The sequence below is a fragment of the Alligator mississippiensis genome, chromosome 6 (assembly GCF_030867095.1).
Source record: "Alligator mississippiensis isolate rAllMis1 chromosome 6, rAllMis1, whole genome shotgun sequence".
Taxonomy (NCBI): domain Eukaryota; kingdom Metazoa; phylum Chordata; order Crocodylia; family Alligatoridae; genus Alligator; species Alligator mississippiensis.
In genome coordinates, this window is record NC_081829.1 from 95,113,312 (window position 1) to 95,243,670 (window position 130,359).

The following is a 130,359-nucleotide window of genomic DNA, read 5'->3' on the forward strand; positions in this document are numbered from 1 at the left end:
CTACTAATCTGAATAATGAAAGCGGTAAAGGAATGAATCTTCAGAAAATGCCCAGGTTCGGCATTCTGCTTCATACCCTTATTACTGCTGACCTAAACAGCTGATATAGCAAGAATCGCCTTTGTACGAATCCTCCAAAAAAGCGAAAGGTGCCAAAACACAGGATAGACTACGAGACAGAGGCACAGAAGAAGCATTTATTCTGGTATTCGTTTTGTTAGGATTACAAAACATTATTTTTCGTTCCGTGATCATCCATCATTTGGATTTTTTTTCTTTCTTTCATGAAGTTTCCAAAAACACAAAGCGAGAGGTATTACATTTGAATGAAACAGTTACTTTTGGGACTATCTTCTGATGCAAGGGCCAGTTGACAGGTATGTTTGTAAGACAACCCATGTCCAGGGTAAGTCGTGCGGGTGACTTAGAAGCGCTCTCCTCCGAATCGCAACGAAGACTGTGTCTCCGCCGAGTATGAGGGGCCACTGCGTTGCTTTCTGCGTATTCCTTGAGACGCACGACTGCTTGCTCCCCACTGAAAACGTCTGGCAATATTTCTCAGGCGAGGTTCGTCAGCGAAGCGGCAATTCAGATAAATGCCTAGCTCAGTCGGTCCCGCAGCGCAGATTGGCGGTGTGTTTTCCCAGCTTCCGATTCTCCGCTGTTATTCGGTGCTGAATTCAGGTGGTCGCAGGAGTCCTCTCTTTCGTTTTTAAATCGTGCTAGCACCCTTCGAAAAGGCACTGCCGTGCGAAGGATGGCGGTTATCAATAAAGGTCATCCGCCCCGGCATCCATCCGCCACCCGTCGTGTCGGCGGCGCTTTCCACATGGGGTGCACGCGTGAGGAGAGGCTGTCGTGAGTCTGGAGAAATGAGCGGGGAATTGAATAGCCCAACTCCACTTCTTCCACGCCAGGCTGAATCCTTCCCTATTCGGATTAATAGCACGGCGCCAAGAGGACGGAGCTGGACTGCTCTCAGCGCGGGCGGAGGACAGAACAAGGAGCAATGGGCTCAGGCTGCAGCAAGGGTAAGTCGAGGTTGAGGAGGAGGACTACTCCCCCCGCCCCACGCTGGAGGGGTTTAAACTAGTGAGGCGGGCGTCAACGTCTAACGGACGCCGAGGCCCCGCCCCGCGTTCTGTCAGGCCCCGCCCTCTCCACCAACCCGCTTCGAGTCTCACTCAAGCCCCGCCCCCTGCCCTCCTCCAGCCGAGTCCCCGGATGAGCCGCCGTCACGTGTCCGGCCGCGGCGGCTTCTGCGTCACGCGCCGCGCTCCAACCACCGCCTGCCCGGCAGTCTCGCGAGAACTCCCGTCGTCCCCTCCCCCCTCTCCCCCCGTCCCGGTTCCGTGTCGCCGGAGGCCTGAGGGGACCCGCCGAGGTGAGCGGCTGAGCCCGTGACCGCCCCCGCCCCCCATTCCCCTGCCCTCCCCCTTCCCCTCCCCCCGCCGCACCGTCGGGCCTAACCGCCAACGGCCTGGGCTCCCCCCGCGCCGCGGCCTGCCGGGCGGGCGGGCGCGGCCTAGACCCCGGCTCGCCTCTGACCCGCTGCCTTCTCTCCGCTTGCAGATGTCGGAGGACCTGGCCAAGCAGCTGGCCAGCTACAAGGCGCAGCTGCAGCAAGTGGAGGCGGCGCTGTCGGGCAACGCCGACAACGAGGACCTGCTCAAGCTGAAGAAGGACTTGCAGGTGGGCCGGGGCCGGGGGCAGGCGCACACGTCGTCTCCTCCTGCGCGCAAACCGGGGCGAGAGCGAAGCGTGGCTGGGTTTCGGGGGCTGCCGGCGAGCCCCACAGGCAGAGGGGGACCAAGGGTCGGCGCCGGTCGCGGCCTCCAAAATCATCCTGCGTTTTGACTGGTATCGGCTGTACGTCGGAGGAGGGTTGGCGCTGTCGCACCGCCGCGATACTCGTGATGCGACGATACGGCGATTACAGGAATACGATAGTCACGCTCGTTATGAACACTCACGTCGTAACATCGTGGCGATCGCCCTATCGTACTATCGCGATGATGATTACGATACGATAGCCACGGTTGTTATACTTCCTCTTGTTGTAACATGGCGGTGATCGCCCTATCGTACTATCACGATAATCGTGACGATAATTGCGATACGATAGTCACGATCGTTATGCTTCCTCGTGTCGTGACATCGCAACGATCGCTTTATCATACTATCACGATAATTGCGATGATAATTACAATATGATTGTTATGCTTCGTCATATTGTAACGTGGCGACGATCGCTCTATACTATCGGCACGATAATTGTGATACGACGTGATGGTACGGCAATAATTGTGATGCGATGATCACGGTAGTCATGATTCATAGCAACGTGATGATCGCTTTATCCTACTATCACGATAATTACGATGCAATTATAATTATGATGCGATAATCACGCTTGTTATCATTCGTCATATCGTAACGTGGTGGTGATTGCGATGATCGCCCTATCATACTATCACGAGTGTCATCATGATTATCACCTTATAGCATCACAACGATCATCTTATCATCGTATCGTGATTATCATCATATCATATCACGATCATTGCCGCACCATGATCATCATATCGTGTAGTGATTATTGTCATATCGTGATTATGATATGATGATAGATACGGTAATAATTACGATAGGATATAATCGTGATAATTGCCCCCTTGTGGCAGTGCTGGCCCAGCTCGACTGGGGAGGGGGGGTTCAAGGGCCAGAGGGGCAGGCCGGGAGCTCAGCTGGGCTCCTGGAGCCCGGGAGAACAAGAAGAGCAGCTGGTGGAAGTGAAAGGAGAGTTTCTGTTTGATTTCTTCCTCAAAGGATGGTGATAGCTCTCTGTCCAGAACAGCAGACGCTAACAACATTCTCCAAGGCGGGTGTGCCTTTGCTGCATCATTTAGCTAGTATAAAAGAGTATATCTGGATCCACAAAGAGATTGGGTGCATCCCTGGAGGGAAGGGGCATCCCTAGCTGTTCAGCATGGGAGCAAGGGGTACAGCTTCTGCTTTACAACTTCCTAGACCAGTGGTTTTGGTCCACAGACCATCTCTAAGGAAGGCAGAGGTTCCCAAACTTTTTCTTATGGCGTAACCCCCTGCCACACTTACCAGATGCACGCATACCCCTACCAGCATATGTTTTATATTTTAACCATTATATTTTATTTTATATTTTACCCAGTGCCCATTATTATTGATAATAACAATATATTGAAAAATCTGCCATTACACAATTTCTGCCGCATACCTCCCCTGAGATGTCTTGCGTACCCCCAGGGATGTGTGTACCACAGTTTGGGAACCCCTGGTCTAAGGGGTCTGTGAAAGATGATTGCGATCAGTCAGAAATGCAGTGTGTTGATTAGCCACACTTATATTTTGAAGGGTATGGACCTCCACTCAAAACTTCCTAGGGACTTGCAAGTGAAAAGAGGTAGAAAACCACTATCCTGGATCTGTAGTGCTGGAGGCTGCAAGTGAGAGAAGAACAGTGGGGAAAACCCTGGTCGGATCCAGTTCACTCTGCCTTTTGGTATCTCTTCTCTGTCATGGTAGGACACAGGACACTGGGCAAGATGGAGTTACAGTCTGACCCAGTAAATAGTAATTCTTATATATTTCTATCTTATCTGATTAAGTAGAAGACTAGACGGGCTTCTCAGTTTGGTAGAAAGAAATTGCAACCACATCACTGTACAGGCAGGATGGAGAGAGAGAGAGAGAGAATGAGAATAGTCTTTCTGGCTTATAAAGTAGGAGAACAAACTAAGAAAAATACCTTGATAGCGTCTTCCTTACTTTTGCACCTGTAGCCTATTACATTTTTTCATAACTTTGGCAAAATTATAAAGAAACATTCAACCTTAATCTTTGATCTTGTGGTACTGAGAGAATAGTCTGGTAACCTACAAGCATGGAATTTTATGCTGTCTAGTTTGTCAACACAAATTTAAAAGGAATGTAATTTGCTGCTGATGCGATGCATTCATTATGCACTCTTTCACTGAATACTTATCAGAGAGGAGCCCAAATACTTTGAGCATTGTTTTGAAGTTTTGGCACACACAAACTTTGCATTGACTTTTTTTCCATAAGAGTTTCATAGGGTGTGTTAGGAAAGCCATGTTGGTACTTACAAGAGCTTTAGACTTTTCAGCTCATAATTTGTCAAGTTTAGTGAACAGTTAAACTTCCCCAAGTCCTCGTAACGCACACTTTGAACGATATCAGGAACACCTCAACTGTGATTATAATAGGACTGTGTTGCTTTTAAACTGTTAGACAATAAAACTGGCATAACTGTGCCTGCCTGTACTGTTTTCTTAAACGTTACAGTGCAGGTACCGAATGCTACTTTATTAAGATAGGGGACTATGGTTGCCAAGTTCTTATTTGAAGTAGATAAAATTACCCAGCTCAAAATTCAGTAACCAGTCCTGCTTCTTGAAGAACTGTAGCAAAAAAGTTAAAACTCAAAAAATCAAAGATAAAGCTTTTAAGCACCTTTCCACTCTAGTTTTTAGAGATCTTCCTTAATTGTAAGGAACCTACTGGGCAGCTTTCAGCATAATCTGAATATGTCTCCTTGTACACAGTGAAAAGTATCTGTGTATTTTAAAAAGACACAGTAAAACCTACATAAGATGATATTTCTGGTACCTTGGCTTTGATATGTAGAGATTGTGGATTTGAAAGGACAACTTGAAGACTTTTTTTTCTTTTAAGAAAAAGTTTTCTGCACAAAATTGGGAAGATACATACACTCCTGTCTCTAAAAGGTTTGCTATTCATATGTTCCACCTTGTAAATGATATAGATGATGCCTTGTCAAGTTAATATACATGAACTACCTTATAACTGGAAAAATGGAAAATAAGTCCTGGCTTTGTTTTTTAAGTGTCAAATGTCCCATTTAAGTGGTTTCTGTGTCTGTTCAAAAGATTACTACTACATGATTGAAAGAGTCCTTTATGATGCAGCATCACATGCAGCATGCTCAGCTGGGTAATGAATTGCCAGGCTGAAATACATTTGACCAAGATGTAGAGGGAGCCCATTTATTTACATGAAAATATTTTGCTTCACTGAAAAACTTCTGTTAAGGTGTCTATACAGCCAAGGATTCAGCCTGACTTGGAAGAAGTGGAGTTGATTGCCAACATCTTCCTCTTCATGTGGAGATGCAATGTCTACTCTCTGTACATACTCTTGCTTTTCTGACTACTGGTCTGACAGGTGAATACATAAACCACTGTTGCTTTTTCACTGCTTTTAGTATCAAGGCACCACACTGTTTTCCATTTAAAAAAAACTGGCTTCCAGAGCCTCTGCCTGCTTGTAAGTGTCAATTGACCCATCTTGTTTTTTAGTTAGCTTCTTTTTGAGGAGTCTTATGGGGTCAAATTTCCCTTCTAGCTCCCACTGTCCTTTTTAATATTTTTATAAATCTCATTTCTCTAACCCTTAAGACTTTTCATAGAATTAATAGCTCTGTTTTAGATCTTCGTCTTCCTCAGTGCCCCTTGTCATGTTTGGTCCTCATTTTTTTTTTTCCCCTCAGTAGTCTTTTAAAAGTTTGAGTTAGCAATCCTATAAATTAACTGCTTTGTGACTGCTGCAAGACAATGCATAATTCAGGTCTCTGTCTATGATTACACTTAGCAGGTATGAAATCAAGGTTTTACCAAATTTGCAATTTATAGCCTGTCCTTTAAACACCTGCAGTAAAGTCAAGGAATTGTTGACTGACTAGTCCATGTAGCTAGCTATTCATTTGAATTCTATAATAAGCTATTTATGAAAGAGGCAGGAATACGTCAGTTGTCTCATTACAGTGGTATACTGCATAGTTGAAACACCTACCTTCAGGTAATCGGTGTGTGGTTGTATCAGCAGGTCCAGCGGAGCGCACATGTGGCAAGCTGCAGTGCTTCTTGGATTTGCAGATTACTGTCACCCATTTGTGTCAGAGGTGCTGCTTTAGAGCTCAGACCTGGAGAGGAAGAGTAATTAGTGCCATATACTCCATAGTCCTCCCTCAAATACTCTGGATATCAAAATTGGAGCTGGTTCATATACAGTATTATACAAAAAGAGACTGGAGCAATATTAGGTAGACTGTGGCCTCTTCCCAGTCTCTACCACTTTATTGCTATATGCTTCTCTAAATCTAACAATGTTCCCCACACATAACATAATCACCCAAAAGCATCCTTGCTAGTGAGGTGTCATGGGTTCAGATATTAGCAAACAAGGAATCCAGTTATCCTCCTGTTTGTGACTAGGTGCAAGCAAAAGTACATGTCAAAACAGAACAGTCCCTATATAGGTTTGGGGTCTGGGAACTGTTCCCCAGCAACCTCCTTCCTTGAGCTTGCACTCTCTTTATAGGCTTCTGCCTTAACAGTGCGATGCAGCTGATTTCAGTGATGGTTCCAATGGACTACAGCTGTTCTCTGTTATTCCTGATGAGTTGATGGAGGAATTCTTCTGGGTCCTGGAGCCTTCCTGTCCCACTGGCTGGTCTGCTGCTTCCCTTTGTTAAGAAAGCAGAAACGGAGAAGCCTATCCAGTCTCTCTGGGGAGTCGCCAAAAGGAATTCCTTATTTTCTTAGGGTACACAACTTTCCAAACCACCCCCTCTTGGAATTTGGGAAAAGGCAAAGGCTGGAGCCAGTCATGGTGAATGTCTGTGCTTACTTTTTGCTGTGGGCTGAACTGAAAATGCATTTGGAACAGGAGTGTTCTTCATTACTAGTACAATCCTTTTTTTTAAAATCATCCCACAGTCACAGACAACCAAGACAGCTTGTGCCTTTGGTACATGAGTACATACCACTTTTCCTGCAGAGTAGAGCAGATTAGAGCATCTGATTCACTCTGCTCCTGACCTTGTCCTTGGGCAGTGTTTTGTGCAGGAACAGCAACATAAGTCACTTGTGAAAGCACCTGGGGGTAAGGGGAGAAGTTAGGTTTTCCATAATATTTTCCCCCTTAAATTAAGCACCAGCATTTAAATTTGAGACTAGCATCAGATGGTGAAAATTAATGACATAATTCAAGAACTGAAGACTTTTTTTTCTTGTTTACAAACTTCAGCTGCCTTTCTTCCTATAGGAAAGTTCCCATATGTGTTTTCTTCTGTCAGCTGTTGTATCACTTGTCTTATCAGAAGTTATGGCACCACACTGTTATGGCATCACAAGAATCTTAACGTGGGAGAATAAAAGCACGGCACTGACTTAACTGGCACTTGTTTGATTTCTGTAGAAGAACCAGAAATTGCCTATTCTAATAAGGTGAAAAATAGATGTTAGAGTGACATGGTTTCCTCTACTCTGACTCCTGAATCAACAAGAAAAGTGGTTACCTAATCGTGGATATCTTTTACTAAAATAGGAAATACTGGGCATGTCTACACATTCATTAATGCGCAATAATTACAGTGCATTAAGTTTAGTACTTGTAAATTAGTATCTGCAATGGCAGGCACTAATGCCTGTCAGTAATGCACTGTAATTGGTGCTGCACATTAGTGCAGATGAATGGGGGTTTTTTAGTGACATTAATGTGCATTAGACCAAATCTATTTCACATTAGCATGGGTTTTGCCCACCACGCTAACATGCAGTAGAATTGGTCTTCTGCGCATTAACTGTCTCGCATAGATGTGGCCACTGAGACTGGTCTGTGCACTTACCCTTAGAAATAGTCCAGTCAGGTCAGATCACATGGATAAAGTGGTTGGGCTATTGCTGCTGACTAATGTTTTAGCTTTGATTTTTTCAGTACCTTTGTAGCACTATTTATTCACAGTCTAGTAGAAAAAGACTGTATTCTTATTCACTTGCCATGTTTAGGTCATTCTGTCAGGTTGATGGGGGGGGGGTCTTTGTCTAAAATATTGAGGTTCTGTTCCAGGAAAAGGTGGAGTCCATCTTGCTATGAGTGGTAATCATGTATGTGCCCCAGGGTGCAGACAGACTACACTGTTACTGCAGAGTATCTTGCTCCAGATTTTAATCCATAGAAATTCATTCCATATTTGGGAGAAGACAAGTAGTCAGGTCTGTCATGCCCTCAATAGCCACTACCAAAGTGGCTGGAGAACAAGTTCGCTTTGAGGATGAAATTGAGTTGAGGAGTGGATGCACGGCACTTTGTATATAGCAGCCTTCCACATGTTAAAGCTACTGTACCTATTTCAAGGGGTATCTTTATCCTGGATTTGAGTGACTTACTACATAGTAGTACAGTATGTCATGTATCTGCACCCAAAATGCTTTTCTGAAAAGGTGTTCTTTTTAGAATTAGATCTCAAAAGTAAAGACTTTCTTTTTCTTCTGGGGATGCTTGAGTTCAGCTAACTTTTTTTTTTTTTCTGGAGGAACTGAAAAAATGGTCACATTCATTCAAAGGCACTAATTACTATGTTTGTACTTGTTATTCAATAATTTGAAACACAGAAGTGTAAACACAGAAGTGTAATATCTTTGTCAATAAATAATTTTAAATCACTTATGCAAAATAAACTGAAATGTAGATGGAAATGTAAAACATGGTTGCCTTCTGAAAGGGTCGTTTAGCCCTTGCCTTCCCCTCAGAGCAACAAACAGGACCCTGACTTCACTCTGCTAGTTGCTGCCTTGTACTCTTTAGTCAGTAATAGAGCATCACACACGTGCAAAGAGTCACATCAAGGATTGTTCCCACATAAATAGCTGGCTTTGTCTCTGTGCCTGTACAAAAGCAGTTTATCTAGATAGAGTTCTTGTGAAAAAGAGTGTGGGGCATTCCCACTGAATCGGCAGACGATAGAGAAGTGGCCAGTAGCTTCTTTACAATGCAGTATGTGCCATACATCACTTTTCTCTACATCTGTGATGCATAAGACCATGAAGTGGTCGAGAACTAGAAGTCCTTCACCTCAGAAACACTCTTAACACTATTATTACCAAAAAAAAAATAAATCCTCAATTTGAAGAAGAAATAAGTGCAGTTAATGATGATTGAAAGGTTATTGTCTGCATTTTCCTTTTCCAGGAAGTTATTGAACTTACCAAAGATCTGCTTTCAACACAACCTTCAGAAACACTTGCAAGTTCCGACAGTTCTGCTTCTGCCCTGCCCAGTCACTCCTGGAAGGTTGGGGATAAATGTATGGCAATATGGAGTGAAGATGGACAGTAAGTGTAGAAAACAAACTTCTCTAAGTGTTACATGAAATAAAACAGTACAATGGTAAGAGACTTTCATTCAGCTTGAACTGCCTCATTTAAAATCAGTCTAAAGTAAAATAGCAAAGAGGAATTAGAGAAGAAACCTAGGGTTAAGTAGCTGTTGACTCCCTTTTTTATTGTAGGTCAGTAGTAAAGGCACAAAACTTAAGGAGATCCTGGAATCACCCTTTTGGTCATTCCCCCTCAGAATAAACATTTCACTTTGACAAATCAGTAGCATATCTTCCTCAACTAATCTAGTAATGTGTTGCCTTTCAAACACGTCGGGTAATTAATGCCTTGCCATTATGTTAATATATTGGCATTTTATTACAACTATGAAAGATGACTTAATGAGAGACTTCAATTGGTACATCTAATCTAGAATGCCAGCTTTTGGCTATAAAGAAACTGGAACCCTTTGAGACTGATATTGCTCTCTAAGATAACTTTATGGCTGGATACTTGATTGGTAAAGCACCTTAAAGTGTGCTGTACCAAAATAGTTCGTTCAGATTTTACTCACTTTATGTAACGGTGTCTTGGGGTTGTTTCGCTTCAATCTGAGTTCGTACTCCTTGAAATAAAAAGTATACTCGGAGTAATACAGTTCTGTAACACAGAAATATTTCTTAGAATTTTGGCCAACTGGGCCATTTGGATAGGGTCAGCACCCATTATCTCTTTGTAATACAGAACAATATCCTTGCACAGTGGATCTGCTAACATGATGTAGTGGCAACTAAGGATAGGAGCTGATGCAAAATTATTGATATTTTATGTAGAAACACTCTTTTATAAGTGCCAGAGACATTTTTTTGTTGCTATGCACTGATGGCCAAGCTTACAAATGTTTCCGTTTTAAAGCTTTTTAGGTTGTCAGTGAGGGTCAGTATTCTCACTCTGATCATTAGTTCAGGGCCAGATCTTGGAAAAACTTTTGGAAATTGAAAATATTTGGACTGGTCTGCCCACGTTTCTGGTTCGGATAGGTCACATGATACTGGACTTGAATCACTTTGCCCTCTTGCCTTTCTGAATTTCAGTTGCAACATAATGTAAACAGCCAGTGTCTCTTGAATCTCTAGCCAGAGAGTTATGTTACCAACCGTGTAGAAGTTGGGCTCCCATTTGTTTCCGTGTGTACTAAAGCATCAGTGCCTAGTTTACCTCAAGTGTTCTTCAAGATGCTGGTCACTAAAATTCTAGCAGAAATGAAATAGCAGATGTTAGCTGGAATAATGTCTATAAAGTTTCTCGTAGTCTGCGAGGATTGGAGATTTCTACGGGTTTTTTTTCTGTTCTGAATTGGGATTATCTTTAATTTTAAAATGATTAACCAAGTCAAAAATGAATCAGTTCAGGTTGACCGGAAATGTTTTATTTTGATATTTTTTTAGATGTTTGGAATTCCACTTTTGCCCTATGTTAGTATAAACTAGCCAACACTTCAAAACCAAGTTACTCTGATTCAGAGGACTTTTAACTATGAAAATGTTGAAACAGGACATTTGACAATGTCAGAACTCTTCCTTCCAGAAATGGAGAGGTGGAGAGATCTGTCAAAGCTAGCAATCTCCCACAAACATCTTTTTGTTTCAGTAGATCAGCACTTACCACCAAAAAAGCCCCCCGCCCCTTTTTACCAATTCCCGACCAGGCTTAAACTGACATTTTAAAAATTCTGACACAGATGTATCTCATGACTATCCGAACCAGGAAAAAAAGGGTTCCTAACTTTATGGTTGCACAATACATTTATTGCTAGCTTTGGAAGCTACAGGACCTTGAAGCTGCCACTGGTCCTGATCAGTGTTGTGCAGGACTAAATATAATGCATTGCAGCCCTTGGACTAATGTACCTTTGTCCTTAAAGAATAACAGGTCCTTGGCCTGGTTAGCATATTGTTTCAGAAATGAAATACGTTGGTTGCAAATCTTTAGCTTAATGTTATTCACTGACTTACACTATAGGTATTGTAGGGCTGAGTATTAAACCTTTACTCACATGCTTACAGCCATGATATCTTTACAGGTGTTATGAAGCTGAGATTGAAGAGATAGATGAGGAGAATGGTACAGCTGCAGTCACGTTTGCTGGATATGGCAACGCTGAAGTCACCCCTCTGTTCAACCTCAAACCTGTGGAAGAAGGAAGAAAAGCAAAAGAGGACAGTGGCAACAAACCCATGTCCAAGTAAGTGACTTAACCTTGAATAGTATGTTTGAACAAGGAAGAGGAGACTCCGGATGAGGGCCCTGATGATGCTTACATCTGGGTTTTGGGAGAAGACAGACTTGCCTTGCCTGTCTCCCTGTGTAGGTGATTCAAGAAATAGTAGACACCTGAAATCTATCAAGATTTCTTTTTAGAGCTTTTAGGTGAAAGTGTGAGTGCTTCACAGACTTACTTACATTTGGAGGAATGAGGAAATGGTTTCACTCATTAGAGCTTCCTGGTGAGAAACCAGAATGTAGCAGCTCATCTATTGGAACTCGTGTGTTTGGGGACCCAGGCATTTGGAGTGGCTCCTGCTTTGTTCCTAGGATTGAACTTGCTTTGTTCCTACATTCTCTTGTGGTGGATATTGACTGTCTTAACAAACCAAGAGCTGAAATGCTAGTGTGGTCCTTGTGGGAATACTGGGGACTGCTGTTATCTCACCACACAGAAAGAGCATGGAGTCTGGTCCCTGTGACCTGCTGCAGATCCTCCTCTCCTATGCTCCCCCTGACTTCCAAAAGAACGGTGCCATTTGGTACAGAGGTCTTGAGTAGTGGGAAACCAGTGCTACTGCTGTCCTTGGCTCCTGGCAGCGTGGCTTTTCTGGAGCCACGTTACAGTGTTCTCAGTTAATCACACTTCCTGGAGAAAAAGCCTTCCCATGCCAAAAGGGGTTCCTGCAGCAACCGAGACTTTCATAGAAAGGTTCACCCACTTCCAATTGTTTTAGTGTTCTGTGGAACGCCACAGTGAAACTCAACTGATAGGCTACTTGGAGAAGCAACTAAATGCTCTCAGTAGAGTCCAAGCCTGACCGCAGAGCTTTGGCTTGTGGTTTTATCATTTATTTAAGGAGAGTTGTGTTTAAACCTGTGTGTCCCATCATGTTTGTAATTTTATGCTTTGTACTTTGTATTGGCGCCAAAGCATGTTGTGAGCGGCAAACTGAGGTACATGTCTAACTAACAGTTTTCCTTTCTTTGTAGAAAAGAAATGATTGCCCAGCAACGAGAATATAAGAAGAAGAAAGCTTTGAAAAAAGCACAGAGAATCAAAGAACTTGAACAGGAACGGGAGGACCAGAAAGTCAAATGGCAGCAGTTCAACAACAGAGCCTACTCTAAGAATAAAAAAGGCCAGGTTTGTAAATCCTGCCAGTGCACGTGCAGTAGCAAACATTTCTGTTGCTTTAGCCACTACACACTACTGTGTCCATGTCTTAAGACACAATGCTTAATTTCAGTATCTGAGCTGAGACCATCCAGCGGCAAACTGTTAAGTACAGTGGGTCAACAGCAGCTGTCTGGCTGAGTAATTCTGTGTCAGTATGAAAGTCAGGTGGTGGACCTTTCCTTATAGGTGTTCAGAAACCCCCATTGCTTTCATTTGTGCAGGAAGAACTTATTTCAAGAGTTCTTCACTGACAAATTTGTGTTTGCAGGAATAGCCAAACTCTTTCACATAATACCATGTAGAAGTAAATTGTTGCAAGTCCTTACTGCTATTGGGTGTGTAATTGAGACTTCCCATTGGGATACTTCCCATGAACATCTTCACACTGCTCTCTTACTAGCCCAGGAGAGAAGGAAAGACCTTGAACAACCAGTAGCAAGCGGAGGGGGCCGTGCTGTTCCTCAGTTTATATTTTGGTTTGCACTAATACTTCCATGCCTTCATTCAGAGAGTTCCCTCCTTGTAGTTCCCTATTAGCTGTTCTGTGGTACTAGTCAATGTGCAGCTGCTGTGGACTCAAATTTATAGAAATGCATTATGCCAGTATTATCCAGGGGGAAAAATGCTTTAAACACTTTAAAAATGCTTTCCTGTGCAGGAAAGCAGATGCACTGATGTGTGGAACTAAGCTGCTCATAGATCACATGTCCAATGTGAGCTGCTTTACAAGAGTGTGGGTACTGGAAGCTGTTGCTAGATGGATGTCATTTTAAACTGCATATAAAGGGAGAGGATGGGAAATCTAATATATCCTCTTAATAAAGGATTCTGATAGGCTTGGTGTAGTAAGGAAGTTACCTAGAGTGAAAAAATGAATTGCACTTACCTGGGATGAAGCATCAGGGTCCACTGGTGCTGGTTGTGTAGCTTGGGAGGATTCATATCTGCTGGAGGTTAGCTTCTGGCTAGCATGTGAAACATAGCAGAGATGACCGTGGGACAGTCACACAGGTATCTGGGTTAGTTGGCATCTTGCAGAGGAAGAAGCGAGGAGACGAGCAGTGCTAAAGCATCAGTCCTCCTTTGGAGCATTTCCTGCAAGTGCTTTTTTGAGGGACATAAATGAACATTGGCTCTGAATAAAAGTGGTAAGTGCTCCCCGAGAGGCCTGACCAGAGCACAGAACCAGGTTCCAGAAAGGCCTCCATTGTGATGTCTGGTCTGCCACTGGCTCCTCTTGGAAGTCAGTCAGCCCTTCAGCTTACCTGTTTGCAAAGTTGAAAGTTGTGGATTGTTTGCAGAAGTAGAGAATTGACAAGTTGACAACTAACTGCTACTAACTAGGAATGGTGTTTCTGTTTTCCTTCTCAGGTCAAGAGGAGTATTTTTGCTTCTCCTGAGAGTGTAACTGGCAAAGTTGGAGTTGGAACATGTGGAATTGCAGACAAACCCATGACACAGTATCAAGATACCTCTAAATATAATGTCAGGCATTTAATGCCTCAGTAATAGGAAAAAAGGTTAAACTTCATCTCTGCAGGGCTTTACACTTCTCTTTTTATCATTATATTTTTCTAAAAGTAAATTATTTGTTGGCACGTAGTGAATAGTCCATTTTTGTCACCATCACTTGGCTTCAGCTGATATGAGCCTTAAATCTACAGCTATTGAGTTGACTCCTTTAATCATTACCAAACTTTTTATAGTCGTCAGTTCTGCAGACAAATGTTTTCTTGAACTGCTGTTAGCCGCTGTGTTGAAAACAGCAGTTAGCTGAAACAGGGATCTCCAGAACCTTCCATTCATACTTTGAGTGAGGGTAATCATCAGAAAAGTGACTGTATAAAAAAAAAAATGGCACCTTAACAGCTCTCTCTTGTCTCAAAGTCAGTTCAACCTGCTTGCTTTAGTGACAAGCTTAGCATTGGAGAGCCCTATACCGCTCTGAGAGAACTAGCTGGATTCCACCTAAGCTTGTATATAAATGAAATTGTTAATGAAGTTCTAAGTTACTACCTTGCAATCCCAGTGAAGACAGTCGATCTGTAAACTGTAAAGGAGGGTAGAGTTCGGCGCATGGAAATGTTTTATTACTAGTAACTATTCATGAGCTAGAAACAACGTGACCTGACTTCTCGGTTCCAGGCTGAATTTCCCGGACTGTGAATTAAACTGGAGGGAAACATCCCTACCGGTAGAAGCAGCAAATTTGAACTGCGAGTTGGAGAGATGACCAAGAAACCGTAAGATGGCATTTTTAGAGAGTCAAATTACAGAGTAGAAAGGCGCTTTAAAATTGTTGATTTAAAGTGTTGGGAGAATTTAGGTTATACACTCTGAAAGTAGACCGTGAGAACTGCTGCGTTCTCCAGTGTGGTTATAAGATTTGATAATGTACAGCAAATCCCCAGCATCTCGTTGAGTAGCTTGTGTGGGTTTCCATCCATTTAAACAGAACTGAAGCACATCAGATAAGAATGCCTGGATCCTATTTAGTTAGTTGTAAATGAGTAAAGGTTAGTCTGAATTTTTTGCCCCAATGTTCATTGTAATTTCGGCCATATTATGGTGTCGTTGAGCCCTTTCAATTTTATTCAGGAAACAATGTGTAAAAGCTCTTGCCTTTTTGTACTTTCTGTATGTGATTGCTTTCCTTTGTTACTTGTCGCTCACTTACGGTAGTGGTGCCATCTCTGAATCCGTAACGTGTTTAAAACAAAAGTTAATAGATAGCCCTGTATACAATGTAGATATTATTTTTGTAAAATCTAGGGCTGAGTTGATGAGCAAGAGTACTGAACAATACCTGCTGAATAATTCAAGGGTATTTCTTGTTCATTAATCCTGACCATGTTTCCCCTGTATATTATGTTATAATGTAGCTCATTTTGTAATTTGTTAACTAGATCAGGTCACGTCAGCAATTGTTGATGCACTGATTGGTGGAAATGTCCATCATCTACCCGAGTCACAACTCAAGCTAGACTCTGCAACTGATAGTTTAGAATCCATGCATAGAAAAAGGTTCTTCCTGTTAATGGAAGAAGGTGATTTTTATGACTACAAAGTGTGTTAATTTCAGTTTTGTATGTTTAACTTTTATTAAATAAAGTGTTTAAAATCTCCTGGATATGTTTTGCACCTTGAAAATGTACAGGTCTCAGGTGCTGTCCAAGATGAGCGTAATGACAAGCGCAGATGCTGACCTAATAGACGGAAGGGGAACTAACAGCACGTGGAGGAAGGGTTGAGGATTCAAAAGAGATCCTGAATTCTGCCCTTCCGTTAGGCAACACCTCCTTAGTCGTGCAATGAATCCTAACTCCTAGGCCTCTGCTGCTGGGTGGACCGGGGAAGGGACTTTTGTTTGCACCAAAAGACTCCAGTCTACAATAAAAGCGTAATGAGGTCAAAGTAGAAGACCTCACTACTTCTTCCCTGGTTGGTCACTGGAGGGGGCAGTCATTCCTGCGAGTACAGATGTGTCTGGAAAAAGAGGTACCTGTGATCTGGTAGTTCCTGGCAAAAAGGAGTGGCGTGTCGGTGCAGGACATCGCAAAATGAAAATCAAGCCACAGCGAACACGGGAGTTGAGTTAGAAAGCACCTTCTGTGTGAGTTCGCCCTTCACTCCGAACTGGAAAGCACAGAGCGTCTTTTGGAGAAGGGACTAAAACTGTACGCTACAGATCTGGTGCCCACCCTTAGCTAAACAAAATTGCCTTTGTATGTTTTGGTGCAGAGAATATTGTATCACACTTTACGTGCGAGTACAAGCCTGAAGTGAATTTCAGGCAGAAAAAGCTCTGAGAATAGAAGTGGGCAGGCTACTTTTGCACTGCTGTAAGAGATGGATCAGCTTCAACTAAACTAGCCTGTCACGTGGGAATTACACTTGTTTAGAAAAGATCAGCAGTCTTGCAACTCAGTGACCTAAAACTGGACATGGCCATGTTAAACAATTATAAATGTGATTAGCTGTACTATAGTTAGATAATACACCATTTATTTTGCATATCCAATTAGTGATTGCTATTTCAGGTTAGATTGTCTTAATGAACTTGGCTGTGTTGTGTTGTCAGATAGAAGAGAGAACTTTAAAACAAACCCCCAAAACAATGCTATGTTGATACAGGGTGTTCCTGCTTTGTATAATGGATGAGGATGATAATAAACAATAGGCCAGGATGTAGGTGTGCTAGTAATGATTAACAGAACGTATTTGGACATGCCTTCAAAATCTCAGATGTCTTTAAAACAAGCTTGGTAAGTTCCGAGAAGTAAAACAACAAACCCCTAATTGATTAAGTAAAATTTCATAAAATTTATTTGTATATTTTAAACAAGTTAATACAGATATCCACAACAAAAAGAAATCATTTAAATGATGGAAAAAAATGCAACATCTTTGTCAGCACCATCCGCATGTTACAGACAGAGGCGTGGTCAGCATTCGAGTGTTTCAAAGGCTGACTTCCGTCAGCCTGAGCACCAGTCAAATTGTCTGGTTCAGTTTCTCAAAGTAGCAAGTGGCTATAGCACCTGTTGAGTTACTGCACAAAAAAAAGATGCTCAGGAAAGCTTAGAAAAGAAAGTGATACACACAGAGCAAAGATCACAAAAATAAACTTACACTAAGCTAGAAACACCTTAGAAAAATATTTCTTCTGTCAAAGGATACACATTTGTTTAATTTCAGAACTGCATCTCCAGAATAGTACAATAGCACTATGCAGACACATATAGTAAGTACAGTGTATGTTTCCTCTCTCTCAAAGCAAATTGCTCTAGGAAACCCATAGTCTAGTAGTCTGAAACGTTCTCACACACATGTTGTAAACTACTGGGAAGATTGTAACGGTACGAATTTGAGTCGCAAATCAGAAACCGCTCAGTACACAGTTAAAAAATGCTGTCTGAATGATCAGAGTCCACACTTCTACTCCCCTTGAAATCAATGGAAAATTCCCCACCCGCTCTGACTTCTTCACTGATATTCAGAACAATTTAAAAACAGCGAATTGAAATTCTATAGAGAAGGATCCTGCTATCAGGTATGTTTTTTAAAATAAAACAGTGGATTATTAGCATTTTTGTTACAAGCTTCAAATACTGGAAATGCAAAGAGCATCAGTGACAGAAGGAAACCTATTACTGGCTATTGCAAATGTGGTCCTAATAGCAATCTGTTCCTTTTTGCCATCAGCCATGCCAGTTTGATTGTCACTTCACTTAACATTTGTTCGGATGTTCAACATCTTAAAGGCTTGTAAAGACGAGGAAGGACTTGGTTCAATTTACAAATAAATTCTACTGCGAGACATGGTTGGAAAAGGGCGCAAACATTTTCATTTCCCATTAACATTCCTCAACCTGTCAATTAAGCACTTTGATTTTGCAAGATACTGTTAACCCCTTCACTTGCACATGCGTGCATCTTGGTCACTGACAAACTACATGTGGGACAATAGGGACTTATTTGAAAAGAAGTGATGTTAAAAAGATGAGAGTACTTCAAGCTGGTGTTGCTCTTCACATACCGCTACAATCTGCTTTTTGTTTGTTTTTTTTTTTGAGCTCTCTCAAAGTTACTTTGACTCAAGTGTACAAATTAAATGTTTTTGGTATCAGTTCATAGCAAGATGCTAAACTGTATGCATTGATATCTAGCATGCTGTAAACAGGATATCTGAGTAAGCAATGTTTCTTACCTTAAATATACTTAAATGTCAGAACCCCTGCAGACAAGATGTAGACGCTGCTTAATAGGCAAAGAACGTATCATTGACACTATTTCACATTATAAAAGGGGAGGCTATTTGCTGAAGCCCAGTATTTAACCTGCCTTACTGGGATCACTTGGTGAGGGCCGGCAGGGACAATGTGCAGTTTATCGTAGGAGATGCAAAGCTCCAATAAAACAGATGCTGACAGCACATGCCAGGAAATGATTTTTCAGAGATGCTATTCTAAAAAATCTCTCCTCCTTCCCCAGACTCAAAGGTGATGCTATTCCTTAGTGAAATCGGTTTATGCCAATTTTCAAACTCATTGCTTTAGGCCCGTTTAAAAAGCCACTTTTTGAATTTTTGTTTTTACAAGGCAACTACTGTAGTATTTTTGCTTCCCACATTGCTCCAGAAGAGCAGAAGGAGGTTTCCCTCCTTATTCTCATTAAAAACAAGAAAACCCCAAAGAAAATCTGCCCACTGAACCACTTAGAGGAAGGGATCAAGTCTGGAAACGTTCAGCAAAGGAAGGAAACTTCAAAATGTTACACGTGGTTTGGAAAGAGGAGCACACGGAAATCAGTTGCTAAAAATGACCATAGCAAGACTAGCAGTTGCTTGCTAGAAAACCAGTAGCATATACCACTAGTAGCACTTCATTGCCTATTGCAATTGTGTGGAGCCCAAAACCATGACTGCAATGATCTGCTTCCATTAATAGGATGGTCCACCCCTGTTCCCCTAGAAGATCACAGCTAACTCAGCTCTGCTGTGTTGCCGATTACTTCAACAGCATGTTACAGAGGGGTGAATTTGGTCCCTTGGCTTATAAAAGTATGGTTCTGGTCTCACTAATATTTCTTTTCATGGCAAGCAGAGTCATCAGATGCAGAGCAAAGGCAAATGTGAAATCGGATTGCTCTTAACTTATTTCTGCAAGTACTTTGCTCAGGAGACACACCTGGGGCCTTGCTTGCTCGGTTGCAAGCACAGATGCGCTGAGAAGCATCCGTTAAGCCTCTTGCAGCCTTGCATTTGGTCCAATAAAAGATACCACCCCCAAAAATGTTGGTACTTCAAACTCAGGATTTAGGTCAAGAAAATGAGAGACTCCACCATATACCACCACGCTGAAACCTCCAAGCCCTAAGCACATCCAGAAATCAGAGCTAGAGTTTGAACTCCTGGTTCGACAGCTCTAATTACTCAGGTTTCATGCTGGTTTTTTGTTTTTTTAAACCAGGAGCCACTGGGCTTTCCCAACGCATCCGAATACACTTTGTGAAGCCATAGCATCTGCCAGATTTCTTGATAGGGACTTTAAAGTTCCTAGAAATGTGCTCAAATCAACAGCCTCGACTAGCTGGGCAGCCTAATGCAACATTTAGCCTTCCTGGAGTGTTTCATATGGTCAAAGCACTTCAGAAACATTAAAGTGGTCCTCACAACATAGCTGCGGTGACTAGAGCTAGCTATATTTTACAGGAAGCAGAAACAAAAGCGATCCAACCAAGGCCAAATGCGTCAGTGACATGACTGTGATCTCGTTATAAACCACCATGGTCATATGGTATGGAACAAGAGACTGCATATGTGATAGGATACTATAATTCATGAACTATTCCACTGACATTGTATGGTCCCAATTAAATTAATAAGGAGTCTTTTTAACTGGTCTCCACCATCTACACTTGACAGCAAAAGGAAGACCTCACTGACTTAATAACAGAAACTCCCAACTGGAAACAGCAAAAGGGCAGACCAGGAGTCCATCAACAGAAATATCTTGTTCATTTTTCCTATTTTTCCAAGAGGCAAGGGGAGTAGGTCAGCGCTACAGCAAATCTTTATGGTCATTGTGAGCACCTTTCCATCCCAACCCCTGGGTAAGATCCTGATCTCAGCCATTGCTTTCCGTGCGGCCAGGATTTCATCCCAGGTGGGGCAAGGCGAAACAAATTGCAGCTCAACCTCCAATGAGAGCAACTGAGGACAAAAGACAGAGCAGACATCAGCAGGGAGTGGGAGCTTGGAAGCAGAGCATGGCAAAGGAGAAGAGAGCTGGATTCTACATGCGAGGGCCTATGAAAAATCTGGTTACAAAAAATATAGATACCCTCCCCCAATCTTTTTTTTAAACTGACCTATGGATCCCACAAGGAAAAACAATTCAAGGCCATTGTCTGTCAGTGACACGCCGCTAATGGAACGGACTTCCCAATGACCTTCAAGTGACAGCTCGCCAAAGGATAACCATGACAAACGCAGCCAGACAGCCGTCTCCACCTCATTTGCAGACACAAGATGACATGCTATAATACACTGATGTCAAAAGCAAGAAAACGCTGGATGGTCTTTCTAATGGGTTTCTCTGTAGCAAAAGGACCCATTAAAGACCTAATTTATGGAGGAAAAGCTTGCCACGATGAGCTTATGGGGAAGCAATACATGTGTGTGGACCACACGGGCAGGGCGATTAAGAAGAAATACCGTGCATTTTGCAAGAAAAACCACCTCATTCTTGTAAACGGAGGACGGATTTCGTGCTTGCTTTGGAGGCTGGGCGCTACAAACTTGATAATAAACCCCCAAATTACCTTATTTAGGAAACAAATTTGAACAAAGATCAAGTCTCATCCATTTTGGAAGAGCCAAAAAGTGCATACCATGTGATAAGAATATCTGGGTTAAGCCAAGCTCATCTATACAATGCAGACCAGACGTCTGTCTTATGCTGGTAGGCCGAAAGCTGAACTTGCAGCTAGTTGGGCTAGGAATAAAAGGAGATTGGCTAAGAAAGAATTGATCACTTCCACCTAAGGTAATGAGAGTTGCTTAATTTGTGAGGCCTTAGAAGAGAGAAACATGCAATCTTTTACGGGGTCAACAGAGGACTATGTTATTAGTATCATATCAGAAGGCCTGTAGATAAGGTACGTCTTCAGTTCACAGCTGCCCTTTCACTGGGCTCCATTTGGGCAGAAAGGAGGGCACTTCTTTGGATGTGACCTACCAACTTGTATCTGACTTCCCAAGAACCAGCCAACTGCACAGCTCCCAATCTACACGAAGACTTCCTGGTCACCACCTTCCTCAAGGCAACGGTTGTGCAGCCACGTGCGAATCAACGACATATCCACATCCAGATGTAAGCTTAATAGTGCATGGAAAGTACAGGAGGTTTTGAAGTCAGTCATTCTTCAAGGGGCGACTGTAGCTTTGTTTGCCTCAGCCTACTCAGTGTAGAGAGAGTTCATCTAAAACTTAGTAAGTCCATTGGGCTTTGCTGCTCGTCTCGAAGTAATTCAAATTCCTGAATTTCCAGATTACTTCATGCATCTTCCTGGCCAAAGCCCTTCTTAATCTATAATTGCATCTCTGATGTAAACCTGTATCAATGAGGCAAGGATTTTGGTGCTACCTTGTACTGGACCAACTGTATTGGTTGGGAGAGCTGTTGGACAAGCTTTCAAGCATGATTGTACAGTCCAATAAAAGACGATCACAAAAAATCCTTGCCTCTTGGACACTCCCTGGACCATTGCACCTACAACCACCTTCCGACTCTACCACAACATGCATCCATGGTCACCTTAGCAGAAGCTCCAGCGAGGAAAGGACCTTCTGTAAATTAAGATTATGCTTGACAAGGTGCCAGAGCCTCCTGGATACTTGTGGAGTGAACATCATTGATGCAGACCATTTCTAAGAGTAGCACGCTCCAGAATTACCCAAGCCCCAAACTACGGAGCTTGCCCTCCTCACAATTTTAGCTCTGTAACTCCTGGGTGAATGGGTTAGTCTCCATGCCTGGGAAGTACTTGGAGGTGAAGGCTCACAGTTCAGACAAAATTATCAGGGCTTCGCTGAAGGGTGGGTTTTCTGTTTTCAACCTGGAACGAACCACCTAGGTCAGCGGTTCCCAACCTGTGGTACGGGTACCACCAGTGGTATGCAGACCACCCGTCTGGTACGTGTCAACAGGTTTATTATAATTACTTTATATCACAAAAATTTGCTGGTGGTACTTATTTTAAATGGGCGGTGCGCAATCTGTCAGTTTGGGAACCGCTCATCTAGGTTCGCAGACACGTCAAAGCTACAGATCCTCCAGCACAAGGTTCTTGCATCTCCCCATCTGGAACATCCTCTGGCCTCTCTCTTTTTGGGACAGCAGGAACCTGCTCCCTGTGCTGCTGCAGCTCTCATTCCCAAAGTGAAGGGAAACTGGGGAAGAGAGCGAGGGGGGAAACCATCAAGACATGCCTACACCCCAGAAATGGCCTTGATGCCAATTTGTGTTGACTTACTGAACTCTGTTTCAATAGCCAGGCCACAAGGGTGTCAGCTCTAGATGAATGTCATCAGACAAATGCTAGGTTATTTTGCTAGACAGACCAGGGCTAGCAACATGGTGATTATATCAGTAAATATAGCAATGCCAACCACTGCCACGGCAGGAAGCCCAGCAGCGTGGGCTTGACTTATCCTGCCGGCAGCTCGTTTCAGGTGTGGGAATGTCTCTCACCAGAGAATCTTCCACTTGTGCCCAGAGGCGAGAGGAACCAGGGAGCTCCTAGTACCGACCCAGACGCCAATCAGCAACCAACCGTTGGTCTTTAACTACTGATACAAAGGCTTGTGGGAGAAGCCTGTTGGCCGTTAAAGGCCATTCCTACCTGAATGCTAATGCTTGCTGCTTTGCTGACTGAGTCCCTTGGGATAGACCTGGGACAGCTGGGAACTAGGAAGTGGTCCAACATTTCCTCCCTTAAAACTTTACATAGTAGAGTATTTGAATCCCCAGATGTTTCAAACCTCTTGGCTGCAGTTTGAAAGGTGACAGCTAATGACAACACACTGACCACAAAGGCTCATAACGTGGGCTGCTGTCCTGGCATCTTGAACCATTTTCCCTTCAAAAGACACCGACATGTAGCCATGTTAGCCAGGAGAGAAAATGCTGATTTTCTTCCTTAATGAGCTGGCATTTCCACCCCCGCCCGTCTCTAGCTTTTATTTTCCCCAATTGATTTTTTTTTCCCTCCAGGCAAACTTTTTGTCATCACACGTATGTTTCTGTTCACAAAGTAAGCCAAAAAGAAGGAATCAAAGAGGACGAGGCTGCCTGAGCCAGACAGATCACGTTAGCTTGGGTGACCCGTGGGAATGGTTTTTGAGGGAGCTGAACCCCAAGAGATCCCAGTCGGTGCATCTACACATGCCAGTTTAAGACATATTAAGGGTGTGCGTCTACACACATGCACCTTTAATGTGCCTTAAAAATGGTGATTTACGGCTATTCACACCCAAATTTGATACCTGTAAAGCAGGTATCAGATCTAGGTGCAAATAGCTAAAGCTCATTAACACACGTGTAGATGCGTTCAGGCACATTAATGCCGTGTATGGACTGACATGGGACTAACTTCACTCCCACATCAGTCCATGCACACAGTGCCAATGTGCTTTAACGCGTGCCTAAAATCCCCTTAATGCACATTAAAGCTAATGTGCATTAAATTTAGGTGCGCCTAAATGTACACGTAGACATGCCCAGTGACTTCAGCTGGAGCTGTGAGTGCCTGAAGAACCAGGCCTTGTGGCAGATAAAGTCATCTCATGATTTCTTGTTGCAGTGGGAAAGGGTCACAAAGCAGCAGCAAACAGCACCCAGATGAACAGTGTCAAAGCCATTCCTGCTGTCGACAATCCTAACAGAGCCAAACCGGCACTCACCGGGGCTAAGCCAATCCTTGGCCCGTATGGGATCCTTCCACCATTACTCAGTATCTTCTTTCTTACTCCTGACCTACACTGGCAAGCATGTGTAAGGCAGGGTAGATTTGCACCTTTATAGTCTAACTAAAATCAGATGTGTACAGGTTAAACGTGGGTGAAACACTGCAGCCGCATTACTTAATGGCTCTACCATTGCTAGCAGTGGTGGTTAGTGCAAAGCCCAAATCTTTATCAGCTAAGCTAAGGAATCACTATGATACCAGCAACTGGCATCTTCCTGTTCCTGCTGGGTCACCCACTAGAGGAAAACATGTTCACATGCATTAAAGCCACTGTATTACACATGCACAGGTGTAAGCATATTTTAGAGCACCAGTCTGACCCAGATTTTAATAGCCAAAAGACGTAAAAACCCAGAAATAGTTCAAAGCCAGGTAAAGATTATTCTGCTACTCTATTAAGACGGGTCTTGTGCCTCGCGTAGTATGACACTGCATCTTGGGGGAGAGGGGGCGGGAATCGGTAACATAGGAAGGCGTAAATACATGCAGCACACCAGAACTTAGGACAAAATCTACATCAGACTCATTCCGGATCTTCTCACAAGATCAAAAAGGGCAACAAACTTTGTTTCCAAGCACAAGATAAAAAGACAAGGAAGTATGCTAAAAACCACACAAGTGACCAAGATGGAGGAACACAATGCATTTCAGATACAGAAATGTTTAATGGCATTAAAGTGCTACTTTAGTGGGGGGACATAGGCTAACATTTAAACACAATTCCACTGCACCGCTAAATAATGTTGTCTTTATTTTTTTTTATTTTACTGTTTTGCCCGTCCCTACCTAAAAACAATAAAATAAAATCTACAGGACTGAAATTAACAACCCATTCAAGTCAGCAATAAGTTATGAATCTTATAAAGCATTTTTTTTCCTCTTTTCTTTCTTTTTTTTTTTCTTAGTAATGAAGGAAAGTTAAATTACTTAAAGGTATACAAAGTTTCAAACAATGAGGTGAGGTCTATAGGGGAAGGTTTTTTTTTAACTTGGAAAACAAAATGAAGCCATTAAAAAGACACACAAAAAAAAAGCAAGCAAAGCCCTCAAAGTGCAGGTTAGAAATCTCGTCTTAAAGAAAAGTATAAAAGATTCAATACATTAGCTCTTAACAGCAACAGCACCTGCACAGCTAGGATGGAGGCTGCCCTTGTGAGGGGACTGTGTAGGTAAAACGTTACGTTAACAGAAGTGCTGTGCTCGACTATGTTAACTACTGGACTGGAACTACTGTAAAGAATCGGGTCTGCGAAAGGGGAATGACTCTAAAGAAGGAATCCAAACTAAACCAAACCAGCCAACCCAACCTTTCCCAGCTAGCACAGACAGGGTTCGTCTCATGGATGGCAAACAGCATCTTCAGGCTTCCCGGGGTCAAGTGCTTCACCACACAGCTACTTTCTCCAGTCGTGTTCATTCATTACAAAAAGAAAGACACCAAAGGTTTCAAATGGACAAGCTCTAAAAAGACATGTCACATTTGGTGCGTGTTTTTCTTCTTCACCCAACACATTTACAAATGTTTATCAAAAAATCTTTAAATAAAAAGGTCATAGTGGCTCAGTATCTGGACATGACTTTCCGGCACAATCATGTCTTTTATGTGCTGATATCTTTCTGTCCTCGATTGTGTACGTGTGCGTGTGTGTGTGTGTGTACGTGTGTCTACAGGGGAATACTGCTGGTAGGGTCACAGCCTGACTCCACAAAGCAGCCCACTGTGTGCTGGTAGATTAGCTGTAGTACCTTAGTGCTAGCAATGCGGTAGAGGTACTTGCTTTAAACGGCGTCCAATAAAAAGCTGGGCTGAACGGTGATCTCTTGTGAACGTACTTCACTGCTGCCTCCCTCTCTCTGGGCATGAATTGGGTTCCTCATTATTATTCACAAGCTACATGATCAGCCTTCAGAAGCAGAGATGCTGCGACTTCCTGCTGCGATCTAAAAATGCTTGATTGGGATCGGCTACAAGGAGAGCGTCCTTTTGGGCCCACAAACGTTTTAGAAGGGTCTTAACCAAGGTGCTCAATCTGAATACATCAGAGGAAAATTGGGTCGTTCCTAGATCTCATGACAGAAAGGAGGGGGAGGAGGGGAGGAAAGGGTGGGGAGGGGAGAGAGAGGGAGAGAAGGGGCTGAACTGCCAGTATCCTCTTTCAAATAAATAAAGTCAAAGCAAGGTCACTCATCATTAAAGTCCAAATCCCAGCCCTGCTGAAATGAACGGGCATTCTGTCCCCGACTTCTGAAGGACCAGGATTCAGCCCAACCCCTTACCAGTGGAAATTGAGATTTTGCAACACAACCAAATGAGTGTAGAAGGGTTCCTACGGAGGCGTCCATCACCCAAGGGACAGTGTTTACAGATCTCACTGTTGACGTGCCATTTCTGAAAGAGGATACTGCCGGCTAGGAGGACCCAGTCAGAATTCAGATTGCCCCAGGGAAGTGATCTGCACTAGACTGGAGTCCTGTTTTCGTTTTAGGAAGTGAACGACAGTTTGACACTGGAGCTGGAGTAACCCTCGTCACTGCCCATGCTCTGCAAGCTGCTGTGATCATCAATGTCACTGATGCTGGTTGTGCTGATATTGTCCACTTCTCCATGGGAGAACTCTGTGCTTTCGACGTCCACTTCAATCTCTTCTGCAAGGAAAACAACAGACACGCACGCAGGTTAGCACACTGGTGCAGGCAACTGTTCCTTCAAATCTACATTGGCCAGGACTCAGGGGACATGTTTCCTGTGTATATGGTAAGGGCCATGCAGTAACCATCTCCTGGAGATGGGGCAGCAGAGAAGTTACTGCCTCATGGTGCTCAAAGGGACTCTTCAACCCTCCCGGGGGTAGCTGACCTGGCACTCCCAGGCCAAAGACCTTGCTGGAGATAGGATTAGTGTCTACTAGTTGCTTAGGGGCCCTGCTCCTTGGGCATGCATAGGAAGCCTGTGCCAACTACTGCTGGTGTGGGCTTGACTTATCCTGCCTCCATCACACGGCATGGAGCAGCCACACTGGTTCTGCAGGTCTGGACAAGCTGCCACAGCTTGCATTAAATTTATCGCCAGCGCGGCAGCCTGGCATCAGCCTCTTGCAGAGCAGAGCTGCCTGTGTCCAGGTGGCTGTACAACAGGACATGACACAGGACCTTTGGGTACCCTACAGCACAAACAGGACAATGCCTTGTTGGGATATGCAAGTAAAGAGGTTAGACAGGTCCCTACCCAGCATGGCAAAAAGCATTTCCATGGGGAGATAAGCTAACGCTTTCAAAGGCATGTGAGTGACTTTCAAGTCTTAGTCCTATTTTCAAAATGACTGGGCCTCCTCAGGGCTGGGCTGCCCAGCCATTTGTGTGCTTTGAATACATTTTATCCACTCACCTTAAAACAAAAACCTTGTAAAATGCTTTGGCTCCCAGAGTGCCGATAAATATTTGAGCAGCTTGAGTGCGTTTGGTTGTTTCTTTGTGATATATGGACAGGGGCAGAGGGATTGCAAGGGAATTCTCCTTGATTTGAACAACCACACACAAGTCTTCTCTACCTCTTTTTTCCCTGCGAGCAGGACTTAATGGACAGCTAGAGAACCAACAGGATTTTAACACGGGACACCAAGGAAGTGGCTCCGTTTGGTTCTATTGCAACCTACCTAATCCCAGCCCTCAACTCTCAGCCAAAAGGAGGAAAAATCATGGCAGAAGATTGAACATCTTTCACCCCTGAAAGGGAGAGCTCATCCTCAAGTCCTCTACAGGAGTCACGCAGCTGAATGGACTGGGAGGGTAAGAGCATACTGTCGAATCAAGAGAAAGCAGCCCAAGATCTGCCCCAAGTTTCAGAAAATATCCCTTGTCCTTTTTTCCCCCTCCACCCCGACACTGCCAAGAGGCCAGAGTGCACACTCCTGTTTTCACTGTCTAGCCAGCGCGTGCGTGATCCAGCTTGGGATCTCAGACCGTTACCAGCGCTCTTGCATTCTGCCTCAACAGCTCGGCTGCGTGCAGGGGAGTTGCAGCAACACAGAACGTCCCGTGGCTGCCATCATGGCACTTCCCTCTTAAGCAAGACTGGCAAACGAGGTGCATCCTTTGTGAGATGGCTGCTAGTTGGGGTACGTTCAGAGGGCAGAAACAAAGCAGCAGTGGTGGGGAGAGTGGAGCGTGACCGAGAGCTCCAGCGCCCTTCTCTCCACGTCCCCAGAGCCTCCTGTCCTCGTCCCCAGCCGTCCCCCCAGGTAAGTACGCACCTCGCTCCGAATCCGAGCGATCTGAGGAAATGGTTGAGCCGACGCTGTCCATTCGTATTCGCTCTGTCTCCGGAGACCCTTGTAGCTGCTCCAGTCGTCTCTTCAGGAATCTTTGTTCTCGTTCCAGGTTCTCGAGCTGGTGTTGGCTTCTCCTTTCGGCCTCTTCAAGTTTCTGACGTGATAAAATGCAAAACGGGATTACTGCTGGAATTCCTCCCTCCAAAGCACAGCCGTGCACCCTGCTCTGGACCTTGTTCTGAAAGGATTTATGCTCTCAGACCACACCAGACCAGACTGCTTTGCTTTCGCTACTAATAACCATGACTCTTCTCATCTTTATCAATTTATAATCCTGCCAAGGCCTGCGGATTTGTAGAAAGGGGAGCTCTGGGTGTGATGGGGTGCATGCACGGCTATCTACAGAACAGAACATTTTTCACTTGAGCGTTTTATGACTATACAATGCATACACCACGTGCACCACTGAGTCTGTCCGCCAGGGGGGCCTCGAGTCCCTTAATCAGACAGATTCAGCACTGGTAACGAGCCCAGACCACAAACACATTTACCCAGGGAGTTGTCCACGTTGCTTGCTTGGCATGATAGGCAACGCTAAGAAGCATTTTCCATACAATTACTGATTTACATAACCTACTGCAGACTCCTTCGATCCCAGCTGGGAACTCAACCAGGGCAGCGGTCTTTGTGGCCAGCACATTGCTTAAGAAGGGAGTCATTTCAGGCTTAAGCCACCCCTGAAGCAGGGCTCCCTTCTTCAGCCATCCTGAGCTGTAACGAAGACCTGGGCACAACCCTGATCTGCGCAAACCAGACATTTCCCCCCCCGCTTTTTGCCAGAAGTGACCTCAGAGGAAACCGTGCAAAGTCCAAAGGGACTGAAAACCAGATGCCCAAACTGCCAACCCTGTGCTAGTCTAGGGCTTTACGTTAACTTCCCAGCAGCGGGAACCATCCCGGTACCAGAAAAAGTGACATTTCCCCATCAAACAGCACACACTCCATCACACCAGACAGGTTTCCCCTTAAAGACCTGCCGCTGATCACAACACAGGACGAGACCCCTGCTCTCGCAATCAATCACTGCCGTAGAACAGTTCATTATAGACTCTCCCAGCAATCGGCATGGTAATAATGATGGATGATTAGCTGAGGGAGCGACGCATTTGGGAGACGTTTGTCTCCGTGGGCTTGGATTTACCTCTGGGCGGGGAGCAATTGAGGGACGATCTGGAGCAGGCGAGGCTTACCTTGATATGTGCTTTGGCTTTGTTCAGCAGCCCAAGCGTCGTGTGCCGGGTGCAGTCTGGTCCTAGTGGTATCAGAACTTTTAAGCGCTCTAAACACAGGCGGAGGTGAGCTCGCCTGCGAGGGGAGAGACAGGGGTTAGCGCGGCATGGCTACACAGGGACACAGACTCACCCCTCTTCCCTCCAGCTTCCCCAGACGCTTCCTTCTACATGCATCCCCGTTTCCAGCGGGATCCTGAAACAGCCTTGCACTGAGTCACTGAAACATTTATACTGCAAACACCAGCTGCTCGGCAGCAAGCACCAGTTATTTCTTGCCCTCTGCTCTGATAATCTCTCTCAGCTGGATGCGCTCTAGGAAGGGGCAGTGCTCTGAGCAACCCCCTCAGTTCACCTCTCAAGTGGGCAGAGCCCCAGATCAAAGTGCCTGCAAGTGTCCAATGCCAAGGCAGCAAGGATCTTTGGGTAAATCCAGTATCTTTTATTAGACCAACTCAAATAGTTGGAAAAATTCTTCTTTGCAAGCATTTGGGTACAAACACCCTTTGTCAGGCTGCGGTTGGTCTGTGCTCTCTCTCCCTTTGGCACATTAGCAGGTAGGGAAAAGCCAGTGTTATAATACATGTGGATCGCTATAGCACATTGGCGCCCCATCTCTCGTTTTTTCTACCCGGATCAGAGAGCCTAATGGACAGCAGCAAGACCGTCAGCCCAATGTGGGCGTCAGACGTCAGTCCCACTAATGGGGCTGTGCCCACGCCACTCAAGATCTCCAAGTGCCCAATAAAGGCAGGACTGTGTTTTCTTATCCCTGCACTTGAGATCTGCCTGTTAGTGCAAGTTTTCTAGGTAGGAACAACAGAGCCCCGGGCCCTCTGCCCATCTGTTCCTACCTTCACAACACACCCTCCCAATGAGCTCCCTGGCGATCCAGCAGCGCTGGGTCCACTGCACTCCAGACTATCACTGCATAACACCACTGCGCTGCTCGCTTTCGTCCAAAACAAAGCAAACGATCCAGACAGAGACCCCCAAGCATCCACCCTCCCCAACAACGCAGGGAAACCACCCTGCACCCTCCCACCCCCAACCTTTGTAGCCTGCATTTGAGAGTTAGCAGATTTATGGAAAACAATAAAGTGTTTTTTTCCAGCCCCTCCATTAATGATTTATGGCTGAACTTGCAATCCCGAATCAATAACACAATGACATCAGCCGATCCGCTCACACTCAAGGTATTCCAGCCTTGAAAGCCCTCCCCAGCCCCGTTCACATGCACAAAGAGACTGGCTATGGTCAATCCGGCTGAATGCAAGGAGGGGAGGGGGGCGGAAATTAGTTGGATGGTTCATTTCCATTTTGTAGCCGAGATTCACTATTGTGCGGGGGCTGAAAGGGGTGGGGGAGAGGGACTGGTAATCACGCAATTATGTCGGTGACAGGCAAGGATGATTAAGGGGGGGAAGGGTCAGGGGTTCTGCTGATGAACTGTCAGGGGAGGAGCGGCACCCACCAGCAGTGCTACAGCAATGGGTTCGGCAGGGTCTCCATTATGAAGCCTCTTACAAAAGGTCCATCACTCAGCGGCGCGCACTGCCTCGGGCTAAGCCTTGGCAAGCAGGGCTGCTGCGGGGGGGACCCGCGCGTTTCGGCAAACGTTCAGAAACGGCATTTTGAAAAAAGTAAAAAACATCTCAACTGATGAGCGCGCACACGTTTCACCCCCTCAGCTGTTTCCCAGGCTGAGATCCGCTGACATTTAATCCACGCTGTTGACAAGGGGCTTTTGCTCCTTTGCAAACGAGCTGCGTGGGCCAGTTTCATGCAGATCAACAGCTCCCCAGGCCTGCCCAACAACGGGCACTGGACCAGTACCTTGTGGGGATGCCCAGACCAAGCTTGGAGGAGCCTGCCCCAGTTGGGAGCTGGGTTGTGGTTTGATTCATTGCTCAGGAGTCTGGGCAGTGACCTGCAAGCTGGTCACTTGGGAGGAGGGCTGCAGGACTGGGCTCTGAGCACTGGGAAAGCCCAGCTCCTTGGGAGCTTCCCAGCATTTCTGCTGCCCCTTGCAGCCAGGCCAGCCCAGAGCAGAGGGTTGTCGCCGTGTCCCCAGGAAGGTTTCCTGGTCAGCGCTCTGGCTAGGGACTCTGAAGAGACCAAAAGTCAATCCTCTGCCCTGCCACAGATGTCCAGTGTGGGCTGGGGCAGGTCCTGGAGGTTTGTCCTCACCACAGCATCAGCTCATGCAGGCTTTGCTTGAACACTGCAAGCCAGCAGTGGCAGCATTTGCAGCACGGCACAGTAGTGTCGTCACTGGAGCGCCCACTCGAGCATCAGCCCCTGCCCCACGCTGGGCCAGCTTGACATTCGCTCCCCGCTCTCCCAGGCCTGAGGACTTCTGGCACGGGCCGTGCTAGAATTAGACTGCCAGCAGCAAAGACAAGCTCGCAATCTCAAGGCCTGTCCCACTGGGACAGCGACATTTCCTGCCTGTTATATAAGGACCAGGTCCGGCTTCACCTAATAAGTGCCTAAAAGCAATCCTATCCCGCTCTGCTCAGGTGCCTGAAGAACCGCGAAACACACCTACTTGCATAGCGTGCTAGTTTCCCAGCCTTAAGACCAAGTCACCCCACACAGCAAGGAGGAGCAGAGCAGAACAGGATCACACTTGGGTGCCTAACAGGATCTGGCTCTAAGCTCTGAGGCCGGGTCTATTTGTACATACGGCCCCTAGTGCAATGCAGCCCCATCTCAGCTTGGGGGCTTTAGGACATATTACCATACACAATGCAACACCAACAAATGACAGCGACTTTCCAGGCCCATTTGCAAGAGAAAGCAGAGGCTATCCCTTAAGACTCACAGCAGAGGGTGGCTCTGGACAAGTCATGGAGGTGAAGCCTGTCTCCAGTATAGTCCAAACCCTGCCCTAAGCATCCTCCTTTACTATCTATGCTTGGGGAAGACCACACTGTTACTGCTAGCACAGCCATGGGAAGACGCTATGAATACGAGCTAGGGTTTTGGCGAGGTCAGGAAGAAGTGTAGACAGCCTCTCCCAGCATGAGCCAGGTAATGACCAGTGTCAGAGACCCCTGCCCTCCCAAATTTGGAAAGACCGTGTTTTGATCTGCCTCTTCAACGGCCGTTGTAGATCCGCATTCTCTGCAGCGAAGCAGCCAAAAGATCACCCAGGGCCGTCAGAGGGAAAGAGCCAGGTCACGATGCTGAGCAGCGTAACAAAGCCACAGCCACTGCAATGCCAGCCTCAGCTTATGGGACACCGGTGACTGGAGCTGCTGCACGGAGATCCCGCCGAGGGCCCTACACAGGCTGCAGCCGCTTGAGGCCTCGTCCATCCGAGAACACAGCACTGGTATTGCCAGGGACGTGGCTGAATGGGTGCAGGGCTCTCCTGGGACACGGGAAGAGGGGCTGGTTTGGGGGTAGCTCTGCTCCACTGGAACGGACTTAACGGCAAGGAGCCTCTCCCTTGTCGAGGGCTCAGCTCCCCCGGGCTGGCTTTCACTGACTGCTGGGTGGAAGCACGGCCACAGCAGTTCCCAGGATGCAGCAAAGCCCCGCTCTCCTCCACCTTGCAGGAGCTTGTCCACTTGCCTACACCTTATCACTGACACAGGAGTAGCCACACACTTTTGGATGGGATGATCTCTGGCCTCACTGGCAGACAGGTTTTGAACCAGCATAACCCACCCTGCCTGGTTTCAACTGCAACAGTCATCCCAGTGCAGCTCCCAGCATAGATGCACATATATTGGCGACTGTGCCAGCATGGTTTAATCCCTGCCCCACAGGCACACCCGTTCAGCCAACCCTCCTCCCCAACATAGCCGTGTCCCCACCGTGGGGGTTGTACCTCTTTGCCTAGACTAGTAACAGAAGAGCAGCAACACTTTTGTGCATAGGTGAGGCCAAATCCTCACCAGCCCATCCTTCCCCTCCAGTGGTGTCTGAGAGGTATCCATTTCTCCTTCTTTCCCAACCCCACTCCTGCTTTTAGCTCCCGAAAGCTGTTGTAACCGTTCGTTTCTGCGGGGCGTAGCTGAGCTGTTCATTAACACTTATTAAGCCAAAGAATGTCAATGGGGCTCCGAAACGGTGACAGATGACTATCACTCAAAGCCATGGTTATCAATGCACAGTGCTGCAGGAGCAGGTCAGCAAAGCTCAAATACCTGGTCAAAGGGAGGTTGCAGGGTCACCGATGATGCATCCCTATCACTGCAGGTCCTTTTACTCAGTGCTTCACGGCAAGGTGACAACTCTTACACTCAAGAAACGTCCCAGCCCTGGCCAGGCAGCAAACAGGAGCCAGCTGGGTTTGCATGCATGTCACTGAGCTCACTTCGCATCTGGAGACCCAGCTCCAAGCAGACAGTTTAGCAAGTGGAGAATCAACTGAGATCAAGACCAAAGGGTTGCCTTTCCTCCTTGCGTTGAACCCTAGGGAAGGAGGAGAATCAGACTCTGGAGGATCCCAGTGCTGGATGTGGGCTGAGCCTGTGTTATTCACTGTGGGTCAGGTAGACACGGGGCAGTGGGGATCTTCCTTGACGCTCTCTTCCCTGACGAAGACGGCTTCCAGGAGGCAGGCGGGCTCAGCCCCCTCCTTCCCCTGGTAACAGGCCCATCGAGGCTTTGACTGTGCGTGGGCATGGATGCTCAGAGTAGCAGAGGCAGGGATTTCTCTGCTGCTCCTCCCGCAGCCAGCCTTCTCCCACTTCTTTCCATCTACTCCCGGAAACAGGATGAGGTTCAGGTGCTTGTGCAACACAGGCATGACCAGACGGTGGTCTGGATCCATCTGCTTTGTGACAACCCTGCCCAGATCTCTAGGGAAAAGGGGCCACGTGCTTGAAGGATCGAAAGGAGACGTACCCCAGGTCCCACATGCTCTTTTGTTCAGTCCGCAAAGAGCTGGGGTGCACTCCCACTTCTTTGGCAGGCTGGAGCCCCTGGTCTGGGCTAACCGTGGCCACCTGCAAAAACTAACAAGACTAACTACCTCCCCCAGCACGGGGAGCTTGGTCTTGTTTTTTTTTCAAAATGTTGGGCAAAAATTAGCCTTGGCACAAGAGGGCCCCACTGTCCTGAGCCCAGGGATCACAGTACTCTTGTGCCCTTGCCTTCAAACATGCCTCTGCTGGGCCCTGCCTGCTGCACTCCTTCGGCAAGCGACTGCTCCTCCTGATGGCAGCTGACCTAGGGACAGGGGGGCCCGTGAGTATCGGGATCCAGGCCAGGGACCTTCCACTTCTGTGATGCTGCGCACAGTGATGAGGAATCCACGGTGTCCCCGAGCTCACCAGGGTGGAGATGCTTCTGGGTGTGGGGCAGGTGAAGTGGGGCAAGGCAGCAAAGGCAGCATCCCGAGCCTCTGCAAAAGTGACAGCAGGAGTAATGATTGCAGGGAGGGGGACGGTCGCCTGCCATGCCTCGCGCTGTCGTCTCACCGAGTGCTCTCCCGATGACATCACTGCCTCCGGTTACATAAGGCTTCAGGAGGATCCTCTATTCGTGTGTGCTTGCTGCAGAGCTCGGTGCCATGCTGCACCGTACGCAGGCAAGTGCTGCCCGGGAAACAGACAGCTGGTGTCTGCTTGCTCCCCCCTCCCAAGCTGCAGCACAGGGGAAAGACCAAAAAAACAAATCAAGGAGTCTGGGCATATCCGAGACACGCAGGCAGCGCTCTGAGAGCCGTCCCTGGCCTCCCCGAGTCAGACCGCTCTGCCCCAGCCCCAGCTCTTCCCCACATGATGGGCTCCAGGTCTATGGAGACCACCACCCTGCCTTCGAAGGGACAGCTGGTGACAGCGAGAAGGAGGCGTCCTTCGTTAGCAGGATCCACCTCGCATGGACCAGATAGCCCCACGCTAAGGCAGGTCCCAAGGGGGCAGACACTGGTTGTGCTGCTTGGGACAAGGTCATCAGCTCAGCCCTAGCACTTCCCCCTCCTACGGCCTGGACACTGAAAGTGCTAAGGAGACCAGGACAGCCACACGTCCCCAACCTCCTAGCCAGCCATCTGGAAATCACCCCAGAGGCTGTGGCAGCCTGTGGAAGCAGGTGCTTCAGAAATCCCAGGACGCACTTCTGCACCTGGCTGCTCCTCCCAGGCTTGCCGTGCTGGTGCAGAGGGGGCTGGCACAGGCGGGTGCCGCTGCGCGGTGGGCTCGTGGAGCCGGCTCAAGTCAATGGAAGGACTCTCGCCTAGAACTGGACCGGACCCTTATTAGAGATGCCCCCTTGGGCCCTTGCAGCATCTCCAAATGCACGAATGGTTCAAGGTCCACTATGAACAGGGACAAGAGGAACCAATCTCGCTACGCAGAGTGCTCGACCCCATGCTTAGCTGTCCGCTGTCTCGCTGGAGCCCAGCCCCACACGTGCCGAGCACCGAGAAGGAGCCGAGGGAACGAGGCACAGATGAAACCCCAGGGATTCCCGGGTTTCCTTCAGCCGAGGTGCGACGGGAGCAAGGGCTTCACCTCTGAACTGCTGGGCTGACGTTTCTCCGAAGAATCAGAAACAAGGGTGTCAGTCCCCCAATATTCCCGTCCTACCCCTGCCCCAACTCAGCAACGCGCAGCCACCAAGTCAGGGGCTGGATCCTTAAAAATGCCGCCGCTCGCCACAGCCCATGTCCTCCCCTTCCCCAGGGGTCAGAACAAACCAAACCCTGAAATCAGAAATCGGCAACTTTGTTTGGATTTCCGAGTTAATAGCTGGCTTAAAAAACTCAGGAGGGATCATTGTTAAAAGAAAACAATTCCTGGAGAAATGCTAGTGACCCTGCATCAATAATTCATGGCGAGAGAAGGATTTTGGGGCTAAGTAACGAGAAGCATATGCATAAGCTGTGGGGGAAGAGGGGGGAAAAGCAGGGCTTCCTTCTCCAAACAATTCACAGGTCGGCGGCTCGCTTCTCTTTTACAGCCGTCATATGACTTGATGTTTTTCTCTGCTCTCGGCTCTACGCTCGCCTCCCTCCCAAGTAGCCCGCCCTGCATTGGCCGGTGCTGCGTCGGCACTCCTCTCCATTGGATGCTTCGCCCTTTGGCGGAGGAAGGAAGAAATCCAAGATTTTGCCAAGGAGCTAAATCAGGAACCAAAAGCCGGGGAAGTGCTGGGGACAGAGTCTGGATTTTCTTTGCTGCAGAGCATTATGTAATCGCTCCGAGCCCTTGAGCCGCGGCCCGGAAAAGATGCCGTGGCACGCGGCCAGCTTTCAATAACTCCTCACACACACAATTGCACACAACAGCAGGCGGCATTCCCCCCCCCAAGCTGATCTGGGCTTTCAACAGGGACATACCAGGGCAAAAGCACATCTAACAACAAGAGCATCTCTGTCGTACACTTCTAGGTCGTTACAACCAAAAGGAAAGAATAATTAAGATGGATTTTGTTTTCATCGGTCCCTCTGGCTGTTTAGGGCGTTTTACACTGAAGACCGACCGGCTTCCTCTACTTCACTTTTGTTTCCAGTCAGTTTGGTCTGGATGCTTGAGTCACACAGGGGCGGGGGGAAGGGGGAAATCTTTTGATCTAAAAGTTTCCTCAAACCACATTACTTTTCTAAAAACAGCAACAAACCCTTAAGTCTGAGCTTAAACAGATGATGTAGTCGGGGCTGGTCCTGCTCTGAGCAGGGGGTTGGACTAGATGCGACCTCCTGAGGTCCCTCCCAATCCTCATTGCCTATGAAACGGAGGAAATTTCTCCTTACAGTCAAAACGAGCTGAAATATTCAGCCTGGTTTTAACTAAACCCGTTTGCACGCGCACAGGAACAGAGCTGGCCGTCTATGACGAAAGCTCCTGCAGATCAGGGACAGGTGAAAAGCTAAGTGCTAAAGAAGAGGGCCGTGACTGAAGGGGGAAAAAACAAAACCCATCAGACCTTGCAACTCGCTGAAGTTATGCAAATCAACACAGCCTTCCCTGCAACATGAACCACAAAACAGAGATCTGGGCCTGTACCGCCCAGCACAATATGGCGCCGAAGGTGGTACTGAAACACAAGCAGTGACAACAATGCATTTTGGAAACAACGCCCAGGCTACCTATTGTAAACCTTATAAAGGACTATTCTACAGACCACTGCCACCTGCACAATAAAAGCTACCAATACAATGGGCCAGCCTGACGGTTGTTTCGTTTCCTTAACAGAACAGCTGAGACAATTTGAAAACTGCCCAATGCAGAGAAAAGCTATAAATAATTAAAAAAACAAAACAAAACAAAAACTGGTTTCCCCCAGGAAAAAGGAAAGTCCATTCAGGCACAGGAGAGAGAGCACAGCACCCAGCGCAACCCCTCACCCCAGAAGAAGAGACTCAAGCCTGGGGGGCCGATTCAGCTGCAGGAGCGTACCCAAGGCGCCCACAGATCCAACAGCCGCCAGGCAGGGTCAGCGCTGGATTAGCTGATGAGAGCATGTCAAATGGAGCAGCTTCTCCAAGCACTTGGGTTTTGTACCAATGCGCCTAAGTTTGTTAACAGGTGTTGGGGTTGCGTTGGGGGTCATGACATAGGGCTCGGGGACACGCTCTGTCCTCGTCTGGGCTGGATGTCCAAGGCTGCCTCAAGCCTGGCACGATCTGCAGGTCACAGAAGTCAAGAATAACAGACCGCTACGGATTCTGTTAATTGAAGACAAACCAAAATCAAATACACCAGTTATTTACACAGACGGATGCCCCGCTCCGGTGGCAGGGTTCATGGCCAACCACCACACAGGCTGGGTTAGTGGACATGGGCCACCTTCCTAAAGCATGGTCCGGCCAATGCTCTTCATTTCCAACCACACTTCTGCCTAGGACAAAGCTGCTGTGGTCAGATGGACCATAGCTGTCCAGCGTGCAGGAGAACCAGTCTGTATTCGCAGCTCTGCCACTGACCTGCCGGGTAACCTTGAGCCAGTCACCTTGCCTCCCTGCACGTTTCCTTCCACCCCGCACCTGTTCTGTCTCTTAGACAGAAACCACTTCGAGGGAGGGTCTGTCTCTTCCCTGCGGGGGCTTCGTAGAGCCACCCAGCTTCTATTATAACTCCACCGTATGGTCAACCTCAAGCTTTCAAAAAATTCAACAGTAAGCTAAAAATATCATGACTGGCTTAAAAGTCATGAGACTGTCCCAAAATAACCCAGTTGGGATGGTTTCAATTTGCCCTTTGAATTCTGAGCTTTTAGATCATATGCGATTCCTATTTTCAGGCTTTTTTTCTAGTCAAGAGGAAAACTCATTTTGTATTTTAAAATAAAAACAGAGATTGTGACCTTATGATACTGACAGCAAGGGTTTAGTGACGCACGGAAAAAAAAATCATGGTGCTCATAATAAAATAATATGAATATAAGAAGGCACACCAGCAATGTGATGCAAGGAGTGTTACCAAGTCCCAGGTCCCATGTCATGTTGAAAGACGTAACATGGTAATTGAGTCTTTTCTCACCGGCTGGGCTTCTCTTCCCAGGTGAGAAGCAAAGCACAATGCTGAACTTTGGCTCAGCTGTTAAAAAATCCTAATGAAAAGGGGCCTAGCAAAGAGTCGGTGACATGCTCAGTGCCCGTGGGCGCCTGGGGCTCAGAATAACCAAGCCCGTGACGTTTTTAAACCCATTTGTGTTTACATCCGGTTCTTGTACCAAATCCTCAGTGCTGGTTTATTAATTCGCTCCAAAACAGGGATAAATTTTCCTCCTCTCTTTGCAAACGATGGGATTTGAGCGGCAGGCAAGAGACAGCACGTTTCGGTGGATGCACCAAAGCAGAGCCCATGAGTCGTTCAAACTTATTCTTGTCCCCCAAAGTCATACGGGGAACGGGGACCATTACTACTTATCTTGGCCACAATGGATTTTAATTAGTGATGAATTTTATATGAACTGCACTTTAACCTACTGGAGAGCAATACATGGTTTTAGAAGCAAAACTCCTTGTAGGTTCAGCTGCTTGTTGCAGGAGGCAGAAATCAGACCTTGACCAGAGACTGAATGCTCAAAATGACTTTCTCGTTCTGACTTGGAAACAAGGCCTGCTCCTTGCTGGTGGGGTTACCTCTCAGTAGCACCCGCACATGATACTTTAGCACTACAATGAAATGTACTCTTCCAATAGCTGGAGGGCTTGGGCCATGATGCAGACCCAGTCATGTCTTTAGTTGCTTGACTGGGAACACAGTAGAGAGGTCTTTATCCTTAAAAACCAAACCCATGTGGCAAATACCAGCCTTAAAAAACCCCACAACATGGAGCCTAGCCATGTTCATTATAAAAACCAGATTAGCTTAACAAAATTCTGCCTTTAAGTTAAAAATAGAGACCTGCTCTTTAAATAGCTGTGACTGCAGCTTGTGCCCTCACTCTTGCTAATCCCATTATACTCACACTCCTGGATGCACGGTGCGGCGTTTGCTGCAAAACGGGGTGAACTCTCGCCCGCTGCAGGAATTTGCCTCCGTGGCACCACTAGACCCCGCAGACCATCCACGGGACACGTTGCAAGCCTGCCAGGGATGATCTCAGCTAGCCCAAGGTGTGCGTGGGAGCACATGTGCCAGTCACCTAGGGGTACTTGGCTTTGTGGCTTGAATTAGGTCACCGGTGACAGTATTAAGATGTTTAGAAGCAGCTAGAGGATGCCCTGTACCCAACTGGAGAGCCCCGAAAGTGCCTCACTTTCAGGCTGTGGAAAGACAGTTCTCTTTTAAAAAATAAAAAAAATTTTAAAAAAAGTGAGGCTCCTGTAAAGTGTCTCTAATTTGAGCTCCCCAAAGCCACCAGGAAGGTGGGGTGCGGCTTGTTGATCAACACTGGGAAGAGACCAGACTGGAGGAGTCGAGACCCGGCAGAGTCGGTGTGTTGCACAGTATGACGGAGGCCTCAGCGATCTGTGCAGATCCGCAAGCACCACCTCCCTGCCGTGTCGGGGAATCAAGGCAGCGCTCCCAGAGCATACTTTACCAGACTTAAGAGACCCCCAAAGCTATACGGTCTTCTCCAAAACTCCTGAGTCGACAGAACTGTTCACACAGTCGCATGAGGAACAGCTACTTTTCTTCTGGAAGGTGCCTAACTGGGTAATATAAAGTACAGGCACAATATTTCTAAACCAACAGTTTAAATAAAACTTAGACTCTAAGGGACCCTGGTTTTAGTGCCTACAAATGCAAAACGTGCGTGTGCACACGCGCCAGAGAAAAATAGGTCAACTCATGACTCCTGGTGAAGCAGTAAAGGAAGGTGCCAGCCAATTACTTGGGACAATACGTTTACTATTTTCAAGATTACAAGCAAGGATTATGTGGAGTATGAAAATGATAACCTGATCTTGTACTAGAAGCACATCTTTGTCTTGTATTCACACATGCATGAAAAAACAGGGCTGTGCAAATATTTAAGTGACAAAGCTAATCCATGATTACTAAAGCTAAGATGTTTTTAATGTTGATTAACGTGAGAGTGAGGATTCACCCTACACATCTCTTAGAAACCCTATTCAATTGCCTTCAGCTAATAGAAGAAAAATCACAATTCTTTAATCAAAATAACTCCCGAAACGTGGGAGTTGGGAACATTTGCTTACACCAGAGGTTTTATACCAGAAGGAAAACATGCATTCTTCATTTAATACCACTTCACACTGTCAGAAATATTTAGGCAGTAATCAAATATCTACTGTACCTCTCGGATACAGAGGGCATACATCTGGAACAGTAGAAGTGCATGTCATTTTACATTGTAGCCACAAGCCATCTCAGAAGAGGGGAAAAAAAAGTTACCGCCTAAGAAAAATGCACAATACAGAAATATCTAGGTAAAAAAAAAAACCAACCCAAACCACAGCATTCTCCTTCAGCAGATAAGCTTTACAGAGAAACCCCAAATGTCTTTTTTTCTAGTGACCGTGGACCTTTTATATATGACTTACATTTACTGAAATACCATGTGATGATGATTTAATCATCTGACCACTCCTACCAGCAGCTGCCACACTCGGTGCTAACGTCATTTAGCGTACAGGTGACACGTTAGGGGAAGCAGGAGGAAAAGGGAGAAGTGGTGAAACAGCCCACAGGCTGTGCTCATGTCCCCCTGCAGAAACCTGGATGGGGAGGATGCACAAAGACACTGATCTGGTACTCTTTGGACACAGGGCAAGAGCAGCTTTACAGGCTGTTGGCAACTTCTTGGGGATGCAAATCCCATTGATTCAAGCCAGCTGAACTGCCCACTACAAGAGTAGTACCAATATGACTGCTCCTTTGATACTTGCCTTGCTCCGAGAAAGACAAAAGGCCTGGAGCAGCACAACACAATACTGCCCGTTTGGAAATCATTTTTTGTGGCAAAAAGGTGAACATGGAAATGAAAATCTGGCAAACTCCAAGGTCCTGCCCATACGATGCAGAGATTCGCTTTACTAAGTGGTTACTACTACTGACCCAAACCTTGCTCCCCTGTACCAGGGTCACTGCAGGCTCTTGCCGCAGTTGGCGAGACGAGCGGAGGGCATGGTTTTAACTGCTGAAGACCAAGGACAGCTGCAGTCTGGTCAACTATCAGTGCAGGAGGATTAGCTGCCACGTGCTGCCTCACTCAGCATCCAGCCAGTAATGCAAGGGTCAGGATGCCACCTGGGAACAGATGGGGGAAAACTGCAGTTTGTTTTGGAAAAAAAGGAACTGGGACATCCAGTCCTTGTGTTTGTTTCCATTTGTTTAGTATCAAATGCTAGGGAAGAACTGAAAAGCCACAGTCACGTATGCTACAATTACAAAACAGTCTTCAGAGAGGTTGCCTAATCTCTCTTTCTGTCCTACAGGCACCAACAAACTCCCTTCCTCCCCCCAAACACATGCCGAAGCCCATGGCACGTCTTCCTTGCTCAGACAAAGCTGCTCGTACTTTGTTAATTCATAACAGTTCAAGTGCCTACTATTTCAACACGCTGCTGCCCCTGTGGGACACACCACTCATTTGTGTCTTAGCCACACCTGATTATTTAAATACATATTAACTGAAAAATTCTCACTGAAAATCATTAGCTAAGTAACGACTTTTAATTCAGCTTAACCCTGGGAATATCATCCTGAACATACCTATACGCAGTCTGGATTGTACAGGCTCACAAATGTTCCTAGTAAGAAGTTTGCAAAATTTTACCATGTTTTAAGGATGCATGAATTCTCCTTCCAAAGAAGGACATTCAGCCGGCTCCAAGGACAGGGAGGGAGACTAGTAGGCAGGATCAAGGACTGGGACAAAGGGGAATTCATTCCCCAACTCTGCCCCAGACGGCTTGCCCTTGCAGGTCATTCAGCTGCACGTGCCCCAGTTCCCCATCTGTAACACTACAACTCGAACACAGTGTCAGGGCACTAAACCCACAAACGTTTTTCACGTGTTCATACGATCTGGGGCTGGTGCTTGCATATGAAGTTCCTAGATAAAGAGGGGGCATGGCTCGAAATGTGAATTAATTCAGTATTCACCTTTGGTCTATAACCGGAGCACGGGATCAGCACGATTCGTAAAAATCCCCGAGTTCACAAACCACACCCAAAGGCGAAGGTATCAGCATGGAAAGACCTTTGTGCAACCCCTACTCAAAGGAACTTGCACTAAAGTTCATGGGAGTTTTGCAGAGTTGAGGAGCACAAGATCGCACCGGTTTTGCTGACCCAGCAACCAGCACTATTTACAGAGCTTTGCTTCTTTCCACAGTCGGCTCTGCTGCAGAACTGCAAACTCCCAATCTCCAAAAATGAGTCACCCGCCCCCTGAAACATCAGATCAGCTTAAAAGATTTTTTTTTTTTTTTAAATTAAAGTGCTTCGTTCTTATTTTTCCCCCTTCTGTTTTTTGAATTCTGACACGACTGGCAAGTCAACTTTTTCAGGCTACCTCTGAAACCAAGAGTGGGAAACTTAACACCATTTCATTACTGTTATTTTAAGCAAAAGTTTTGATTCTCACTTAAACACGCACACTTGGGGGTAGAAGCGCAAAACAAAAACTTACCACCACCTGATTTGTGATCAAACCTCCAGGCTGGCAACATATTTTTTCCCATTTTAAATTCCTGAATTGCATTTCTTTTTAATACACTTAAAAGTGATATTTTAAAATTCCTCCTCATTTGGCTGCCTGGAGGGGTTTGGACTCCGAGTTGGAGGGTTTATGCTTCTGCTATGTTCTCAGAAAGCCTGCTGCTCTTTACAGCCCTGCTTGGTCCTCTTCCCCCTCCCCAAGGCCCACTGCATGAAGCTCTCAGATCCCTGGGAAACTTGCCATCCAAAGAAATCCCAAACTGTGTGCATGATCCCAGAGGGCCTTATCCAGGCTTTGTTAAATTATGCTGCAACCAATAAAGGTCCCCCAACCTTCCCTCCTGCAATCTCTTCATCAAAATGAATCTCCATATGTGCTTGATCCAGCAAACATCATGTAAGCTGCTTTGGCAAGCCAAGAAAAGTTTAGCAGAGGTCACGCCGCGCGCGCATTTCCTAAGAGGGTCATATTACCTCGAATATCCAACAGGGACAAGCTGTTCTCTTGATCTGGTTTCCTACTTCTCCTGGCATCGATGGAGCAGAGTTGTTTTTGGGGGAGCAGGAAGAAGAGTGGGCAGGGGGAGGGCCGGCGCAGAGGCTCGAACCGTCTCCGCACGTACCCTCGAGAAATGTTTTCGGCGGCTGAAAGAACACACGTTCTCATTCCAACGCATCCGAACATGCTCCACATTCAGGTCCTTCCTCCTAATGTAATGATGACGCCTGGGCAGCTGCTGTGTCCCAGCAACTGCAGTACTGAGACAGTCTCTTACTGAACCGTGGCACAAACAGTCCAGTTTCATCTTTAGCCCCTTGTTCTCTCCATCTAGGGCCCAAAAGAAAGATGATGAGTATCTACAGCTCTGCAGCTACAAGTGGTCATAATGGGCTCCTATACACGTGCAGGGATCCTGCTCCAATGTGCTGGAAATCAAGTGTGACAGAGCAGACTTGATTAATCGAGTTTGCTGGAGCATGAAAACCGATGTGCTCTGGCAGCCTTCCGCGTCACGTGTAGTGGTGTTGCCGCGCAGCTCCACGCTGACAAAACGGCGGTGGGGCGCTTTGAAATAAAACACGTTTGATGAGCTCTAGTTCAAAGCGTCCTGCTGCCATTTTTCAGCACGGGGACATGGGGCGACGCTAACGCACACTATGTGCGGGCGCTTTTGATTAGCATGGCCTGCTAATTAAAGCGCTCAGCACCGTGTCCCACAGCATATGCAAAAAATACCCCATGATGGTTAGGAGTACTGAGGGGTGGCTGGATAGGACTTTGAGGCCTTGTTCTGAATCCAGGATTTTTTTTGTCTGCAAAAGGACAGTCCCCAACCAAAATCTGACTCAGCGGGGACCAGCCTTTTAGCAGGCGTGCCACAAATTAACCTTGCACCCTCCCTGGGTAGCACTCTGATCCCCGTCCCCTGCCTTACCTGCAGCTCTGCTTTCTGTTCTGTGCCCAATCTGCTGTTGTTTCTGCTTCCTGATGCTGTGCTGCCTGTCCCCTCCCTGATCTGCCACAAGCCACACACAGAAGTTGCCCATGCTACTTGTGACACACATGCTGCGGGTTAGCCACCCCCAATCTAAGTGAACATAGGCAAACTACAGACTGGTCACCAGGAGGGTAGTAAAAACACTGGAACAGGCTACCCAGAGAGGTTGTGAACTCTCCATCCTTGCAGGTTAAGGCCTGGCTAGACAAAACCTTGGCTGGGATGATCTTGCTGGGGCTGGTCCTGCTTTGGGACCAGATGACCTGCTGAGGTCCCTTCCAAACCTATTTCTCTATGTTTAAGCTCATGGGGAAAGGGCAGAATACATAAGTGAAGCGAGCAATGGGACGGTTTGAAAACATCACAACCGTCTCAGGTTTGTTCATTGACAAGAAGCGGTTTGGCTGGGAGCAAGTTAGCTCACCAGAAGCCTAAAGGAAGAGTGAGGAGACATAGGGGAGGGGTCCAGGCACAAACACTTCTGCCCTCTGCCACCCTCGCCTGCCCTGGTCCGGTCCCCCTCAGAACCGACATGTCCCCTTGCTTACACCGATGGCATCTCCTGTCAAACCTTCTCTCCCGCACTCCCCCACTCCTTGTCCCCGATGACTCGAAGCTCTCTGGGACAGGAATCATGGCCCCTGTGAAGGCCCAGTCAGAAGCAGAGTGCTAGATAAGAAAAAAAAACATGGGTGGGATTTTCAGAAGTGCCCAAGTGACTTGGATGCTTTGAAAATCCTACCCAGAATAAATCGGAGGTCAGCACATGCAGGCAGGCAGCAGGGCGCACTTGAGGCTCCACGTCAACTGTTTACTGCTCATCACGATAAAAGGAACAGACTTCTTATCACACAACGTGTGCTAACCTGCAGATACCACACAGTGCTCATTTCTAGGAAGGCAGCCCCGGATTCTGAGCTTGCTCCCGATGGGTTTCGTCAGTATGTATGCTTTTTCAAGGTACATCTATCGATGTATCAGTGCTCTTACATCCTCTGTTCAGTCCCTTTGTCAGGTGCGGAGGGTCACGGCACCGCGTTACACAGGTTTGGCGATGAGGTACCATAAAACATCACCTACACGTGCGCACTAGAGCTACTGTTTCAGTTTTCCCTACTTACAAGAGTCTCTTCTCCAAGTGCTCAGGTCTCCATTTGCACTCCTGTGCACAGTAACAGCAACATCATCTGCTGGCTACAAGGGCCTTTTTTTAAAAATAAATCATGCTGTTTTATGTATTTTCTCCCAAACATGAATAATTAACAGGAGAAACACATTCTTCCTGCACAGAAGGGACGTGATCTTCAGGCAGCCAATGCTTTATTGCTAAGGTCTCTGCACACAGCTCGCAGGGCTGCGATTACCTGTTTCACGACAGGCTCTGATACCAGCTCCATCTGGGTGGTGATATTGCAGTCACAGTTTCTCCCTTTTCTAAAAAAGGGGATGTTTCCAACCTGGCAGGTGCTGAGGGAAGATTTGCTAAACCCTTTGCAGATCAAGAACACCTTGCGAGTGATGACATGTATTAGCAGACAAACTAAAATCCAAATCTCGGATCCACAGGATTTCACAAAGCTGAACACTTCCCTATCAGGTACTGATGATGTGGCCCTGGCCAAGGCACAGCCTGTGTTATCAGAGTTTCTCTTGCTAGCTATCTCCCAGTACCAGAGAAATCCCCCCATTTAGTACACATTGCCCCTTAATTGTTTTATTGTCGTCACATGCACTGCTTGGGACTACACCTGCCTGGTTGTCTGCCCACAGCTGTGCAAACTTGCTTTTGTGCAAGAAAGGCTCTGGGAAGGGAGTATGGACAAAGAACTGGGAAGGACAGGGACATTCATGGCTGAACAGTTACAACTTGACTAAAACAGCATTAAGGGCAAACTCCCTCCCTCCCTGCTCCGTCCCAAGGACCCTAGTAGCACAGAGCGGGCAACAGTTTGGCTTAGATACACCAGCTCATATGACATGAGCCTCCTTTGTTGGCCCTTTCTGTACTTGGACAGATCAGCACCAGTATTTAGACCCAGACGCTTCTGTCTGGTCTTCTCTAACGGCGTTCCCTTGGCAGTGGCAAAGGCACCACAACACCCTCTCATTCACCTTACGCTCATCACCTTTCTCAATCAAAAAAGCAACACCGGCAACCCACAGCCAAGATGGACCAAAGGAGTCACAAAGGGCTGGGAGTCACTGGGTCAGCTGCAACCCTGTGACACTGGTAGTGGAAGAAGAGAGGAGATGCAGGGAATGAGGGGGAAAATGAATGTTTTAAAAGGGGAGGGAAGAAGAGGGGGTGGAAAGAGATGTGCAACACTGAGAACAAGGAAGTGGCTGAGGTTGAGGTGACTTGAGCTCAGAATCAGGTCTCAGGAAGACTTTTGGCTTGTCCGCTTCATACTAAATATGTATATACACAGTGGGTGCACCTACACATGCATTTACACCAACTTAAATTTACTGCACAAGAAGTTACTGCGCAGCAGGTGGGAATAAGCCGGCATCTACATGCGCAGGCATTAAACCACATTAACGCTGTGTGTGGACTGACTTGGGACTAAAGTTAGTTCTGAGCACTTCAACAAACATCGCTCCCTGCTACAGAGCGAGCAGCCTGGGTGGGCTACAGAAGGAGTGCATCTCAGAGTGCTCCAACAGCAAACTAGGAAGAAAAAAGTGCTCACTTGGGTCCCTGGGGCCAAATTCTTCCTCTGTGCAACTCCACTGGCTAGTGAGGTTTTTCCATGAATTAATCTGGCCCCAGTCTTCAGACATTTTAGGCTGCACCCCCACAAGTCACAGCCACAGGAGTTATCCTAAAATAAATGCTGTGGCACCAGGCTGAAATACAAACTCGGGAGATGCAGGTTTGGGAAGACATTCAAGATGCCAAAGCTGGCTGCAGTGCATTCCAGGTTAGATACCATCTCGGCACAGACGACTGTGAAGTCCCAGTTTTCACGATGGAGCTACTGCAGTTACAAGACGCCTCGCGGCTCCCTCGGGGCAGTCCACAAGCAGTAAGGCACCATTTGATGCTGGTTCTAACGACTGCCCTGGAAACTGTAACTAGAGACCACTGAGTGCAAAAGACTGATAAGTAAATATGAGGTCCTAACTCTAAAAGTGCAAGTTTCCTCCAAATGTTTGGGCTCATTTTAAAGCTGACATCCAGCCAAAGACACCACTTCAGGATACGAAAGAACGAACACATTCTTTGCAAGAGTTCCTTCCAGGAATGCCAACCAAGCGCCACACACGTACATTGAGTTTGGCCATTTTCTGTATTAAAAACTATGAGCAACAAGATACTAAAGGAGTTGGGGATGCTAGAGGGTCATCGTAAAATAAGAGCCCCTAAGCAACCCCTAACATTTCACATCAAACCAAACCAAACCAAACCTAAAGACCAAGGGCATTTATACATAGTTCCGGGAGTGGGGGATGGGGACGGGAACACTTTAATTAGAGCAGCTCCAAGAGTTGCTCTAATTAAAGCACCTGAATCATCTCATGCATCAGCATCCCCTCATTGAAAAATGGCAGCAGGGGCGCATTAACTAAAGCTCATCAAATGAGCAGCCTTTCTGCATGTGTATAGGTACCCCAAAAGACCAAATCCTCAACCACTACAATGCACCACAGGGAGAAAGGGAGGGAGGGAAGGGAGGAGGAGAGACCAGGGACACAACAGCTGGGGCCTCTGCATGGAAGGGAATTTGTTAGGTGAAATATGCTCAGAGGACCTTTGGATGTAGAAGTCAATTAGACACCTCTTAATACCGGCAGTTGTTTCAAAGGCATTTCAGGATAAGCAGCAATGATTCTCTTCTGGGAAGCAAAATAGGACAAATCAATCAGAGCTCATCTGCTTAATTCCTAATGGTAAGGATGCACTACCCTTTCACATCCTTTCCTCTCCCTCTCTCTTGCCACCCTGGATAGCTTCCCCCACCATTAATTTGGGTTATAGTCAAACTTTTGAACTACTTAAGAGAGACTCTTAAGTCAAGCATCCTCGCTCCTCTTACTTTGGCAACAGAAGTCATTTGATATTCCCAGCCTGGTGCAAAACCATTCCAGAATCCCTGGTTTTAATATGAAGCATAATACTTTTCCTTTCTCTCCCATAGTTTAATATTATCTGCAGAGCTGAGCTAGTTTCTAATAAACGGATAAATTATTTGCTTGTCATGGAGACTCGGTAAGCCAGGTATGTTTCAGTCAAAAGTGCCCCGGATCAGCGTTCTGCCCGAAGGGTGAAAGAGGTTTTTCATTTGTTGTTTCGGCTAACCCTGATCTTCAAATTGGCTCGTTAGTCAACACTGGGTAGGACCCTAACTCTCAGACACCCCTTTTAAGGGAGGCAACTCTGTCCTGAACAGGTTATGATCCAAGTTTGTAAGAGGAGTAGAAGAGCAGAAAAGAAAGAGGTCTTGGCACAACCAAGGAGTTTCAAGACCAGTTTTACTGCATATTATCCACCTTTGTCCCCCCCACCTTTAACCTCACATCTGCTCCTTTCAGATGACCTCCTTGAGAAAGGAGCCCATGCTGCTTAAGTTGTACCTTTGATTGGGTTCACCTTTTCACAGCAACTTGGCCTGCAAACCAGTTTTTCCCACTCCTTGTGAATAATTTTAGTTTGGCTACTTAGAGACTAAGGAAATAAAGATTCGATAACTCCATATAGATGTCCTGGACACGCCTGTATCATTGTAGCATCTGACTGCTGATAATCAATAGATTACAAAAAAGAGGTAAGATATTATAATGAAGAGACATTGATAGCCAAGGGTCTTGCAATCAAGAGCCATGAAATAATGTACAAGTCACTCTGGTACAATGTTATGGTTGCATACCTAAAGCTGAATTGCAATGGGTTTGTGAGAAGACTGCTTCTTGTGCCCAGCCCTGGTAAAGCCATAAATCCAGAAATCTGGCATTTCAGGCAAACTAACCCACTGTACTAACTGCACCAAGATAAGCATATGCAGCCCCAATTACATACACCCCAAACAGTCAAATCCATCCCTCTCGTCCCTCTTGCTATACTATCATTCCCCGCCCCGCCCCGCCGTGCCACCCTGCTAACATGATTTCCACTGCCGATCCCCTGCTTGAAGTTTTAACTTTATTTCTTCTCCGTCTCATGTTTCACTTGCCAGCTCTCCTCCCTAAGATTCCCCACCATATCTGTTCTCTCTCCATCTCCTCCCTTGCCCCCCAAGCACAGATCCCAACCGTTCCATAACTATACAACCATGGCTAGAGCAACACTACACAAGTGTGGAGGACAACGCTCTAGACTCGTCACTTCGGTTGCGAGCAAGGTAGAGACTACGATCCAGACCGAGCTGACACCCTGAAGCACTCTCTACACCAGGCCTCCTTATTAAGTTGTCCAAACCTGTCACTAAGGAGATTCTGCCTACAAAGGGGGAAGGAACAGGGAAGCATCTCCCTCTTTCAGGCTCCAAGCCCCATTCCAGCCAGGACTGGGAAGCATATATACTAGAGCCCAGGAGGAGGAGAACTGAAATCAGCAATTGCCCGTCCTTGTCCTTGCGGCATGTATAATGAAGTCAAGAAAGGTTCCTTCATTCCCAGAAAACTTTCCCAAGTTGGTGACATGACACCAAATTCTGTCTTCCCAACTCATCAGTAGCAGGCTCCCTGGAAGCCCAGGGGTCTCTCTGGAAGGTTCAAGGGATGCAGGGTATTTTGAAAGTTTCACTGAAGGTTTCCTCCCACTTATCAGATGACAGAGATCAAAAGGTGTTTGCAGAAACAAAGTCTAACGATTCCTTCCCCGCTCAGCTGCTGGGATTCACATTCTTGCTATTTGCTGATGCACCATAATCCCACTAGCTCTCCAGCCAAGAGACGCAAGAGAAAGAACTTGGGACATGCAGAGAAACGAGCAAGGCTGTAAGAAAAGCTTTGGGGTCTCCTTCAGATACCAGAAAAAACCTGCTTCTTGCCTAGTCACCTCTGAACACGGCCGACTGCTCATAATCCTGCCGGCAATGACTGCTACCAATTCTCTTCCAAGTGCTTTACAGTGAACTGGAAGACTTGGAAGTATCTATGGTCCGTGCCTATGCCCATCACTAAAACCCAAACGTCAATCACAGGGTATGAAAATATGAAGCTGATAAAATGATATTTGTCCCTAAAAAACAGATCAGCTACATCATAAAAACTAGTGAGCTTTACTCCATCTATTAACAGATGCAAAACTTGGCTAACAAATAGCAACAACATTATTACCATATTGGTCTACCAAAATTGCCACTTTACTGAAAGGCAAGGAAGTCATCTCAGTGCCACGCATGGGTTTTTTTATGCCACAGTGACCACATCCTTCCAGCAACACTAGAAACTAAATTGTTAAGTAGAACTGCTGCTGTCTTTATAACCTTGGACTTTCTTCTGAATAAATCTAGTTTACATTCAATTCTGAGAAGCAGCAAACCTGCTTTCAGAAAATGTTGTCCTAATAAAACTTCAAAGCTCAGCTTTGTAAATCAGCTTTACAAATGGTTTCTTTTCTGTCAATGGGCCACCTTTTCTCAGGAGCCAGCATTTATGAGAGAAAATACAGGAATTAAAAAGCATTTCTAAGCATATCACTAAGGCGTTATGATTTACTGGGTGTGCATGTTCGGACAGCATCCCCTTGCCTCTCACAGGCAGATCTCCTCATTCCCATTCTCTGTGCCTCTGCTACCCAGATTCTTGCAAATACGTGAGCTACTTTAACCTGTCCTTCACTATTCAACAGACTGTGCAGCAACTCTTGATCCTTCTACTTGACTTCTAATTCAGGAAAACATCTCTAAGAGAAAGCACTTCAATACATACTCAAGTCCCACAGAAGCAAAAATGTTTGTCAAAGCCATTTTTCAGTGCTTTCCTGAACAACGGCTTCACGCATCTGGACTTCAGAATTTGGTTGTTATGTATTAGTAGTTTCTTGTCTGCCAGCTAACACTACTTTTTCTTAAAATTAATCCTGTGCTATAAAAACCAATATACAAATTCCCACCAAATTAAAGTTGGTTTCCTAAAGGTTAAAAGCTAAACAGAATTTATAATCACAGTCCAATACACATGAAGTCTTCTAGCCACCAAAATATTACAGAAGCCTGGAGTCACTACAGAGTAAGAAAACCATTACTGCAGGCTCTCTGCAGTTTTAAACTTTCCCACTGAATAACCAGTGGGTAAGAGGCATTGTTGCATTAGTTGCATCTTGCTACAGCGGAGAAGCAGTTATTGTTTTTTTGGTTTATTTTTAAGATATAGCTAAATATAAGCTCAATAAATATAGGAGGCATCACCTTACAGCTAAGGCTGCCAGGCTCTGGAATGGGTTCCCAAGGGAGGTGGTGCTCTCCCCTATCTTGGGGGTCTTCAACAGCAGGTTGGATAGATATCTGCCTGGGGTATTATGATCCCAGCACTCATCCCTGCCCAGGGCAGGGGGTCGGACTTGATGATCTGTTCAGATCCCTTCTGACCCTAGAAACTATGAAACTATAAATAAAAATTAGGATTTTCCACCATAAAGATTAAAGGGCAGTTAATAAATACAAACTAACTTTAATCAAACAAACAAAGCCTGTAATAAAAGGTGTCGGGGCATTCTCTTAAATCAGCCAAACCACAGAGAACATCAGGGAAGGAGAAATACCTGAGCACCACAGTATTTGGGCACCCAAATCCCAAATTTCCCTATCAGAATCGCTACACTATTTATGGACCCATTGCCCATTCAGGATACAAAAAAATGTATATTTTGAGCACAACTTTTTTGTTCTTTCAACAAGCGACTGCTTTCAAACAGCAAAGAAGAACAAGTCTAATTCAGATGCATTTTCTCTGCTCTGCAAAAACTTGAGTCAGAGTACGAGTCCAAGAAGGTGACTTGCTTTTTTCCCCATTCTGTAAGCCTGCCTGTACTTGAAAGCAGCTCTGTTTAATTGCTGAATGGGTTAAAATGAAATTTCACTGCATACTAGACAGTCTGCTGCTAGCAGACAGAAAAAAAAACACTGAGTCAGGGACCTAATAGTTGACAATTTTGAAAATTATAGGGTGTGTCAATAATGGAGATAACAGTGAAACTCAAAAGGAATAATCTCAAATAATAGGAAAAAATGAGCAACTGCCAGCAACAAAGCCATTAGTATCAGGGCTTTTATCTTTGTCACAGCTAACGCTGGAGCTGGAGACAAACTTAAAGACACTACAGACAGAACATGATGAAAGTCGAAACGTGAAGCGATCCCCATCCCTCTACAACGCGGGAGGCTGCAAGCAGCATGGAGCTCGCCACCCATTTGCCGGAAATAAATTATGAGAAACAACTACAGCCTCTGCCTTTTGTCCATATTTTTAGCTGCTTCCATGTGCTCGCCATTAATAAAAACAACATCCGAATGGGAAACAAAAGGGCCCTCCGCCAACATGCACGCATTTTCACTCCTCTTGTGACAACTTAGGTTGCACATTGCCTTTGCTTAGAGTAGAGGGTTCTCGAAGTGTGTTTGCTTGATCTTGGCCACGACGCTCTTCCACCTATGGTTTTACTAGGTAACACTATATTTACTCAAATCCAAGACAAGGGTTTTTTCCCCCCAAACAATGGGAGAGAGCCTGGTCTTAGATTAGAGTACTGGGGTAGCTTGAGCAATGCAAGGGGTGTGTAGTATGGGGAACTTATAACAGTTTCTAACATGCTTTGGCCTGCGCTACACTGATTGAGATGACCAAACTGAAACCCTATTTACAAGTTCCCAGGCAAGGCCAGTATTATAATGGTGGTAACTGGCAGGTCTTGTTCTAACCCAGACAGGAATTGTGCAGCGAAGCTACGCAGAGTGGAAGAGATCAAGACTGTACCTAGCCGAGGGGGAATGAGGTGCAAGGAGGAAGAGGGGAGTGAAAGCCCCTGAAAGCAACCTGTGCTTTAAATGAAACAGTGGAGACCAAATCTACTGATAACAGCCTTTATCACTAAGAAACAAAAGGCTTTGCAGAGATGAAACACTGGTAGCAATAGGAATATGGGTTGTGAAGCACATAATAGCACTCCAAGTGCTGTCCGAATGGCCACTCCAGCACGTGGATAAATACCGTGACCCTCAGTTAAAAGACAGGGAAACTTAAGCAAAGAAATGAAGCTTTGAAATGAAATGAAATGAAAACAAAGTCATGGAGAGTCCCTGTCAAAATCAGGGCTCAAGGCGAGGCGTGCCCAAGCCCCGTGCTCACGTGTGTAGCTGTCCTCTGCCTTATCCACCCTGACAGATGTCCCGACTGCAACTGCTGATGTCAGAGCCACATAAAGACGGGAGCTCCACTGGCCTAGGCCACGAGTATGATGGATGAGGGAAGGCCCAGTTGACAGCAACAGTACATGCATCAGGAACATGGCCTCAAGACAATTTCCTTTACAGAAATAATCCCAGACAGCGCGAGAAAAGACGCACCAGAGAGCAAAAGATGAGAAACGAAGCGGTCTCGGTACTAGTGCAACTTGCTCATGCCAGGAAGGATCTCGGTTATCTCTCTGCACCCTTAAGCCTTAGTTTGCCCAGTCACTTCCAGGAAGTAACTACAGTAACTGAACCGGAGCAAAGCAAGCAATGCAGCGAAGCAGCAGCCAGGACGACCGTTCTCATCCACCTGCCGTTTTCAGGTTAGAATAATAGTTAGGTTTGAATGACAAGAATAAAAACAACTCACCGATTCAAATCTGCGACTGGGAAGTGAATCAGCAGCGGGTTAGGCATGTCTGCAAAGCAGCAAGTCAGACAGGGAGGAGAAGGCAATCTCTGCTCTGAAAACAGGCGGGAGCAGGGTGTGGTGATAACGTCAAGTGAGAATTCAGGCAGGCTTACCCACAGGCAAAGCACTTTTTTTATTCAGGCTCACACTCAGGGGTTTCCTTTTTTGTTTTTACTTTGCAAAACATGCAGCAAAAAGCATCAGGGAGCACACCCTGCGTACCTGCCCCCCCTTACACAGTACGGAGAAGAGCCTGGGAGTGGAGAAATGATGGAAACATCAAGAATCACGGGCGAGTGAAGAAGAAGCCAGCCAAATCCACATCCTTCCCCTGAGCTGCCAAGAACCTGCATGCGACTATTTTGCAAATATAGTTCCTCAAATCTTCCAGAAGAAGGGGCTGGACAGTGGAGAAGTCTCCCCATGCATCAAGAAGTTCAAACCTCAAGGTATAGCAATTTTGTCTCCTTGTCACCCCCAAGAGACTGCAAGAGCGTGAGGAAAGCAAGGCCAACGTGCATCGTGCCACAGCCCTGAGAACCTGTGTGGGAGACGCTCTGGTAGTCTGATCAGGGACTCATGCTTGGGTTAGTTCCCCATGAACCCCTGGCCAAAGCAGCTATGCCTTGCCCCTGCAATGCTGCCATCCCCTATTAACTGACGGGGAGGCCTGTGGCAGTAAGACCCCAGTAGCATATTCAGTGCAAGTTTATCCACCCCACCTCACTTCTCCCCTACACACACAGTGGGGTTTTCAATGGGGCAGGAACAGTCAGCCTAGGAGGTTCACACTGCTCCAACTGACAAAGAAACCCCGAGATATATTCATAATGGAAACCCTGACCCAACCTTAACTATAGCACGCCATAATCTGATCTGCGTGTGAACTAACTCCCATCGTCTCAATGGTATTTATCTTACTTTAACTCCTGTTACAAAAGGGTTGAGTCATAGAGCAGTGCTAGCCAAGTCGCAAAAGTGCAAGGCTTGCTAAAACTCTGCTCAAGGATAAACAGGCTCTGTCCTAAACCAGGTTACGAGCAAGGCGCTCCACGGGCACTTTGCTAGCCAGACTCCAGGTCCTCCGGACAATGGCGTTTTCCTCCACGTCGCAGAGAATAGGACGGTCCTGTCAAAGGGACTAGAAAAGCAAAGCGCCGCTCTTCAGTTCATGGTAACACGTATTAACCGGGCCCCGAGAAACCCGATACGTTAGCAACCCCATGTACGGCGAGCGACCCAATCACACTGCAGCGTGTCAGAAGAAAAGGAAAAGCATATACTCTGCATGCAGATTAGTCCTGAAACTGGGTCACTTCTTGCTTTTGGGGGGGTGGGGGAGAGGAAAGGGGGACTTCTTTTTCAGACCCTTTTGGGCCTTCACCCAGAGTTTAAACCTACCTGGCGCGGCGTGGCAATTTTTACAGCTGTCCAAGCTGCTCAAACGATGCTGACACGGGCAGCGTGAAAGCATATTGCATGGACAGGGCGGGTAGTTCTTAGAATTCAGTTCACGAGCTACTTACCGGTTCTTTTCTAGTTCATTGTGCGTAGACCTGGAAGAGAAACAAAAATTTGGATTAGCCTCCTTTGACCTCGCTGCACGACAGTCCAATTGCTGCGAGCTGCAAACACTCCCCGCAGTGCATCCCAGCACGCCGGCAGCCACCGGTGTGCACAGCCGCCACGCTGCCCCCTCTCTCGCGCCACTATCCGGAAGCCTAGGGCTTTCGCTCAGATTTGCAAGAAATTTGCCCCCCACATTGAAGGGGGGCGGGAAATGTTTGCAAGCCAGAAAGGAAGGAAATGGTGTGAAGAACAGATGAAGAGTCAGGAGCCCTAGAGAAGCTATTTACCTCTGCTGTGCTTCAGTCTGCCCTTCTATTGATATCACCTCTCACACAGAGGTATTCTGAGACTTAATTAACATGCATAAAATACTTGGAGATTTTTAGCAGGGAGCTGCTCTGAAAGACAAGCCCAGACAAGCCAGACAGTGGGTGGCTAGCTAGATTTGTCCCACGTGCTGTCAGGACCCAAAATATAACTCGGCATTTGGACCTATGAAGGCGGGATGTACTTATGTAGGGACACGAGGAAACAGCATTTTTTCTGCCCTCCTTGCAAGCGATAACCTCTCTCAAGATGCTTCGAAGCATCACGGGCGCTCGAGGCTGACTCACCACCTCACGTCCAGCACCGCTGACAATCAGAGATGCCAGCACCACCGCACACTCACTTATGGTCGGCCATCTGTGCCCTCGAAAAAGGGCGCTCGCTTGTATCACTAGATAGGCCCTGAAAATGCGGACCCTTGTTTTTATACCCATCTAGGCAGCATCAAGCTCCTGCTGAGAAATGAAACTGGTTAGAAACAAAAGAAAAGGCTAGCCTATTTTCCCCCCAATCTATGTTTTAAGAAACCTTCCAGGGCTTACAATCTTCGGTGTTAGTAACACAAGCGAGGTTGTTAAGGATAATTAAATAAAATATAGATGGACTGAAATTCGCAATGCAGCCTTTCACTATACGGTTACCTTAAAATAAGGGCAAAGGAGTCAAGCATTTAATAAAAAAGGATCTATTTTCTGTAATTTGGCATCGCATTTCTTCTGGAGCTCGGAGAAGATTATCCTCTACCCCCTGCCCATCTGGAGGATCCCGCAGGGATTTCTACAATTAGGGAACTGACTGGAGGACCCACTCCAAGGGAAACCCAGGAATAATTAAGCTCGTCTCAAAAACGGAAAAGCGGGGGGGAGGTTAAAGCAGGCTGAACAGGTGTTAAAAGCTCGGCAGAGACCATGAACAAACCTATATCCACTTGGGAAACAGAACATAGTTTAACAGAATGAGGCCCCTGAGGACCGCAGATTAACGAGGCATCATTGGGACTTGCAGACAGATGAACACGGGCTTTAGCGGCACATCAGTACTGTCCTTGTTTGGCATTGGCTCTTAAAGGCACAGTGCAGCACACTTAAAAAGCTCCCAGAGTAGCTGTTTTCATTTGTCAGCATGCCAATGTCTGCAAAGCCCAAGGAAGGTCCCCTTGGCACTGCACCCCGGTTAAGGAAGCAGTTACTGCTGGTTCTTCTGCTTTTCTGTGCATCTTCTGATCACCGATGAATCCAGAAGCCCCAGGGCTCACGTTTCAAATGGTAGCCTCTAGGTAGCACTCAGCAATTTAGAGATACTCAAGTCACCTGCACGTGCAGCATGCATGAAAGTCTAAACGGGAGCTGTCTGCACTGCAAGGGGAATGGCACCTCGAAGTCAGGACAGCGTCTGCCATGGTCTGTGCCATCCTCATAGATCCTGGCCTGGACAGCGGCACTGCTCAGGGAAGACGAGGAGCTGCTAGCCTCAGTTCTGTGGATCCTGTGACCCTACTAGTCTTTGCAAGCAGCACAGGAGGCCTGAGCATGGAAGTACTGCATTAGGCATTGGCGCTGCACCCCAGCCCAGTGCTCTGGCCCCAAGCATGCAGGGGATTTTGATGCCCATTGAGTCCAGGTGTCTTTTACCTATGTAATACTGAATTGCTTGGCCTGTGTATATGAAATTACTTTCACCTTTCACCGCACAAGTTATTGACCTTAAACCAGCAAAACCCATTTGGCCATGCAACCTAAAATGGAGCTAGGGTACATGTCCCCTCCCTTACACACCAAACCCACCCCTTAAAAAACCTGACCCCAAGTTCTTTGGATCATTTTATTAGTCTTATTTACTGTACGTTCCTGCAAGAGACTTTGCACCCTTCCTGGCTATTACATTAACAGCTATAAAGCCAAAGATATGCAATGGATTGAATTCCTATATTATAATCGAGCCAATTATAAAGGCCAGCGCTGAAAGAACAAAGTTTGGCTCACTGCTGTGAACAAAATTAAAACAGCAGGTTCCCCCTACTCCTCTCACACAGGAGACTCTTTATTACCTATCTTCTTTCCGACAAACAACACAATTGCGAGGGGTCACAGACGTTTCACCAAGCCAGGATATTTATGCTGTGACTTTTAACCATATCAGCAGTGCTAGCTTTCCCACCGCAGCTGCATGCAGACAAAAGAATCTCAAGCAAACACTGAACATATCCTGCTAGGCTGCTCCCTGGGTTACTAGCACCAGTTAAGATGAAGCAAACTGAAAACATTTTTTAAAATGTCAGGTGAGTTCAGATAATCCAAATGGATTTTTTAATTATTCAGCCTGGACAATACATGGTGGAAATGCAGTAGTTTAATTTAATTTTTCACTACTTCTGACTATTGTCTTCTTCATCGTTCAGCTCTATGTGTTACAAAGATTTCTTTGGATTTGAAGCAGGCACTCTTGACATTCAAATGGAGAAAAAAAAAAATAATACATGCATTCATTAATTTTTTTAAATACAAGATTCTGCAAATACAGCCCCCAAAACATAAATATTGGGTCTAAACTGACAATTGAATGATATTTAAAACAAAAATCTTTATTTCTCTGATGACGATCTCTCAAATGTATTTTAACAAAATTACTCTGTCCTTGCAGTAGCCAAACGTGGGCAATGCCTTTGTCCTGCTTTATCTGTGGCAAATTAGGGGATAATTGGGGACACTACCTGGTAGCTGTGCAAAAGGATTGTTTGTGCACTTTTCTGAAGGTTGGACATACACTTGGATAGGATGATTTAGATAGGGATGATCCTGCCTTGATCAGGGTTGGACTAAATGACCTACCGAGGTCCCTTCCAGCCCTACTTTTCTATGATTCTCTCTAATCATCAGCTAGCAACCAGGACAAGAAGTCAGGCTATAAGATTATCAAACTAAAGGCAAATATTCAGAATTACAGAATACCCTTCTGATCAAACAACAAAATTATTATTGCATTATATAAAAAGAGACGTTGGCCGCTTGATAACCTGAACATTTTGTATCTACAGTTACAAGCCACCTTCGAGGTACTGTGCTACGACTACATAGGCAAGGTGCGTTTCTCTGGGTTGCGTGCGCGTGTCACTTTGCACGCTTGTCAGCGCCACGTGTAGAGTCGGCCTTGCTATTGTTAACAAGCAGTCGCATCACGGTCAGGAACTGAACTAAGGGAGTCCACATGCATGCCGCCACCCAGGCTAAGCACAAGGACATCTGCCACCAGCAGCAGGGGCCAGCAGGTACAGACAAATTCCTATCGAGACAAGAAGTCCCCAGCATATTTGTCTTGATTTTTTTTTATTTGGCTATCCCAAATCCCCTGTTCCCAAACTTCCTTCTAAACATCAGCAAGGGAACAGGAAAATGCATTATAGTTTTAAAAAGTCAAAATGTGCTATAGAAAGATATGCTATAGAAATATATATATACAGCTATATATGGTCATGGCAGAAAAGGGATTCAATACACTGGTCATTATGCAGAATCAATCTAATTGGCAATGCCCCTTTAAATCTGACTCAAGTCTTTAAAGAAGGGGAAGGAAGGACCCTACTTCAGATGGTCTGGCCGGGCTCATGCAGAGAGAACTAGAAGTTTCCCGCATAAGATGTTCAAGAAACAATTTGACAAAAAAAAGAGAGCAGTCAGCCAATTCCCCACCGGCTCTGTTACCAGGATGAAGCTAGAAAGGGACGGGCTGGAATAACGGCTTCCCAATGCCTTTGCCAACACGGGAGTCTAGCAAAGCTTGCAAAATAACAATAGGACATGATTTGCCAAATTTTGGAAACAATGACTATTGACCACTATCACTTACTAGCCAATTCCTCCCCTGTTTGCAAGTTAGCCGCTATGCTCCAATACGTAACTTTACTTCAAGCCTGTTCTAATAAACTTAGAACAAGTTGCGGAGAATTCTCCTTATGAGCTATCATTTTTTTCCTCAGTTTAGCTCAATTTAAATAAAATATGTTGAACCACGGCACGTGAAAGTTGCATCAAAACAAGTCAATGGTCAGGGCCAATTTATTCTCTCTAAACCAACAATTTCATGAATACCTCACTGCCTTCCAACATACAGCAGGCGACAGCTGGGAAAATACATGCTGTATTCTTTATAAATCAACAGGATGTTTTAACCTCCACCTCCGCCCACAAAGGAGTGAAAATTATATAACACCTGTGATCCCAGCAGAGTCTAGACCAAAAATTCAATGCAAAACTCGGGTGCTTCAGGGCAAAGATTCACCCTTCACGTAGAGATGGAGTAGGTGAGTATATGCAGTGAAGAAAACAAGGTTAGGGTAGGTCGAGACAGCACTGCAGGTAGACTATGGGGCTGCAATACTGGCTACAGACTGGAATGGCAATGGGTGAGTTTAGGGCTTTGAATCATTGTACATATGGACCTTCGAGCTAGTGCAGTTGGAGGCCAGGGGACTCCCTCCCTAGTGTAAAGGTTTCTGTGCCACCATTTCACCCCATACAAAGCTCTGCTCTGAGCTCCAGGATCAGGACCCGTTGCTCTCGATACCATACAAACACAGATCCAAGACTGTTCTTGTCCCTCAAACCAAATACAAAAGCTATCCACCCGCCCCTCTTCCAATGCTAAGGTCTATAACGAACACTGTATACAACTAGCCCAGACATCATTCCCATTAATAAAGCTACCCTGAAAGAGGAGAGCACGTTGGGAAGTTCTACTGCACACGCAGACCGTTCCAACGTCTCCTCACCTTGGCCATGCCCTCTCAGCCTGGTCAGGTTGCCCCAACCCCTTCATGTCCCTCCACTGACCCCTCTTTTCTGCCACATCAAATATCAGCTGCTTGTTCTTGGCTTCACGGCCCTTTCCAATTTGGCGCCCGCTACTATTCTCTCCGATGCCAGTCCTCAACTCTAACCTTCCATCACGTCCTCCAACAAATGCCTTGATGCTTTCTTCCACCCCTTCAACGTGCATCAGCCTCTCCTTGAACAAATTCAAAAGTCATTTCCAACTCCCTCCTCACAACTGACCTCTGCTGGAAATTGCCAACTGATAATGAGGAGGTAGAAAGGAAGTAGAGATGCTGAGCAGCTCTCTCTCTAAATAAGCTGACCCCAAACCTGTGCATGTAGGTGCTAATCACATGCCGAAGGAAGCTGGAGTGCCACCACACTCCAAAGACACAGACAAACACCCAGTCTACGAGCCGTGGGCCTGATGCAAAGCACGTCAACAGAAAGGTTTGGGATGAGGCTTGCCTCTGTTACTCCTGTCTGACATCCCACTTTCTACCTGCATTTGCTTTCTGTACCTTATCCTGGGGGCTATAGCCCCCTTGTAAGATGGTCCCTGCTATAAAGCATCTGCACAGCATCTTGCACCTCCCGCATCTTGGCAGATGCCTCCAAGACCATCATAATACAAGTAGTAAAAGCACAACCTGTGCATGAAATCCCAAATCTTTCCACCAACCTGGGAGAGTTCAACGCTGGGATTCAAAGGCAGCTCAGGGAGTTGTATGCCCCACTCAGCAGAGAAGGGGACACAGCCGCTGGCATCCATGACTGTTCATTCATCTTTGGAAAACTCACTTGCCTCAGCTATCGACCCTCACCAGGGTACCCAAGCACCGCAGAAGATATGTGCTCACAGCACCGCTGGGAGAGAAGCCAGTGCTATCCCTGCTCAGACAGGGGAGAAACCAAGACACAAGGAGACTAAGTGACTGTTCCCAATGCCACCCAGGGAATCTGTGCTGAAGCAAGGCCTCTGCAGTCCCAAACCAGCACCCTAGCCACCAAGTCACCCTTCCACTCAGAGGGCAAGGGGTGAAATAACAGCACCATCGGATGCTCGGACCCAAGAGGGAAGATTGGAGGGGTGGCAAGCTGCCCAACGCATTGCGGACTTTGAATAGGAAAATGAAAACCCCAAGCACATGTCCTCTCCTGATAATAAACGATCCAACACTGCACTCGGACACTATGGCACGAGGCACCAGAGAAGAATCGAGAGATAAAAGCCAAGTAATATTATTCTACGGATAAAACCCCGTTAGATAGGGCACAGTGCACTACCCACAGGTGGTGAAGGGGGTGTCCGAGCAGAGAATAGCCCAGAGTCATGCAGTCAATTTGCCAGGGAGGTGGGGAAGGCTATGAACAGTGCTACTGTCCTGTGTTATACACCACAGATCTCCCATGGAGTCTGAGAAGGCTGGAAGACAGGGCTGGGGGGCATCTGCATCCCTCCACGCCACCACTTGCAAGCATTTTATCTGGGAGCCAGAGTACACCCTTAATTAGGACACAATGAGGATTCCCCTGCAGGGGTCCACAGCTGGTGTGCCCTCCTCCTGCATGGTCAGATCCTCAATGCCTCCTCCCCCGGACAGTGCTGGGACGCAGGCACTCTCCAGCCACCTCTGATCACCAACCTGTTGGGCAGAACTGCCCTGATGGCCACAGGGAATGGTGCCCGCCGAATGAGCAGCTATTCAATATCTGGTTTTCTCCTCGCTGGCCTGTGTGGCCTCATGCCAAACCCTGCTCTGAACACAGAATTCGTTTTCTCCCAGGCTTTTCTACAATGCTCACTGAGGGCAAAAACCAAGTGCTTCCCAAATCAAAACAAGTTTATCCTCACAGCTCCCCATTTTACGTAAAGCAGGGGTTCCCATGCTGTGGTACGCGTACCCCTGTACACCAGACATCTCTGGGGGGCACGGGGGAGAAATAACGTAAAGGTGGATTTAAGTGCCAATTAGAATGAAAATTAAGGGCTGAAAATATAAACTGAATGCTGATAGGGGTGTGCGGACAGCTGGTAAATCTGGAAGGGAGTATGCAATAAGAAAAAGTTTGGGAACCTCTACTGTAGAAGAAAGCAGAGCGAGATCTAGATTTCCCAATAAACAGCAGGTATCCTGTTGGAAGCTGCGGAGACCTTCTTTTCCAGAGTACTTCGCATTCGTACGTTCAAAGTACAGCTCCCAACGACTGCATGTGCCCAGCTTCAGGAAAGCAGACCCACAAGCTGGTACCCAGAGGCTGCCTCCCATTTTCACGTAACCCGTCCCCATCCGTTTTCCAGGCAGCCCTAGTCTCCATGTCCCAGTCCCCATCTCTCCTTCCCTGTACAATATTAGCCCCTTTGCTCAGCCCGTCTCTGACCCCATCGTCGTCATCACTCTCCTCCCCTAGCCCAGTCCTGTCTCCACACTCTGCCTGGCCAGTCCCAGTTCCCTCCTCTACTGTCGTTCCTCATCACATCTCTCTTTCCCATCATCTCGCTCCCAGAAGCTTGTCTCAACTTCTCCCTGCCTTGGGGGTGGAACTGCAGTGGGTTTCGTATTTTTAAAGCGACTCTGCTGAACCTTACCAGCTTGCCTGTCCCACAGGTTGAGGAGCTTTGCAGACCTACAACAGTGGTGCTCAAACTTTTCATCCAGCGGGCTGGATGGGCAGTGCCTGATCCCTCTGTGGACTGGATCCAACCAGTGGACCAAACCCAGTGCCCAGGGCAGGCAAAGCAGGACCCCGTCTGGCTATGCAGAGTGGGATGGGGAGCAGCTGGCCCCAATCAAGCCCAGCACAGAGTGGGGGGCTTGGCTTAGCCCCAACCTGGGGGGGGAGGAGGAGGAGGGAAGGGAAGAGCATGTCTCAGCTGTGATCCAGCACCCCCCCCCACCACATAAGGAGGGGGTGTAGCCCAGCTCCCAGGAAGAAGGGGGCATGGCCCAGCCCCAACCTGCCTGGGTGGGAGGGAGGGGGTATGGCCAGGACCTTAAGGTGGGGGGAAGGGAGGGAGAAGGGGGCATGGACCAGCCCTGAACCAGCTGCACAGGAGGAGGGGATGTGGCCTGGCCCCAACCTGGCTGCACAGGGGGAGGGGGTATGGCCCAGCCCTGATATGACGGTGTGTGGGGCGAGGGTCCCACCACATGAGGCGTGGGAATTCGGCAGCATGGAGGGGTGGCAGCGTTAACTGCCACTGCTCCCCACTACCAATTCCCTGACCCTCAGGGAGTCCTGCAGGCCACAGGCTGAGCATCTCAGCCCTATAACATAGGAAGCAGCTTCTTCATACCTGCATGAAAATCCCCGACAGGGAACGGAGATGTCGAAGTCCTCGGAGACCCCTTCTGCATGCCAGCTGGGAGGGATTCTACTGGCACGTGGACGGACAGAACGGCTTCACGCCACCTGCACGGTAGGTGCCCAAAACCCAAAAAGGTAGATGCTAAATATCTTAGCATCTTATGATCCAGGACTGAGTCAAAGCCTCCTGGACAAATCAAGTGAATGCAAACAGACAAGCAAGCTGGAGGTTTTGCAGAAATAAGGGACCTGCCACACTGAAAATCAAATAATTCAATTATATATCATTATTCATGCAAACAAAATCATTGTTTTTCTGTCCCCCCCCCGTTGCACATCTGAACACACTGGAAGTCAAAGTCAAGCGAGTGCCTGTCCTCCTCCCAGCGAGGACCTCGGGATCAGGGTCTCAGACTGAGCACTGCACTTCCAAAGCACAGCCATTGAGGCTGTTCAGGAAGGAGGATATAATCAGTGGATAAAGCACAGCACTGGTCTAGAAGCCTACCTTCCATAGGCTTTCAATAAGACTTAGGAGCTTAAGTGCTTATTAAAATGGAGCATTTGTGCTTTGGGATTCCTCTCGTAGGGATGGTATAACCTGCAGAGCCCTCTAACCTGCCCGACACCTCGACACAGCGTGCGACAGTCGAGAGTGGACTCCAGAGGTCTCAAGTCCCAGTCCTGTGCCCTGCATCCTGCACCTCGCTTCCTTGCTCGTCAGGGATGATCCAGATGTAGCTATGCCTATTTTTTTCTATGCATTTTCCCATGCTTCTGGGCTTTGCTGGTTGTACCTCCTCTCCTTCCTGCTACACGTGGCAAGGTGTTTTTAAGCCCTCCTGGAGGCGCTGCGTGTTGGCCTCGAGGACTTTGACTGCGGGGTGCCCACGCTCCTGCTGGGACCACAGCCAGGGTCCACGTGGGGTCAAGTCTGACTGTAGAGTTTAGATTCTGGATCGTATAGGATGGTTTGGGTAGGCACGATCCCCCATCAGGCAGGTGGTTGGACTAGACAGCTTCTGGAAGTCCCTTCCAGCCCTAGTTCTCTACGGCTCTCACACACTGCAGCATTGTTTTTTCTGGAAGATGGTCACAGCCTCAGCAACATCCAGTGAAAGGCACAACTCTGTTTTGAGGAAATGCAGCTGGCAGAGACCAGAGCGGACTGCTCCTGCCCCGCGGAGCCTCCCCCAAAGGGCTGCGAGTTCGCTTGAGTCGCATCAGGAAGACGGAGCTATTGGTTTCCAAGGGCCATTGTGCTGAAACTAACTGGGCTTGAAAACCAGCAGTTGTGGCTGGGCTTTCTCTACTGCTCAGGCTTGCCAGCTTCCTCTCTTACTCCATCAATGTGGCTGTTATGTAGCATTTGCCAACTCTAGATCGAAAAGCCTTAACAAAGGAAGGAGGTGATCATTTCTCTTCACTTTACACTCGAGGGAACTGAGTCTCAGAGTTGCCTCAGTTCGCAAGACGGGCCCAAACCCGGAACAGATCCCAAGTCCCCTGACTTCCACGCCTGTGCCCCATCGGATCATAGGAAAGCAGGACTGGAAGGGACCTCACGAGGTCATCTTGTCCAGTCTTCTGCTCAAGGCAGGATCAACTCTTGACCAAACCATCCCATCCAAACATCTGTTCAACCTGCTCTTGAAAATTTCCGAGGATGGATAGTCCACAACTTCTCTTGGTAGCCAGTACCAATGCCTGATCACCTTCAGAGCCAAACAGTTTGTCCTCACCTCCAACCTAAATTTCCCCTGCTGCAGCTGTTGCTCATAGTCTTGTCACTTAAAGCCACGGAGAAAAGTCCATCTCCATCCTCTCTATATTACCATTTAAAGACTTACCAAATCCTCCCTCAGTCTCTCCTTCTCCAGAATAAATAACCCTAGTTCTTTCACACTTTCCTCATAAGCCTTGCTTCCCAGACCCCTAATTATTTTTGTTCTTTTGTGCTGGCCTCTTTCCAGTCTGTCCACATCCTTCTTGAAGTGTGGGGCCAGAACTGGACACAGTGCTCCAGGTGAGGCCTCACCAGTGCTGAGTACTTGCAGGTGCCACTCCTGTGAAAGAAACCCAGTATGCTGTTGGTTTTTTATGCAACTTGAGCACACTGTTAGCTCATCTTTACCTTATGGTCCACTGTATCCCCCAGGTCCTTCTCTGCAATACTGCAGCCTAGGCAATCATTCCCCAGTTGGTACTTGTGCATGCAATTAATTCTGTCCCAAGTGCACTTGTCCTGGCTGAATCTCATCTGGTTGCTTGCAAACTATTTTTCCAGTTGATCCATGTCATTCTGGATCCTAGCCCTGCTCTCCAGAGTATCTGCAACCCCACCCAACTTGGTGTCATCCATAAATTTGCTAAGTATGCACTCAATCCCATCACCCATGCCATTAATGAAGATATTAAACAATGACAGTCTGTTCCAGCAGATGGGGGTCTCTCTCAGACCTCATGAGTCTGAGAAACAAAGTTCAATAGTGTATTCTCAATTATCCCCTGGACTGAGACGCCTCCTCCCTCAGCTATGGTAGCATAACAGAGGGAAGGATTTGGCCTACAGCTCTTGTTCAGCTCAGAGGAAAGAGCTGCTCAGTGCACATGCTGGTTCCTTAGGAAGGAAGCAAGGTATAAACAACTGCCTTAAATCACTGAAATGAAAGTCTATGAAATCAAATTAGGATCAGAGAAGGGAAGTGGAGTAGACAGCACAGAAATGAGAGATGGGAAAATATCCAGAGGGGTGGAAAATGCAGGACTGTTCCCTTCAAAATGATCAAGGGGATAGCATCACATAAATACAAGCGCCAGGCAAAGGCCAGCCAAGTGCACAGCCCTGGAGACCTACAGGCTTCGAACATGAGAACCCAAAAGAGTAGACAAAAAACAGATCAGATCTTTGTGGGATCCAACAGGGAGGGAACTGGGAGTCAGTTCTCCCCAAGGGAGACAAACAGAAGCCAGGCTTTGAATTCAGACTGCCCAAAAGACCTGGGAGACAATGCAGTTGTAGTAACTCCAAAAAGGAAGGCAATTAACTCAGCAGGGTGACATGCAAAGGGGGCCGGGATGCTCAGGCCACAGCGAAGAATACATCTTAAAGCTCAACCAAGACCCGGGGTTAGAACAAGCACAACTGCTTCTCCTTCGCAGCCTCCTACCAGGAGAAGAGGCAGGGTGCCAGGTTAGCCAGTGCTACAGGTGGCAATGTCTCTGCGGAGGCAGAGGGGTAAAGGCAGCAGGACTGTGAGCAAACACAAGCTTGTGAACGGTGGACGAAGCCTTCCAGAGAGGAGCAGACACAGCAAAGGTAAAAGGAAGGCGAGACAAAAAGTTTGATGAAGGCAGCATACTAATTAAACCCGGGAATCCACTGTGTACTGTACACCAGGTCACTTATTAGAGGAATCAAAATAAGACAGATGATGAGGCACTAATAGCCAGCCTCGTCATTCTACAGCTCCCAAATAGCTGGGGCGTCTTCTATACATACTTCAAAAAGCCAGGGATGCTTGCTGAGGTTTCCTTTCATTGCTCCAGCGCAGAAACACCCTCACCACGGTAAGAGTAGATCAGGCACCAGTGGTTCCACTACACACCTCTTATCCTGGAAAGGGCCAGACAAAACGGAGCGGAGTATACCCGAGCCCACCTAGCAATGGTACGACTGCAAAAAAAGGAGACCTGCTCACATCACTTTGACAACAGCTCCAAAAGGATTTCCTATAATTAATCAGTGCGCAGGAGGTTGTTGTGGGCTGATGGACCTCAAGCCATGGAGAAGAATAATTTACAGGCAGAAGATACCGCAGTAATGATAATAAATAAGTTATATCCATGCAGCATATCAGCCTGATTCTCATTTACATCAAGCCCTCCCCCATAGCTCTAGCAGTGTAAAGGGGCCTTAAATTACATTTACAACCACTAAAGTATCTTGCTATAAATGAAAACTAGGCTCAGAGTAAACTCCATCCCTGCTGCGTTACTGCACAGCTCACCCATAGTACAGGGCTGTATGGGCCATGTTAATAATAAATAAAGCACTACCTGGAGAGCATTATTTCTAGCTCTGTGGGCTTCTCCCACATGAAGGGTTGTAAAATAAGCAAGGTGACAAGGGGCAACAGGAGCTGCACACCGAAGACCTGCTAAAGCCAGGCCTTTTTTTTTTTTTTTAATTCTGTGCCATGACTTACACTCTTGACTGACTTTAGCTGGGACCCTCCTAATGTTCTTGATTTCTCCTCTTACCGTGGCAATCGTGGTATCACAGCATGGTGCCCTCCAAGCTGTTTGCAACAGACAGTTTGAAAACCCGTAAACTGGGAATTTTTTCCACTGCCAGTCACAGATGCAAAATCACAAGTAGAGATGAGGAAAGCCACAACTCATGTCGCTGGTTCCAGATGCTCCAGCATGGCACATGGCTTCCTTGTCTTTTCTTGCACGTGTGGATGAGGTCTTGGAGACCAATTTCCAAAAGACACCCGGATCTGGTCCTCTACTCCTCTATTGACCAAATCCATCCCCGACTGTTGAAGCCGATGGAATTACAGCACGGGAGAATCTGGCCCACTGTGTGCATAGCAGTTTCCCTGCTGTCCAGGGCTCTCTCTATACTGCCTCTATACTCTGTTACAGGTATGACCCAATGCGGGTGCAATCAAACCAGAAACTACTTCCAGACGACACCCACGCTCCTGTACTAACATGCAGATAATCCAGCTGAGAATGAATTCAGCTCTGGCACTGAGCGCTTACATGCTCGCCTCTTCTTGATGAAGGCAGAATTTGAGGCAAGGTGTTTAGGGACACAAGGAATGGAGGGAGGGGGAAACCAGCAGTCTCTTTTCACATCAGAATATTTAAAACTTCACTGACATTTCTTAAAGAAACGTGCCCATTAGCATTTGGCCATGTTCTCTTTTGTTCATAATGCCCTCGCACCGTCTTAAATAAGGAAAACCATCTCCCCTCACAGTTTGTCCTGCCTCCATCTGATAAATGATCTTCTTCCTCAGTCCTCCCAAAGGCTGCATGTTAATGTGATCGCATAGATGCCCTCTTACCCCCAGCGAAGCAGGATATAGTCCATCTGGACATTAAGGGGACACTGTGAAGGTCTCAAAACCAAAGGAACAGCAGTGGATTCCTCCTTTGACAGTGGATCATGGAACGGAAAGAAGCCATTTGAGTCACCAAGCCCAGCCTCCAGCCGTCTTGGATCTGCTCATTACATCATCAAAACTAAAGAGCATCAAACTGGGTCACAAGCAAAACAGCCTGACAGCACCGCGCACGTGTCTGTACAACATGCTGGAGTCCCAAAGGTGCTACAGTACTGCCGATAACAACAGCAACATATTACTTGTAGCAAGGACTATTTGGTCTTGCAAGGCCGAATTATTTAAACACCCTCCCAGTGTTGGGTAACCTGCACCCTAGAGAGGGAAAAGACAAAGGGGGTCAGGGCTCGAGTCAAGGCCCCTTACTCCCGAGTGGAAGCTCGCACTTTTTGCTGTTTCTGGAGAACGATAGTGAGCGCGTGCACATGCATCAGAATCAGACCTCAAAACAAGTAACATGTAGGTCTGGAAGCAGGATGGAGACTTCGGGATGAAGGCACTTCTTGCACTGAGAGGAGGGACCTGAACAAAACAGGGGTGGGTGTTAGGTGCAGAGAAGTGGGAGACAAAGACTTTTGGGTAAATCTGGTATGTTTATTAGACCAACTAAAAGGAAGTGGGGGAGCATTCCCAGCAGATAAGTCATTTTCCTCCACCACTGGCTCCCTGCATGACCTTGGCCAAGTCACTTAGCCCCCCCTGTGCCTGAAGTCCACTGTAGTGGAGGAGGGCAGGAGACTGGGGAAGAACAAAGAGCAAGGGTAAAAGTAAGAAAGACTGTTTTAAAGAGGAAGAGAAGCAGGAGTGGTGGGGGGGGGAGGTGGGGTAAGCATTGTGTAATAATGGGAAAAGAAAATGGCTGAAGTCAAGTTATGACCCAAGCACAAAGTGTAGTGGTCAGGGTGTCGATGTGGGACTTGAGACCCGGGATCAGATTCTCGTGGCACCCCCTGCTACCCGTTCAATTCACAGCAATAAAGACAGACATCACTTTTTGATGCTTCAGAAGCGGGTGGGGGAAGGACTGGCCCCATGAGCAGCCATCAGCTGTCACCTCTATGTGCTCCTTCAGCGACAAGGCCACTGAACCAGAGTGACATTAACCCTGAACAGAAGTGTTAACCTGACAAGGGTTTTGCTACACTTATAGGAACAGTTACACCACAACAACTTATACAAGTATCATTCTACACTGAAACAACTGTTGCCTCCCTCCATAACCTCATATATCCTTGTCTGTTGAGATAACAGGTTATTTTCACCTCTCCGCCTCCCCAGGATGCTGCAAGGGAAAATATGTTAAAGACCAGGAGAAGCTCCAACCCTACCAACCAACTAAGTAGCATCTAGAGTATGAATCGCTTGGCCTACTGGAGGCTAAAATTGGCCCTCTACTCATCCTGGCTACATGGTGAAGTCACCCCATACGGTGTCAAATCTGGCTTACTTCAGCACCAGACAGCTCAAGGTTTGCTTGTGGCTAGACAAGTCACACCTTCTTATCTTCAATGCCAGCGTCTGGGAACCTGTGGCATGTAAAGCTGTTCCCTGAGGCAGTGGCGGTTCCCTGGGCAGGTAGTCCCTGCCTGCCCCTCTCCCCAGGCAGTCAGGACACCATGTACAAACTCATTTAAACACTGAACTCTCGAGTCCTGGAAGAAGCAGCATCTCTTCTCCCTTCCCAAAGGAGCTTTAAGAGGGCATGAGAGTTGGGCACCACAGCTGCAGAAAAGCAGCAGCAGACAACCTGAGAATGGACATTAGAAGTGTGAGCAACAACACTGCAAACTGGGGTACAAAACACAGGTGGGAAAGGACTGTTAAATGGAGAGAAGAAAAGGTTTGGTAGGGATGAAAGCCACAGAAGAAGGGACACAGACAGTCAGATTTTTAAAAGCTCCAATGCAGATGGATATTTGAACACCACGCTGCCAGTCTCAGATCTTTGAAATACCTAAGCCCACTGCAAGGGCTTGAAAAACCTGCCTCTGTGCTCAGCAGCAGAGACGGGGTGAAGAGAACAGAACAAAGAGAAGGAGCCATAATTCAATCAATCCCAACTCTTGAGAGTGGTGGGAAGATGCTCCATGTACTTGGCCTTCAGGGTGTTGATCACCCACGGTACCACATGCCTTCATTGGGAGCCGAGAGCTCCCAGCACCCATCAAATGATGCATGGCACTTCCCAGGATCAGCCCCCAAATGTTTCTGAGATCACACGGGCTTTGCTGCATGCCTGGGAGTTTTACAAATGCAAATGATGAGCTAATATTATAACTGAATTTCTGATTCTCTTACAAATCTTAACTTCGTTAAACTGATTGTATTTTGGGGGGAAAACGTATCAGTTAGTATCCATGCTGATTACTGTATTTCCTGCTCATGTAGCATTTTAAATGGATTAAAGTCTTCCTATACCATTATTCAGAATTCATAAACAAAATCAGGACACTCCTCAGTTCAACAACTGTCAAATAACGGGGACTATTCATTTCCACCGATAGCAAGAAGGTTCACAGAAGCATCTCCCGGTCAGACAAAGGGCCGCGAATCTATTGATCAAAGCATAACCCCGCTCCGTATGTTTTATTCTCCTCTCACAAGTCAAGCACTGTCCCTCAAATGGCTGCTCCCTCGCACACAGCAAATAAACAACACAGAGCAACTCATTTTCATCTCAGAGGATTGGAAATCATCCTAGACTTGTTAAATCTGTTTAAAAAAAAACCAAACATCAAATGATGTTAGGGATTTAACTTATTCCTTTGATCTACTTAAACATTAAGGCATTTTGTACTCTGCCGCCTCCCTTGTTACCAGCCATGCTGGCCCTCATCCTGCACTTACACAGCTGCTCGAGCACCGAGCACACGTGCAGTCTTGTTGGCTTCCACAGAACTGGCCATGGACTGAATCGGGTGCCGTGGCTGCAGGACCGTGACCTTGGTATGCAACGCCAGCCATGGAAGGCCTTGAAAACACTCGTGCAAAAAAGACACGGGCTCTAAACCCACCGGCGACTCTGGCTTCCAAGGGACTGCCCCACGGACACAGCAAGCTGGTGTGCTCTGCCAACTGCAAGATCAGGCCAAAGCTGAGAAGGGAGAAGACATCCTGAACCAAAATGCCCTACTTAAAGCCACATCAAGTGAGTAAAGGAAAAAACAGACAAAAAACAAACAAACAAACAAAAAACCCAGATGCTGCTTTTTTCAGATGACTGCACTCCTATTTGGGGTATGAACAGAAAAGAATAAATCTCACAGTCTTTGGAAAAGCTTGCATAGTTATGTAAGTACATGTACATACACATGCATATAGATATCTAGAGAGAGATCTCTCTATACACAGCACTGTTCAGAGGGTAGTGGAGGAGTCTTTTTTTTTTTTTTTTTCTTTTTACACATGTAAAAGGACAGGCTCTCTACTGCTCCGAAGCGCCTGGGTGACCGTGCAAGGGAGCAAATCGGGACAAAACAGCTGCAACATCCAAGCTGCAGATTTAGGAAAATGCTCAGACTGAAGCGCGTAAAAATCTATTTCCATTTTTTCCTCTTTAATGAAAACAAGAACCTCTAGGCTTTATAGAAGTGTTAGCCACCTAGCCCAAGATGGATTTAAAATGAGGACATTTGGTTCATTTAAAACACACCAACTAAGGAAAAACAAAGAAGGCAACTGTGTTTTGTTAGATCTGCTTGAGAGAAACATCAGTCCATCATGCTGAATATTGCCAAGTTCATCCCTGCACTCGAACGCAGGCTGCCCCACATCTTTGTTACTGTTGAAGAGGCTACACATCAAGGTAAAACTGGATGTCTTAAAAAACACAAGCAGAAACTTTGGTTTTCACTCCCTAAGCAAAACCACATTTTGAACATTAAAGCTCATTCAGATGCCCCATCTAGAAATACAGTTCCTACGTGAAGGAGAATTTGATTTCTGTCAAAAAGAGACTAATTTAAACCTATTTTTAAAAGGCCTAATGCTACAAAAGTCACACAAAACAGACTGCAGCAATCAGGGGTCACCTGGGACTTCACAGCTGTCACTACCCTGCACACTACGGTTGCAGGAAATGCCAGTGATTTCTTACCACAGCCCAGGCTCCTATGATCTGAGCTGAGCAACATTCGTTCTCTCTTTGCTGCGTAAGGTCTGCAACATGCAGCCAGCCAGACCCAGTTTTGCCCAGTTTCACCCGGTAGTGATCACTAGGAATACACCACACAAGGCATTTCTTGACAATGTTTGCTGCTCTCTTAAATAGTACCAAAACTCATGCCAACGCCAAAGCCAAACATATGCCTTCGTCCTTCATACCAGGCACACAAAGAAGGCATTAAAAAATCCCACAAAATATCCCCTCTATTTCTTTGTGGCCTTGGAGATCTTGAGATACTGTGCACATCCTGCCAACTAACTTGCTGGTCTAATAGCAGCACAACACGAAGGAAGCGTCTCAGGGCTCCATACTGGCAGCGTAGTCTGAGCGCTCAGCTGTGGGGGAGCAGGACTGACTCGCCTCGTTTTTCAGCAAAGGCAGGAACTGGAACCGTGGGTCTGCTGAGGGCTCTGCTTCCAGCCCTCTTTTGCCAATGGTCAAGCCACCATTACCAGAGCCTTTGAGAGGTAGAACAGGGGAAAAGGAGTAGTGAGCCTTCAGGGCATCCTACACGGGGCAAAACAGATTCCAGTCCTGCAGAATCACTTCCCAGCAGAGGCAGAAGCTACATAAGATTTGGGTCCGGGATCAAGGGGGAACTGAAAGCAAGCAGAACTGCCCTGAAAATCACCAGAGAAAGCATTGCAGAGCTGCAGGATGCAGAGAGCACCCCCACCCCCTCAGCCCACAGCAAACCGCTGATGATGCCGTTTGGCCCGGATTGGAAGGCCTTCCCCACATCAAGACGTCCCAACACTACTGAGAGCCACGTTTATCACGTAGCTTCAGAGAACTGGAGCAAAAGAAAAATGAACGTGCAAAAACACCCCTACCTACAGCCCCATCCTGACAGCTTTGGGAAAGCAGTATCATTTGAGTGAGATACAATGCAAGTTGACCAAAGAAAAGGGAAGATTTTTGTGTAAAGAACAGCTGCCTAAACCGGAAGCATCCTATTTGAATAAGAGGGATTTATGCTTCCATGGCTTCTTCGTGCCATTAGGAACCAGTAAGAACGGGCCAATTCCTCAGGGACCAGAGCCAGACAGGAACACAGCAGAAAAGCAATAGTTAGAGGCAAAATGGTGGGGCCTCCACCAGCTCTCTCCTGGTTTGAAAGGGTTGGCTGGGCAGGTAACACGGCCTTCTTATAAAATGGTGAACTCCCAAACTGGAGATCTGACACCACCGAGCCGTCACAAACCAGAGAGCTCCTTAAGGCAGGGGTTGAGGGGCTGAAATCCACCTTTCTACAAGCCAAGAATGAGTGAAAGAGACTGAGGTTCCCAAACCTGGAAGCTCACGAAGCACGTAGGAAAGCCAGTGAAGATCCTCCCTTTGATTTGACAAGATCTATTTTGCAGGCACCTGTTCCTTCCTCCGGCTGATGTTTAACATGACGATCCCAAAGGCCTTTAACAAGCTGTATACGTGCGCCCTCGCTGAAACGCAGCACATTTCTGGGATGGATGCTATTTCCCATGATGAACCTCGCTGAAACGCAGCGACTTGTGGGACGGGTGCTATTTAACATGACGATCCCAAAGGCCTTTACATGCTGTGTACACGCACGCTCACCTCAACGCGGCAACTTGTGGGATGGACGGTATTCACCATGACGACCCCAGAAGACTTTACAACGTGTATACACGCACCCTAACCAAAACGCAGCCATGTCTGGGACGGACGCTATTCCACGTTACGAACCTCGCTGAAACGCAGCGACTTGTGGGACGGGTGCTATTGAACGTGACGATCCCAAACGCCTTTAACAAGATGTGTCCGCGCGCCCTCGCTGAAACGTGGTCAACATCACGATCCCCAAAGCCCCCGCGAGCTGTGACTGCAGGGCCGGCACCGCGGCGCTTACATTTTTACCGTCGCGACTCTGCCGCGGACGCGCCCGCCGAACCCGCCGCCCCGTCCCGGTTTCGCGGGGAGCGCAAGGGGACGCCCCTCGGCAGCCCGCTCTCCCGCGCCCCGTACCTGCTGGCCGTGCCGGCGGTGCTGCCCCCGCTGCTGTGCTTCCTGGCCCGGCTCAGCCTGCGCGCCGGCTTGGCCTCGGGGCTGGGGAGCGCGGGGAAGGCGGAGGCGTAGCCGTGCTCACACTCTGCACACAAACACAAGGCGGACAGGTGAGTACGCGAGGCGTGGCACAGGTGGAAACCCAGCTCCCCCCCCCCGCACCCACCCCACCTCACCTCACCCCACCCCCGCCCGGGCCTGGCGAGCCCCGTGTGGGGGCTGGGGACGCCCCCCGCCGCAGGGCAGCCCCGGGGGGCTCGGGGCACCCCTCACCTCGCTCGCGGCGCTCCAGGTACTCGGCCGCCTGCAGCAGGCGCTGCACGTTGATGAGCTGCACCCGCTCCATGACCCCGCGCCCGCCCGCCCGCCCGTTTGTTTACCTCCGCCGCCGCAGCCACGGGGAGGGGCGGGGCCTGCGCCGCGGGGGCGCCTGGGAAATGGAGTCCTCGCCCGCCGCCGCGCGCGCGCGCGGGGCACGCCGGGAAGGCGCCCTAGGGGCACGTGACTCCTCCCCGCGCTCTGCCCGCTCCCCCTCCCCCCCACGCTCGGAGCGCCTCAGTTTTCCCGTCTGTAAAATAGGCGCAAAATCCTGCCTCGCGCGCCAACAGCGAGGGGATTCAAACCCCACCGGGATGGCTGGGCCTAAGGGAGGTCTCCTATGTGTTTGGGGGTTTTCACGTCTCCCTCAGAGGGTGCGGGTTGTGGCCCCCTCCGCTGGGGTGTGGATACGAAACCCACCGTTTTTGGCCGGGGGAGGAAAAACTAACCCGTCCTCCGAGAGAAAAAAACCAGAGGGCGCGCGGGCGCCTGGTTTTGTAGCAGTAGAGGATGGGGGACAACCAGGCGGGCCACCCCACCGGGTTCGGGGTCGGTTGCCTTGCTTCGGCCCCTTATTCGGGACCTCTGGAGACTCGGTGGCCGCCTCTAAGTACATCGGGGCCGGGGTGCCGGGGCACCCCAGGGGAAGACGAGGGCCCACGGTCACAGCGCGGGAATTGCGTTTCAGACTGGACACAAGGACTAACTGCTTTACGGCCCAGCCCCCGCAGTGATCCAGGCGCCGACTCTGGACCCCCGCCAGAAACATCTGGATGCTGCGACCCCCGCTGGCCTCCCGCCCCCGGGACGGGCTGGACCCGACCGCCTCGCCACGTCCCCTCCAGCCCCAACGTCTACATGTAGACGACCTGGCGCACGAGCAGGACGACGGCGGCTGTGGTTCCCCGGTTTCGCCTGCGACAGTCGATGTTGTGTCGGGCCTGACGGTTATGTAGTGTACGGGAAGGTTTGGAGAGGGTTTAATCTCATGTAGTGTTTCGTGTATAAGAAAGTTTGGAGAGGGTTTAATCCCACGTAGTGTTTCCTGTATAGGAAGGTTTGGAGAGGGTTTAATCTCACGTAGTGTTTCATGTATAAAAAAGTTTGGAGAGGTTTAATTTCATGAAGTGTTTCCTGTATAAGAAAGTTTGCAGAGGGTTTAATCTCATATAGTGTTTTGTGTACAGGAAGGTTTGGAGAGGGTTTAATCTCACAGTGTTTCGTGTATGGGAAGATTTGGAAAAGGTTTAATCTCATGTAGTGTTTCCTGTACGGGAAGGTTTGGAGAGGGTTTAATCTCATGTAGCGATGAGTGTATAGGAAGGTTTGGAGAGGGTTTAATCCCATGTAGTGTTTCGTGTACGGGAAGGTTTGGAGAGGGTTTAATCTCATGTAGTGTTTCCTGTACGGGAAGGTTTGGAGAGGGTTTAATCCCATGTAGTGTTTCATGTACAGGAAGGTTTGGAGAGGGTTTAATCTCACATAGTGTTTCGTGTATGGGAAGATTTGGAAAAGGTTTAATCTCATGTAGTGTTTCCTGTACGGGAAGGTTTGGAGAGGGTTTAATCTCATGTAGTGATGAGTGTATAGGAAGGTTTGGAGAGGGTTTAATCCCATGTAGTGTTTTGTGTATGGGAAGGTTTGGAGAGGGTTTAATCTCATGCAGTGTTTCATGTATAAGGTTTGGAGGGGGATGATCCTGCTTCAGGCAGTGGGTTGGACTGGATGACTGCTGGAGGTTTTTTCCGGCCTTACTTCTCTGTGATTTTACATGTTTAAAGGAGTTTGGGGGGTTTCTTCGCAAATGAAGCGCAACACAAATGCTAAGCAACCGGAGTACTGAACAGCTGGTTGAGATGGCCGCTGTCACCTACGCCCTGCTGGCCATTCCCCACCATTCAGTGCCTTTAGGATCATAGGAAAGTAGGGCTGGAAAGGACCTCGCAGGGTCATCTAGTCCAGGCCCCCCAATCAAGGTGGGATCAGTCCTAATTCATCCCTGCCAAGAGCTTGGAAGATATGAAGGACGGAGACTCCTCGGCTTCTCTAGGCAGCCTGCTCCAATGCCTGACCGCCTTCATCGTCAGAAAGCTCCTCCTAATTTCTGCATGCCGACATTTATCTCGAATATAACGATAACCATCTAATCTCTAAATTTCCCCTACTGCAGCTTGAGGCCATTGCTCCTAGTCCAGGTCTTGAGTTAGTTTAGTCCTATCTTTTCTTTTTAGGACAAACTGTCCTGGGCAGTGTGAGGGACTTAGCATCCTGCTGACATCTTTATAGGTTGCTGATGCAGAGCTTTGAACCTTCTGCATGCATAAAACTGGCCTTTAAAATATCTGACCCAGGCACAGGATGAGGCACGGAGACGATCTGTTCCGAATAGCCAAATCCGAATATTCAAATGTCTTAAGTCTGAAAGATTGTCTTAAAAATTTGTAGGCTTTTTATTTTCATTTTTTTTTTAATCAGAGTTACTTTCATACTTTCTGAGCCATTTGGGTCACATTTTCAAGCATCTCTCTTCAACGAGGAGGCTAAAAAAGCACTTTTTAAAGGAAAGCTGAGAGTCTCATTTAATGACTTGTCTGTAGTAGCAAGGGCTTTAAATGAAACACCAGCCATCATGAGACTCATAATAAAACTGCAAGAGTTGGCAACAACGAACAAGAGAGTGCCTGAAATTAATGTAGGTTTTAGTTTCTTTAACTTTTCTTTCCTCGTGTTTTGCTGATTCGCCATTTATGAAGGGCTCCGTTAAATCTGCAGGCTTTAAAACAATGGGGGTGAACAGGGGCCTAAAATAAGAATACTGTGCAATATATGGCACTTTTTCTACCTGCAAATCTCAAATCACTTCAGAAAGAAGAGTTTAAAAAAGCAGACCAAAGCATCTCCTAATTAGACACAGAGGTATACTTCCTTTTCATTTTCAATAACAGAAATAGAAAGTGCGGCTCTATTGCACAGAACAGCCAGCAGTACGGCAGATAGAGGTGGACCCACAATGCTTGTAGAAATCAGTGAGAAAATGAGGACAAATTCAGGGGAGGAAGCATTCTGGTTTCTATTTTCACATTGAAAACTGCTTGCTGTTTGAGAAAAGGACGTGGAAAGTTTCAAATGCAAGCAGTCACTGGAGCAACTCACATGATTAATCATAAAATCGTAGAAAAGCAGGGCTGCATGGGACCTCAGCAAATCATCTAGCCCGACCTCCTGCTCAAGACAGGATCATCTCTATCTAACCCATCCTATGCAAGTGTCTGTCTGACCTATTCTTTAAAACTGCATGAGCAACCCTCACCTCCAACTTCCAGGCACAGTGCCCAAAAACCATAAGACCCCGCTAACTTGCCACAAGTAAAGCAGGAGGTGAGTGTAGGAAAGGATCAGGATTTATGTGTGGCTGCCTCATCCTCGGTGATGCAGTGCAATAACATTTACAGGTGAACGCTGCTTTCAGCGTAAGGACTTCCAAACCCAGATAATCATCTCTCTTTCAGTACTGCCAGCCATATGCATTAAAAATAATCACAAGTTAGACCTCCAAAATGATGAGATTATTAAAAATAATGAGATGTTTAAAAATAATAGTACTTTTTTTTTTTTAATTGGCCTTCTGTTTTTTCAGCCTCTGGAGTTCATGTTTATAAGATTCCCCCTACAAGCAGGAGATCCATAATCCAAAATCACCTGACTCCAAGAGCTAGGACTTTCAGAAAAAACAGCAAGTATTACAAGAGTTGGCAACACATCAGCATTCGCAAACAAAGGAGGATGCTCCTTTCTGAGCATCATTATTGCTCGCTGGTACTCAGCAAAACCTGCATGTCCTCCAAAACCTAAAAAGGGGACAGAGAGCAGAGTGCTGTCCCATGTCACTGTTAAATGACGCTGAAATGGCTTTTTGGCTTAGTTCAAAAGTAAGATCAATTTAATATCAGCTACATCCTCTCTTGCAGGGTAATGACCTCAATGATCTAATAGGTCTCACTCAGCTATAAACTACTCGTGCTCCTGCAGGAACTGCTTTTTTTCATGCTATAGGACCAAATAGGAATTCAATGCTAGGAGCTAAAATGACATGCCTTTTTTGTAACATTGAACCCAAAAATATGCCCAACCTGGTGAAGAATTACTGCTAAAAAGACAGAGGGAAAATGTTATCAGTTTTAAGTTACACTGAGCAGGGTGTTGTGTGGCTACAACTTACCCTGAGGTAGCCATTTCTTTAAAGCAGACAGGCTATTACCTACTCCCCCTTACAGCTGCAGACAAGGCATTTTAACAGGCATCAACAGCCATCACAATATACCTACACACTGATCTGCTCCAGATCCCGGCGTAACTTATGTTAGGACGCAGAACCGGTGCGAAATATACCCATGTAAAACTGTCCTGCCCCTAGGAGAATTCCCCCTACATCACCCTGCACTGATTTAGCAACCTAAATCTCTTCTGATCAGCACTTCAGCTACTCCCTGTGAGCTCCTTTCAAAAGCACATCATGGCCCCAGAGCACCTCCAGGTGTGCTTCTTAAAGCTGCTCAGCTGGCTCGGATGCCTGCATCCCTGCAAAACCCATTCGGGCTCCACCCAAATGGAGGAATCCTTCTACACTTTTAACTTGATTACAGAGCAAGGCCTTTACCGGCATGCAGTAAGACTGGCTTCTCAGAGGGCCCCAAATGGGAATAGTTGCCACTGAAGTAGATGAGCCCATGGCAAGATCCCAACAGGCTGGTGATACGCGTGGGTGAAAACATCTGTCTCTACCTCCTGAAGTCTGAGACACAAAAGCAAGAGGGGTGGGGAAGGCAGAAAAATATAAGGAAACAGACAATTAAAAGTGTAACTCTAAAGTTAAATTAAACGTGTAACTCTTGTTACACGTGATATGTGTGATGTGTAAATCTATAACAATTAAAAGTGTCACTTTACAAGCCAACACAGCTTCTGCAAATAGTTGACAATAACAAGAGATATCACAGCCGGTCTGTACGGGGCGCAGGCCTATTTGAGACTAAGACGCAGGCCGCCCTGAACGAGGAGCACTTGGGAGGCATGAAGGCAAACCATGGTATTTGGAAAGTATTTCGGCTGTCTTTTCGAGTAGTGGTACGGGCAGGGTCAGACTGCGACATGCCAGATGTGTGTGTGCCAGAGACACGCGGGCATAAAATGGATGACAGGAAAAGGCCCCCTGGCGAAGGTCAGGGCTGCTCACTACCATTCTCCGATATGGAGTAAAAATCCACGGTCACGTTAAACCCGTTATCAAGCGCTACACGTGCGAGGCTGCCGAGGGGGAGAGAGGAAACTCTTCTGAGGGACAGTGAGATCATTGAATTTACTGGCTCGGGAGGATCTGCAAGCCCTGCTTTCTGATTAGAAGTACTTGCTGCTTGGCATCTCCTCTGGCAGCTGTGATTCACTTTCATTGTCTTGTGCTGCTTCGCCCTTTTGAAAGGGGCTTTTTACGTTTTATTAAATGGCACTTCGACAGCCCTCCGCTTCTAGCCTCAATAATGGATTTGTTAATCTCCCTGATAGCCTTTTCCTCCTCCTTAGCGACAATTTAAAGTCCAAGGAGAAATGTGCAGTGCAGAAATCAATTAATATTTACATCCAAAATGCTGCCTTACTGTTTTAATCAAGGAGAATACATTTGGTCTGGGTTACAGCAATGGCAATAATGCTTTGTGCTAACACAAAACCTTCTGGGAGAGGACCTCTGCCCATTGCAAGCAGCAATGAATTGAGCCTCTTGAGACCCTAGGGCTTGAGACCATCTTCTCCCTATCTGTCTTGGTGATGGCAGCAGTCCATCGATACGAGGATGACAGTCTTCCTGCAAACAGGGAAGTCTCTGGCATGTCCATAGATGTCTGAGGAGGCCAATCCAAGATCTTAATGTTTGACTGCAGACGTGACTGATAGACTTGGAAGGAAGGAGCAGATCCTGATGATGTTGGGTCACAGCATTTCCCATTGGTCTTTCTTGTGTAGCTGCCCCCATGGAGAGGTGAGTTTGCTCCTTGACATACATCACAGCACCACTGGGGATGATTCAGTGCTGGAGTCTCCCAGGTTTTGATGTTAATATTGCATTTCTTCAGAACGGCTTTCAACGTGTCCTTGAATCTCTTTTTTTGCCCACTCTAGAGTGGTGAACATCGGTGAGTTGGGAGCTTAGGACCTATTTTGGGAGCCGGCTGTCAGGCATCCTTATGAAACGTCCTGTCCAATGCAGCTGGTGCCGTATAAACGTGGCTCCAATGCTGGTGGCGTTTGCTTGAGCCATAATGCTGGCACTCATTCTTCTTTCCTTCCAATTAGTATGGAGGATTTTCTGAAGACTTCACTGATGGAAATGTTCCAAAGCTTTTGGGTGTTTCTGATACGTCATCCAAGCATCACACCTATACAGGGTAGGGATGACATCAGCCTGGGAGACAAGAAGTTTGCTTTGCGTTCTGATGTCGCGATCACTGAAGCTACGATGTCAGAGATGTCCAAAGGCAGCTCAGGCAGTTCTTATCTGGTGTTGAATACCATCAGCTATGTTTACTTTTTGGAAAAGGTGGCGACCATGGTAGGGCAAATGTTCAACTTTCGCCAAAGATTGCCCTCTAATTGTAATGTGTGGAGCAGCTGGTTGGTTGGTAAAGTATCTTGCTTTTTGCGAAGCTGAGAGTGAGCCTAAGCACTTCATGCACTTCACAGAAGCAATCAAGAGTGACCTAGAGCTCTTCGATCGAGTGGGCAAGCACAAAAAAATCATTTGCATGTTGAAGGTCAGTAATGGAGGTGTTGGTTATCTTGGACTTGGAATGGGACTGGTTCATGTTAAAGAGATTCCTCTCCAGGTGGTATCAGGTACCGACTCTGGATAGAAATCCATCAGCAATGAGATGCAGAATAGCTACGATCTAAATGGAAAAAGGGGGTCGGTGCAATCATACGTTCTTGCCTGACACTAATCCTAATAATGAAGGGAGCCATTCCAAAACATTGCTTAGGACGGTTGCTGTCATGTCATCATAAAGAAATGTGATGACGTTAACACATTGTGGTAGCAAACTCTCATCAGGATCGTCCACAGGACCTTTATGTTGATTGAATCAAAGGCTTAAGTCAATGAAGGCCATGTAAAGATCTTGCAGCAGTTCTCTTGCAAATGTCTAGCAAAAGAGATCATATCGGTTGTACCTCTGAGCGGTCTGAAACCACGTCAGGACTCAGGTAGAATCCCCTCAGCTAGGAAAGGGAGTCTCTTGAGGAGAAAGTGGGCAAAGATCTTCCCTGCTATGGACAGGAGAGCAATATCACAGTAATTGCTGCAATCTGATCCATCTCCTTTCTCAAATACGGTAATGATTCTGGCATCTCTCAAGTCCCTAGGAATCTGTTCATCTTTCTAGAAGTTCATAGTAACTTGTAGATAGTAAGAAAGCTTTTTTCCACTTTGCTTATCAATTCTGGCTTGTATTCCATCAGGACCTATTTGCTTTGTTGCTCTTCCCCTGCTTAATGGCTCTCAAAGCCTCTTGATAAACTGGTGGATCTACAAGGTAATCCTTAATAAGCGGGCTGTTGAACGGCTTTGATAGCATTGTCTTTGACATCATAATCTTGGGTCAGGAGTTCTTGAAAGTGCTTCTTCCACCTTGCTGTCTTTAACAAATGTTGCTCCATCCCTAAAAAGAGCAGTGGACTTCGCTCTTTGTGTGCTTGGCCCATAGATAGGGCTGGTTGTGCTAAAGAAACTACTCATCGTGGCTGTCAGCAAACTTTCGAATCTCTTTTGCTTTGTCCTCCCACCACTTGTTCTTTCACTCTCAAATTTTCCTCTGGGTCTCAGCTTTAACGCAACGATAACCATCTTGCTTCTTTTTGGAGATGATGTCATTCTGCCAACTTTTGAAGGCTCTCCTCTTTCCATCAATGAGAGCTTGACTTTCCTTATCATTCTCATCCAACCGATCCTGATGTTTCTTTGTGGAGAAGCCTAAATACTCTTCACATGCCTCATGGGTACCTTTTGTGAGGCTATCCCAGTGATCAGCGGTGTCATAGTTTCATAGATGTGAGGGGCTGGAAGGGACTTGACAAGATCATCAGGGAGGTCAGACAGTTTCTCACCGAGGTGCTGCTGGAGATGATCTCATTTAGCAGGTCTTTTAAGCCCTCAAAACTGAACTTCTTCCTCTGTTGCTTCTTTTATGTAATTTTGAGGAGATATGTATGGACGTGACAGAATATATCCGACGGTGATCCATCCGGCAGTCGTCTGCGCTTGTCATGGCTCTGGTGATACAGATATTGCAACAGCCCCCGATGCACAGTAGGATGCAGTTAATCAGGTGCCGGTGTTTTGAGCAGGAGAAGATTTTTATTTGTATTTCTTTTCCCCACCTCTTCCTTTCCACGTGTTTCTTTCCATAGTTCAGAGTCCCTGCCCGCTCTAGCACTGACATTGCCAACAAGAATTATCTTAACTTCTTTGGGGACACATGGCAGGACTTGGTCATGTTTACAATAGAGTCTTTTGCTTCCTCATCTGCATCAAGGCATGGGACATGGACTGCAGACAGACTGATCCCACTCTCTGCCTGTCCAAGAAGCAATGAAGTGAGCCTCTTGAGACTCTTGGGACATGAGACTGTCTTCTCCCTATTTCACAGATGGATAAACTGAGACATAGAGAAGTTACCCATTTATTCAGGTCACATACAGTGCTAATATGAACATCAGAGATCCAATACAGGAATTATGGTGCCCTACATCTGGCTCTAACCACTCACCACTAATCCCCAGGGAAAAAAACATAGTGCAGCGAAATGTGAAAGCCATCTTCACACCACACTGTTATTTTTTATTAAAATTATTTGGCTGTTCCATCCATTCCTTGTTTCTTTTTAGACCTATTAACCCCTCCTTTCCTGGTAGTTATTACAACCCTCAAAACAAACATGGTAATGGCAGCATTACGTATGTACTTCTCTGTGCAACAGCTGACATACAGCAACTGCTCCTTTCCTGCTTCATAGTGCTTAGGGTTGGAAGGGACCTAAACAGATCATCAGGTCCGACCCCCACTTAATGAAGTAGAGGGGAGTACCTGAGTGCCAGGCAACCCTCTGCAGTTTTTAATCCTGCCTTCAAAGCACTGTGTGAGAGCTAACAGCTTTGTGACCAAGACAGAGATCCCCGGGGGATCTTCTCTTTGATCAGTCAGAGGGGTCACTGGGGGCTAAAGACAAAACATTTGCAGGAACTAGTTTGACTTGTGCTCGATGACCAAAAGAGAAGCCTCCTATCACTGTATACCACATTGACAATCGCCGCTCACTGCTTTGAGCAGTCCATGGCTAGAGGACTTTGCAAGCGCAGCTGTGACCTGCATCACTCCACTGGTTGCAGAACGTTCAATAAGTAACCTACTGTCTCCTTAGAATATGGTTTGTATTTCTGCTCTTGAACCAGCCTCTTACCAGGTGCCACAGAATCATTTTCAGCTCTACCAGCTGCATTTGAAGAGACCTCCCACAGTTACACATTGCATTGCCCTGTTCAGTTCTGGTGAGATTCGGTGTTGCTTGACTGCAAGAAGCAGAGTTTCAACAAGATGCATCACAGCAAGTTGGCTGGAAAGCAGCCCCCAGCCTCACGGGTTCCTCAGTCAACTCTGGCCATTATATTGGACAACGGCTCGCTTTTCTCCCAGACTTGCACGTTGCCCCAGGTTGTTCTGATTCACCAACTCACCTTGTGACTTCTTACAGGTCATTTGACTGATTTGACCCCTGTCTGATCCAGCTGCAAAATTATGTAAGAGAAGGTCTTCACTTCAAAAAATGCATCCAAGATGATATAGCCTGACTAAATAAGATGCAAGGAAATTCATAAGATATTTCTTCAGGAGGTTCTCAAAATGCTTTATTGTCATGAAGCATGATCAATCCTCCATAGCGTTCATCAGAGGATTTTACCTTGGAGTGCCCCGTTGTATTTCTCCTGCTCTGGCTTCCTCCTGAATTGTATTGCTAGGTCCAGGTCACAGTAATACAACCTGGACCTGAATAGTGCATAATCCCCTGTGCAAGGTCATGATATGGGGGGACCCGACGAGTTGTCTTGCTAGCCAGAAGGGTGATTAACACTGCAGCGCTCCATGGCTCTGTTGCTTTATGGCCTTAGACTTAAGGCCATATACAGAGGCCATATACCCTGTCTTTGGTCCAGTGATTCAGCAGCAGCTGTGCACACACATAGAGATGTCTATGCACTCTGTGCTCTTTGCTAACCACAGCTCGCCAAAACATACTGTATCTTTACCTCTGTGCAGTAAAAGGAGTGACTGCCGATGGAGGGAGGTGCATTGAGATTCTGTTGAGTCTCCTTCAGGGCTCAGTTTTTCTCAATCTCAGAAATTACTATTCGGTGGCTAGGGGCATATCTACAGTCATTCACTCACCATGACTAGCGTGTAAGGTCAGCAAACACAGCTAGTCACTGAAAGCCAGACTTCTAGTACGTTGCAGTTATTTTATGCTAGAGGATAAAGTCAGCTGTCCCATGGATAGGTATCCAAACAGGGGCATGAGTGCCGTGGACAATGGTTTCCTTGCATTTGAACAGGAGCTTGGCAACAGATATGCAGGTCTGTAATCAGCAGAGTGCATGGCATGTACTGTACCTCTCACACATCGGGTCACTGAAGCAAATGAGGTCACTACACATGCGTGCGACATACGGTGTCTCACGTCTGTGCGCAAAAGGCAGGGCTGGGCCATCCTTTCCCACAGATGATTTTAATTCCCTCCATGTCCTTCAAAAGGCATTTTTTTTAGCCTCAAATCCAGTATGACTGCTGTCTCTCTTTCAGCCACTTCGGGAGGCTGCTGTGGATGTCCAGCTGTCATTATTTTTAGAGAGGAGCTTCCAGAGGCTACAAATAAGCCAACAGCGTTGCCCTCAGCAAATCTTCAACGTCAGAAAATAGCCGTTGGCATTTTTTCCCTACGTGAGGTTTCTGTCCCTTTGAAACCAAGGCTAACTTTCTAGAAACCGGTCAGCTGGAAACCTATCCCTGTCAATTAGCCAGGTGTAGCAGTATTGGTTACAATGAGAAACTCTGCCAGCCATCAGTATGACTCGCTTCCAGAAACCTAAGAGGAAAAAACACTTCACTTTTACATCAATAGTTAAAACGCTGCAGTTGACAAAGACATTTCTAACAAAATCCTAGCATTCCCAGCCCTTCCAGCTTGATACAGATTATTCTGTGGCAAGCAAAACTTCCCTATTTAATAAAAGGGGAAGGGATTTTAAAACCGGTACGTTATTTCAGTGCTGGCAACAGGTGCTGGATGGAGTGGGGAGCTCCTAGCAGCTCCCGGTCACCGGGGTACCAGCATATCCACCCGGCTGCATCGGCACCTCATCTCTGCCCGGACAGATCACCAACAGCAACAAATGGGCTGTTCAGTCTCCGCACAACCCATTCGGTCCCCAGCCCCTCTACTATCGAACACAACCATGGGGATGGAAGTATAAATGGGCCTAAGAGGGACTGGGGAGAAATTGGCAGCTCATTTTTCCTAGGCCCCTTAACTGCTAACAAACTACCCGCCTGGCTGAGATTGCTGCCCTGCAGGTGAAACACTCCGTTCCCTGGCTTGATTGGTCTCCCAAGAAGAAAGTTTGTGATAGCGTTTTGAGATCACAAACTTTCTGGGGATCTGTCTGAAGGAGCACACCTTGCCTCTGAACATAAGTGGTACTTGATCTTGCTACTTGTATTAAGATCAATGCCACCCCTTAATGAATCCCTGTCTTGGTTCCACCTCTTCCACTGCAAATCAAATGTATATGGATAGGGTCCTTTCCAAGCCCGTCACAATTTAGTCCTTACCTTATCTGCATTATTACTTATCATGGACTCACGGAAAAATAGCGCTGGGAGGGCCCTCAGGAGGTCATCTTGGCCAAACCCCTGCACAACGCAAGATTGGCTCTTCCTAAACCAGGGCTTCTCGACCTTTTTGGGGTCGAGGCACCCCTCCATTACCTTTCTGACCTGAGCAGCTTCCAATTTCAAAAACGAATGTATATGTTATCGCTTCTCTCTGTACACCGGGGTTGGGGATCGCCCAGGCAAGGACAAGTCTGACCCTGGCGTATCTGCTATCTACTTGTCTCCTCACCCCTCACTTATCCCCTTATATCTCATGGTATCCTGCAGGGAATCGGGCTGTACCCCAGGGTACCCCAGCACCCTGTAGAGGATCTCTGGCCTAAACCATCCACGCTCCGTTTTTGTCTAACCTGCACTTAGAAACCTCCAGTGACAAAGAAGCCACGGTTTCTCTAGGCAATCTGTTCTGGTGCTTAACCACCCCCAGCTAGGAAGTCCTTCCCAATATCTAACCGAAATTGTGCGGATAACTCCAGCCTTTGCTCAAACAGCAGTGGCACCTTCTATCACCTGCATCTCCCCTTCTCCTATACACCCCGCCACACCTTTTCCCATGCTGCCACCAAGGCATAAAAATAAACTCCCAGCACCATTCAAACTTGCCACCTTATCCTCCGTCAACCCGCTGCTCCAAATTCACCTCTGCCCTAACGACTGGAGAGTAATGTTACCTGGTAACAGTTGCAATTCTGCCTCTGCCCGGTTCAGACACTTGCACATCTTATTATTTTTGTTACCCCTTTTCCTTCGCTCACCCCCGTCCCTTTGTTTCACCCCTCTGCAACGTGCTGTCTTTTCGAGTGCGAAGCCCTTCGGGCAGGGGACTGTCATTTTTTGGGATCTGCCCAGAATTTAGCACAGCAGGACCGTGACCTGCCTGTCCTCTACATCGTAGCATAATAGAAATGTGAAATAACAATGACCTGACGAAAAAGAAATGGAAGGGGTCAAGTGATATCAGCACGATGTAGGAAGCGGGGGGATGTGTCAGCGCTGATCACCCCTCGTTTTGCTGGGATGCTCATCATGATCCCCCTCGTCCAACTTTCTGCATTGTTTCCCTCTGCTATTGCTAACAAGCACTTCCAGGCTGCAAAGATAAGGGTGCAGATGTTATTGATGTCTTTGTCAGCTGGCCTCTAAAGGGAGAATGGTGCAATAGTTCCTGCTCTGTCTGAGAGGCTAAAGGGCACGGTACCCTTTTGCTATAATAATCTGAGTTGAAGATGTAAATCTCCATCCACTAGGAATGAGAATATACTTTGAGACAGATCTTTCCCTAGTAGATGCCCGGGGCCTGTAACGCTGGCAGATCATCTTCCAATCCAGGTAGCCTTTTTCCTTTGTTTGGGAGCAACATGCTCGCATGGCACTATCCAGCTGTTTTACGATGATCGTATTTTGAACTACAAATGCAAGGCAGCATGAGATGGATACAGCTCTGCAATACCGCGCATTTGAACCGCATGTGCAGGCCTTGTGCTGTTTTTAGAAATAAAAATGGAAAGTTTTGCCAAACCTGCTATGAACAGATTTTCTTTCTTAAAGCATTATAATAGTTGCAAGGAAGACAGGGAGTGCGGAAGAGGGCTGTTTAGATGGACATGTTCCCTTTGTGGGATTTTGCACCATAAATCCAAGCAGCAGCGCACACGGTTTAGAAAGTGAAACAGACCCGTCCGTCTTCACGGTCCAAGCTTATTGCAATGCAAAAACCGAGCAAGAAATTTGGCAGCAATTATTTAAAAAAACCCCTACACATAACGCTGGTGTTCTGAGCCTAAACAAAAAGAAAACCTTGGTTTTAAACCTCTCTGATCCTTTTAAGACCAGATTCTTTTAAAAAAAAAAATGCAGCAGTAGCAGACTCGATCGCTGTTAGTGGTTTTAAAAATAAGGTCGTTATTTCTGCAAGGTATCGCGTGTCATTTTTCCTCTCTTCTCACCGACATCTAAATTGTTTATAGAGCCAAATGCTTTGGTCTCTGGAGACAGCGAGTACAACAGCATCATGCAAATGTAAGAAAATACAAGTTAATTAATTGAACTTTTAAAAACATGAATGCACGCTCCATCCGTGTATTTATGACTAGCCGACGTGCATCTCAGCACAGAGAAGCCATGGCTTTCAATTAATCCCCCCCACGGCTTTGACAGAAGGGCAGCTTCTCTGAAACGCGATCGTTTTCTCTCGCAGCTCGGGCAGATAAAGCTGCGCCTGCTAAACAAGGGCATCCTCTATTCAGAACTGCATGGTAACCGTGCAGCTGCTAATCAGGGGAGCTCCCTGCCCACAAAGATATACGGTAATTAATGTGCACCGTGCCATTCACAAGCATCTCGAGCCTTCGGCACAAAAACGAATGGAAAGCAGAGCAGAGCGCTGCAAAGCTTCCCGCAAAGACGGGGAAAAACAAAAGGACTCGAGTTTGATTCTTAGGGGAAAAGAATCGCATCGGGGCAGGACTCTCACGACCGCGATTGTTTCACTCGCTGTCCGCAAAAAAATGACGTCCGTGTCGGCCCCCTCCCCCAGGGCCCGCACAGTCCCAGCATACACCCAGCGTGTTCCCAGTTTGTGCCCAGTACACACCCTCACCAGTAAATTCCTAGTATATACCCAGCCAGTACGCTGCAATGTGTATCCCCCCCCGCCCCCCCAGGCCAGTGTACTCTTGGTCTATACTCAGCACGTCGCCCCCAGCCAGCGTACCCCAGTTCATGCCCAGTATACACCCCCCAGCCAGTGCCCTCCTAGTACATGCCCAGCATATTCCCCCCTCCAGTATATTCCCAGTCCATACCCAGTATATACCCCCCCCAGCCAGTGCATTCCTAGCGTACACCCAGCGTACTGCCCCCAGGCAGCATATGCCCAGTTCACACCAGGATATTCCCAGTAGATTCCCCTCCCCCCGGCCGGTGCACACCCGTGCACCCAGTTTGCACACTCAGGACAACCCCCCCCTTCCCCAGGACTGCGCCGCGCGGCCCCTTTAAGAAGCACCATGACATCATCCCACCCCAACAGCCGCCCCCTCCGCTCCGGGCTCAGCAACGCGTGACGTCAGGCAGGGGGCTGCGGGCGCCCGCGATTGGCCGAGCCGCCACGCCCCCCCCGCGCGGCCGGGCCAATGGGAGCGCAGGAACCCGTCTCCATGTGGAAGCCATGTGGCCGCTGTTGGGGGGCGGGGCCTGGCGCTGGAAGGGGAGGGGAGGGGAGGGGGCACCGGAGGGGAGCGTTCCCCCCCCCCGGACACTGCCGTGCGCGGTACAAGCACCAACAAAGCCTCATTGCATCCATCATGGGGGGGGGGCATGCATTCGTCTCCCTCCTGCAACACCTCCAAAAACACCCCCCGAGGATGCCCCGCGCTCCGCTGCCCCCGAAAGCCCGCCGTGGGAGCGCGGGGGCGGCCGCACGACGCGCCGCGGCGCACACAGACGTGCTTAGACCGCTTCAGAACGGGGCCGCGCGCCCCCCCCCATCTATCTCCCCCGCCGCCGCCGCCGCTTACTTTTATTCTCCTTCTCGATCTGCTCCAGGTAGCTGGCGGCCTCCAGCAGCAGCTGCACGTTGTGCAGGAAAGTGCCGAGCTGCTCGCGAGACGCCTCCCGGGTGTTGCAGATGTCCCCGAGCGGGCAGCGGGGCAGCCAGCCCTCGGCCGCCGGCCCCGAGCCGCCCTCCTCCTCCTCCTCGCCCCGCAGCTCCTTCCTCGGCCGGCCCCGCTTCCCCATGGGCTCCGAGCGCGGCTGCCCCGGTCGCAGTGGTGTGCGTGCGCGTGTGCGCGGAGCGGAGTGAATGAATCAAGAGGCGTCCGTCCGTCCGTCCTGCCTGCCCGCCTGCGAGGCGGCGCCGCGGTCCTAGCGCTCCTGAGCCTGCTCACAGCGCAAGGTGAACGGGAAGAGGGAGCTGCGCCTCCTCGCTGGCCCGGGAGGACGCAGGCAGCCCCTCGGACAGCGCTGGCAGAACAACCCCACTTGTTCCTTTTCTTTTCTTTTCTTTTCTTTCTTTCCCCGAGTTGTTGCTGCCGGTGCCGCGTGTGCACCGGGCTGCCAGGTGGAGGGGGCAGATGAAAACCTGCTGTCTCATGGTTTTGGCTCCCCCCGCCACCCCCTCTCCTGGAGCCCTGTAGAGGTCGGGCTCGTTTTTCAACTGCCGGGTGGTTTTTGTTCCTGCCACCTAAACGTATCGGGATCTGGACGCAGCAGGGACGCCTTCTGCAAGCATTATAGTCTTATAGGAAACAGAGCAAATATTTCTCCTGGCAAAGTACCGGGTGCAACACTTCAGACAGTCTGATGAGACCTAAAAAAACAACCCCAAGCCTCCCTGTTCCTCCTCTTTGGGGATGGAGATTGCAGGTCTTTGCCTGTCGTCCCTACGTGTGTACTGGGAGCCTGGAATAGACGCTGTTCGTTTTGGGGTGGGGGGGGGGTCAAGGTGCCGCTGCAACCATGAACGCCACGGGCCCCGGAGCCTCAGCCATTTCTCATAAAAGCTGGGATTTGCCTTGATCCAAAGTTCCCCATCACAGAGGGTGCAGACAGAAGTGACAATTTGCACCCCATCTGGGGGCAGAAAGCAGTCGATACCCGTGACCAAACACAAGTGCACAGGTGCAGACATCGCCAACGAGGTGAAAACCTCACGGCACAACCCCAAGCTGCATCTCGGCTACGCATCTTCCATCCTAGAGGTGCCTGCGTTGCAAATCGAGAGAGGCTCGTACACAACCCACTGCCGTGGGGCCTCATGGAGATGCTGCTCAGTGTTACCAAACTAGAAGAAAAAGGTGAATAATGAACATATGGGTGGATCTAGGATTTCAGAAAGGGGGGTGTATATGGTGTGGTGCATCGTCACATGTAACACAGCACATATTTTTATCAAATTAAAAAGAAACAAGAAGCCTTAGTGATAAGCTAGGGCTGTATTAATCATTATTATTCAGTTTATGATTGGAGCACAAAAGAAATAGAAATGTATTGGAATGGGCATTAGTTTGCTGTGTCGTGTATTATGCATAAAAACACAGCAAACGAAGCAAAAATAACCCAAATACATTGTTTCGTTAGTCTTGCGCTGATTTGAACGAAGTGCACCTCTAAAACAAAAGCCTGCTTTGAGCATCTTGACTCTGCATCCAGTGCATCACGGACAGTTACTTCCACCCTTGAGCTGATTTTAGCTAGGGTTCAAAACAATCTGCAGGGCTATGCATTACCGCATACAGATACCAAGCAGCAGAGACACAGAAGAAAAGCGGATCTGATTAGCCGAACATCAAGGCCTTTCAAAGGAGAGAGGGGCATTCATATCTGTGGGATGAAAGAATCAGGAGTGTAATGAGCCGTGGAGTCAACCGAGTCCTTCGCTGCTGCCCGAATAGAAATGCTGCTCCACTCCTGGGCAGTTGGTTTGATAGTTTGGGTGGAGCAGGAAGCAACCGAGATTGCAGCAGTGCACCTGCCCCCAACGATCATTTCCATTGTCAAAAGAAATGGGTGTCTCTGCGGGTGTGATCCACAAACAAAATGACTCATCCCTTCAGAAGACAGTTCTGACCTGGGCCTGCTCCCTTTTCCGAGCTGTAATCCAGCCGCTAATTCTTGTAAAGCATGGTCTGCGAGCCAGAACAGATCAAACAGATGGGTGATCTCCAAATTGTTCCTCCCTCCATCCCTCTGCTGACACACCCAGACTCCAGGCCATCACACCCCGAGATTGGAGAACGCTTCCCTCCCATCTTGCTGGGGTTAGGTCACGTATGCAAGCAGGGCTAAACTAGGAACACCATGTTTCTGAGGACCTGGGCCGCGGGTGGAAGTTTGCATGTCAATGGGAGAATCCCTCCATCTGCACTTTCAGTGGGGATATTGGGATCGATTCTCAGCTGCCCGACTTGAGACCTGCCCTCAGTGGAAGGGCTTGATTTTGTGCAGGTGCTCGACAGCCCGAGATGAGAACCACTACCGTTGTGCTCTCGGGCCTCACTGATGCACCTGGTAGCAGTCCTGAGCGCTGCGGAGCAAACTGCTGAACGAAGCTCTGCTTGCTTTGGCCCCGATACAGCAGGGTGCACGTGCAAACACCTGCCCAGACGCAAGCAAGTTGTTCCACTGATTAAACGTAGATGCTTGCTTCAATGGGAGCAATTTTTAGACATTCTTACTATGTATTAAGGACTCCCTGGAACAGCACAGAATCACTGAAGGATCGTGTAAAACTGGCCCGAGTACTGGAGAACAGGCTATGCGATGAGGTGCAATTCTGCACTCGAGTGATCCAAATGATACCATCCCACTGGTCTCCTCCAATTTCTGATTTACATACAGCTATGCCTTCTACTCATCTGATTATTATCATTTATTATCATGGGCACCTAGGAGCCCCTGTGGATACCAGCTGGACCAAGTGCTATACAGGCACAGGAGAAAGTCCAGAGTGGGTTTGGACAGTGAAGACATGCGGTTTGTGTGCGAGGACGTGGTGGAGAGGGAGCCATTGAAGAGATGCAAAGTGAAGGTGACCCTGAGCAGCCCTGAACCAGGAAAATAACCCTTGTTCCAGCATTTTGAATGGGAACCAAAAGGCACCTGGTTGCATTTGTGATGACTGGAGAGGGAGAGGTCACAGTAAAGAAGAAGTAATAAGATAATGAAAGTCTGGATGAAGCTCTAGCTTGTGGATGGAGAAGAAAAGCTGGATCTTAGTCACATGGAACAAGAAGAATTCACCAGGACGGGAAGAAAGGACTGCGTCGAAGCTGACACCCCAATGCCAGAAGGATGTCAGACACTCGAGAAAGTGGATGCAAGGGGAAGAGAGATATAAAGAGCTCCTTTTGCCCATTTTTGCTGTGAGCTGCGGACCGGACATCCACAAAGAGGTGCCAGGAGGCCAGGGATAGATTTTAGTTTGGACGAAAGGGCCTGGTCAGGAGTGAAGAAGTAGACATGAACATCACCAACCAAGACGAGAGGTGAAACGCGTCTCCCAGATGGTGTTAAACATCTCTGAGCAGTGTTTGAAACGGAGTTTTATTTAATTTATGGCCCCAGCTAACCGAGATGACGCAGCCCCTGCTTCACACGTGCACCCTGTCAACCAGCCTCGTGAAACTATCGGTCCCGGAGACGCCTGCTTTCTAATTGCAGAATGACCAGGACAGCAAGGAGGAGCCCAAAATTATGGCCACTGGGTTTCAGCATGAATCACATCAGCCAGAGACTGAATCACACGCAGGTGAATGCAACACAGCTGGTCCTGGCGACCTCCACCCCAGAGCGCTGAGGGAATGAGCGGAGGTCATTGCGGGACCCCTGGCTCGGCATTACGAGCACTCGTGGTGCTCTGGTGTGGTGCCGGAGGACTGGAAAAGGGCCAATGTGGTTCCCAGTTTCAAAAAAGGGAGGAAGGAGGACTCAGGGAACCATAGGCCAGTCAGTCTTACCTCGATCCTAGGTAAACTTTTGGAGAGAATTATCCTGGCGCATGTCCACGTGGGGCCGGCAGGGGAGGTTATGCTTGGGGGCAACCAACATGGGTTCATTCGAGGCAGGTCCTGTCAGACCAACCTGGTGGCCTTCTATGACCAGGTCACAAAATCCTTGGACGCAGGTGTCTCGGTGGACGTAGTGTTTCTGGACTTTAGGAAGGCCTTTGACACTCTCTCACCTAGTCTCATTAAAAACCTAGGGGATTGTGGTGTCGACACCTACACAGTCAAATGGATCACTAACTGGCTGGAGGGCCGCACCCAGAGAGTGGTGGTGGACGGGTCATTTTCAACCTCGAGGGATGTGGGCAGTGGGGTCCCCCAGGGCTCGGTGCTCGGGCCCGCACTGTTCAACATCTTCATCGGCGACTTGGATGAGGCAATAAAAAGCACCCTGTTCAAATTCACAGATGACACTAAGATGTGGGGGGATGTGGGCATGCTAGAAGGGAGGAATAGGCTGCAATCAGACCTGGACAGGTTACAGGGGTGGGCAGATGAGAACAGGATGGGTTTCAACACTGACAAGTGCAAGGTGCTGCACCTGGGGAGGAAGAACCAGCAGGCATGCCTACAGGCTGGGGAACTCCCTTCTCATCAGTGCAGAGGCAGAAAAGGATCTTGGAGTCCTCATTGATGCCAAAATGAACGTGGGCCAGCAGTGTGGGGATGCGGTCAGGAAGGCCAACCGCACCTTGTCGTGCACCCACAGATGCATCTCAAGCAGGTCCAAGGAGGTGATCCTCCCCCTCTACGCAACACTGGTCAGGCCGCAGGTGGAGTACTGCGTCCAGTTCTGGGCGCCACACTTCAGGAGGGATGTGGACAGCATGGAGAGGGTCCAGAGGAGGGCCACCCGCATGATCGGGGGGCAGCAGGGCAGGCCCTACGAGGAGAGTCTACTGGACCTGAACCTGTTCAGCCTCCACAAGAGAAGGCTGAGAGGGGATCTGGTGGCCGTCTACAAACCAGTCAGGGGGGACCAGCAGGCATTGGGGGAGTCCCTGTTCCCCTGAGCACTCCCAGGAGTGACTAGAAATACCAGTCACAAGCTGGCAGAGGGTAGATTCAGGCTAGATATCAGGAGGCGCCACTTCACAGTCAGGGCGGCTAGGGCCTGGAACCAACTTCCAAGAGAAGTGGTGCTGGCTCCTGCCCTGGGGGTCTTTAAGAGGAAGCTGGATGAACACCTTGCTGGGGTCGTTTGACCCCAGTACTCTTTCCTGCCATGGCAGGGGGTCAGACTAGATGATCTGCTCAGGTCCCTTCTGACCCGACCAGCTGTGAAACTATGAAACACAGTCCTTAACCTGGAGAATATCTTCACCGATTTTACTCTGTTTGTTTGAACTTCAAAAGGAAAGAGCTTCTCAGCACCGAAAGGGGTTGAAAGGGAACGCAGCAAAGGAAAATATTCCTTTCTGCTCTATCACATCATTTCCAAATCCTGGGTCCTCACCCAAGAGGCGGCAAGAGCACATGAAGTGCTTCCGTGTCTAGATAGAGATCACAAGCCCCAGACGTGCATCCTCGAGGCCTTGATCCATCTCGTTTCTCCACATTCACCTGCTCTTACTACGGCTCTAGGGACTTACAGGTGGGTCAGAGGCATCTCTGCTTATGCAGTCGTTAACTTGCGCTGGTTTTTTTGTTTTGTTGTCCAGTTTAAGATTCACAGGTTTGTGGGGAAAATTGCAATCCTACCTCTCCCGTGGCTGATCTCCAGTCACCCGCTGCAAGTTTTGTTGCGACTCCAGAAAGCTGCAAGGAAACCAAAGGGGTCTGAACTCCGGCTGTGCAAACACCAGTCTGTCCTTGGTTTCCCAGCGGAAATGGATGTCATCATCCAAATGTCCCCTTATACAAAGATTTTAGATGTCCCTCGAGAAATTTGGCTCCATAGACCTAAGGCTAGTGCTTTATTGCTTGGAAAAGGTCCTGGGTTTTCCAAAGGTGCATGCTCAGCACAGTAGGTTGGGCATCTGCAAATCATTGTTCACTAAAGCTGCATTTCTGAATGGGATTTGCCCTGCGCTGGCAGTGCTTTCAGCTTTGCATAGTCACAGCCCCGCCCGCGAGGAGTTTATAACCAGAAATATGAGTTAATGCCAACAGTGCCGATGCAGGTTGTTGCATGCAGCGGGTTTTTCCGCATGATAAGCAATGTCCAGGAGGGGCCTGGAGCATTTTGTTCATCCTTTGCTACCTGGAAAACAAGAGTGGCCACCTAGGACTCTGCTGGATTGCCCCGCTCACCTCTCCAGCTCCAGCGCTTTAAACTGGGATTCCCAGGCAGTGACTGCCTGGTCACGGGGGCACCGCTAATGTGCATTTACCCAGGGCAGGGGAATATTGTCCCCTTACCGGTGCCCATCTTGACTAGGGCTTCTGTCCCCATGCCACCTCATGGCCATGCTGGTAGGATGGGGAAGGGAAGTGAGCCAAGGGCCAGGCACTCCTGGGAAGGAGCCGGGGTGACCCGATTTCCAAAAGAACGGGCTGGGACAGGGGGAAAATGTGGTTTCTAAGGCAATAAATAAGAGGGGACCAAAAAGTGAGATAGGTGAGGGGTGCATCCCTGTCTCAGCCTCCCACAGATCCCCGTGGGGACTTTCCAGTCAGGTCTGCTCCCGAACGGGTCCATCTCTCCACGGCTGCACGAGTCCATCCAAGCCCAGGGCGAGTCTATCGGAGTTGAATGTACCGGCGTAGTTCAAGTTCGATGTTAAGATTTGCTGCGTAGGCATGTCGTGTGACCAGCACCCGGAAAGAGGGGTGAGGTGCTGCTAAAGAACTGGGGCCAGCTGGTGGCAAGTTAGAGCCCCCCATATGTTACAAGACAATGCAATACAACCGTGCGTTTCAGCACCTCTGGTCTACGCCTAGGAGGGCTCGCGGGCAGGGGGTGTGCGAGGACCGGGAAGGAGCAGGGGTGCGGCGCACCGACAAAGTGCACGTGGCATGAGGGGGTGACTGGTAGGAAAGCGGAGAGAGGACACCACGGGGAAGAGACCTGACAAGTACGGGCACAGGCCTAAGCTGCAAGCTCCCAGCTCATGAAGCAGGTCCCCCAACATCACAAGATTGGCTTCAAAACCACGAGGCTTAAAACAAAAGTAAGAAATACCACTTTTGAGCCTTTTGCTCACACCTGGGTCTCGTTTTCCAGCTTTTTCTCATCACTTCTTGTGTCGTGAGCATCATGAGAGCTGGCAGCACGGTGCCGGCGGTCTTTGCTGTGCCGCCTGGTTGCCCAGGCTAGGTTTCGAGAGTGTATTGCTCAGGCCCCGCTCACCTGCGCAGGAGGCTCCTGGTTTCTCCTCTCAACGTGAGCCCACCCGCTCCTCTCCATGCTGGGTGCTGGAGGGGAACGTCACTGCAGAGCCAACCCTGCAGTCGGAGACCCAAGCCTGTCCTCTCATCGAGGGCAGTTTTTAACAGCTGAGCACACTGGTTTAATGCGAGTCTCACCCAATTCCCACCAGGCTAAGTGAGAAAGGACACAGGCCCTCTGTTTCGGACCCGAGCACATAAGAAGCATGGTTTCATGAGGCCCACGAGACATGAACAACAAAGGGGCTTGTTCCAACTTCAGCCGGTTGAGAAAGTTTTGTGGTTATAGCACGGTGCGCTCCTGAAGGTGCAGCTAGCAAGCCCCGTGAAGTCCGGACCGGCCCAGGGTGATGATGTGCCTCTGCTGATCCTTCAATCTGAATGGCACGCTTTGCTTTTCCAGCATTATTTAGTTTTGTACCGCGCGATCCTGCGTAGCAAGCAAAGCCAGTCATCTGAACCAGACTCTGGGGTTGGCGAATATGAACGGTGCTCCATCGACGTCACCGACTTGCATCCCGTGGGGAATCGTTCCCACCGTCTGTAACTGCCTTCCTTCGGTGTAAGTGATGCCGGCCTTGCTGCACTGAGCCCGCCCAGGCCAGTGGAAGTGAGAGCAGATGCCAAGCTGCTTTCCATTGGATATGGACATTTGTATTTCTTTTTTTTAAGTAATAAATAATCACAGCTTTCCCTTGCTAACGCAGAAAGACAGCAGGGCATGAAGTAGGAATAAGCAGTCAAACTATGGCTGCCAAGGGAGGTAGAGCAGGGACACAAATAAAACCCCGGAGTTATCAAAAATAGCTTTCAGCTCTAAGCAGAGGGACACGCTCAAGAGGAAGACCACACCGGTTTTCATCCTCTCTCAAACACGTTCACTTGATTCTGTCCAGAACCCGAGGGTTATATTTCCAACTCAGCCTCTAAAGCTGAACTTCATCGTTTGCTATAAGACTTTTCAGGTGACATTATGGAGCCCTTTGCATATTTGCCTTTGAAAAGTGTTATCTGCCATGCAAAGTTAAGGTGTGGCTCCACTGGAAATTCACACCGACTCCAGCCACTGAACACCACGCCTGGATGCGGCTCATTTTCACCTGTGCCAATGCCGGCTGTCAAAGAGGGGAAGCGATCTGCCCTGGCAGGGCTTGCTCCAGCTACAAACAAGGGCATGCGTCGTCGGCACAAATCCTGAGGTTCCTTGTAGATCATCAGACAGTTGCATCCGTGGCTGAAATGCCCAGTGAAAACAAGACCGTAGGGCCAGGACTCACTGCAAAATATAACTTATGTGGTACTTACCAGTGATGCTTCAATGCTTGAAATTTGCTGCTGCGTATAGGTTTATTCATAGACCCACCACTATGATACCTGATACTCCTGAAACCATACATTCATCCGTACACGCTGGCTCTGTGATGTCTTCAATTTTGTTTTTCAATCCTTCAAAATAATATTTTAATGTTCTTTTTTCCCCTATTGAGTGAGTGAATCTTTCCAACCAACCTATTCAGGGAGATCGAGGAATTGATTTTGCAACCTCGTTTCTGATTGCATGGTGCGGGGTAGGAGCTGGGGAGGGATCATGGGACAGATGACTATTTGTTTTCTAAGAATTAAAAGGGAATTCAGGGGACTTTGCATGGAGATCGGCCCCTTCTCGACACATGGTAGGATGCTGTGCTCTTGGGTCATGGACGTCAGTCTGAATCTGGCCGTGGGATCACAGGTGGGGTTTCCACTAACTCAGTGGAAGTCATGTTGAAGGACTTTCCATTTCTTATCGTTAAGGGGAAAATGCAACCCAGACATCAATGGGCCAAGTGCTGTGGCTGTAAGGATGCCGCACCTGACACCATGGGCCAGTCGTTAGCTTTTACAGCAGTATTTGCCAAGCATTATTATTTGAATTCTTCTCTTGCTGCGGGAATCTTACTGCTTACAAAAAGTGAAATGACTTAAACATATTTAAACCGTAGGAAAAGGAAGCTCAGGGTCTCTGTTCCCTTCCTCCTTTACCCATCAGGGCTCGCTCTAAGTCCATCACAACACTGACCTCAAGCCGCTTTTTGGAAAGGACTTCTTTGCCAAGGAGAGACAGGTCGTTCATCCTCCTTCCCTCCCGACTCAGTCCCAGGCCTTTCGAAGAAAGCGGCGCTCTGAAACGCAGCGATGCTTCGTATGGATGTTGCTGGTGCCCGTGCTCAGTTCTGGCTGAACTTGAATCGAAGCCCTAGACATGAAGGGAGAATGCTTCATCAGCCAAACCACAGGGTCTTTTGGCCCGTTCTCTTGCAACGGTTAGAGGCCTGCTCCCGCAGTCCTAACTCGTGAGATTAGGTCTTAGTTTTGAGAGTGGTCTTGAACTGCAGCCGAGCCTGGGTTCAAGGTTGGTCTGAAGCTCAGAGGTTTGCTTCGATTCTGCAAGTGTCACATAGACCCAGAGCTGCTGCTGTGCCGAGGCCCTCATCCTGTATTGTCTCCTGGTGTCCAAGTACTGCACAGAGTTGTGCTATTCCCCCCGCTGCATAAGTGGCCATAGTGGATGCCTTCTTAGCATGCTTAGAAAGACGAGCCTAGTCTTACCAGTGGAAATAGGACCTAACGTCCATGCAAAAGGCATTCAGTGTCTCTTAACCATCTACATTTAGACGTATAAGTAGCACTAAGACAACTTTAAGCAAAATAAGATTTGGACCCTAGAGTCCAACCAACAGAGTGGTCAGGAATTATTAAGCTACCCTCTGTATTTTGCCAGGTGCATGAGAAATACTTGGCAATCAGGACTCATAACAGAGATGATATCTTTTATTAGACCAACAAGATTTTTGCAAAAAATAATAAATTTCTTTGCAAAAATCTTGTTGGTCTAATGAAAGATATCTCTACTATGAGTCCTGATTGCCTTTCCCTCTAGACCAATGTGGCTACAACCTGGATACCTAAGAAATACTTGGACCCTCAGAAGTACCCCACGCCTTATAATAGATACTGCATTTATCCCAGGATAAACCATTTGATTCTGGAATGAAGTGCAGTTGTTCAGATGTCCACATCCACTGTCCCAAAATAAACCCTAAAAACGTGCATGGGATAAGAAGGGATAACTGTTGATACCAGGACATTGCACAGTGTGTCTAAATGGCTTTCCAGGATTGCACCATGAAATCAATGGCAGAAAAGCGGCGGCGTGTTCAGCCACGCACTGAACCCGGGCTAGAAGGACGATGCATGTACGCGACAGTCCTCACATATTTCTGTTTCAGGACAAACACAGGTGCAACGTGTTCAGAAACAAATGCAACATATGTTCCTCGCCTTAGGGTGATATTCAGCCCTATAATACCGTTGTGTGGTAGATCAGCATACGCTGGTGTCTAGAGTTGCCGTCCCTTCGACGTATCAGTAAGGCTTCCACCCATCTTTCGAGTTTCTCTTTGACACCTACCCGTGCGACTCGCAGAAACCACTCTTCGGTGAGCAGAGACTTCTTATGTTATAACAGCCTCTTTCTATTGTCCTTTCGCCCTCCTCATCCTCCTGTTTTTTGACCTGTTGCAGATTTTCCAGCACCTAGATGATGTGGTAAATGCCCCGAGAAGAGAAGGTCTGTTGTCCTTATTACTTGCTCATCCATGCCTAGCACAGTTAGCCCTTGATCGGCATTGCTAGGCACTACTGAAATGGAAGTAATAAATAATAATATTCCTCTTAGCCCCCTGAAAAGGAAAATACAGCTGAGGCTGAGTGCTGTAATGCACCGGCAGGGGAGAGGCATGCCTTTTCAGTGGGGAGATTAGCTGCCGAATATTTTTCGGAGTGGCTTTGTATGGGAATTGATGGGATCTGCCCCGATAGATGGAGTGACACCGAAAGCCCTGAGATCATGTCCCCAGCGGGACGGGCCCAGCGGATGATCCAGTCCTCTGTCTGCTGCGATGTGAACTTCACACCACTCCGAGGAATACTTTGATTGATCCGCTCTTGAAAAACGAGTCTGGGCTGGCGGATAAAGAGAAGGTCGCTTGACATTGCTCAAAGAGGCCATAATATTTCCAGCGAGCTGTTTTGCATGTTGTCTCCTTGGGCTCTTATACCAAGCGTTATCACCGTGGCATCTCTGCACAGGCGTGCCAACTTCCCCTCTCACATATGCATGTGCAGCTCCCGTTAACTCTACTGAGACCAGAGCTCCCTGCTTGGCAGAGCACGGTCAGGGTGAAAAAACACAAAACACGCCCGATCTAACCCTACGATTGAGTCAGTATAATCGCCTTCCTCGGAGCTGTCTTACTGAAGACAATGAACGTGCTTGGGGAAAGAAGGTAGGGCAGGGTGGCACCTTATAAACCAACTCTTTCACAAACATGAGCTTTTGTAGGCTATAGCCGACTTTGTCAGATGCTATGAAATAGGGAAATAAGATAAGCTTCCTGTAACTGGAGAGAGTCCAGCCGAGGGCAACAAAAATGGTTCGGGGGCTGGCATGTATGAGGAGAGACTGAGGAAACTGGGCTTATTTAGTTTGGAGACGAGAAAACCAAGGGGGGTTTAATAGCAGCCTTCATCTCCCTGCAGGGGGGCTGCAAAGAGGATGGAGCTGGGCTGCTCTCTGCGGGGGCGGACGACAGGACAAGGAGCAATGGGCTCAGGCTGCAGCAAAGGAAGTTGAGGTTGGATAGTAGGAAAACCTCTCTCACCAGGAGGGTAGTAAAGCACCGGAGCAGGCTAACTAGAGAGCTGGTGGACTTTCCATCCTTGGAGGTTTTTAAGACCTGGCTAGACAAAGCCTTGGCTGGGATGATGTAGTTGGGGCTGGTCCTGCTTTGAGCAGGGGGTTGCACTAGATGCGACGTCCTGAGCTCCCTCCACCTCTCATTGTCTGTGATTTTGTCTGTGAATTTGCCCCCTAAAAACATGAACGGCCATCCACCTGGGTGTAAGTTATTTCCTTCCAAAAGGCAGTGACTCCTGAAACCCCTTGATGTGCATTTCTGAGTGTTTAATGCAATACAGCGTCATTTCCTTGCTTAATGTATCAGCCTGTGCACGGTGCAGTAATGCCTTACAGGAAACACCAGACCAACAGATACAGAAGTAATAGGTATAAAGCCTGGACAGATATATCTGGGAGCACGGACGTGGGCAGCATGGGCGGCACTGGATCCAAATAACCTATTTCTATCGACTCCTGAGGAACGTCAGCCTCCCCTTCAATGGGGCTCAGGGCCAACGCACAGGCGGTATTTGAATAGGCATTGCTGGTGGCTTTTCAACACACCCATAAATCATTTGAAATATGATTCGGTTGGTGCTATTCAGAGGAGGGAGAGTATATGCCCTTTGGAAGGAACGTGATGATTTCCCGAGCCTTGTCCGATGCCGAATATCTCGCCAACCTCCCCGCTACCCTGACCGATTTCATCTCAAATAGCCTCCTGCTCCCAGGTGGTTTGATGCTGCAGCTCCACAACAGCTGTCACGCCGCTAGGCCATAACCTACGTTCCCTTTATGACTCTATAGGAGGAACCTGTAGCTCAGGTGACTGCACGGTGCTGCCAGGAGCTGCTACAATGATTAACACAGCTATTTTTGTGGACATCGGTAGGTCTGATACCACACACCCGGCTCACACACACGATCCCTGCGGTTTTAAGGGAACCGCTGTAATGCATCACAACTACAGGCCAGGAACTGTTGATACATCTAAGATAACGATTTAGAGTTTGAACGGTACTTGGGGGAAAGGAAGGCAGGAGGGAGGAATATGAGGATTTGTAATTATTATTTTAAGAACTATATGCTTTTAAGTTTCTAAATGTTTCTGCCACCCCTACTTGTGTTGCCTGTTTCATTGTCAAGGCTTTTACAACTGATCCTTACAAGAAGCCTGGTGGGGCACATGATATTTATGATGCTGGAAAAACTCAAGGAGAAAACACTTACCCCCCCAAAGCTCACAGAGGGGCTCAAAGTGCCGAATTCATCGTACAGATTTGGGGGAGTTACACCCCAGAAGAATTTGCCCAAAGGTTATTTCTTTTCTTGTTAACCTCTCATAATTAAGGGCCACGTATACGACTTACATGACCCATTCATCCTTTAGGATGAATTAGGCCTTAATTTTCTCCAAGGCAGCGAGTGGCAACGAGGAGAAGACGACAATCTCGAGAGTCCACGTATAAAGATCGTAAGTCCATGTATAAAGTCCGGGAGTCCGTGTATAAAATAAAGTCCATGTAACTCAGATCTTGCTGTGTTCCTGTTGCACTTGCAGCAGGATTTTAATTTCAGTTAACCGAGGAAACCATTTAAAACAGACAGCCCACGTAGCTCATAGCAAACCTCGTAATATTGTTCAGTGTCTGCGTGTTGTTACCCCCGGCCACCCCATCCAGGGCCTTGTTGCACTGCTTGTGGCACAAACGCACGTAGAGATAAGATTCCTGAGCTGAGCACTTCCAGGCTTTCTGCTTTGCAAGCGCATTGTATCAGCACATCTTTTACCAATAAATACAACAGCCTCCGTGCTGAAACCAACCCAACCCTATGGGATGACGATTAAGAGGCCCTCAAATAGCGCACCCTTAGTTTTAATAGTACTTTGGGGGGGGGAGGCAAGTCTCTTAGTCGAAGGCAGCGTTTCAAAGACCAGATTTTGATCCGGAGCGGCACCAAATTGACTCACTGCACGAGATCACGGACTGGCTCCATGCCCTTCTGTGGGAGCGGGGCAAGGCAGCCGCTACTCCTAGGAGAAAGGGGGCCGCCATCCATGGGGCAGCTATTGCTGAAAGACGAGGCAAGGCAGCGGCTTAGAAGGAACCAGGGCTGTCCCCCGGCTGGGATGGACGTCGCGAGGAGGAATCCCCACCAGATATGTAGGAATCGCATTTCCGTGATGCTTTGCCCATTTTTTTGAAATATTTTTGAAGGGCGGCTGTTCTTCGTGCTGACCACAGAGTGAACGAGGCACGTACCAAATCATGCCGTGACTACATCTAACTACCGTCTGAGCGAGACTTGAATAAGCGCTGAATGCAAACGGAGCAAGGACCTTGGTGTCTGAGCTCATAACGAAACCATCTATGGGCTATCTCGCATTTTGCCCAGGCAAGGGCTCTCCCCGCTTCACAGAAAGGGAACCTGCGGTACAGGCCAGCCACATGGCTTTTTTGGGCTTGCATAGCAAGGCCCAGCAGAGCTAGAAATGGGACCGGTCCTTTTTGATCTCTAAACTCTCCTGTGAGCAGGCTCTGAACTCGGACCTGGCTGCGAGGCAAGGTCCCGAGAAGCAACGTGCTCCCGTGAGCGACACCGTGCAAAACCGGGCCCGTGAGCTTTGGGCATGTAGGACTTCGGGGAGGAAAGAAAGAGGGGAGAGGACCTTTCTGGGATGCGCTGGTGAAGTCTGAACACGCGAAGGGAGATGGGCAGCTGTGGCCGTAGTGCGAACGACGACGTGGGAGACTGTCTCAGAGAGGGACCGTGCTGCCGACTGACATCCAAGTCAGTTGAAAGGAGCTTGGTTACACACACAAAAAAAATCACGAAACACTGAGCTCAGCCTGCGCCATTCGCTACCAACTGGGTCAGCCTCGTTATCATGTAAATGACATATTGAAATACAAATGGGAAATCTTACAGCGTAATTATTGTCGCGTATTAATGTCCTTCATTTCCTACCAGCGTTTCCCTCTAAACGCCGCTTATCTAACGTTCATCAGGCTGCTTTGTTTGGCTTGTTGTTTTTTCCCCCTCCCCTCCGGATCGGAGCGAGGAAACAGCAGCCTTGGGAAATCCAAGATTTAATGAAAAGTTTCCGTTTCAATAAAATCAGATTGTGCGCACGGCTCCGCGGCCCCTCTCAATTGGAAAGGGCGATGCTTAGCTCGGAGACGCCGCTGCTTATCCTGGAGCTCCGGGAGAGCCACGAACAAAGGAAGCGTCGTTATCCCCGGGTCAGACACGAGGAAGCCGAGGCACAAATAAACGGCTTGGCTGAGGCTGGTAGAAAAAGCTGGGATTTGAACCCACGGCTCCCAAGTCTTCAACTCTTTCAAGAAGCCTAGGTTTGGGAGAGACCCCAGGGGCCATCCAGGCCACCCCCCCTGCACTCCTAAAGCATCCTTGACCAATGCTTATCCAGCCTCTTTGCCCACCAGGCCATGCTGCTGCCCTGATTCAGGGCATCCCAAACCCCTTTGCATGTGAAAACACCACCCAAACCATCCCCGAGCCCATTTCACAGGCTGGTTAAGTAACCAAACACCTTGTGCACTGGGTCTCCACAGCATCCACCACTTTGGACCCTCTGATCGTGTGAAAAGTGCATGGACGTCACTGCAGCTCTCTGTGCAAGTGAGCACCGGGAACCTGGAGAAATCACCAGGGCCAACACCTGACAGGACAAAATGATCTTGCTGTTCCTAACTCATCCAAACTGCACAGCACGTCTTTGACCAGCCGAAGCAACAGCCTAGCGGGGAAGGGCTGTACGAAACAAGCCCCGAGGAGGTGCCTGCCTAGTCTTTGTTATGCCATGAACAAGGCTCCAGAGGTGGAAGGATCTTCGTTGCTTGACCAGAAGCTGGTTGGGTTTGTTAGACCGTATTTCAGAAGCACATCCCTGATGGCAGCACGCGGAGGGACGCAGATGGTTACCTTTGAAGCACACAGGAATTGCCATATGAAAGAACAAAGGGAATATTTAGAGATCAAAGCCTTCCTTTTCTCTCTTTTTTTTTTTTTTTAAATATGGCTTTTAATTTAATTTGCTGCGCGGTTCCTCCTGGCCTGGTCTGCGGCACTGCTGCTGGTTATTTCGTGAGCTCAGCGAGACGGCGCAGGAGACTGGCTGGGCTGGAAATGACTCCAGGAGCAACACAAATGACAGGCCTGGTGCCGGTAAGGGAAGCCGTGGATCCCACACCGATTTTACACACAAAATGCCTGCCTGCTGCTGCAGACGGGCCGTGGAGATTTGGAGACACGAGCAGATGGGGAGAGCTCCTAGGCTGAGCACTCCCCAGGATAAGGACCTATTCACTGGTATTTGTGCAGGGTGCTGGGGTCATGATCCTGCACCTACTGGACTTCAAACCGCTACCTCGTTCAATACATCAAGTCAATAAAGATCTGGAAGTTAAACCTGCAGAGGTGGAGGGGAGAGGGAGGTGGGGAGCCTGCTAAAAAGAACCGGGCAGACAAAGCAGGCGGGTGCTCCGCTGCGACGGGCGGCAGAAAGGGGAAGATGAATAATTGCACCGGTGCCTCCTGGGTTGTGGGCCACGTGTCTAGAGGGCGTCTGTCAGCTGTGTGGGTAACCGGGGGACTCTGCACCCCAAACTGACCCAGCACCATCCAGCAAGCAGAGGTTTCGGTGGCTGGAAAAACCCTGCCCCGAGTTGTCGAGTTGTTTTATTGCGGCACCGCAAAAGCCAAATTTGGGGGGGTGGGGGGTGACACTTTCTGGAGTTACCCAGAATGCCTTGCATCTGGTTGGCCGGGGAGCGAGGCTCAGACTGCTTCTGATATTTCTATCAGGGACGCTTGGCCTGGGGCTTGGCCGTGCAGATAAGATATGGGTCCAAGTGCGCTGCAGTGTGCATTGCTCCGAAGCAAGGTCCAGGCTTGGCTCTGGGAGCTGACTTAGCAGAAACACCCCAACTAACAAGCCTTGCATCATAGGATCATGTAAAAAAAACCCACTGCCAGCACATTCATCGTGTCAGCGACCTTCCTCCACGCACTTACCTCATATTTATGGATACAGAGAGGGCTAAATAACTTACCCCCATGTTTGCCAGCAGGCAGATTGCGTCCCTGAATATTGCCACAAGGACTCTTGTCTGGAGCTCATTGCTGTTTCCGATGCCCTGGGAAGTGGGGATATTTGAAGAAGAAAACAACGCTCCTCACCCCAATATGCATCTCCTCAATTTTTTTCCATAGAGAAGGGCAGGCTGTGGCCTCAGCCATTTTCAGTAGGACTTACCTTTGGGGCAGGTAAATTGAATCAAGTGGCCAGAAAGCTCCTCTGAGCATCTCAGTGGTCCCTTCAACAGGAACAGGTTCAGAGAGAGAGAGAGAGAGATGCTGGGCTGGGCTTTATGGGTCAACCATGTTATTGGGAAACACCCACGTCTTTGTTCAACAAGCACTGGAGCAGCTACTCGGCCGGTGAGGCTGGAGCTCAGTTGGTTAGAGAAATGCAGAGGAAATTTGTAACATAAAATCACAGCCAACAACACTGAAAAGACGTGGTGGGAATATACAGGAGCAGCCGCGCTTCAGAAGCTGGCTGGCTACTGGACGGGACGGCAGCACGAGGTAACTCATGGGAGCCCAGCTCCTGCACGGCAGATTACAGCAGAGTCAAAAGACAGCTGGCTCCCCGGTCTGGGCCCAATCCCTGGCCTTGCTCAGGGCTGAGAGTCGCTCGCTATGGAGTTTGCCACTCTCGGCAGGCATCTCTTGCTCGCTCTGGTTTTACACTCTCTTTCTTGGCCTTTTGCAGTCTCCCTCTGTGAGATCTGTGGCAGGGTCAGTCAAGAAAGGGCAAAAACCGTGGCGTGTACAAATGCCCCACATTAGCACTACCAGCGATGGCCTGGAGCGGGGCAAAGGGATACAAGCTTTTTGGATCCAGCGATCCAAACATCACCTTCAAACGCGGAAGGCAGAGGGAAGCCAACAGATGAGGACGTTATAGCAGCCGCATAATGGTTAGAGCAGGGAATCTCGCCTCCCAGCCCCTGCTCACATCACGTAACTAGGTGGGCCCTCGGTGGGTGAAGTGATTTTCATTCAAGATGCTGTAAATAAGAACTAGATTAAAATTATTTTTTGCAAACGAGGGGAGAAACCATTCTGCGGAAGAAGCACGCACTTCCCCCTTCCAGAGCATAACTTTTTACTTACTACTTTTGATCAAGCCACCATGCCGAACAAGACAAAAGCCTCCAATGCCGAGATAAAAATGGTCACCCTGCTAACTGGGCAGAGTTCAGCGTTCCCCAGGTATTTACTTGCATCAAGCTGTTTCTCAACAGCACCTTAAATAACTTCCCCAACCCAGCATACAGCGAGACGCAACAGCACCTGTATCTGAGGCAGCTGGCCACCAACACGGAGACAAATCATCTGGTTTCAGACAGTTGTACTTTTAAGGCTAATTTTAATGCAAAACAAAACAAAGATATAATCCTATGGATAATAATTAAAAATACCTGGCTTTTATATTGCACAATTCAGCTCTCTCTCTCTCTCATGCTTTACAATGACGGAGAAATAGAAGCTGTTCCCATGTTACAGAGGGGAAAGGCGACTTGCATACGATGATGCAGAGGCAGGACTGTAACCCTAACTCCCAGCCAGGTCTCCTGACTCCCAGCCCAGTGTCTATTTACCGGGCCGTGTGCTGTAACAAGACTCGTGTTTGCGGGATGTTACGACATGCTCGGTAAGCGCCCTGCCGCCCTCGCAGCACCCAGGTGTGCTTCTGTGGCCTGCCCGCTCCTGGCAGAGCAGCAGCATCTCGCACCGAGCCCCGTCCCCGGAGGTGGGACCGCAGCCCCGAGGCACGTCGGCAGGCAGACAGGGAAGGAACAAACAGACATAAAAGGGGCAGCGTTTGCTCCAATGTCTGCCGGATCCGCAGGAAGCCCAGAGCTGCCAACATGGAAAAAGGACAAAAACCAGCAGGGAAAAAGGTTTATTTTTAAACCTCCCCTAGAGCTGCTGCAAACAATGGGGAGGAGAGAAAGAAATCCCTCCAAAGCACAGAGGGTAGAAAATGCAATACGAATCTCTACCCGGTGCCCTGGCTTCTGCCCCATGGTTTGCTGAGAAGCCGACTTACGAAGCAAGGTTGTGTTGGAGGCCAGGCCAGCTTGGTGGTGAGGTTTCAGGCCCTTGGGGTCTCATCTGTCTATGGATAGGCCACACTTTGATACCTGCCACCTGCCTGCTTGCTAGCGCAGTTCGAGCCCCACAACACCCTGCTGAGCCAGGGAAATACCGTCCTCTCCGTGTGGCAAACAACGGAGGCGCAGAGAGACTAAGCCGCCCGCGACCGAACTCAGAACTGAACCCAGGTCTCCCATGAGGCCGTCTCACGTCTTATTGTCTAGGCCAGGGAAGCTCAGCCCTTGACCTGTGAACCAGATCTGGCCCATGGAGCCGTATTATCTGGTCTCCGGGGCTCCCCAGGGGCCTGGAAATTTGACAGCAGGGGAATGGTGGCAGTTAAAATGGCCACTACTCCACCACCAAATTTCCAAGCCTGGCATAGCTGGACCAAGCCCCAGCCCTGTGTTGCTGGGCTGGGCCCCGGCCAGGCTGTTGCCACATGGCTGGATCCGACCCAGACTCCATTGGCTCTGTTCAGCTGGATTGGGCCCCGGCCAGGCTGTTGCTGCATGCCTGGATTGGGCCCAGCCCGGACTGGCTCTACACAGGTGGGTTGGATGCACTGGATCCAGCCCACGGACCAACTTGGCACCGCTCATCAAGCCCAAGGGGCCAAAACACCCTTGCTCTACACCATATTCTTCTCCGTGGTGTCAACAAACAGACTTCGGGCGACTTTGTGGCTACTACACCTTCACACCCAGGCAAGGTGACCACGTGCTGGAACAGAAGAGGCAGCAACAGATAATTAGCATCCTTTGACCCCCGCAATGGCAGGCAATATCCCAGCTGCACCCCACGCTTCTGAAATGTGCGTCTGAGGAATCACAGAAAGAGGTCAACACAGCACCGGTAGCCCTAACCAGGTCTGAGCTGGAATATTTACGGAGAAACAGGTGCCGTGAAGCTAGGGGGACTATTAACAAGACCTAAAACCTCATCCGCGCAAGCTGTAGCCTTCTCAGGCAGGTTGTGACTTTGCTGCTCCGCTCAGTGCTTCATCTCCAAACCTTCCCCCAGTCTCTCCCTTGCTCAGCACCCGACCACAGCAGGTGTCTGGAGGAGTGAACTGGCTGAGTGGGGTGAGATGGGAAGGGTGCCTACTGCTTCAGGAAGGATGGGGCTGCTTTGATGGGTGCTGTTGTTCTTGGGGGAGTGCAGGAAAAAGGCCCTTTGATACTGAGGGTTGCAACAAGAGGCTGCGTCCGGCATCATTGATTTCAGAAGCATCCTCCCCATTGATGCCAGTTCAGGAGCGGGCCTTTAGGTTTTGAAGCTGGCCAACATCATGCAAGTGCTTGAGCCTGCAAAGCGCAGGGGCAGGAGGAAAAGAAGAAGGGCGACCTGGTTAATCTCAAGCCATTTCTCACTCCAAGACTGCTATGAGAACGTGGGGGTCTCCCGCACAAATTGCAGGTCAAAGGGAAATCTCTGATAGCAGCTCTTCTCGTGACAACCGGGAACACAGAGACAAAAGCACGTACTACTGTGAACACACACACTTTACCCAGGAGGTTCACATCACTATTCGTGCGCGTGCACGTGTGTGTGCAGGTATGCGTGCGCACGCTGCGGGCCTTCATGCAGCTTCAAGCTGCGCTGTCAAAGGGAGGGAGTCTAACACCGTAGAGACCTTTTCGCCTCCCCAGGGGCTGTGAGCCTTTGCTTTAGCTGTTTCAAATTCTGAAGTCTTTCTGGAAACAAAGAGCAAGCGGCACCACGGCTACAGAAACGTGACCATGCTCATAGCGAACTTACTGTGAAGGGCTCCATTTCTGTGATAAAATGGTAATACTTCACACGTCTGGAAGACTGCTCTTCCTGAAGGGCTTTAGACACGGCGGGTAAATGCTATTGTAGGACCTGTTTTGCAGATGGGGAGGTTAAAACAAAGCAGAGCAACGTAAGAACTGACATTTCCTGGGTCAGACTGTCGGTCCCTCTTGCCCGGTATCCTGTCGCGGTGGCAGCGAGTGGAGGCTGGCCGGGGGAGTGAACCGGGTATTTCCCCTGTTCCTCTCCCACTTGCAGCCTCCAACATTGAAGTTTAAGAAGCTCCGATTCAGAGGTTGCACCCCTAAGTCCTGTGCTCAATAGCTATCTGTGCATCCTTCCTCCCAGGATCCGGTTTAACTGGCAGCTTCCACAATATCTTGTGGCAATGAGTTCCACCTTTTAATTGCACACTATATAATTACACCTTCTTTTATTAGTTTTAAATGTACTACCTACTAGGAGTGTAGGACCAAATGAGGCCTCCTGACCCATGGAACAAAAAATTCCTTCCTGACCCCAAATTTAGCAGTTCGCATGACCCTGAGTTGGAAGGGGAGGTCTTTTACCAAGAAACTCTGGGTTTTCCAGTACTGGCAGAAGCAGCAACACACCGCAGACAAAAACAAGCAAAACTCAGCCTTGGCCAAGGCCAGCATCCCAGTAGCTCAGAAAAAGCCCGATGCCTCCCCAGAACCCATTACATTTCATGAGGGCAAATAAAATAAAAATAGTCTGACTCCATGTCCTGCATCTTTGCAACTAGGACTTGACTTAACGCCATGGCTGACCTTTGTGGCTGGACACCGTGGGGAACAGAGGAGGCACATCCAGGAGAATCCAGCTGTGGCCAGATGGGCAAAAATTGTCACGTCTGTCTGCACCCCAGTTGAGCTGGGGAGTGCCAGAAAACAGCAGGACCTCTCCCTGTAGAAGACAGACTACTTCTTAATTGGCAAATGTGTCAATTTAGATCCACTGTCCGGTCGAGAACAAGAACTGAGCATGTATGTGCGTCTAAGAAATGACGTGGGAGAAACTGGGCCTCGTTTTCTTCTCACAGAGGTCTTGGGAGCAGTTCGACGCCTCCTGAAACCACTCTGGTTGGGTGGTTTGCCATGATTTTGCTCTGTAGATTGGTCACCATTTCTGAAGAGCCCGTTGCATGTCCCCATCTGCTATGGCACAAGCCACAAAATACTCGTTTCTGTTGCCTGCTTGTGGACCTGTAAGCAGTTTCCAGGAGGCGGTTGGAGGACGTCACCGAGGCTTTGGATCTCTTGGATTTTGTCCTTTTATGCTGCTCTTTGCTGAACTCCGGGAGACAGCGGCCGCTCCGTGCTCCCAATGCCCTTGCCGATATCTTAGAGCCTGCCATCAAGATGACGTTGTAAGAGCCTCACATCAAATCGAGCTCTTATGCCAGCAGACACCGCGTTTGCATTGAACGAACAGCTGTGGAAACCAGACGGCGGCTTGAATGTCCACACAAAGCTAGCAAACCAGAGTCCAAGCCCAGCCCAATGAATTGTGGTATTTCCTCAACGCTAACCCCTGTGGCAGCGACCAAAATGGCATGGACACCCCCCATCCCTTCCACCTGCCGCACCAGGCATACAGGAGAAAGATTTTGGTTAAATGTATATCACATGTCTCATGCCCCTGCATTGTAGATCTCTCCTCCTGACTATTAGGAGTGTGTATCCAAGAAGCAAGATTTGTTTGGTAATATCTTGTGTTTAGTTGGGAGAGATGTTAGACCGCCTTTCAGGCACAAAATGCCTTTGCTCAGGTATGTCGTGCCCATAAGTTTGCCTAACATCTCTCCCAACTACCGTATTTTCTCGCATACATGTCCCCCACCCCCGAAAGCCCCCCAGCTGCTGGAGGTGGTGCTCTCGCCTACCTCGGGGGCCTTCAAGAGGAAACTGGACATGGACCTGGCTGGCGTTGTCTGACCCTAGCGCTCTTTCCTGCCCAGGGCAGGGGGTCGGACTCGATGATCTTCTGGAAGTCCCTTCTGACCCTGTAAATCCATCAATCTATGAATTTGGATTGGTCATTATATGCAAGATATACAGTAGGAACCATTTCTGCCACTTAGTGCATAAAAGTGAAAGTAAAATTTGCACGGGGTGCAGAGGGACCAGAACAAAGAGCAGGCTCATCTCCCTCGCTGCTGCTCCTCAGTAACTTATGGTCAGGAAGGATCTGGTTTTCCTCCACTCTGCCTTTCAAAAAACAGCGTTGCATGTGAGAAAATACAGTATATAGGTTGGTCCAATAAGGGCTTATTACCAGACAAATGTTCTTGCAAAGTCCCTGGACCATCGTGGCTACAAAAGCATTACGGCACTACTGGGACTGTATGCAAGCAGCCTGGTCAAAACGTGCCCAATACTCTGATCACCTCAATCCTACGTTTAATCCTCTGAGCAGCTTCATCACAGTGTTTATTTCCGGGAGCGCCCGAGGCCCCTAACTCCACCATCCTTATTCAAAAAAAGCACCTGGTTAACCTCAATATCAGCTCAAGTGCCACAGAAGTCAAACGGGAGTCAAACACGTGCTTAACACTAAGCAAGCGCACAAGTGTTTTGGAGAGTCACAGGCTTAAGCATGCACCTTCCTTGCTTTGATGAATTAAAGGCCATAATTAAGCAAAGCATTTAAGCATGCCATTGGCATCAGCTGGGCTACTCATGCTTATAACGAAGCGTATGGCCAAGTACCTTAATTACTGGAGGTGAGGGGAGGCTGAGAGACCCCATGGGCATTTGTACACATGCTCCGGGAAGGGGGGGTGGGGAGGGTGCTTTAATTAGAGCAGCTCCCAGAGCCTCTCTAATTAAAGCATCTGAAGCGTCACGTGCATCAGCGTCCCCGCGCTGAAAAATGACGGCCAGGGCTCTTTAACTAACGTTCATTAAATAAACTTTAGTTAAAGTGCCCTGGCTGCCATTTTTTCAGCGCAGGGACGCTGATACACATGTCGCTGGAGGTTGCCGGAGCACAGTAATTCCCACACTCCAGCCGACTCGATTAATCAAGTCTGCTCCAATGCATTGTAATTACAGCGCATCAGAGCAGCCTCCTCGCACGTGTATAGGCGCCCAGATGCCCCATGCATTCATTTTCCTATTTTTTAATGCAGAATGGGAAAAATGCGATTTTTAATCTCATGCAAAAAGTGGCAGTTAAGTAGCAACAAGCTAAGGACACAACAAACACCTGAAGGGTTTAGCGCGACCTGGGCACTACCCAAGCTATCGTTACCCAGGACTCGGGAAGCTGGAGTTTTAGAACGAACGTTACTCTTCGTTCGAAGTCTTCGTGGCAACGATGGCAACCAAACGAATGGCGAGTAGGTGCACAGAATTAGCCAGACGAGCAAGGTAATTCTGAGAGACAGATGACAGAGGCACTCAACAGGCGTAATGGCATAAAAAAAGACATCAGGAAACGGACATTATCTCCGTCTGCCCAGCGAACACGTGGGATTGTTCTACCTGAGCTCCTCCGTCTGTGCAGCTGGTCGGCCCGTAGGAACGTCCTTTTTGGCTGCTGAAGATAGATGGCTGGAATAAAGGGCTAAACCCCAGCTCCAGCTCTCACAGCGCTTTAGTTAACAAAGAGAGACAAGGGGTATTGTAATTCCTTTAGGACTTGAGAAATAACGAAGGCTAATCCTAAAATCAATCCCTTAATCACATCTATCAAATTAGAGGCTTCTGTCAAAAAATAACATATGCGCAAATACCTTGGTGCGAGCACGGCTGGGTCCGCACAACAAAAAGGTCTTTAATTCAGATGCCGCGCATGGAGGAACGTCCCATGCATACCAGAAATGCTTCTTTGTCCTGACGGGACGTTGTCCCATTTCATTTAAATTTTCCAGATATTAAGCCATGTGCCTGCTTCAGAAACTTATGGCAAGGTGAACAGCTTTTGTGGGCCTGGCTGCCAAAAGAAAAGCCAATCACAGTTCCTAAAGTGAAGGTCCAGAGAATAGGCCCTTTTAAAATTTGTAAGGGAAAATTGTTTTAGGAAGTTGCATCTGCTCAACTCATTTTGGTCCGCGCCCGAAAGCTGGGATGGGTAGAGTGAGTCGATGTCCTGAGTCAAACTGAGCGTTCACGTCTTCCAGGAAAAAAGGTTCCTTTTCGGAGCACAGATCTGCAAGGCAAGCGTTGCGAGGCAATGTCATCTGCACGGTAAATGTTCCCAGGTGAGGCGATACCGGCTTAAAAGCTGCTAGACCATACCAATGCTCCTCTGCAGCCCATGCCACGTGGGGCTGCACGGTATCTGGAAGGCATCAATCAGATCACACGATGGTGACTGCCCGGCGGAAGAGACTAGCGTACTTGTCAGAATTTGGTCCTCGATGGACATGTGGGCAGCAACGTGTATTTGCATCAGCCTTAATTCAAAGCGGGAAACAGACAGAAGACAGACCAGCATTCGCCATCCATGGCTTGTAGTTGCGACAACAGAATTACCCAGTCTGAAAGCAAGGTGCAAAACCCAGCGGGCACCACCACAGGATAGGAGGAAGCTAGAGGTATCAGGCACCAGTAGCATAAGGAGAAGACACCACACAATCCCATCAGACAACAACAGGACATGTTTTACGCCACTCTTTTGGAACTCGCACCATTTGGGGATGTTTCTCTGGAGAATTAAGGAGGGTCTGATACACGCTCGAATAGTCACAACGCCTAGGTCTACACTGACCTATCTGCATCCACTTCCACCAGTGCAGGAAACATCAACGTGGCTTGGACATTATTACCGTTACCCCCTAACTAAGATATGCGGGGATCCCGGTTGCACTAGCACTTCCACCCCTGCTGTCCCCGGTACTGCAGCAGCAGATTTCCCGAGAGCTGCCAGTGTAGACAAGGCCACAGTCGGCCCCCAAGTTCCTTGTCCAATTCCAGACCACAGGTCCTGCCTCGAAGTCATTTAATTACAACAAGCAGTACTTCTCCCTCTGGCAGGTCCCCTGAGCATCCCTTGCTGATGCATTAAAAGCAAAAGGCAACGATCACAAAACATTCAAAACGGGCTTAAAACCACAAATTACCCGTGGAACATAACGTGGGTTCATAGTCTTACAGCTAGAGAAGGATGTCTCGCTCACCTACCCACCAAGCCTCGGTTAGTAGGTTTTATGCTGTCTCCCACGTAGAGCCGCGCGTCACCTACACAATTGCTCATCCTCTGTTCGGCCTCGCTGCACCGTTACATTTCCAGGAGCCTGTGGGAGGCCGTTGCTATTTTGCGAAGAGTCCACGTGTTGCCTGTGCCAGCCTCTTTCTCACGGAGACTTTACATTTGTCCTTTCTTTTCCATTCTTGTCCTTAAACGAACGGCTGTGCTGTGCGTGCAGGAAAATAACAATGCTGCTTGCGTTGGCTGAAGGTATATGAGCACGGGCCATTTTTGCTGGAGCCTGCAGCTCTGCTCCGAGGTGCTAGTACCACTTATCCCGGGGGCATTGACATATGATCAGTTTACTGTAAGGGACGGGGACGAACCCTCATCCGCTGCGCCCGTGTGCATGCTCTTACCCCACAGAAGTGGGGCTCAGCCTCAGTGAAAGATGCCTGGCCCTGCTTCCTTCCCCCTGCCTTCTGTATTTGCTTACATGCCCTTATCTGCCGATCGGGGCAGATGCTGGAGCCGGCCCGTACGGATCTGATCGCAGGATCGAGGCTCCACCGTGCTACTTGTAGGATGCAGGAAGCTAAGGGGCGAAGACTGGTCCAAGCGGAGGCAATGCCCGACTCCACACATCACATTAATAGCCAAGCACAGGTACTGCGAGGTCCAGCACCGAGACCCCAGCTCTGGGCTCGGTTCACTAGGCCATGCTATGACTGCTTATTATTTGTACCGCAGCGCAGCCCAGGAGCCTCAGCCACGGATCATCACACAACGCACAGCAAAGAGAGACAGTCTCTGCCCTGAAGAGCTACCCTCCCGTGGATGACCAAGAATCCTAGTTGCTCCGAGGTGGACTGGGGGCAACGTCCGTAAGAGCCCTGCTTGTTTAAGCCGTCTGCTTTGAGCAACGAGTGAAGCGGCCAGGATTAACCGTAGCAGGGAGATGGCTCGACGCGGCACTGAAGTGACAGACATTTTCCAAGCAGAAAGGGAACAATTTTCAAAACCAGCTGGCTACTTCCCCAGAGTCGGTATCAACAGCCAAACAAAAAAGGACCCCAACACACGACCCTGGAGTGCGATTCATTTGACCGTTTCTTGTCCCCTCGCCATCAGTTGCATCTAATAGCAATAGATTTCTGTCTGGCCGTCAGCATGAGCTGTAAAGGAAATTTCATTGTAAAAAGGTGCTCGTTCAAAAGGGCCGTTTGTACCGGCACCTCTTTTAAAGCCAACGTGTGATCTAGCCCAAAGTGAGACCGTGTTCGTTTAGCCATGCATGGTCCATGAGGTTGCGGGGCAGACAACGAGTGCAGATGGTAAGGGGCTGCAGACGTATGGGGGGACAGCACAGAGACCCGCTGCACCGTATCTGCCCGCGCTTGCGATGCTCACACAAATTCTCAGCGGGGTCAAGGGAGAGCTCAGACAAGATTACTGTCATGCAGATTAAAGGTGCTGATCCCCTTTGTAAAACAGGCTGGTTTCTCTGGCCAAATTTGATGGCTTTTATTAGCTTGCATTGCATGCAGTTGTTTGCTAACGTTTGATTTTCCACTTGCCAAGAAGTTCTGATTATACGTCTGTGCGTGAGAACGTTTTGTCTATAGCCTGCATGCACGCGTGTGTGGTTTACCTTGTAGGAGGTAACATAGCTGAGGGGAAAATGCTTTTAGTTCCATGTAAAAATGTAACACACGTTCATGTAGGATTTGCACGATACGTGATACAATCGATATTTCCACTTTGTCATTCTGAGAGAAAAATCTAGGATTTCTACCCAATTTAAAAGCCGTTCTCTCCCCTGCTTAATTTAGATCACGGGGGTGGGAAAGGTTGAAAAGAAAAGGGAAGTCAGACTCCAGTACTTTGTGTCGTGCCTTGCCATTGAAAAAAAGCCCAATGTAGGAAAATTAGCACGAGCATTTCCTCCCTGCTGCTTCGTGAGACTGCTAAGTGAAGAGAAATGGGATGATGTTAACATTTCAATGACCCTTTCCCCTCCGCCAACATTCGACACAGCTTTTGCGCTCCGTTCAGTATAAATGATGAGCATGGTGCTGCATTGTCCGGATGACACTAAAATTGTGCAGACAGCCTCCAGCCTAGCACAGAGAAGAGAAGGGCATCTCGAACATCAGGAAGGAGCCCAGAATCCAGGGGTTCGTGCACTTTCAGTAGAGCTGAAATAATCCCCAAGTAGCATCTGGCTATCAGGAAACCACTTGAGTAATCATAGGCCAACGTCTCAAATTACCCGAGTGTGCACAGAACAAAGTCTACCGGGCTTGCTTCTCTCAGGTAATGTCTGGCTTTAACTCCATTAAAAGACCCAGGAAGGATCAACTGGTTTAAATGAAGACGAATATATGACCTTGTAATCAAAGCAAGAGAGCAGCGGAGGGATGGGAGCGCACGGTTGCTCTCATAGTGTTATAATTTCACCTTTCAGCATCTGGAAAATATTTTCCTACACAGCACGAACAAAAGAAAAATAATTTGGTGTTGCTGACTTAAAAGCTGATAATAGAAGCTCTGGTAAAAGTGACTTGCTGTGTCTGCAGATATAATTAAATGTGTAGAATATAATTATATCCTCACATGCATGTGATAGAAACGTCTACCAGAGCTGGAGGAAGAGTGGAGATTTAACTTGTGAAATATTGTGTTATTTTCCATCGAGAAAACACTGTCATTTTGAGTGTGGGACTAGGAGCCAACGTACCGTGCAGGTTTTCCTCCTGAATTCCCTATTGGGTTATATGAAATGGTACAAATCATTTGGACATTTAGGTCTCTCATGTTTCCCCCATCCATAACAGGAAGGTAATGCTGTGCATTCATTTCACTAAAAAGTAATGATCTCAGGGCAAAAGGCTGTCTACGCATGGCATGCAATAGGTATATTTGCATACATATGCTGTTTTGCATACGGGATAAGGTAAGATACCATTCATTTGTGCCTCACTGATTCTGCCCAGGAATCTGTCTGCCTGGATTATTTAGCAAGGCAAATCTCTGAGAAAGTTTCCAAACTGCTCCCACTCTTAAAGAACAATCAGCACGGCACAAATGCATTTCCTTCTCTCCGTCTGAAGAGAGCTGGCTGCCCGATAGGGGTGGACAGCATCAAGGCCTGGAGCAGCAGCTGGCCAAAGGTCTGCTGTTTTATAATCCATTTGAGCGCCATACAAGAGCTGTCCATCACTGGCAAGGAGGTAAGGGTCGGTCGCACTTTATCCCTAGCGCTTGCAAGCTGTTAGCAAATTAAATTCCAGTAACATGAATGACAGACAAGCTACTTTAGATCTTTTTGAGCTTTCTAAAAGGTATCAGCTGCAATTTCTCCGAGGTTTATATAGCTGAACCCACAGTATCGTGACATCTGTAGCTTACAGGAGGAAATGTACCCGGAAAGCATCCGAACCTTAACTCTGCCCTGCCGTGACAGGGCAATCCCTCCCCCTCTCCCCTCCCCCCAGGTGAGACTGTAGCTTGTGGCTACGGAGCCTCTAAAAGCAGTGACCGCTGAGGCCCAGCATCTGCTAGAGATACCTCTTGACAAGCAACTAGCTCGAATCAAGCCATTAATTCAGTCAATAGAGCTGTAACGTGAACAGTTCTGGAAGAGAAAAAATCTGAGATGGGTTGAATGATCTCTGCTGTCACCATGGATTTAGGAGTAAGCTATCAAGCTGGCCGGGGGTACATGACATGCATCGGAGCTAAGTGTTATTATTGTAATAGGTGGGATTTTCCAAACCGTGTCAAGAAATTAGGCATCCCAAGTCAACAGGGCTTGCGGTCCTCAACCTCTTTTTCGAAACCTTCCCCTTAATCAGCTAGCTACTGTGCTAGTTAACAGCACAGCTGAATCGCAGTCTAACCGCCTCCAGCGTAGCCTAGGCGTGCAACATCGCTCCATTTACACAAGGAGCTGGAGATTTGTAGGAGTTGTGGTATTCATATGCAATGTGAAAACCTTAATTGAAAACCTCAAGTCAACCTTAAATATGGAGCGGTGACCAGCCCCTCCACCGTTATCCATAATGTGCTGGCAATGAATATTTACTTCCTTTGGCCGCATATACAGTTGTGCACACGCAAGAAAGTCTATCAATGAGAGTTTAATTCCAACCACCATTTTATGGCAGCGCACGGGAGTCGGTAGAGGAATTAAAGACACCTCATCCTTCAAACCCTATTGTGCCAAGATTAACAAGCCTGACGTAAAGGAGGTGCCCTGGCACCGTCCTTAGACCTGTAAAGCCTTTCTTCCTAGGATGGCAGCGGGAAGAGAGAAAGCACTGTGAACATACGCTTGAAGGCGTCCAGTAGAGCTTGTAAGAAAAGCAGAGAAAAGATGAGAGATACCAGCATACAGGTGGTTGAACTTCAAATCTTCTCCCTCAGGAGACAGACAAGGCATCTGACCCGCAGGCGTTTCTTGTAAGACAGAAAGCACATGTTATATGTATTTTTAAATGATGTTTTGCCTGTTGTGTGCATCCCTGCTACCAAAATATACATGCGACTTCACCTGTATCTAGCTGTCACCAAGTTACGAGTCGGTCTCCTCCTCCTCCTCTCCCGGCGCTTTCATATGCACGCGGTCTTTGTTTGAACATAAAGGCTGTACTTTGCTGCAAGGTTAAAGTCGACAGCCAGACACGCCGGAGAGCCGCTCGTACAGAACGTGGCAGGATGCCATCTGCTCTTTTTGAGATATCTCCCCATCCACACAAGGCCCGTGGTTCTCTAAGACATGTTTACTAACCGTCAATTAGCTAGTCTCAATTCACTGAAAATAGAAAATCAGTCATCCACAACAATCACCGTTTCCCTATCCCCAGTAGAGGGGCGGAGGGGTGCAGAGGGCTCAGTCACCAGAATGCTAGATGTGAAACTTTATCCTCGGGAGATCTTCAAATGTTAAATGCAACCCAGGCTGTGGTTTGCTCATTCTCTTTCGGTGACCTCCTATGCTTTATGAAAGGGTCTATTGTGAGCCTCTTACGCAGCCAAGAGGTTATGATCTCATGTATAATAAGGTCTGGGTGAAAGGGAGCCTCATTAGTGGGTGCTGTTACAGTGATCTCATTTGTTTGTGAGGCTTACGGCTGAGGGAACGTGTCTTGGGAGGCTTTCCTGAGCACGTATTATTGCAAAGTGCATGGATGCCACGGCAGCGGGCTGAACACGTCTGCCTTCACGTGGCTCTTGTTAGAGCTACCATGAGCACAGTCTGCATTTCCTACCTTAGTGAGGTGCCAGATGCATACAAGAGATGGATGGCTGTAAATTGAGAAGGTATAGAAAAGTCGCCTTTCCTGCTTGACATACCTGCTGCCTGCGGCCTTGGAACAAGGGCTGCTGTCTTTACTGGGGCAAACCTATTCCTACTTGCTCCAGATCTTCAGAAGAGTGAGATGGGGCCTCCTCGTTCACGCTGCATCAGCAAAACCACAAGCACGGTCCCGGGTGCCGAGTCTGCGGTGATAGTGTTGTAAGAGGCAGAGGGAACCCAGGTGGGAGAGCAAAGCTCAGGTTAAGTTTCCAGGACTGATTCACCTCGACTTTTGCAGGAGCTGTGGGTGCCTCCTCGTACCTCTGAAACCCAAGAGACGAAGAGCAGTGTTCGGACCTGGATGTCTCAAAGCTGGCATCCGACTAAGTGCCCTGATTTTCCGCAGCTCCCATTGACTTCAGCGACATCTGTGGATGCTCAGACCCCAGCAAATCCGAGCTGCTTGGTCAGGTGTCTGGTGTAGGGAAAGTTTATACATTTAGGGCTGCGGGAACCAGACTGCAATCAGCTCCCTGTCTGACAAAGCAGCAGAGGGAAAGCCTTGTCAAGACTATCTGAAGCTACACCTGCTGTCCAAGAGGACGCAGGATCCTAATGGTATTCCCAATCTGGAAAGATGTAGACTCACGAGAGAAGTCCTCAGGGTATTAACAAGTCAGTGGTACCAGTGCACGTCTTTTCAGGTGCATTATTGCAGGAAGCATCCTGCTCTCAGGTTAGATAACTACATAGATAGGAGAGAGACCACCCGGGCCCACCGCTGGCCAGGGGCTGCAGTTCAGGGTGGACGGATCCATTCCCATGCGACTATTTAGGCTGTTAGCCCTTTGGGCAGGAGCAGGCACCCCCGTCTTGTAGGTGAGGAGCTAAGGTCCACATGGGTTGTCACAGGGCAGAGCTGAGAGACAAATCCCTCTCATCAGGCTCTCCTGTCTGTCCCTCTGACATCTCTGCCCTAGCTTGGAAACCAAGGAGAGGCCATGCCGGGAGTGGGGAACTGCCCTGTTTCCAGCGCGTTTCTCCTTGCAGCGGATGTGCTCCAATGGAAGCACGTATTTCAAGGGAAGAACCTCCCATCCCTCACCCACGGCAGACGTTGCCATACAAACCCCCTTCCGTAAGGCCCTTAAGACCTTAAAGCAAAAAACCCCTTTTGGAGATTAGCAAAACACCGGCTCAGCAGAGTCCAGGGGCAGTTTCCTGCCAAAACTTGGATACAAATTTCAGAATCGGAGGCTCCTCCCAGGAGTGCAAAGTGGAGGAACTCGTCAAGAAACATCCAGCGAATGAAGAGCTACTTTCGCAGCCCCGCTCCAGGGTCATAAATTCATAGTAATGCCACCGTCTTGCCCAGGGTTGCTGTGGCAGCGCGGCAAACACGGCTCAGAATCTGGCCCCGGGTCTTCCGCCACTGACTGCAACCTGGCATCTGAATCACAAACCCCCTGCAGAAACCCTGGCAGCATTTTAATGACTAAAAAATAAAGTGGAGTCAGTCTGGAGAGACACTCGCATGTTAACTGCTGAAGCTGTTCGTGGCCCAGAAGCAACCGGAGTGAAAAGCCTTTGTGTGCGTGCCAACAGCTAATTCAGGCACTAATTGATTTTTTTTTTTTTTTTGCCTTGCCTTGCTGATGCGCAGGCGCCTTCACACAATTAAAAAGAAAACGGCGTTTTTTCACTTAACTTTTTCAGTCGGGGGAGTGGAGGTGGAGGGAGGATGTTAGTAATATGGAGCAGTCGAGGCAGAAGCGCTTGCAAAGCACCTTGGCAGGCATTGTGCCTGCGTGGTTTGCCCAGGCGTGGAGTATCTGGGGAGCGGTTTGACTGCTTTAAATTGCAGCGATGTCATCAGAGCTGACACACGTGTCCTAACGTGCGAGCAAACCTGACTAGCCGGCCATCCCGGACGGACCGGGAGGAAAGGTGGACAGGAGAGACCACCCTCTGCCTCTGCCCGTAACCCAGGGGTACCGGAAGTGACCTGCCCCTGGGGCACGTCCTGCTCACCTTCCCTCGAGACTTGCTTTAAGTGGAGAAGCAGTCAGCAGCGAAAAGGGACTGTAGCAAATGCAAAGTTCATCCAGTAACCCTGGAGCTCGTGTGCAAGCAGGGGATCTGGTGCTCCTCCCTACCCGACTCGTGGTGGGTGTGTAGATCGCAGCCCGAGCGACCGGTGGTCCAGCAAAGGAAGTAGCAACAAGAGGTGAAATCAGGTGGGGGGCATGTATGATTTCTCATGAACTACCGCATCCAGGACAGGATTTCGGCTACCCACGGCTGAAACACGCACTGCTCAGTGGCTGTGCTCAGAGCCGAAGCTTTAAGGTAAAGCTCTGAGGAACAGCTGGATCGGAAGATGAGCTCTCTCTCAGGCTTTTCCCCACCTGAGGAATTGCCATCTTGCCATTTCCAGTCTATCAGCTGATCACCTGTGAAGCAGGCAGCTTCCTCACGCTGTCTGCCTTTACTTATACGTGCCACGGCTTTGACCCGGAAACCCTTGGGTCCAACTCGAATTTAGCGTCTCTGCTGAGACAGGCAATCACAGAGCCACCAAAAACCACTCAGCTAGGTTTTGTGATGCAGGCGGGCTTTTCACTGGGGATGGAAACCTTCAGCTCCTTTCACATGGAGGACTGAACAGTTACCAACGATGGTCCTGAGCTGGATTCAAAGCTGGCAAGCAGGGGGTGAAAGGCTCCTGCCATCCTTCTGTTGGACTGGGCAGTGGTTTGGAAAAATGTTTTAGTTTTTCTGAGAGAATAATATGAGAAACTTGGTTAAAAGCAACCAGCACACTTGATGACTCCATTGTCTCGCAGGAACCTCTCCCCCTGGGCACTGCTAAGCAAGGACAGCGACTCCAGCAGAGCTTTGCTCCGAAAAGTTTATTGGTCTCTGATAAACTCAGTCATCTCTGACCTTTGCTTTCACTTTACGAGCAATGAATGTTAGAAGAAACTGTTGGTTTTGACAACAGATCAGACAGGATCAGGCAGGTAAGGAGGGGAAAAATCTATCTTTGGAACAGCAAGACAGAATGGATGCATTTTTCCGTGGTGTTATCTTGCCAGGACAGACCACTTGCAATTAAGACTGACAGTTGAGCAGGAGGGTAAACAGCACCTTATCTCCACGGTGCCTGGCCTCTGCTGATCTCAGCAATTGTACGCTCCCCCATCACAAGTCTCTGCAAAGTGTTACAGTGACCTCGTTTACTCCACATGTTGTGCTATCAAAGCCTACGTTAAATAAAGGGCGGGATCTGCTCAGATAATAATTTGTGGTTGGAACAGGAAGACAGTAAATGAAAACTTACGTGTATCGTTAGATTTGGGTATCGCGCTTTGATTTAGAGGAGGACATTAAGGACTTGAAGGGACTGAAGTATAAGGTTTTGCAGGGAAACATCTCTCTCTCACCGTTTCATGCAGACTTTCATTCCTCTTTCTCCAGATGTGGCACAGCACAAGAACCAACTGGGGGCAGGAAGAACAAACAAGAAAACTGAGCAAGACCAGCCAAGAAAATAGCTCTCCTAAACATACGCTCCAAATGCTTCCAACCATTCTTCTTCTCTAACCCGATTTCTTTTGTAGTCAGATCCCAGGTGACCGATGCCCTTTTACTTAGAAAGTTCATTGGCAGGTTATCAAATGCATCGTTTCCCCCCTCTTGAGGAGCTCAGGGTACTCAGAGCAGCCGCAGCCTTGGCTTCCATCCTTCTAACGCAACGACACAAACGCGATTACTGGACAAAGTGCCCCGACCACCAGGCCATGGGCTAGGCTGGCTGGGGCACTTTCCCTACCCCTCCTGATGAAGCTGCACCCACACGCAGAAGGGAAAGCAAGACTCTTGGGGCCAGAGCAAAAGCACGAGAAGGCTGAACGGAGATCTGGGTCTGCTCCCAGGAGAGTTCATGTATTTTATCCGGTGACTGTTTAATGTCAGGTGATGAATAAACAAGTCCTAGGAGCAGCACCCAGGACCACCTTGCCCCCCCATCCCTGAGTACTCACCACCAGGCTAGGAGTCAGGCTCCTTGCTTGCTCCCCTGCACTCCTTTCTGCATGGTGGCACAGCTTCAGCAAGAGGGACGGAGGTGCCCCCCAGCCAGGGCACTCTTCTGGGAGGTGGGAGTGGAGGGTGCGAGTTCAGATCTTCCATTTCTGGGCCACTGCACTAAGCACAAGGATATTCCTATGAAAGGTGGGCCCCACAACCTGCTCTGCAATAACAGCAACCATGCTGGAGTTCCCAGTTGCCACAGACCCATAGCTAGATGGTTGCTTTTCGGGCTGTGAGAAAGGCCCCTCTCATGGATTGATGCTACAGCCTTGCTACAATTTCAGGGTGCAGCACATGATTCATAAAGATGGATTAGTCCCATTCCTAATAAGACATACCTTGGGGTCTGAAACTTGTTCTGGCACAATCGTGAGAGAAGCCGCTGTCCCAGGACAGCAGATTTCTAGCACAGACAAGTAGGACAAAGTAAGATGGAAAGGCAAACACAGGGAGAGGTGTTCAAGGCCAGTTGTGAATTCCCGTGTTGGCTGTCCCACCAAACAAGCTTGAAGTGGCACTCAAAGTTAAGAGGCAGTCGTTTAAAGTTCTTGACACTCCTACTTCCCAGTGATTTTATTACTCTGAAAGGCTTTTCACCTGTGGAAAAATCTGTTGAGGGTAGGAAGTTGAACACACAGGGTCCCTCTTATCAACCTGGTACTATATGAAGAACATAACTAGCTTCTGCGCCCATTCCTCGCTGCAAAAGGGAAGGAAGGCTTTCTTCCAGATAAAAACCCAGACGTAGAACAAGGGGCAACTGAACTGGGCTAATGCAGAAATTATTAATTTTCACCTCTGTGCAGCACAGCTGGAAAAATGCCCACAAAACCTCCTCCAAACTTCTTTCATGTGAAAGCAAACCACCAGCAGCTTCCAAGGAGCGTAAAACCAAATCCATCAGATGCGAAAGGTGGGCGATGCCACCTACCGGCCATTCGCTGCTTAGCCAGAGAAGGGAGACGCGTCATTTGGGGGTGATGAAATTCTAAAGGTAAGTGAACATCCTTGAGCAACACAATGAGACACAATGGCCTGTTTTTATACCTGGAGAGACCGAGAAAAGTTGTGTTTCAGTTTAGGGAGACTGATCAGAAAGGCTGAGAGAAGCACACCGAGTAATGGATGCTAGAGGAACTCCAGCGTGCCCATTTATTCTTTTTATGAAGAAAAAAGAAAAAAAAAAAAAAGAAAAAGAAAAAAGCATTTTGCTCATGACAACCTCTTCTTTTAGAAATTCAAGTGTGCATAAATTTGGAAGGGGGTTGCTTATATCCATATGTCAAGAAGGATGTGGACAGTTTCAAGAGTCCTGCACAGAGCAATGAAAATATTTAGGCACCTGGGAGCAAGTGTTATGAGGAAAGGTTGAAACAATGAGGGTTATTTAGTCTGGAGAAGGGAAGACTGAGGGCAGAGCTGATAAAAGTCTTCAAATACCTGATGGGTGATTAGAGAGGATGGAGACAGGCTTTTCTCTGTGTCCATAGGGGACAGGACTAGTAGCAGTTGCCTCAAGCTGCAGATAGGAAAATTTAGGTTGGAGATTAGGAAAAAACTCCTCAGTATGGGGTGATCAAGCACTGCAACCGGCTACCTAGAGAAGTTGTGCGATTTCCACCTCCGGAAGTTTTCGAGAGCAGGTTAGACTCTTGGCAGGGATGCTGCTGCTTTGAGCAGGGGGCTGGACTAGATGACCTTGTACGGTCCCTTCTAGCCTCACATTCTTCTGACCCTGTGCCAGAGAGGTGCCTCCTGCAATGATCTGCCCAAATCTGTCAATGTGGAAACTTTCGGGGGAAAAAAAAAAAAGCATTTTGCACATGATCTGTAGAAACACTGTGGGATTTTGCAGGTAAAGGCTCTGATGATGCTCTATTCACTGACCTTGCTTCTCAGAGCAGCTGCTGCCGACCCGAGTGCACGTGCCGTTCTCAAAGAAAACATGCTCCAGCTCCCTTCCACATATACGCTGATACCATTTTGATTTGTGCAACTAAATACCATGTTTTCCTCAAACCCCACTTTTTCCACTGCTTCCTAGTAGTGCATTTAAGTGCCATGACTAAACAGCTGTCAGGTGTGATTTGCAGTGTTCACACAAAACTGAGCAGATTTCAAGAGTTTCTAGAGAGGTAGGTAGAGGACCGTCTTCTCAGCTCATCTCAATTGCAGGGGCCTCTTGAGCAGAGGCTGTCAGCTCTGCCAAAGTGCTTGGTAGTTTGACAATCTGCACAAAATGGGGCAAAGATGAGATGCCCGAAGTGTTTCACTTGCTTCTTAAGCCAGGATTTAAACCAAGATATCCAATGATGAAAGGCTCTAAACTTACTGCACCTTAATCAGCAAGCCAGTGCACACATGTAAAGTAACTGCTGAATGAAAACATCTTGATATTGCAAATTATTGATCTACAGTGTTTAAAGACTTAATTTGTAATTAAGACAAAACCCGGAGCTTCTCGTACACATGGCACAAACCTGTGATTTCAACTGAAATGATTTTGGACATGATGTCAAGCATAACCCCAATTACATACCATATCAAGGCAGAATATCCAAAGGGCACCAC

General features: G+C 48.1%; 2 protein-coding genes across 4 annotated transcripts; one reads left to right on the plus strand and one right to left on the minus strand.

Annotated features, from left to right (window-relative positions):
• Positions 1-1,274: 1,274 nt before the first annotated feature.
• SMNDC1 (survival motor neuron domain containing 1) lies at positions 1,275-15,754 on the plus strand. The gene is made up of 6 exons (XM_006270749.4): positions 1,275-1,384; positions 1,573-1,692; positions 9,052-9,194; positions 11,263-11,424; positions 12,438-12,591; positions 13,996-15,754. The coding sequence occupies exons 2-6, from the start codon at positions 1,573-1,575 to the stop codon at positions 14,131-14,133; spliced, it is 717 nt and encodes a 238-aa protein (XP_006270811.1). The 5' UTR covers positions 1,275-1,384; the 3' UTR covers positions 14,134-15,754.
• A 1,173-nt stretch (positions 15,755-16,927) lies between these two features.
• MXI1 (MAX interactor 1, dimerization protein) lies at positions 16,928-92,790 on the minus strand. Of its 3 annotated transcripts, none has more exons than XM_006263286.4 (6): positions 92,228-92,789; positions 76,364-76,487; positions 56,588-56,617; positions 29,675-29,789; positions 28,407-28,578; positions 16,928-26,802 (listed from the first exon to the last, which is right to left on the minus strand). In XM_006263286.4, exons 1-6 carry the CDS (start codon positions 92,445-92,447, stop codon positions 26,639-26,641), a joined length of 825 nt encoding a protein of 274 aa, XP_006263348.1. In that variant the 5' UTR covers positions 92,448-92,789; the 3' UTR covers positions 16,928-26,638. The 3 variants fall into 3 exon arrangements, with proteins under 3 accessions (XP_006263348.1, XP_014450167.1, XP_059586167.1); XM_014594681.3 differs by lacking the exon at positions 92,228-92,789 and adding an exon at positions 76,676-76,775; XM_059730184.1 differs by lacking the exon at positions 56,588-56,617 and having other exon boundaries at positions 92,228-92,790.
• Positions 92,791-130,359: the final 37,569 nt, after the last annotated feature.

Excerpts from the sequence above, each read along its gene's own strand:
- SMNDC1 (XM_006270749.4), top strand. The coding sequence starts at position 1,573 with ATGTCGGAGGACCTGGCCAAGCAGCTGGCCAGCTACAAGGCGCAGCTG. Across the intron at positions 1,693-9,051 it reads AGCTGAAGAAGGACTTGCAG|GAAGTTATTGAACTTACCAA; the intron begins GTGGGCCGGGGC and ends TTCCTTTTCCAG. Across the intron at positions 9,195-11,262 it reads ATATGGAGTGAAGATGGACA|GTGTTATGAAGCTGAGATTG; the intron begins GTAAGTGTAGAA and ends ATATCTTTACAG.
- MXI1 (XM_006263286.4), bottom strand. The coding sequence starts at position 92,447 with ATGGGGAAGCGGGGCCGGCCGAGGAAGGAGCTGCGGGGCGAGGAGGAG. Across the intron at positions 29,790-56,587 it reads AATGAACTAGAAAAGAACCG|GCGAGCTCACCTCCGCCTGT; the intron begins GTAAGTAGCTCG and ends CTCCCCTCGCAG. Across the intron at positions 26,803-28,406 it reads TCGCTCGGATTCGGAGCGAG|AAGAGATTGAAGTGGACGTC; the intron begins GTGCGTACTTAC and ends TTTTCCTTGCAG.